The sequence below is a fragment of the Lepisma saccharinum genome, chromosome 4 (assembly GCF_977018435.1).
Source record: "Lepisma saccharinum chromosome 4, izLepSacc3.1, whole genome shotgun sequence".
Taxonomy (NCBI): domain Eukaryota; kingdom Metazoa; phylum Arthropoda; class Insecta; order Zygentoma; family Lepismatidae; genus Lepisma; species Lepisma saccharinum.
This window is the reverse complement of record NC_139232.1, coordinates 82,238,923-82,383,101: the sequence shown is the minus strand read 5'-3', so window position 1 is coordinate 82,383,101 and position 144,179 is coordinate 82,238,923. Positions and strand designations below refer to the sequence as shown.

At 37.8% G+C, this 144,179-nt stretch overlaps 2 long non-coding RNA genes across 2 annotated transcripts in view; both read right to left on the bottom strand.

Moving 5' to 3' along the window:
- Positions 1-11,805, bottom strand: part of LOC145987240 (uncharacterized) — a 54,174-nt gene extending 42,369 nt beyond the window's left edge. Inside the window, exon 1 of the long non-coding RNA XR_014441637.1 lies at positions 11,759-11,805. This is a non-coding gene — a long non-coding RNA (uncharacterized LOC145987240). The remainder of the gene's footprint in view (positions 1-11,758) is intronic.
- A 19,015-nt stretch (positions 11,806-30,820) lies between these two features.
- Positions 30,821-102,458, bottom strand: LOC145987239 (uncharacterized). Its single transcript, XR_014441636.1, has 4 exons — positions 102,332-102,458; positions 78,784-78,871; positions 41,436-41,555; positions 30,821-30,957 (listed from the first exon to the last, which is right to left on the bottom strand). It is a non-coding gene; the product is annotated as an uncharacterized LOC145987239 (long non-coding RNA).
- Between the last annotated feature and the right edge of the window lie 41,721 nt (positions 102,459-144,179).

Sequence of the window (144,179 nt, the reverse complement as noted above, 5' to 3'; positions counted from 1 at the left end):
CTTCATGTCGAAAACAAATTAAACATTGTATTTCTTTGAAAAATATTATCCGAAAGATTTGTCAGCTACAGTAAGACTCGTTACAGCTTTTGTATGAACTTTTGTATGTAAAAATCAATGGATTAAATCAAAACCCCGCATGTTCGATTGACAGTAAACTTGCCAAGATACATAATCAATTAAATTTGATTTAACTTTACCCAAAATTAATCAACCAGATAATGCATATATTCTGTGTAGCTGTACAATCTCAATACAAAAACTTAATTTCTATAATCTCTTAGCAAATGCGAAAGAAATTGGTACAAGGGCAATGTTACATTTCTGTGAATAAAGACTAAACCTAAATCACTTGTCACATTGCAAATTCAACTCTTTTAACTTTATTGAACGAAAGATAATAAACAAATTGAATCTTTTCATTGTGGTTAGTAAGATCTGTGACAATAACTTAAAGAGTTTCAACATTTTCATTGAAAAAAAGACAGATTAATATTTCGATCTTAGCATTCATTTGGAATATTTCCTTACACTGTGTTTACACTCTGTTAATAAAATCGTGCAGAATGTTAGTGAATTATGAAACATTATCACTGATTTAATAATCAAAATTACGAACATCGAAACTTCACAAAGACAAAATATAAAATAACAATTCACATGAAACAATTTTATAAAATTTAATACATTTGTAGTTCATATTAACATATCTAGGCAATAAAATGCTTTCTGTGTAAAAATATTTGTGTTGAAACATAAGTAATATAAATCTTGGATAATTTTACGCACGAATATTTCATCGAAGTTGTTGTTACACATCGTACCCTTGTATTTGAAATCATAGCATATCTTCTTCCATTATCCTCCGATTAGCCTAAAGAAGCATAAAAGCGGAGTAAAATAAGAATGTAAATATATACATGTATCAATTTGGCCCAGTTATATAACTTTCTTTCATTAAATATATTTTGAAACTGAACATTTGCGTAAATTATATGAATAAGTTATCGAATGCTTGCATAAGATTTACACTAATAAAACTGCTTTGGTAGATATGAACATAATATTTTAAACGTTGACCAAATCTTGAAACTAATTATTTTGCAATCATAAGCAACGACGCATCTTAAACGTTAATCTTAACGTTGTAATTCAGGGTAAATTATTTGATATTTCTAAAAAAAATTGTTGACAAAAGATAGAACTTGACCAAATCTAAGAGTATATTAGATGCCTATTCCGGACACATGAAATCTTTACATCATGTACTATTTCCGTTATTTATTGATGAGGATAAAACCTTTGTTACTTAACTTGTACTTTTCGTAGGGACCGAATCCATTGAATTGCACTACACCTTTCTCATTTTCAGCAACATCTTGAAGAAATGTGAACGTTACTCTTACCTTTTTCAACATAATTGCCTCTGCTATTGAGCACACAACACTTATACACCATATCTTTTGTACATTTAAGCATGTAAACTCATGTAAACTCGAATAGAGTTCATAAATTTTCATTACAATTCCATATTCACTAAAAAGGTCCAACATTGATTCCCAAGAAACAACTCAAACATGGCGGCTATCTCGCCTCCAGTTGCTGACGCTTAGTCACGTGACCAGAGCAAGCGATCAGGCTTTCAGATAGAGAAGGTAATGGTACACCTCCCCCTTGACACGACAATCAGCATCGCAGTTGCTTACAGACAAAGGCTGTCACGGCGTACAGCGTAGTGGTATTGTTTGCATTCAATTATTAGGAGTTTTCGAATTACCTATACTGTTTTCTGCAGAACAACAAATTTTTCAAATTCCATTGATTGATTGATTTTGGTTTATTTTGCTTCGAATTTATGCCACTTTTGACTAAATGCAAAGACGAGGATGAGTGATGTAACGTGGTAATTCTAGGTTTAAATATATATATATATATATAAATATATATATATATATATATATATATATATATATATGTATTTATAAATTAAATTATGTCTGTTAGCAATGAGTATTAAAATAAAGAACATATCTAGAATTGAGTTAAAAGAACGAGATATTCTCCCATTATAATTGCAGTTCGTAAAATGTCTGGATATGGATCAACTGTCGGGACGTTCCGTATCCTTACATCAGTGGTTACAAAAAAGATCAAATTTCACACTGCTGACTTCTGTAGGCTGCCTCTCTACACAATAAGCACATTCATTTATGTAAGGACAACATTGAAACTTTTCTCTCACTTTATGCAGAAATAAGTGTACAGTGCGTTTTAAAAAAATTGATATTACAGATGTAAATATCTCAGTAACTAGATAGTCAAGGTGAAGAAAACTACTCAGGTGTAATCTTCAACTCAATAAGATTTATGCATAAAAATTTGAATAAGGAATTTAAAGGTATGTGGATGTCACACATGATTGTTCACAAATGTTCAATATGCGCACCGCCTGCGACAGTAAAGTTCCTACCAAACCGGCAACGGCGGCGCCAGGATTAATCATCTGGGGTTGCTGACGGGGTGGGGAATGAAATTTAGGGAGTATTACGTTGAAAATAAAGAAAACATGAAATAAACATGCATGTTTTAGTCTCTAAATCGAATATATATATATATATATATATATATATGTATATCAACTTTTAGTATAGTCATCTATGATAATATGCTAATGAAATTGAAGAATTCTAACTACTTTCTTCATTTTTGCCTGATTTTAGCAAAACGGCGAGGTTTTGTAATTTGAAAACAACAGCTTGTTCGAGGGAGGCCAACGACCTACATGCACGACTCGAGGATTTTTTCCATTTTGATTTAGTGGTTATTTATTATTGAATATCTGATTCTTAATTCTTAACATATGTTGAAACGTTTATATAGGAACAATGGTGGAAAATATCAGAATCAGATTATCAGCAGCAGCTATAAAGCAGCAACAGTGTCTTCTGGATTTACCTCCAGGGTCACTGTCTTGCCTGTCAATGTTTTCACAAATATCTGCATTATATGTATATTTATAATGGCTGCTTCTCTATCAGACCTATGCTGTGATGCTATTATTAGGTACAGGCTTCAGAAAATTATACCCAAGCAGATTTCAAACAAATATCTTGCCTCTTCCTGCACACAGACCCGAGCCTGGCTGATATTTCTACAGCACTGATGGGCAGGGATTTGGAAATGTGAAACAAGACAGGAAATTTGTTACACTGATGAGTTAGAATTAATTACTGACAAGATTATTATTGATTACAGATATGTTTTCAGGTTTATTTTTTTGCATCGATTATGAAGTTGTTAGATAGAACATGTGGCAGATATTATTATAGTGATGGCAATGTTGCAGAGAGAAACAAGATTGTAACAAGAGAGCCTGAAAAATACAGAAACAAAACATCTCATACATCCAGATTGTTGCAGGTTGTCATATCTTATAGAGGTTTGTTCTGAATATAATTAAATTTATACTCAATGTCCCTATCTCTGACAGAGCTGTGCTGTGATGAGGTACAGGCTTCAGAGCAGATTTCAAACAAATATCTTGCCTCTTCCTGCATACAGACCCGAGCCTGGCTGAGCACTAATGTGAAGGAATTTGGAACTGCATGTAAAACAAGAAGGAAATTTGTTACACTGATGAGAAGAAAATTAAACTTGTTACAATTGATTATTGAGAATTATTGATTATAGATATATGTCCCTATCTCTGACAGAGCTGTGCTGTGATGAGGTACAGGCTTCAGAGCAGATTTCAAACAAATATCTTGCCTCTTCCTACATACAGACCCGAGCCTGGCTGAGCATTGATGGGTAGGGATTTGGAACTGCATGCAAAACAAGACAGGAAATTTGTTACACTGATGAGAAGAGCTACTGACAAGAAAAATTATTATTGATTACAGATAAGTTGTTAGAGCATATAATCATAGAACATGTGGCAGGGCAATGAGATTGTAACAAAAGAGAACCTGAAAAATACAGAAACATAAAAACAATAAAACATATCATACATCCAGATTGTTGCAGGTTGTCATATCTTATAGAGGTTTATACTCAATGTCCCTGTCTCTGACAGAGCTGTGCTGTGATGTTATTATTAGGTACAGGCTTCAGAAAATTATACCCAAGCAGATTTCAACTATGCCTGTTCCTGCATACAGACCCCCCCGAGCCTGGCTGATATTTCTACAGCACTGATGGACAGGGATGGAACTGCATGTGAAACAAGACAGGAAATTTGTTACACTGATGAGAAGGAATTGATTACTGACAAGAATAATGATTATTGATTACAGATATGTTTTCACAATAAAGTTTATACTCAATGTCCCTGTCTCTGACAGAGCTGTGCTGGGATGTTATTATTAGGTACAGGCTTCAGAAAATTATACCCAAGCAGATTTCAACTATGCCTGTTCCTGCATACAGACCCCCCCGAGCCTGGCTGATATTTCTACAGCACTGATGGACAGGGATGGAACTGCATGTGAAACAACACAGAGAAGAGTCTATTAAGAATTAAACTTGTTAGAATTGATTACTGACAAGAATAATTATTAATTGTTGATGACAGATATTACTCAATGTTCTTATCTCTGACAGAGCTATGCTGTGATTCTGTTATTAGGTACAGGCTTCAGAAAATTATACCCAAGCAGATTTCAAACAAATATCTTGCCTGTTCCTACACACAGACCCCCGAGCCTGGCTGATATTTCTACAGCACTGATGAGCAGGGATGGAACTGTATGTAAAACAAGACAGGAGAAGAGCCTATTGAAAATTAAATGTTAGAATTGATTAGATTACAGATATGTTTTCAGGTTTATTTTTTTTGCATCGATTATGAAGTTGTTAACATAGAACATGTGGCAGATATTATTATAGTGATGGCAATGTTGAAGAGAGAAACAAGATTGTAACAAGAGAGCCTGAAAAATACAGAAAATAAAACATCTCATACATCCAGATTGTTGCAGGTTGTCATATCTTATAGAGGTTTGTTCTGAATATTTTAATATATTTTATACTCAATGTCCCTATCTCTGACAGAGCTATGCTGTGATGAGGTACAGGCTTCAGAAAATTATACCCAAGCAGATTTCAAACAAATATCTTGCCTCTTCCTACATACAGACCCGAGCCTGGCTGATATTTCTACAGCACTGATGATGGGTAGGGATTTGGAACTGCATGAGACAGGAAATTTGTTACACTGATGAGAAGAACCTATTAAAAATTAAACTTGTTAGAATTGATTACTGACAAGAATAATTATTAATTATTACTCAATGTCCCTATCTCTGACAGAGCTATGCTGTGATGGGTACAGGCTTCAGAAAATTATACCCAAGCAGATTTCAAACAAATATCTTGCCTCTTCCTGCATACAGACCCAAGCCTGGCTGAAGCACTGATGAGCAGGGATTTGCATGTGAAACAAGACAGGAAATTTGTTACACCGATGAGAAGAGAATTAAACTTGTTAGAATTGATTACTGACAATATTGATTACAGATTTTATACTCAATGTCCTATCTCTGACAGAGCTGTGCTGTGATTAGGTACAGGCTTCAGAAAATTATACCCAAGCAGATTTCAAACAAATGTCTTGCCTCTTCCTACATACAGACCCGAGCCTGGCTCATATTTCTACAGCACTGATGGGGCAGGGATTTGGAACTGCATGTGAAACAAGACAGGAAATTTGTTACACTGATGAGAAGATCCTATTAAAAATTAAACTTGTTAGAATTGATTACTGACTTATTGATTACAGATTTTATACTCAATGTCCTGTAACGGTCGGATTGACCATTACTGGTTTTGGTATATTGTAATAATTAATTGCTGGCCAGCTACAAGGGTAGGGTTAAGTAATATGCTTCCATGAGTGTACTTTTATGTTATTATTTCATGTAAGTGTATATTATTGAATTGTGCTTTGCTGGATGTTAGATTCCCCTGTTTCTTACCTCCCCGGTTGGGGGAGCTAGCTGTCTTACAAAGACCGTTGGCAGTGGAATTTTCCAACGCTACGGGGTCCACGTCCACGGACGTTTACCCCGGCTATAAAAAGAGCCAGTGGGCTTTAGCAAAAAAACAGTGTTTCCCCATTGATCGACGAAAGAGGAACGTCTCCTCAAGTTTAGTCCACTTATGGTGGCTAAACTGGATATAACAATGTAGCATCTGGTTATGCCAGCCCCTGTTGCTGTCCCAAGTCCCCTTTTAGAAAAAGCTTTGATTATGTGGATATTTCCGGATTTGATTAATTGATGCCCAAACGAAGGAGTGAAGGCGTAAGAAAACGCATTTGTAACGGAATATCATTTAAGCTGAGGATAGGCCCACCGAGATAGTTTTGCTAACTCGGTGGTAAGGGAAGTGCCGATGGTTATGCCATAGGTGCGCATATATATATTATTAGAGATTTGGTAATTTGATCTATGCAAGACACTCATGGAAACGCTCTGTAAAATATGTATATATATAACTACGTAAAATAAACCAATATATCCTACGAGAATGCTTTAATTTCAAGAACTACGGTACTGTCCATTTAAACAGTTGTATATTCACTTGCTGTATATGTGTAAACGAACCAGGGACATACAAATATAAATTGTTATGTGAAACCCCCCTTTTGTAATTCCGGCGCAAATATAATCTGCTCGCTTGGCACCCAGGGTGAGGTGAAAGGAGAGATTGAGGGATGAAAGTAGGAAGTAATCCAGAGGGCCGGATAGAAACGAGGGATAGGGGGGCGACGACTTTCACATATGGGGGCTCCATTGTCCAGGATATATCTTGTTGTATAAAATGTCGTCAGATCTATAGGTTTGAAAGATAGACGGACTGACGGACGGATAGATTTTTTAATTTTTTACAACGAAGATCGTACAGAAGTGAATGTTATTACGTAGTGGAAAAAGTAAAGTAGAAAAAATGGCAGTACAAATTGATAGAGATTTGCTTGGACAGCTATTGGGTAATCAGGATATAAGCGATAAATCTCAGGAGGAAATTATTAGGGAATTAAATAATCTTGCTTTATCGCGCACTGAACAGCGGAGTGCTAAGGAAGAGGAGAAAAAAGTTCAGAAAATTCTCGATAAGTCAAATTTACCGATTCCAGTCTTCACAGGGAGCGATGACAAGATTTCGCCGCATGATTATTTGCAAGAGTTGCGGAATTTTAAGGATGTCATGGACATTTCGGAGAAGTCATTGTTTGACAAGATTCTTCCCTTTTCGCTAAGGAGGGCTGCAGGGGATTGGTTTAGATTTTCACGCCCGTTTGAAGATTTCAAGAGCTTTGAAAATGCTTTTTTAGAAGAATATTATTCTGTAGATTATAAGAATGAGATCGACCGTTTGATTCTGAATCGCTTCCAAATGAGCGAAGAATCTCTGGTTTTGTTTATTCGTCGAATGAGAAAACTGTTTTCTATGAGGCAAAAAGAGACAGAGGAATGTGAAGTAATAGAACATATTCTATCTCATGCACACCCTAGTTTCCGAAGGCATTTGTATGGGATGCAATTTCATACTTTGAAGGAATTGGAATCTGAAGCAGCCATTGTTCAGAGGAGGTTGTATTCAGAAAGGCTTTATTATTCACCGCTCGCCGGTGAGACGGAATTATCATTTTCTGAAGTTTGCAACACTGAAGAGGACACCTCACGAAGAACAGGAGGAAAACATTTGGCTTTGTCCGCGAGGACAAGCGAGGGGGGAACCGAGAGTGACCAGCTACCCTTATGCTCTCTGAATCCAGGTTTAGGAAAAAGGATCAAGGGCTGTGAAACAACCGCGTTTCTAAGAAGGGGTATTGGCGGTGACACGACCGTAGGGCAAAAGAGACCCTCTTTTGATGCAACTTTTGGGCAAGCGGGGGCCAATAAAAATTCTGCAAAGTTAATTTGTTGGGGCTGCCGTTGTGAGGGCCATAAACTTCAGGAATGTCAACAGACCAATAAAAGGAACCAACCCGCTGGAAAGGGAGGTCAGCAGCGTCCCCAAATAAACCTTCTGTCACCCGCCGGGAGAAAACGCAGAAACAAAGGCCGTTTTTTGAATGGAGAAAGCTGTTTTCAGCAAGACCTCGAACCTCTCATTCAATGTAAGATTAACAAGAAACGCTTTGTATTATTTGCAGACACGGGAGCTTCAGCTTCTACGCTAAGTTTGGAGACAGCCAAGTTGTTAGAGAGGGATGGAAATAAATTCATGAAGACGAGAAAATGGAACATTTCGTTAGCTGTGGGCAGCGTTATATCAGCTGGCGAGATGTATGCTACTGTTTGTTGAAATAACATGAAATTTAGGCATAAATTTATCATCCTTGAGAATTGTTTCCGAGACATAATCGTTGGAAGGGATTTTTTGAAGCAGAGTGGGATAATTTTGCACATTGAGCAGAACGGTTGGTCGTTCAAGGATAGCGACGTGATTTACACGTTCTCGAAGCGTGCATGTAAACGAGAATTCGCTGTTACAGTTATGCAGAGAAATAACGTGGTACAGGAAAGGAATAACTCGTCAGATCCCTCGAGCCTGGATGGATGCAACACACATGCACAAGAGAATAGCGGGAAGTCTACGAATGAGGATACGGGCCAATTAGTGGATTCCCAAGGACTCGAAGTTCAGAAGACTGCAAACGCTGGTGCATTATGCTCTCTGAAAATCTCGAAAGAGGTAAAGAGAAAACGGAGGAAGGGAATAAAAAGGGAATGCAAATTTCCTCGAAAAAATTCCATTTCTACGGACAAGAAGAACCATGCATTATCATTTTTGCCTTTTGCTTTAGAGAACAATGAAAATGATGAATTACTGGTTTCTGAGAGGCTACAAAAAACTTCATCGCTTGTTTCAGAGCAAATGAGAGACAGTTTGTTATCTCATATAATGAAACAACTGAAGGGAAAGCATTTCTCTGGGAGTAGGAAGCATAAGGAGAAAGTTGCTAAGTTGGCCAATCAGTCGTTTTTGGATGAGGAGGGAGTTTTGTGCAGGAGGATAGACTGCAAGCAAGATTCTAAGGGAACAGCCAAAATATGGGTCCCGTTGAGTTTGAAATCTCAAATATTGACGTCACATCACGATTCTGAATTTGCAGGGCACAGTGGGAAGCAGAAAACTTTGTCGAAAATCAAGGAGAAATATTCGTGGCTTGGAATGACACGAGATATCGCTCGCTACGTCAGAAGTTGCGTTCCCTGTACTGTTTCCAGCAAAAGGAAGACAGAAGAAGTGAGACTGAAATACAAGAAAACGAGCCCAGCCTTACATAAGGTGTTCCCGGATGAAGAGAACGAGATCAAACGTAAGCCATGTAAATTTCGCATTGGAGACGAGGTGTGGCTGAAAGAGCACACTATATCTGGCAGATTGCGTGGCGTTAATGGTGAACTTGAAACGGAACACTCAGGTCCATGTTTAATGTCTGGAAGGATTAAAGAAGATATTTTCAGGGCAAAGAATGGGAATGATTGTCCGATTGTGGAAGGTGAACCAGGCCAGTTGTCCAGCCATAAACCACCAGCTTTTGCTGCGAGGTGGAGGGACAGAAAACAGCCAAGGGGAGCCACGCGACAACTCCTAATGAGGGTTAGGAAGACTACCGTCGGGCCGCCTAGCCAGCAATCCCAGCTGTCATAATAGCCGACCGCGGATCTTCTTTTATTTGATTTTTTTATTTAGTTTTCATTTGTATATAACTTACCCCTATTTTCTTCATTCACACAAAACTGTTTATTTATTTGCGTGTCTCCAAGTTGTAAACAGAAAGACACATTGCAGATTTAGGTTCGAGAGTCGAACCAGGACTCAGTTGGGAGTCGAACCAGGACTCGGTTGAGAGTCGAACCAGGACTCGGTTGAGAGTCGAACCAGGACTCAGTTGGGAGTCAAACCAAGGACTCAGTTGGGAGTCGAACCAAGGACTCGGTGAAGAGTCGAATCAAGGACTCGGTGAAGAGTCGAACCAAGGACTCGGTCAGGAGTCGAAGCCAAGGACTCGGTGGAGAGTCAAACCAGGAACCAGAGAAAACCAACTTCAAGGAAGATGCTGTCAGGAAGACTTCATCCTAGAGAGGATACTTCAGTGGCGGACTTCACAAGGAAGAGGAAGCTTGGTGAATCTGTGAACATTGTGGACAATGTGATAAAGTGAATGAACTAGAGACTATTTCATTTTTCAGATACTCTGAGAACAGTTGAATATCTTTAGTGTGTGTTGAGTAATTGTGTTGGATGCTTTTGTAAATATGGTGATTTTGTTTTTGAGTGTATTGTTTTTTCTTGTTCCTCTTGAAGGGGGGAACTATGTAACGGTCGGATTGACCATTACTGGTTTTGGTATATTGTAATAATTAATTGCTGGCCAGCTACAAGGGTAGGGTTAAGTAATATGCTTCCATGAGTGTACTTTTATGTTATTATTTCATGTAAGTGTATATTATTGAATTGTGCTTTGCTGGATGTTAGATTCCCCTGTTTCTTACCTCCCCGGTTGGGGGAGCTAGCTGTCTTACAAAGACCGTTGGCAGTGGAATTTTCCAACGCTACGGGGTCCACGTCCACGGACGTTTACCCCGGCTATAAAAAGAGCCAGTGGGCTTTAGCAAAAAAACAGTGTTTCCCCATTGATCGACGAAAGAGGAACGTCTCCTCAAGTTTAGTCCACTTATGGTGGCTAAACTGGATATAACAATGTAGCATCTGGTTATGCCAGCCCCTGTTGCTGTCCCAAGTCCCCTTTTAGAAAAAGCTTTGATTATGTGGATATTTCCGGATTTGATTAATTGATGCCCAAACGAAGGAGTGAAGGCGTAAGAAAACGCATTTGTAACGGAATATCATTTAAGCTGAGGATAGGCCCACCGAGATAGTTTTGCTAACTCGGTGGTAAGGGAAGTGCCGATGGTTATGCCATAGGTGCGCATATATATATTATTAGAGATTTGGTAATTTGATCTATGCAAGACACTCATGGAAACGCTCTGTAAAATATGTATATATATAACTACGTAAAATAAACCAATATATCCTACGAGAATGCTTTAATTTCAAGAACTACGGTACTGTCCATTTAAACAGTTGTATATTCACTTGCTGTATATGTGTAAACGAACCAGGGACATACAAATATAAATTGTTATGTGAAACCCCCCTTTTGTAATTCCGGCGCAAATATAATCTGCTCGCTTGGCACCCAGGGTGAGGTGAAAGGAGAGATTGAGGGATGAAAGTAGGAAGTAATCCAGAGGGCCGGATAGAAACGAGGGATAGGGGGGCGACGACTTTCACAGTCCCTATCCTCTGACAGAGCTATGCTGTGATGAGGTACAGGCTTCAAAAAATTATACCCAAGCAGATTTCAACTATGCCTCTTCCTACATACAGACCCGAGCCTGGCTACAGCACTGCTATGCAGGGATTTGGAACTGCATAAGACAGGAAATTTGTTACACTGATGAGAAGAGCCTATTGAAAATTAAACTTGTTAGAAATGATTACTGAATTATTAATTACAGATATTACTCATTGTCCCTATCTCTGACAGAGCTGTGCTGTGATTAGGTACAGGCTTCAAAACAGATTTCAAACAAATTTCTTGCCTCTTCCTGCATACAGACCCGAGCCTGGCTACAGCACTGATGGGGCAGGGATTTGGAACTGCATAAGACATGAAATGTGTTGCACTGATGAGAAGAGAATTAAATTACACTTGCAGCAAATATTTATTTACCTTGATTGCTGTCTCTGCTGAAATAATCAGGGCTGCCTGCTGCGGGTTGATTCCCAACTGCCAGATTCCTGTGCCTGAAATCACACTGAGAGGCTGGATAAAACTCTCCCACAGTTGCATATGTTATGCAAATTATTCTGCCCCAGTGCCTCAACAATACAATCATAAGTGCAATCTCTAAATTTTTGCCTTATAAAATACATGACAAGCTCATTCAAATATATATAGTTGGAATAAGATACAAACTCTGGATTGAAATCTTCACCACTGTACAAATTCCCATTATCAGTTGTAACAAATTCAATCTTCTTATCTTTAGATATCCTGTTAATAATTTTATTTGAATATTTACAATGTCTCCAATTTAAACTCTGAGATGCAATCATGGGCATCCTATACTCAAAACAATGCTCATAGCAATTGTTGAACCAATAATTGTCAAACAATTTCAACCTTAAATAATAATGGCACCTGTCTGTATAAAAATTAACAAACAATCCAACAATTCTCTTGTACTTGTTGTATCCAAGCCTTTCAAACTTGGTGATAAAATTGAGAAATAGGCCACAAGTGGACCGGAAGTAGGCAAACCGGAAGTGGACCGGAAGTGGACCGGAAGTAAATATGTGTGTGTGTGTGTGGGGGGGTGTATGTGTGTGTGTGTTAATACGTTTGGCTTAGTTTTAAGTGTAGCCAAAAAAAATATCAAGAGGGGCATATTTTTAACAAATTTATGGACAACAATCTCACAGAAGTGCCTTTTATAAGTGTAGGCAAATCAATCTGAGGGGAATCATACTTTCACAGGAAATTCCCGAGGGCATTTTTACAAAAATCTTGGATTAGACAGGGTTCCACACTTGAGCAAAAAGCTCATATGGGCATGTTGAGCAAGTTTTAAGTGTAGGCAAATCTGCCTGAGGGGGGTTCATACTTTATCGCGCCAGTAGTATCATCAATTACACTACTCAGGTTTATTTTCTTTTATGACTTAAGTAGTATTATGAAATATATATTTATATATATATAAAAAAGTATGTATCTAATATATTAATTATAAAAATCTAAGCTTAATGTTTATTATACTTTTATGTTAATATGAACAATTATTCATATTTATATATAATATATGATCATTTTAATGATAATAATAGACTAATAATTATAATAATCACTATAATAATAACTATATTCATCTTAAATATTATTATTATTATTTCTAAATTCAAAATCATATTATTATTATTATTATTTCTAAATTCAAAATCATATTATTATTATTATTATTATTATTATTATTATTTCTAAATTCAAAATCATATTATTATTATGGATAATGTAGGTTCGAACCCGGCTGAGAAAGAACAAATTTATACACCCGGCCGGGTATAAATTTACTTCCACGTGACTGTTTAATGTTACTGAGTTATTGGTGGGTGAGTGAGGGGCCCCTATAAGGTGAGAGCTGTGTGGGTGGATGCTGTAGCTCGTATTCAGATAAAAATGCTGGGTGGAAAGCTATAGGTACACTTACAGACCTCAAAAAGTAATGAGAAAAAACCTGGGTGTCCATCTGGGGGGAAAAATAATAAAAACCAGCGCTGGTCCTCTCAGATGGACATCGAGGTTTCTCCAAACACGGAGTTTTGCTTCCGTAAATAACAGCCCTGGTAAAAATTCATTGCATAACTCCATATCTCAACTAAAATTCACCACATAATCATAGATAAAAATCATTGCATAACTCCATATCTCAACTAAACTTCACCACATAATCATACCATAGAGAAATTGAACCTCTGGCGTGGACGTAAAGTCCCGTAAGTTAATCAAGTAATGAGTAAATGAAGGTCACTGGCGAGAGATTAAGTTCTCCCTAAACCTGTGTGGGCACAGCTGAAACCTCTGGCGTGGGCGTAAAGTCTCGTAAGTTAATCAGCTTTCAAAAAACCTAACTAAGGGAGTTAGTCTCTGGTGAGGTTTCCTCATAAGAGGTTTTTTAGTGGTCTTAAAAGAAATTTAAATTGGAATACGATAAACGGGTGATCTTACCGGAAAAAAATGGTGTTATTGACACGATTCCTTATGGTTATTAAATAATTGTTTACCTTTATACTTATCTTATAAGGTTACTGGTGGATATGATGAACACAATGTAATTCACGTGTGGAGTGTAATTGTAAAACACTACATAAAATATGATGGACAAGAATGCTCTTGTTGTGACTGTAAGCATGAATTAATTACTTTTTTATCGGATATGTGTAACAAATGGCTGTATGTGTAAGTTTCATAATAAGATCAAAAAGGAATCAGATAATATACAATAATAAACAACGCCATTTATATTTCGGTTTCCTACAAAAATAAAAATTCTCTAGAAAATAACAAAAATATAGCAGAATTTTTACCTTGTTTTTTAAACACTTTTTGCCCTGATTTTGGGTTTTTACCTTACGTTTATTGGCGCCTGCTCTAGAAAATGACAAAAATATAACAGAATTTTTACCTTGTTTTTTTAACACTTTTACCTTTATTTTGCATATTTCTCTTTATATTTTTGGTGATTTTTATCCTATATAAGACATATTTTGAAAAGTGTCCTCATCGGCCAGAATTTTTAGCTTGTTTTTTTTTTAATTTTTGTCCTGATTTTGGATATTTCTCTTTATGTTTTTGGTTATTTTTGTACTGCTCTAGAAAGTGACAAAATACAACAAAATTTTTATTTTATTTTTTTAATACTTTTTACCTTGATTTTGAATATTTTTCTTTATGTTTTTGGTGATTTTTGAAATATATAAAGCATATTTTGAAAAGTGTCCTCATCGGCCAGAATTTTTAGCTTGTTTTTTTTTAATTTTTGTCCTGATTTTGGATATTTCTCTTTATGTTTTTGGTTATTTTTTGTACTGCTCTAGAAAGTGACAAAATATAACAAAATTTTTATTTTATTTTTTTAATACTTTTTACCTTGATTTTGAATATTTTTCTTTATGTTTTTGGTGATTTTTGAAATATATAAAGCATATTTTGAAAAATGTCCTCAAGGGTCCCCCATAGTAGTCTGCTGATAATTTTGTTTAGACGATTTCAATATCTTCTCTCTTACTAAAATCTCATGAAAAATCAATTGCAGAGTTACATAAACTCGCCCACTTGTTAGTTAATCCACATCGACCTGAATATATTTTTAGCTTGGCAGACAATTATTAATTACAACAAATTGTTTTCATTCGAATGTTTCTTGCATAAAAGAGCGTGATAAATTGGAATAAGAACGACAAAATAGTTACGAATAGACGAAACGGCACATATTGTGTTCAACCCTTTTGTCCTCGTGATTACCTCATAACAAAGGAATACAGACCACATTGGTTAAATAATATTTAAACTGGCTCTCGTAAATATCTCTTCGCTCACACACAAAATTATTGTTAAGAAAACTGCTGTAGACATTTCGAAAAAGTGCTAATCTCAACAACATCTGAGTAGCACTTCCGTTGTAGGTTTTAGGTTCTGTTTGTATTCGGTTATTTCACATTGTCTTCCTGCTTATGTTATTCGCGACGAAGGTTCTCGACAATAACGGGATTTTGTTGGTTGCTTGATTTGGTGTCTTAAGTCCACTTAAGACCTACAGTTTAAAGTGGGACCCGACCCACTATGTTCCTCCACCGAGTATCGAACCCGAGATCCCTTAATTACAAGGCGACGACGCTCCTACTGCGCCGTTGGGGATTGTTTTCGAAACGAATGAATCAATTTTGGGTGATATTTCAATTTCAATTTCAATTTTCCTTTATTAAAGGGCGAGGTTCAGCCTGCGGCTGTTCTACCACCTAACCCCGATGGATATATATACATACTAAATACATTCTACCTACTAAATGTTTGTACAATAACAAACAAAGAAGAAAGAGAGAAACATAAAGAAGACACAAAAAGAACAAATACAAAATTGAGAACAAAGGCTCGTCTACACACTAAAAAAAAAATAATAATAATAAAAAGATTGAAAACAAATACACAAGGATACACAAATTAATTGACACAATTGTGCTTGGTGTCATATGGTTAAGAATAATACAAATTAATATTAATGTTAAGTGTAAAAAAACAAACATATAATTGTTCTTAATATGCGAGAAAGGACAAAATATTGATATTGATATTGATTTTAAAATTATGGGTGCGTCAGCACTAAGGCTATTTTGCACCCGTCACACTATACGGGGTCCAGCCCCTAAACGTTTCACATAACAACTCTAACGTTGCTTAATTAAAATCATAAAATATTAAAATGTTCTGACTTTTGTTAAAAGCCGAGGCTGCAAAGAACACTCAGCACAAATAAGGACAAAACACAGGACAACACAAACAAAATTATACTGGCCATGGGGCCAGTCGCCAGAGCCCCGTTAGTCTTTAGTCCAGGGTGCACTACGTGGAAGTGAGGTTGACTTTTGGGCGCCTATGTGGAAAGTACCCCTTACACCCCAACAAAATATTGTTAGGGGTAGGCAACATGTAAGGGGAAAAGTAAACAAGCAAAATGTAGATGAAAATACTTGTTATTAGGAAGTTGGATCAGAAATGCGAGCTATTATTCGTGAGTGCTGGAACACAGATATTGTTCATTTAACAATAGAGTTTTTAGTTTGTCTTTGAAGTTGTTGCGATTAGTGAGGGACGTCATGGAAGGAGGAAGTTCATTCCACGCTCTTGCAGCTGAATACGTAAATGATGATTCGAAAAGCACTAGTGTGTGCTTTGGAAGTTCAAGTTTCGATTTTCCCCTTGTTTTGTAATCATGTATTTCCCTTCTGAATTTTAATTTCTGGAATAGGTTTCTAGGTGTTTTGGTTTGTAGAAGATTATGAATAAAACAACACAGATGCAATTTTCGGCGTCTGGTCATGTTCAACATTTTGTTTGCGTTTAGGGTTGGGAGGATATGATCGTATTTTCTTATATGGTACACGAAACGGAAACATGAATTTTGGACTTTCTGGATTTTGGTTTTGTTTCGAACGGATAGATTTGGTCCGAAAATTACGTCGCAGTAGTCCAGTAAAGGAAAGATAAGTGATTGGATTAGTTTCATTTTAATCTCTGTTTTTAGGCATTCTTTAAAGCTGTACAGCGATCTTAGCACGGAGTAAGCTTTTTTAATTTGTTCTTGTACATGAATATCCCAGTTAAGGTGTTCATCGAAAATGACGCCTAGGTTTTTCACATTTGTTGAATAAGGGATTATAGATGTGTCTAGTTTGATGCATATCTCGTTAGGATTTATCAGAGAGATACTATTTCGGGAACCAATAAGAGAGAAAGTTGATTTTTGTGGGTTTATTTTTAGACCGTTACTTTTACACCAGGTATTTATGTTGGATAAATCATCATTTAGCAAAGCTAAGGCTGCATCTGGCGATTTCGGTGGAAAAGGAATTTGTAGTTGAGTGTCATCTGCGTAAAAATGAACTTTACTGTGATTGATTACGGTAGGTAAGTCGGCTGTAAAAATGGTATAGAGGAGAGGGGCTAGAATGGATCCCTGTGGGACACCAGTTTCCAATGGCAGGGTGCGAGAGAGAGGAGGCGTGGCAGTGTTTATGAATACTCTCTGTTGTCTGTTGTTCAGATACGATCTAAACCATCGAAGAGCGGTAGGTGAGAAATTGTAGTATTTTAACTTGCTCAAGAGCAGGTCATGATGGACACTGTCAAAGGCTTTAGTGAGATCCAGTAATACTAACGCTACTGCCATTCTCTTGTCGATTGATCGTAATAAATCGTCAGTTACTTTAAGTAAAGCCGTTGCCGTGCTGTGTGAGGGACGGAAACCGGATTGACATTTCGGAAGCAGATCTAGGTCATTGACGTGTTTGCGAGTTTGCTTGTTAACAATTTTTTCAGTGATTTTGGAAAATATAGGTAAGAGACTTATTGGTCGAAGGTCATTCAGGGACGTTATTACTTTTTTCTTTGGTATCGGAACAACACGTGCTGTCTTCCAGCTGGTCGGGTATTGTCCAGTCCGGAATGAGAAATTTACGATGTGCGTCAGAGGACGTAAGATGTGCGGTAATAACAGTTTAATCATTTTTATAGATATTCCATCATTACCAGATGCATTGGATGATATTTCGTTTATCGCTTTCATTGTTTCGGCTTCGTTTATTTCTTGCAGGTGGAAAGTTTGAGCGCTTTCGTTAAAAGTGTTACCATCAAAGAACTCTCGAGTTTTGTTAACGGCATCTTCTGAGACATTCGCTTTGCTGCATACGCTAGAAAAATGCCGGTTAATTGAATCTACGTTTCTCAGGTCGGAAGGTATCTCGTTGTTCATATTTTTACTATATACTCCCCACGTTTTTATTTTTTTCCACAACTCTTTGCTGTTATTGTTGCAGCGGAGGTGATGATTAAAATATGCTTTCTTTTCTTGCCGTTGGACCGAGGTGGTGAAGTTTCTCAGTTCTTTGTAATAGTCCCAGTTTGCCTGGGATTTTGTGCGCTTATATTTTATTAGGGCATTGTCACGGAGTTTCATGAGCAGTTTTGTATTTTCGGATATCCACGGAGAGTTTTTTGATTTTATTAATTTAGTTTCAAGGGGCGCATGCTTGTCGAAGAGATTAATTACGTTTTGAGTAACGAAGTGTACTTTATCATCGATGTTGTCGAAGCTATCAATTTGCATCCATTCAATTGTTGCAGCATCCCTATCGAATATCTCTTTGTCGAGGGTAGAGAAGTTTCGAGATTTGATAAACTGTTTAATTAATTTTGGTTTTTCGATGGCAAGTGTCGCGTTTACTAGACAGTGGTCGGACGTTCCGACGGGAGCGGTTACGTTAAAGGAGCGTACAAGATCCGGGTCATCCGTTATTACCACATCGAGGAGTGATTGGGTGGTTGCCGTTATTCTGGTTGGTCGGTTAATGATCTGAACCATGCCGAAAGAGTCGATTATTGATTGTAAATATACTGTTTCTGGTTTATGGGGAGAAAGGAAATCTGCGTTTACGTCACCTAAAATAAGTAATTTGTGAACGAGTGGAAAAACTTCCGAGATCGTGGTTTCTAGGCGCGATAATTTTGTATACGATATATTAGGGGCTTTGTACACACCAATTATTCCCAGAGTTAGATGCTGGAGCTTCACAGTTACGCTAATCATTTCGACTTCGTCGTCAATTTCGTTGTAAGAGGGAACGATCTTGACATTTAGGTCTTTACGGTAATACAAGATTAGGCCACCCCCACCCTTTGTTGTTCTATCCTTTTTTATTGCTGCGTAACCCGGTATGGAGAAGGTCGAGGCGAGGGCTTCGCGGAAAGACCAGCTCTCGGTGACCAGGAAGATATCGAAAGCCGACTCGAGCACCGTGGTCGCCAACTCCTCTAATTTTGGTGACGACAAGGACCTGACGTTCGCTTGAGCGAGGGTCAGGAAGGGTGGCCTTGGGGGGCGATGACCGGGAGGGAGGAAACCGTTAGTTGCAGGATTTTCATGCGGTGGAGTCGACATCAGGGAGAAAACAAAGACAGGGGTACCATTTGTTGCGAGCTTGAGGGAAATCGAACCTTCCCTTCCATAACGTCATAGCGTATTTTAGCATTATTTCAAATATGAATGTAGGTGCAAATTGGGAGAAGAAAGACATAAGGAAATTCGGGTACAGCCGGCAGCCGAGGAGAAGATCGCTGAATGAAGGGAGACGGGGCACAGAGGGAAAGGGAGGGTCAGGTTCATTTGCAGAATTTAGGGGTGGTTGGGGAGAAGGAAGTCTTGTTTTCTTCTTGGCGGGTCATTGTCAAGCTGACGAGAAGAGTTCTGGCGGAAGAGCACCTCCCCCACGCGAAAGAGTGGAGTCGCCTGGCAGTACGTCACACCTCTTCTGCCAGCGCTCTTCTCGTCGGCTGCCAGCTGTACTTACATGTTGCCTTCTTGTGAAGTCTTGGATGTTCGTGATTCACAGGTATATTTGACGCTAAAACATCACTTAAAGAAAACTGTATGTAATAATTCCCAGTAGCGCACACCGAAACACTTTCAGAACACTTGAGCACACGCAGAGAAACATAAATATTCGCGTAAAGGGATATGGTTGACACACAAGACACACACAATGGACATAATAGGGAAACGATTTCAAACACACGTTCATAATACATATAACTAAGAAATAAAATGAGGGTGTTCATTACGGATATACACTTTGATTATACACTTAAGTTTGTGGGAGAAAAAACAAAAAAAACTAGTAATAATAATAATAATAAAAAAATATAGAATGATAAAAATAAAAGAAATATTAAAAGTATTTCAATGTAAACCGGTTACTAATGTTAAAGTGGCTAAGGAGTCCGAGTAGTCTTGTTTGTGGGTCTAGTCTTTTGAGGGGTAAGGCTCAGGGGCCAATCGGGATAGTTCCTTCATTCTTGTAATAGTGAGTTTCCGCCCGGTAGCGGTGCGCACCACGATCCTGCCGTCTTCCGTGTAGCACGCGCGGCGACCGAACTTCTCTTTCGCCGCCCGCAGCATCTCCTGTCGCACTGGAGTCAGCGACTCGGTGATGTAGATTCGGGACCCGGCTTCTTTTAGCTTTTTCTTCGCCGACCACACGGAGTGCCTGGTTTTGTAGGTTGCGAATTTAACAATAATGCAGCGTTTTCCTTCCTGCACGGCCTCTGCCATGCTACGGTTTGGTTTTCCCAAACGATGGCACCTCGCGATCTGGTCACTCTTGATGTCGACGTGCATCTTATTTCGGAATAAGTCCAGGACCTTCTCCTCCACGTTCTCCTGGACGTTCTCCTGCACTCCGTGAATAAGGAGACACTCGCGCCTTGAATACTGTTCCAAATCGTCCAGCCTATCTTCTTGCGATTCTATCCTATCCAGTAAATAATGGAAGTCGTCCTTTTGCACTCTGAAACTTTCCTCCAACCGTGCCTCCAATTTACTCAGCTCGTCTTTGAGTTTCTTCGTTCCTTCGGAATCGTACGTAGCACTTGGGTCCCCGCTTCTTGACTGTGTTTCATTATCAATTTTTCGTTTGAAACTGTCCAACTCGCCACGCACCTGCTTTTCGAAGCTTTCCAGCCGGTTGCCGAGTTCCTTGGCCACAGCACGAGACATCTTGGGTTGGTACGCGTGAAGCACAGTGGTTATGGCTTGCGACGAGCGTCAGATAATTATTCCAATATTTTCTCTTAATTAACGTTGAAGTTGCACTTGCACACGTCAGTCCTGAACCTTGACACTACCTCTTCCTTGTATGAAGATAAGAATCAGCCAGCAGCCCAATGTCCAGCAGAATTTTACAATCTTCTCCGGAGCCGATCAGCACGTCCTTAGCACACTTCCGCCATGTTTATGATAAGCAACCATTGTCAGACTATTGAAAGAAAAGCTAAGCAACCTGCCAGTTTTTCTATTGCAGACAGCAAACCATAAACATGGAAGGGAAGCTTATATACTGTGAAACCTGACGCTGTGGGCTCGAATACTGGCTAAATGTTCCATAGAGGCATATCTACGTTAAACAACCTATTATGATACATATAGGTTTAAAAAGGTCGAAATATAAAGATTGTGTGCGACTCCCTGTTGGCGTAGTGGTAAGGCCTTGTAATCAAGAGGTCCCGGTACGATACCAGTGGTTCGAATCCCACTTTAAACTGTATGCAGTTCAGATTAGTCCATCTTTCATAATGTGGACTTACAATAAAATTTAAACTTGCGAGAAAGATTGTGCTAAGGTATTAAAGAATTGGGTCTAGCACAATAATTTACTTTTTATTGGTTACCTATGACATTGTTAACTAATATTTTTAATTTCAGTTTCAAGATGAAATCTGCTACGATTTGGGTTAATTTTTCTGTTACGAAATCCCACTGTTGTAGTAGGCCTTTGCCACACTCAGATGTGACGTAATAAACAAATGGGACACACTTTCAAGGTATTAAATTGATATCAATTTTGGAATCATCTTTGAGATATAACAAATTTTTGACGCGTCGAATCGTAGTATTTAATTCCTGTCTTAGCAGCTTTAAGAAACCTGATTGCGGGGGGTACAAATGGTCTTTCTGCCCCCGTCAAGTTACGCCTATATGACGAGCAGGACAAAATCGGCAGACACGTCTGATACACTTACTATTGAGATGATCATAATTAAGCGTGTAGTTGTAAACTACGTTCCTTACATATTCCTTGTATATTGGATGCAGATGTACAATTTCTCAAATTTGTGGAACAAGAACTGGGGACGTGAAGAAGCACAACACTCCACGTAACCAATAGTCACGTGACCCTCTTTACCTTCCTGTCATGCTGACCTTCGCATGGAAGACGTTTTACGGTGTTAAGACAGGCAATATCACCCGATCATCGAAGGGTACAATGTGTGTTGCCTACCCTCCATAATTACTTGCTCCTATTAAAGCCTTATGAGGAAGAACTTGTTTCCATAACTGTACCATGATAACAAAACTACTGTTATTATTATTATTATTATTAATAATATTATTAACAACGACAATAATAATAATTGTAATAACAGCAGGGACCAACAATTTATAAATCTTCACCTGAAGATAGGTTTGAGTTTGAGTTGGTGTTTTATGTCCACTTTATGCACAGTAAGGCTAATCGGGACTGGACCTACGGTTTAAAGTGGGATCCGAACCACTGTGCCATGTGCCTCCACCAGGGCGGGATAAGACGAAATTGGCCTGATGCTTTCTTTACTAAGTAAACTGTTTAACGTAAAATTGATAGCATTAACTTGAAATCTTCGGTGAACAATAAACACAACGACGTTATAGTTACGTCAAAGTGCAAAGAATAATAGTAACTGTATAATAACTAACGCTGTGTCTAGGCGTCCGAAATTGGAGCTCCAGATTTCATTCTAAGATTTATTTTCAGGTTAACGTAGCAAAAGAAAGCTGTTCAACTTTCGAAAATTTCTCGTTTGTTTTCATCTGGGCGTATTTCAGGAATGGGCCCAATACTGCAGCATCAATAACACCCAACTTAATCTGTAACTGACCTCCACTGGGTATCGAACCCAGGACCCCTTGATTACAATACGACGACGCCACCATTGGGCAATCGGGGAGTCCACTTGAAGATAGGGATGGACAATTTGCCTACTCCTAACATTTGTCACCGGCTGTACAACATAGATAGAAACATGCAGTGGTGGTTCTACCGGGAGATGCTGGAATGCTGTTAGTTTGTGTGCGTGCATATATGAAATGATCCATTACCTACAACGAGCATTGATTTTCAGATCTAACGCCGAAACTATTCCACATCTTAGCTTTTTCATCTTTGGAGCACAACAATGTACAATCATTCAATAGTAATTGTGCATTGTTGAAGTTCATTACGGTAGTCACGGAACGACAACCAAAAATAATGAGTTCAGAAAACACAGAGGAGGTCTAATCTATTTAAGGTAACCATACGTAATATAATTTTATTTCCAGGAAAATGGCTGGTCTCCAAGAACGACACAGACAAAAACTAAAGGCTGGAATCTGCAGGGTAGTACATAAGAGTTCTGATTAATTCTTGATGACGGTTGATCAATATTCAGTCAAAATTATAGGATAAATTGCTTTTAAGTGTCGAGGCACACCATGTAGGATATGTAGGCTACATAATGTTACGAAGTATTAATGTTAAGCATGAGGTATGTTCAAAGTAGGCAAACAGAATAGCCAATAGCCACTGAGGGGGCCAAGACCTGCCGAGCATCTTCTGACTGGATGGCGTCAAATCAACGCATCATTGTTTTCTGGTTTCTACACAGGATAATATGTGTGCGTCAATAGAACATTATAGGTTAAAGAATAGGTAATCATTTCTTTCATTGCTAACAGGAACCTGTGCAGATAGAAATCCGACGCAGTAGTAGAATGTACAATAATATTGCACACAGAATTTGCCTGAAGTTATTTGAAAAAAAAAAAGACATTTCTTGGCCTGACAGCATATCTAACTAACAACTTTGTAGCCTTCTTAAAAACGAAGGTTTATGGCTGCAGCAACACAAGCCTTCCATCTGTCCCTATCCACGGCAAGATCAATCCATTATTTTCCTTACCGATTTAGTTTAGGTCCATATTAACGTCATCCTTTCATCTTTGTCTTGACCATCCTACAGGTCCCTTACCATCAGGTTTCCCAACAAGAATCCTGTAAACTCTTCTTTCCTCTCCCATATCACCGTATTTCTAGTGAAATTGCGCTTACTCCCGACGGACCGCCTTTATGGCAGTGACTCTCTGTTGCGGCGTTTGCCTACGAAGGAACTTGTGTCCAAACAGCCAGTTAGACCAACCGCTTGGGTAAGAAGTAACAACATTAAAAATCCCTTCTTCCCGAAGCAGCCAGCAGGAAAACAGAATTTTGTCAAAATATCCTTTCTGCGTTGTGATTGCACAACGGTTCCCAGAGCGACGGCATTATAATATTAGCATTTAGTTGACGGTGTATAGTTTGGGCATTTCACGATATCTTAGAGGTTAGGGACAGGATATCCCCGAGTTCTATACACATGAGGGAGCAGGGTGAAGGTAGGAGTCAAAATCCCCTTGTCTCGGATGCAAGTATATGCCTTTAAAATGGCCAAACTTGACCAAAAACTTTCACGGCGAATAGCTTCAGTCACCGTCTATCCAGGAGTTATGGGACTCTTTCCAGTGCAAACGGGAAGGGGAGGCGCGCACCCCCATTCAGGCGAGATGGGGGATTCGAACACTCAACCCTCTCCGCTTGGCTCACAGGCCTCGTCGGAAGTTCCACCACGGAGAGACTCCACGTGCCCCGTGGTGTGATAGTACACGAAGGTGCTCCGAACTGACATAAGTCCATCAGCTCTGGAATCCTCCCCCATCGGAAAGGTTCTACATCAGTGGCGTATGCTGAGACCAAGACCAGGGCTATCTCCAAATATAGTAGTGTTTGAATTTTAAATGAAAATGTGTCCGGCAAAAATGAGGGGGGGCTCTTCCTCATTCACTTTGGATTTTTTTTTGTTTACATCGATATCTTGCCATTAAAAACAACAATAGTAGGCAATGGACATAAACTATTTCATGCTTATTTATAAAGAGGAGCCGTCTATAACATGCAATATGTAGGACCTACATGCGAGTATGAAATAATAATTAACTTCTTACCTTACTTGAAGGTAAACTCCATTCTTCTGTCCTTTTCCGTGATTTTTTTTGTCACTTTATCGAAGAATGTGTCCTCACATGAATTTCTGATGTTGATTAGAACCCCTATCTCAATAGACATTATAGCTAAATTGCTAAGCCGCTCTTGTTCCTGTGTTGCTCATTGTGGCCCCTAAATGCACATTCTTGCTTCCCCAGAAATGCTATTGCATCAATTAATCTTCTTATAATAATTCTGTTTTCATTCACTTTTTCATTATGCAAACTGTCAGCAATCTTCTCTTGCAAATTCAAGGAATGATCAATTCTTTGAGAACCGAATGTCTGTAACTTACTGAACGCACGTATATGACTAAGTGATTTTTGGTGTTTATCGCAAGCAGTTACCAAATAGTTTAAATTACTAAATCCTGTTGTATTCCAAGGACTTTTGTCGGTAGAAAAAAGCAAACATGCCCAGCAATACAACTTATTAAGTGCACTCGACCCAGGCAACCAAAGATATTTTTGGTAGCTGGTCTCGTGAAAACGCCTAATATATATCTTATTTTTGTCTTTATGCACGACTGTAAGGTCCGGAAGAGGTGAAAGAGGCCTACCTGTCTCTATTATTTGCATCCTATCCTCGTAAGGAAGCCGTGAGAATGGCGTCTTGGAGACAAGTTCGGTGATTAAATCCATTTTCACACGCCCACGGAACAAAAACACAGAACAACACAACACATGTCGAAAACACAGCACAACAAAAGGGGCTCGATCACTGAAATCTTTTTAAAAAGGATTCCCATCCATGAACACGATACGCGGGCGACACAAAGAACTCGGATCTCGGACACAACAAGTTTGACCATATATCCCTTCCTTTTGCGGAAACTACCACCGACCCGCGTGGTTGAAAACACGTGCGTGAATGGTTGCTATGACAACATGGATTGTTTATGTTGCCAAACGTATTTCATTGGGATGACTCGGGCCGAAACCCCCACCGCGAGGGCGAAGGTTTTGACATTTTGACAGCGGGGGGAGGTGGGAGGGGTGTTGCTTGAAACAGAAGTAAACAGGATGGCAACATGGCTGACGTCATCAGAATGTCCCATATAGCTGCGACCACAGTCGAATTTCATGGAGAAGCAGAGTGCCAACTTCAGGGGAAAATCACTAAATTTGGCGGATTTATAATGCTTGTATGTGACGAAATTCATGGAACTGGAAGAGAGACGGGCAATGCTCGAAGGGATGGAGAGGGGGACAAGTGATGTAATTTTCATGAGGCATCCCCCTAGCTTGAATAATTTGCATTGGCACCCCCGCCTATATATTTTTTTCCAGCGATTTAGCGAATTTCGTATTTCCATTGTTGGCAACACTACAACATCGCCAGGGTGCAGAGAAGTCTTCACTCTCCAGCGCTTGGGGTTGGAAGCCAGCACCAGGGACCACCAAGGTCGTCCCTGCCAGCACAAATACGTCATGGGTTGAAAGGACCGCCTGCTGGTTCAAAGACTTTCCCCTCAGACGAAGAAGCCTGGCGATAAATAAAGACGACCTTACACTAGCGCTTTCATCCGTGGTCGTTACGTGAGAGTGAAGTATCGGTTAAATTTGCTAGTCGATTATTTTCTGTATTTTAATATGGGCTTCGGCGATAGCCTAGGTAGCCTAGAATATACGCGCCTGTTCTACATTCTACTCAGCATCCACTGTTGTTCTGCAGGGGTAACACTGATGAACTTGTTGCAATTTGATTACAATTAGTTTCTTCTCCCAGCATCTTTCACTTTTCAAATTCCGAATATGCATTTGATATTATGAGTAAAATACGTACAAAGACTATTCTATTATATTCTATAAAGTATAAATTTTTGGAACAATTTTCATTCTAATGCAAAAATTGATTGATTGATTGAATTGAAACAATTCAATTGAACAATTGAGTGCGTCAGTACTTAGGCTATTTTCCCCCGTCTACGGCGCCCAGCCCCTTTACTTGCCAAAACACGTGTCTGAGGCCTAAAACATTCTTACCTGCTTAAAAAGCTGAAGCTGTTAAGGAGCACTCAGCACATACAAGGACAAAACACAGGACAACACACGCACAGTCCTACAGAGGATTTTACTGGCCGTAGCTCCAGACGCCAGAGCCTCGTTGGCCTGCAAGAAGCAGTTACCGCTGTGTACTACGTCGAAGTGAGGTTCACATTTTTACGCTCTTATGAAAAAGACTGCTTGCACTTGTATCTTCGTTTCGACCACCCTGCGTTTTTCCTATATCACTTCAGGCAGGTGTTTGTATTTAATATAAGTTAACACACAATTCTTCCTTTTGGGTCTGCAAGGAAACTTAAACTAGTATGTTAGGCTATATTCCAAGTGCTTTCTGTAACGTATTTATATATATTAATTCATGTTGTGTGAGAAGATTCGTCGCCGTGAAAGAATATCGTGGATCTTGCCATACACATATGCAGTCGACATGCGTGAGTCGACAGCAGTTGGATCTCCCGCGCAAGGCTGTAAGGTACAAATGGCTTTCCGTCCCTCTTCAAACTGAAAATTAAGAGGCCCTCACAGATGGTAGAGACGTTGACGGCGTTTTGAGGCTTTCCACCAACAGCTACCTGTACCAAAAGTATAGATATCATTCCAGGAGCCTAGCAGTTTCTCTTCTGAAGAAAATCAGCATCCGCCCAGCAGACATGTAAGAGCCAAAGCCATACAAGAGCGGATATGCAATAAACAGCGGCGGAGATCATTGTCAACAATCAAATAACGTAATAGTGGTGAACAGGTGTGTGTCAGATGCTTGTTTGCAATGTTTTATCCTATAAATATGATTACAGATATTAAATCAGCGCAATTAGTTTTTGCCGACACTGGGACAGCCAATGGAATGGGAGGAGATTCAGTACTGTAGTCGATTGAATTTCTCATACCCCCATATTATATCCACAAAACAACGTTCCTTCGTCACTGAACGCAGGTATGCATTCGTATAATACCCCTCGGGTTTTGGGATCGATCTTAGGCTATGCCAGCCTAAATCTACTTGCGGGAGAGGTACATTTATGGCTTGGGACAACACCCCTGAGAAACGAAGGTAACCATAAACAAGCAAAGGGGCTCACCCCTGTGAAGTAAGGAAAACATTTAAACATTCGATTATAATACTTCGGTTGACTGGTCTGGCGGGGTCATGAGAATAATAGAAAAGGAATAAACGAATGTTCGTTTACCTCTGGTGTCTTGTAGAGATGTCCGTCTCGCTGATTTAGTAGACAAGGCTCGGTCCTGAAATGAAACGTCGATAGCGCACCCCTCCTCTCGGTAACTCTTCACGTATCAATCGTAAGCCCATACCTTAGAGGCCAGAACTGTTCACGCGATAACTCTCTGTTTACAACTGGTGCTGAGAAATGTTCTCTCGAACTATTTAAAGAAGATTCAAATTTCCGATCGTTAAAGCCCTTGGGAGAGTTCCGTTTTGTCTTTAACTGTCTTTTCAGCATAAAGTTGAGTTAACTTATTTTTCGTACGATTTCCGGTAGAATCCCGTGTCAGCGGAGTTACCGGTTTTATGTGCTGGTATGAAGCTACTTCCAGGGCTTCAGCCGGATCCCTTGGCGGAGAGATTAGCCGTATTCTATAGAGTTATGACGCCAGGGGTTCCGGGTTCGAGTAACGCCTTCAGCGTGATACGCATTATTCAATTTTACAAGTTCAGCTCCCCCCCCATGAAAAAATCCTGCACACGTCAATATAAGTGTGAGAATAAGAAAGAAGTAATAACAGTTTTATTTTAAGGAAAGAAATATGCGTGAGTGTAACTATGTTCATGGAAATCATTCATGAACATAACACAAAAAAACAACACATTACTGAATATCCACTATAACAATATAAGTAATTTACAATAGTAAATAAGGGTTTGTTTATCTAATGCATTTTATTGACATTGAAACTGCTTGAAAATACTTCTGAAAGAGATGAAATTGTTAATATTTATAGAAATGTGTCCCTTTGATTTGCAGGAGCATGATTTCACAGACTTTTCTCTGCATCTAGTGGAACTATTTACTTTGGAATTTTAAATGTGGGCATTATCTTAAAAGCCAGAGGCATTCGTGATAAAAATTTCGTTCACTGATCACACGCCATGAAAGATGAATAGATAGCCTTCCATACATGGAAAGTGAATTTGCGAAAGTTCCAAGAAATTGATGTCATCTCTAGAAATAATAGAAAATATTTTCCTGTTTTTCTTACGAATTTATTTGACATAACGCTGGGCGATTATGTAGAGAGAAGGAATGCATATTTACCCGATATGGATATTACGTATTAGCTTGCGAGCACGAAATGGATTGATTCATGTATTAACACAGTTGATAAGAGTGAAGTTAGACACGTGTTTGATATTTCCTAGTAGAGTATGACAATATTATAAGAACATGAAACTCGATATAATATCTTCTACTTCTCGAAACAGTTTTGTACTGACTTTTCTTGAAATTCTTGTGACCGAGGCGAATGTACCAATGCCGAGAATTTTGATCAATCTCTCCATCGAATTTCAGTAAAAATTATAGGATAAATGGTGTCTTATTACTTATATAAGCTACATAGGAAATATTAATGTTAAGTATTTGGCAATTATCTCAGTTGAGGGATGAGAGGCAATGGTATTCCCCAGTTAGGAGATATTATGCAAGAAATCCACCCACTATCCCCCAAGGCTCGAAAATCCCCCATTGCAATTTTCACTACGAATGCTATTCTTTACACATTAGCATTATGAAAGTTTAAATATTTTATCGGGTATGGTATAGTTTAGGGAAATTGTTTTAGAGAACACAGAGGTAAATTCAGTCCTGGTGTCAGAGTAGGGTGGGTCGTTGAGTGACCGTTCTTGATTTAGGTGATACACATCTTCAAGGAGAAATGTATATTCATTAATATCTATAATTTACGTAATTCAGAAACACTTAGTATATTTACATTGTAAGAAAACCTAAACGCATATACAAAAGAGCTATCGAACTAGTAACACAGAAAATTTAAGCAAATTTTTATTTCCAAGTTCAAATTTAATGTCGTGTCCATCCATCTAACCTAACTACAAGTTTCTTGTGAATACTCCAATGCATGTAAAATATGAGAACAATGCCATGAAAAGTCAAGTGGAATACAGCCTACTGTTTTCTCGGCTCGGTAAGGTTGGTCAATTTCAGAATAGTATCCTTCTTTAATCCACAAGGTTGCATACTTTTTGTCAGGATAATCATTGATGACTGGACTTTTAATGGACACGAATGATTTTTCAATTATTTGTTACGTAATTAGGAAATGGTTTCAATCCTATTTTCTTTGAGAGAGATAAAGACATCCCTGGAAGGGATATTGTTTTGTCGAGGACATTATTTAATGGGAGGGATCCCCGGCATTTCTCCCCGCTAATTCGAACACAGCTTGTAACAACCCCGTCTTTATAACCCAGAAGTTAGTAGTGAGACTACATACGCTTTCCTTCCACACGCACGTCTATGAAATTTTCACTAAAATCTACAGTGTCCTTTTTGTTTTAATCTACATATCCTCTAAATAAAGGTCGTGTATGGCATCTTAACCCTTAATATTTCTTGCATGCCATTATATTGTTCCGATTGCAATTACAAATATAAAATCGAATATTACTAATACTACTTGTCACGAATTGTTGCAAATAAGGGTCTTATAAAAAAATGTTACAAGAGTTTTGGAATCATTTACGAATTATATTTCTATACTAGAAGGAAACGGAAAATAAATTAGGTATAACTGCAATTATTGTTGCTAAGTAAGGAAATAAAAAATGATTCAACAAATATCAATGTATTTATTTTTATGCATTACCTCAGTAACCACTACATTGTTATGTTTTTTTACAAGGTCAGCTACCTGCATCATTTTGTTGATCCGTATAAATTTATTACGACATCGGCGACTACGTTGCCTAAAGAGAAAAACATTTTTTTCAAATCGTTAGTCTTGTAGTGTCGTATGTGAATTATTAAAGAAATAGGGGTTCATAAACACTCTACTAATATTATTTAAACTATAATCGTTTATATTTTTGCATTTTTTCAAATTACATAAATATTAACTTAAACCTATATTAATACAACCAAGTGAGAATGATGCGAATCAGTTATGTAAAGGAATTTCTGCAGAATAGAAAAAAGTCGTTTGGGAAGGTAGGATATGGATAAGTGAGCTCTTGAAGTTGAAACTGAACTCATTTTCCAACAGAAAATATACAGGGATAACTCTGAATTTATACTGGGAGTGCTTAACATTTCACGATACGATGCTAGGGTCTCGGGTTCGAAATCCGGTTTAGGCTTTGGTGTTATTTATGAGAGTCCCTTCGGTTGTGTCCTAATTGCAATCAGTCCTAATTGCGAGCAATGCAAAAATCGTCCTAATTGCGAACACAAAGGACTGGAAAACCTGTTTTCAGGGACAAATAAAGGTAGTGAATCTGACAGCCAGCTGCTTTGAATAGCTACTATAGCTAACCTGATCCCTCCAAAGCCACTTAATTCTTTCAGTCTGTCGACGTAATCTGACTTTCATTTGTGTGCTGATGTTTCTAACCTCACTTCCTCAGTGCCAAAAGAGATGTGGAACTGCTTCAACAGGAAGTACCGGACAAATAATGCAGTGGAGGGATGGAACCACAAAATCAATAGTAGGCCACATACAAGAGTGTAAGACCTCATAAGTAGCTTAAAGATTCACACATGATGCTTAGGCTGGAAATGAACCTGGAAGTTTTTTTTTGTTTTTCTTGGACACAAGGATGGCGAGGAGCAAAGCAGATTGGTAATATTCCTAATTTTATAAGAGCACTGTCATAAATTTTGAAATTTAAGTAGAAGAACTATTACTTGGCGAAACTCTTTTCAGTTAAGAATCGTGCAGTATGTATTAGCATAAAAAATAGGCCACACTTTTATAAGTTAAATATACTTCAGCGACTACTTAAATCACGTTGAATTTTCTATGTTCCAACTGTGACACGCAAGGTACTGACTGAATAGTTAGTCTCAAATGTGGGCTGAGTCACTTTTAAAATTTCGTAAAATAGACAGAGGAAATGCGAGAGGAATTTATAGGTCCTAAGGCAAAAACATGTGCTCGCAATTAGGGCACATCCCTTCGAGGTGATATAATGTTATTCCTGTTAAGACAGCAAGTGTTCGCAACTTGGACTGTTCGCAATTAGGACACATCCCTTCGAGGTGATATAATGTTATTCCTGTTCAGGCATCAAGTGTTCGCAATTAGGGCACATCCCTTCGAGGTGATATAATGTTATTTCTGTTCAGGCAGCAAGTGTTCGCAACTAGGACTGTCCGCAATCTAGACGACCCGTCCCCTCATCCTCGTCTTTACGATTAGCAATAAGTGGAAAAACTTTGTGGGACAAAGAAGTGCAAAATCCAAAAACTACCGCATTAGCTTGTCAAAATCTTCACTCACAAAAGTCAGATTCCAGGTGCCAAGGGGCTTTCAAATCGTGATTTATGGTAATTTGAGAGTAGTACAAACATTTATCTTTGTGGGACAAAAGAGTTCAAGGCTATGAATATCAAATTCAAAATCAAAGGCTGTTATTGAGCATTAACTTGGAACCCGACTTTGAATCAGTATTTACCCTAATTTAGGAGTGATAACTTTTTGGAACAAGAAAGTGCAAAATTGGACACTTGTCAAAAATACTGAAATTCATATTGGGGGTCCAAAATGGAGCTGGAACATGATCTCTACGTAATCTGAGAGATGTGCGAAACTTTATCTTTGCAAAACAAAAGGGTACAAAAGATGTGCAAAACTGTGTTCATCAAAAGCCTCAAATTGAAAGTCGCGATTGGCCATTAACATGCAACGTTTCTTTTAATAATGATTCACTGTGAATTGGAAGCGGTCAGGCACCTATCTAGAAATATGTTTCGGGGGGAGGGAGTCCGAGCTAAGTGTGTCAGGAATAATAATAATAATAATAATAATAATAATAATAATAAAGTTTAAATTAAAATATTTATATGATATAAAATTAATACTAAAGTAGTATAATTGATGATACAACCAGTGCGAGAAATGATGAACCCCCCTCAGGCAGATTTGGCTACACTTAAAACAAGCTCAACATGCCCATATGAGCTTTTTGCTCAAGTGTGGTACTCCGTCTAATCCAAGATTTTTGTAAAAATGCCCTCGGGAAGTTCCTGTGAAATGATGAGCCCCCTCAGATTGATTTGTCCACACTTACAAAAGGCACTTCTGTCAGATTGTTGTCCATAAGCTTGTTAAAAATATGCCCCTCTTGATATTTTTTTGGCCACACTTAAAACTAAGCCACCCTCACCCACACCCACCCACATACACCCACACCCACCCACACCCACACATATTTATTTCCGGTCCACTTCCGGTCCACTTCCGGTTCACTTCCGGTCCACTTCCGGTCCACTTCCGGTTTGCCTACTTCCGGTCCACTTGTGCCCTATTTCTGGTTTATTTATATTGCATCATGTTTTGCAACAAATTATTACCCAATATTATGCAACAAATTATTAGACATGTGTTGTTTTCTGATTGGTTGGTTATGACATAATGTGATGATGTGTTATATTCTGATTGGCTTATTGTTTCAGATGCTTTCAATGCGGTCTGTGTTTAGCCTATATAAAGAGATTTTGCATTGCATATCAGCCAGTATTGTGAGAGTTGTTGAAGAGTAAGGGTGTGTTGTTGCAGTGCTGCTCATATATTTTTAAACACAAAAATATTGCAAATTTATATAAATTGAATTACAAATCTATTTGATTTAATAGACAGAATTTTTGACAACCTGTCATAGGTTTATTAAGTATAGAGTTTTGATTTGAACCCCAAGAAATTTTATATAAATACCAAAGCCAAAAATATTAACACACATACACATATACACACATTAAATATACAAAACACACTGCTGAACCCAACTGATATTTTTTTATTAAGCATAGAATTTTGATTTGAACCCCAAGAAATTTTATATAATAAACATAACAAAATTCTAATATTTATTTTTGTTTAACAGGTACAACAAGTTCTGAGCACATAAGCAGTTTCTGAGGAAAACAAGGCAGCAGCAGCAGCAAGCAAATAACTTATAGAAGGCAGTGTGTATCCTATCTAATTGCATGGTTAATCTTGACACTGGATTTTTTGAGAGAAGATGTATTTCAAAATACATAAAATCTAAGTCACTTGTTGATGATTTAAAGCTTAGATTCTTTGGCCTGTCCGAGTATGACCTGTTTACAGTGCAAAATGAAACTGAAATGCAGTGGGTGCTTGCCAGTGACAGGCCATTCCAATGCCTATTTCTCAATTTTATCAGCAAGTTTGAAAGGCTTGGATACAACAAGTACAAGAGAATTGTTGGATTGTTTGTTAATTTTTATACAGACAGGTGCCATTATTATTTAAGGTTGAAATTGTTTGACAATTATTGGTTCAACAATTGCTATGAGCATTGTTTTGAGTATAGGATGCCCATGATTGCATCTCAGAGTTTAAATTGGAGACATTATAAATATTCAAATAAAATTATTAACAAGATATCTAAAAATAAGAAGATTGAATTTGTTACAACTGATAATGGGAATTTGTACAGTGGTGAAGATTTCAATCCAGAGTTTGTATCTTATCCCAACTATATATATTTGAATGAGCTTGTCATGTATTTTTTAAGGCAAAAATTTAGAGATTGCACTTATGATTGTATTGTTGAGGCACTGGGGCAGAATAATTTGCATGACATATGCAACTGTGGGAGAGTTTTGTCCAGCCTCTCAGTGTGATTTCAGGCACAGGAATCTGGCAGTTGGGAATCAACCTGCAGCAGGCAGCCCTGATTATTTCAGCAGAGACAGCAATCAAGGTAAATAAATATTTGCTGCAAGTGTAATTTAATTCTCTTCTCATCAGTGTAACACATTTCCTGTCTTATGCAGTTCCAAATCCCTGCCCCATCAGTGCTGTAGAAATATCAGCCAGGCTCGGGTCTGTATGCAGGAAGAGGCAAGACATTTGTTTGAAATCTGTTTTGAAGCCTGTACCTAATCACAGCACAGCTCTGTCAGAGATAGGGACAATGAGTAATATCTGTAATTAATAATTCAGTAATCATTTCTAACAAGTTTAATTTTCAATAGGCTCTTCTCATCAGTGTAACACATTTCCTGTCTTATGCAGTTCCAAATCCCTGCATAGCAGTGCTGTAGTCAGGCTCGGGTCTGTATGTAGGAAGAGGCATAGTTGAAATCTGCTTGGGTATAATTTTTTGAAGCCTGTACCTCATCACAGCATAGCTCTGTCATAGGATAGGGACATTGAGTATAAAATCTGTAATCAATAAGTCAGTAATCAATTCTAACAAGTTTAATTTTTAATAGGATCTTCTCATCAGTGTAACAAATTTCCTGTCTTGTTTCACATGCAGTTCCAAATCCCTGCCCCATCAGTGCTGTAGAAATATGAGCCAGGCTCGGGTCTGTATGTAGGAAGAGGCAAGACATTTGTTTGAAATCTGCTTGGGTATAATTTTCTGAAGCCTGTACCTAATCACAGCACAGCTCTGTCAGAGGTAGGGACATTGAGTATAAAATCTGTAATCAATATTGTCAGTTTCAATTCTAACAAGTTTAATTCTCTTCTCATCAGTGTAACAAATTTCCTGTCTTGTTTCACATGCAAATCCCTGCTCATCAGTGCTTCAGCCAGGCTTGGGTCTGTATGCAGGAAGAGGCAAGATATTTGTTTGAAATCTGCTTGTGTATAATTTTCTGAAGCCTGTACCCATCACAGCATAGCTCTGTCAGAGATAGGGACATTGAGTAATAATTAATAATTATTCTTGTCAGTAATCAATTCTAACAAGTTTAATTTTTAATGGGTTCTTCTCATCAGTGTAACAAATTTCCTGTCTCATGTAGTTCCAAATCCCTACCCATCATCAGTGCTGTAGAAATATCAGCCAGGCTCGGGTCTGTATGTAGGAAGAGGCAAGATATTTGTTTGAAATCTGCTTGTGTATAATTTTCTGAAGCCTGTACCTAATCACAGCACAGCTCTGTCAGAGTGTAACAAATTTCCTGTCTTGTTTCACATGCAGTTCCAAATCCCTGCCCAGCAGTGCTGCAACCAGGCTCGGGTCTGTATGCAGGAACAGGCATTATATTTGTGAAATCTGCTTGGGTATAATTTTCTGAAGCCTGTACCCATCACAGCACAGCTCTGTCAGAGATAGGGACATTGAGTAATAACTGTAATCAATAATTAATAATTATTCTTGTCAGTAATCAATTCTAACAAGTTTAATTTTTAATAGGCTCTTCTCCTGTCTTGTTTCACAGGCAGTTCCAAATCCCTGCCCATCAGTGCTGTAGAAATATCTTCCAGGCTCGGATCTGTGTATAAGAACAGGCAAGATATCTGCTTGGGCAAAATTTTTTGAAGCCTGTACCCATCACAGCATAGCTCTGTCAGAGATAGGGACATTGAGTATGTATTATTACTGCACCTGCCCCATCTAACATGTTGCTGTGTTTCTTCAATACATTAGTCATAATCAATAAAATATTCAGAACAAACCTCTATAAGATATGACAACCTGCAACAAGCCTGGCTGATATTTCTACAGCACTGACGGGCATTTGGAACTGTATTGTAAAACAAGACAGGAAGAGCCTATTAAAAATTAAACTTGTTAGAATTGATTACTGACAAGAATAATTATTAATTGTTGATTACAGATATTACTCAATGTTCTTATCTCTGACAGAGCTATGCTGTGATTCTGTTATTATACCCAATTATACCCAAGCAGATTTCAAACAAATATCTTGCCTGTTCCTACACACAGACCCCCGAGCCTGGCTGATATTTTTTACAGCACTGATGAGCAGGGATGGAACTGTATGTAAAACAAGACAGGAGAAGAGCCTATTGAAAATTAAATGTTAGAATTGATTAGATTACAGATATGTTTTCAGGTTTATTTTTTTTGCATCGATTATGAAGTTGTTAACATAGAACATGTGGCAGATATTATTATAGTGATGGCAATGTTGAAGAGAGAAACAAGATTGTAACAAGAGAGCCTGAAAAATACAGAAAATAAAACATCTCATACATCCAGATTGTTGCAGGTTGTCATATCTTATAGAGGTTTGTTCTGAATATTTTAATATATTTTATACTCAATGTCCCTATCTCTGACAGAGCTATGCTGTGATGAGGTACAGGCTTCAAAAAATTATACCCAAGCAGATTTCAACTACAAACTTCCTGCACACAGACCCAGAGCCTGGCTGCAGCACTGATGGGCAGGGATTTGGAACTGCATGTGAAACAAGACAGGACACTGATGAGAAGAACCTATTAAAAATTAAATATTAGAATTGATTACTGACAAGAATAATTATTATTTATTGATTACAGATATGTTTTCAGGTTTGAAGTTGTTAGCATAGAACATGTGGAATTATAGTGATGGCAATGTTGGAGAGAGAAACAAGATTGTAACAAGAGAGCCTGAAAAATACAGAAAATAAAACATCTCATACATCCAGATTGTTGCAGGTTGTCATATCTTATAGAGGTTTGTTCTGAATATTTTATTGATTATGACTAATGTATTGAAGAAACACAGCAACATGTTAGATGGGGCAGGTGCAGTAATAATACATACTCAATGTCCCTATCTCTGACAGAGCTATGCTGTGATGGGTACAGGCTTCAAAAAATTATGCCCAAGCAGATATCTTGCCTGTTCTTATACACAGATCCGAGCCTGGAAGATATTTCTACAGCACTGATGGGCAGGGATTTGGAACTGCATGTGAAACAAGACAGGAGAAGAGCCTATTAAAAATTAAACTTGTTAGAATTGATTACTGACAAGAATAATTATTAATTATTGATTACAGATATTACTCAATGTCCCTATCTCTGACAGAGCTATGCTGTGATGAGGTACAGGCTTCAAAAAATTATACCCAAGCAGATTTCAACTATGCCTCTTCCTACATACAGACCCGAGCCTGGCTACAGCATTGCTATGCAGGGATTTGGAACTGCATAAGACAGGAAATGTGTTACACTGATGAGAAGAGCCTATTGAAAATTAAACTTGTTAGAAATGATTACTGAATTATTAATTACAGATATTACTCATTGTCCCTATCTCTGACAGAGCTGTGCTGTGATTAGGTACAGGCTTCAAAACAGATTTCAAACAAATGTCTTGCCTCTTCCTGCATACAGACCCGAGCCTGGCTGATATTTCTACAGCACTGATGGGGCAGGGATTTGGAACTGCATAAGACAGGAAATGTGTTACACTGATGAGAAGAGAATTAAATTACACTTGCAGCAAATATTTATTTACCTTGATTGCTGTCTCTGCTGAAATAATCAGGGCTGCCTGCTGCAGGTTGATTCCCAACTGCCAGATTCCTGTGCCTGAAATCACACTGAGAGGCTGGACAAAACTCTCCCACAGTTGCATATGTCATGCAAATTATTCTGCCCCAGTGCCTCAACAATACAATCATAAGTGCAATCTCTAAATTTTTGCCTTAAAAAATACATGACAAGCTCATTCAAATATATATAGTTGGAATAAGATACAAACTCTGGATTGAAATCTTCACCACTGTACAAATTCCCATTATCAGTTGTAACAAATTCAATCTTCTTATTTTTAGATATCTTGTTAATAATTTTATTTGAATATTTATAATGTCTCCAATTTAAACTCTGAGATGCAATCATGGGCATCCTATACTCAAAACAATGCTCATAGCAATTGTTGAACCAATAATTGTCAAACAATTTCAACCTTAAATAATAATGGCACCTGTCTGTATAAAAATTAACAAACAATCCAACAATTCTCTTGTACTTGTTGTATCCAAGCCTTTCAAACTTGCTGATAAAATTGAGAAATAGGCATTGGAATGGCCTGTCACTGGCAAGCACCCACTGCATTTCAGTTTCATTTTGCACTGTAAACAGGTCATACTCGGACAGGCCAAAGAATCTAAGCTTTAAATCATCAACAAGTGACTTAGATTTTATGTATTTTGAAATACATCTTCTCTCAAAAAATCCAGTGTCAAGATTAACCATGCAATTAGATAGGATACACACTGCCTTCTATAAGTTATTTGCTTGCTGCTGCTGCTGCCTTGTTTTCCTCAGAAACTGCTTATGTGCTCAGAACTTGTTGTACCTGTTAAACAAAAATAAATATTAGAATTTTGTTATGTTTATTATATAAAATTTCTTGGGGTTCAAATCAAAATTCTATGCTTAATAAAAAAATATCAGTTGGGTTCAGCAGTGTGTTTTGTATATTTAATGTGTGTATATGTGTATGTGTGTTAATATTTTTGGCTTTGGTATTTATATAAAATTTCTTGGGGTTCAAATCAAAACTCTATACTTAATAAACCTATGACAGGTTGTCAAAAATTCTGTCTATTAAATCAAATAGATTTGTAATTCAATTTATATAAATTTGCAATATTTTTGTGTTTAAAAATATATGAGCAGCACTGCAACAACACACCCTTACTCTTCAACAACTCTCACAATACTGGCTGATATGCAATGCAAAATCTCTTTATATAGGCTAAACACAGACCGCATTGAAAGCATCTGAAACAATAAGCCAATCAGAATATAACACATCATCACATTATGTCATAACCAACCAATCAGAAAACAACACATGTCTAATAATTTGTTGCATAATATTGGGTAATAATTTGTTGCAAAACATGATGCAATATAAATAAACCAGAAATAGGCCACAAGTGGACCGGAAGTAGGCAAACCGGAAGTGGACCGGAAGCGGACCGGAAGTGGACTGGAAGTGGACCGGAAGTGGACCGGAAGTAAATATGTGTGGGTGTGGGTGGGTGTGGGTGTATGTGGGTGGGTGTGGGTGAGGGTGGCTTAGTTTTAAGTGTGGCCAAAAAAATATCAAGAGGGGCATATTTTTAACAAGCTTATGGACAACAATCTGACAGAAGTGCCTTTTGTAAGTGTGGACAAATCAATCTGAGGGGGCTCATCATTTCACAGGAACTTCCCGAGGGCATTTTTACAAAAATCTTGGATTAGACGGAGTACCACACTTGAGCAAAAAGCTCATATGGGCATGTTGAGCTTGTTTTAAGTGTAGCCAAATCTGCCTGAGGGGGGTTCATCATTTCTCGCACTGGTTGTATCATCAATTATACTACTTACTATTTACAATACATAAATTAATATTATATTATTATTACCCGAATAGGTAAAAATACTGTATAACAATAGAGATATAGCAGCGCATATTCATTGCGTAGCTTACCTGTAGTTACAATCGGAATAATTTACATAAAAATAAGCGCCCTGACAATGAAATTAATGTCAAATAGATGAATAATTGAATATTTATCGAATAACAAAAATGATGTTATATGTAATTGGAGAAAAGTAAGTTTCTGATTAATATTTTATGCATATTGAGTAGTAGTGTACATAAATCTTGTCTGTAATGTGATTCAAAGCCGTATGATCCCAATATAGTCCTTGTCTTCCAATAAGTTCAAAGGAAATTATACAACAAAGCCTAAAATAATATATTTTTCATTATTTAATTTTAGTACGTAATAATTCTTTCGGGGGGTTCGGACCCCCTGGATCCGCCCTCCTAAATACGTCCTTGGAAGCGCTGTATACCTTCTTTTGTGGAAGAAAGTAGTACAATACTACGGCGTCACTAGAATTTCAACTTTAAACTTGGGTTCAAAGTTTACGGTAATTTGTGAGAGTTGCAAAACTAGTGTAGAAATCTCGGCTAGTCAGAACCATACAATTCACAACATGGTATCCATCATCAACGTAAAACCCAACATTAGCCTGAGATTTTACGTAATTTCTTAGAGAGTAGTTTTTTCCTTTTCGAGAGAAAGAGGTGGACAACAATTGGAAAAGACAGCTTCCACGGCGGAGGATTTAACATGGCGCCCTACGACACCAGGGGTCCCGGGTTCGAGTCCTGGCCTTGGCATGGATGTTTTTTGTGAGTATCTCTTTCATCAATTTTATCATATCATCACCCATCCTCATCTACGGGATTCGTCAAAAGCTTCAGAAAAGCGAATCGAGCTAGTCCAAAAACTATAGACTAATCAAAACCCTCTAATTGAAATATCGGAATCTAGCTCCTACATAAAATCTCAACTATTGACACGTGATTTACCCTAATTTATGACGGGAGCGAAACCTTTTCTTTGTGAAAGAAAAAGGTGCAAAACTTGTAATGAAAAACATTCGGGTGACAAATTTGGGACTCAGACTGACATAACTAGATAAATTACTTACCAGATTCATTTTTACATTGTACAGAAGCCTGAACTTGCCCATTTGCTACAGCTGATGAGCCAAAGAAGCAGTTCGTCCCTTTTGGGCAGTTAACAAATCCACATGGCCGGTTACTTCTACCTGGAATGGAGAGAACGTGTAATTATACTAGACAAGTCAGACTGGAAGATAGACGCATCCTATTGGCCCGACAAGCACAAGGTCAGGCAAAACTGCCGAATTACTCCCTCCTCTTCCTTATCTGCAACAACACTTTTTAGAATTCAACTATTTCAGCTAGCCATTGTGAGATAGAAAGAGAACATTATTTCACTATTAGCAACCAGTTATAAATATCTGACGATGAAACAGCCAAGAAATTTCAACCAGCTGTTAGCAACCATGGCGTCTCATTCATATGTCTGACATTAAAATACTTAGTAGTGAGTCCGGTAAAAATATATGTTTTGATGCCTGACTATACATTAATAACGAATAGATTAAAGCTAGGTTTATACCAAGATTACAAAATAAACACTTCCTCTTTTGGAGTTACCGAGATGATTTTGATGTCGAAATATTAAATATTTCATTATTGTAGAACTTGGAACTTTTGTCTGTGTACGGAACTTTAGCTTTGTGTCGGTAGGCCGAACTTACATGGGAGAATTCTTACGCCCTCTGGAGAAGAGAATGGATGGGCACAAACAGCACAACCACACACACACACATCACACACACACAAAGGGGAAGTAAATATTTCGAAAATAGTCACGCATACATGGAATGAATCAAAGGATTCAGCTGATCTCCGTGGCGGAGTGGTTGTCACAATGCGATTTGACGCCAGAGGTGCCGGGTTGGAATCACACCCTTCATTTGGTTCTTCTTTGTGAGTGTCCCTTCATCAATTTTATCATATCATCACTCATCCTCATCATCACATTTAGCCAAAAGTAGCAGAAAAGCAACCCTAAGTAACCAAAATGTAATCTACATAGAATTCAGTGGAACAGCACAAAAGTACTAAACAAGGAAACCATTTGCAAAGTAAGGATTATCAAAGAAGGCTTCACATCCGAGTGTAGAATTCAAGCAAATATAATCACTTTTCCTTAAACATTACAAATGATAGCATAAATGGACCCCAGGGCGGTCCTCAGCTACTGGGTGGGTCGCAGGTGGCGGATAGCGAATGGCCATCAGATGTGATGGTTAGCTGCGAATAAGGCATAGCCAAATAAGCAGTTCAGGAGAGAGGCGGCAGTGCTATCAGGGTCTGGAGAGAGTGATCTGTGGCAGGATCATTCCCATTAAAACCCAGAAATACCCAAAGACAGCACTGTGACATGGTGAAGAAGTGCCGCCATTAAATAAGCACAGCCCCTGCTGTCTTGCAGGGAGGTGAGGGATCCCCAAAGGCTAAGGGAAGGATACCCTAACAGAAAACCAAGGGGTTGGAAAAGTTCCGAAGGCAAAGCAACACCAAACTACCTAGGGGAGTAAACCTTAAATACATCCTGGTCCACTAGGTTGGGGCTTGGGCGTAGGGTTTACTTCCCTACCTCGTCAAAGGAACTTGTTACGGATACCACAAGATTGCCTCGGAGGAGATCGGATAATTTGTTGACGACCCGGCGAAAGAAAAGACTAATGAGAAGGAAAATGCTCGCAACCTGGAATGTAAGAACATTGAAGAGACCAGGAAAGCTGAGAGAAATAAGAGAAGAAATAGAAAAGTATGGAGTTACAAGAAACACGCTGGAAACGACAAGGAATGATAACGTCTGGAAAACATATACTGATGTATAGTGGAGGAGAAACTGATAATAATGGTACAGGTTTCCTAATCAAAATGTCTATCAAACCAAGTATTATTAACTTTACAGCAATTTATGATAGGATGTGCTCAGTCAGTGTTAGAGCAAAATTCTTCAATATCACTATGTTTTGTGAATATGCCCCCACAGAAGAAGCAGAGGATGAGGAGAAAGATGATTTTTACTCAAAATTAGAAGAAGAAGTAAATGATGTACAAAGACACGATGTAAAAATCATACTAGGGGACTTAAACGCCAAAATAGAAAAATAAGAGATGTACGGAAGCATAATTGGGAGAGAAAGCCTGCATGAAGTAAGCAATGATAACGAAATGAGATTGATAGACATTGCAAGCAGTAAGGAAATGGTAATTAAAAGTACTTGGCTCCCACGAAAAGACAAAAAAGGAGACCTGGGTGTCTCCATACGGCCCCACGAAAAACCAAATAGATCATGTTATAATAGACAGGAGACATGCCACAGATATTATAGAGATCAGTAGTTGTAGAGGTGCTGATGGAGACACACACCACCATCTGGTGAGAATCAAGTATAGACAGAAAATTGATGTGAAAAGATCAAAAAAGGAAAGTAGGAACATGAAACATAATGTAGAGGAACTCAGGAATGCCAGAGTAAGAAAGGAATGCCAAGAAAAACTAATGGAGGCACTAGAAACAAAAAAGGAGATATGGGTAAAAGGAGAACTAGAATGTAAGTGGGAAATATTAATAACAGTAATAGGTAATGTAGCAGAGGATACATTGGGAAAGAAACAAAACAAGAAGAGAGAACAGTGGTTTGATAAAGAATGTTCAATACTAATACACGAGAGAAACGATGCCAGAAATAGGATGCTTCAATGGAGAACAAGACAAGTAGTGGAAGAATATAGAGAAAAGAGGAGAGAAGTGATAAAACATGTAGAGCCAAGAAAAGACAATTTGAGAGAAAGAGAATAGAAGAGTTGGATGAAATGAAAGATAGAAATGAGATACGAAAGTTTTATGAGAGAACAAGAGATCTGAAGAAAGGATACCAACCCAGAGCAGTTTTCTACAAGGATAAAGAAGAGTACCTCATTGGAGACAAAAGAAAGATGATGTAAAGATGGCAGGAGTATTTCTGTGAATTACTTAACGGAACCAATGGGGAGGATAAAGAAGAGGAGAAATGTGATGAAGAAGAGGAAGAAATAAGTGAGGAAGAGGAGGAAGAGATAATACCAACTTTAGAAGATGTAAAAGATGTAATAAAGTCTCTAAAGAATAATAAAGCGCCAGGAGATGATGGCACAGAATCGGAGCTGTTGAAATATGGTGGAGAGGGAGTGAAGAAGGCCATATATGAAGTGATAGAAGAAGTTCGGATAAAAGAAGAAATGTCCAGAGACTTTACAATAGGAATAATATGCCCGATACATAAGATAGGGGATATAGCTAAATGTGAAAACTACCGCGGAATAACACTGCTGGATGGAACGTATAAAGCATTTGGTAAAATTTTAGCAACACGATTGAAAGTTTGGATGGATAGAATCATGGGAGATTACCAAGCAGGATTTACAAAAAATCGCTTTATGATGTGCCAGCTATTTTTACTGCGCCAAGTACTGGAGAAGTTCTATGAGTATACCAAAGAACTTCACCAACTATATGTCGATTTTAAAAAAGCATACGATAGCCTGGAAAGAAATAATATCTACAGTATAATGGAAGAGTGGCCGCGGTGGCTCAGTCGGTAACGCGTCTGACTACCATGCTCAAGGTCCCGGGTTCGATCCCCGGCCGGTTCAAATCCGGGAACTTTTCTAACGTTGGAAGCGGCCCCGGCGCCTACCCAGCGTCGAATAACATGGGTACCTGGGGGAAACCCTGGGGGGTAAAGGCGGTCAGGGGCGTGATGCTGATCACATCACCCCCACTCACGACCGGATCAAGAAAGTGTGGGGCGTTACCCCCACACCCCCTATACGCCTTCATGGCGTGGTGCTATGCACAGGGGAACACTTTACCTTTTTTACCTTTTTTTACCTTTATAATGGAAGAGTTTGGAATCCCAAGGAAATTGATAAGACTGACAAAATTTACAATGAAAGCAACGGCATGTAAAGTCAGAGTTGAGCAGGAAATGACAAACATGTTTTAAGTAGAGAAAGGACTGAGACAGGGAGACTCACTTGCTACAATACTATTTAATTTAGCAGTGGAAAAAGTAATCCGACAACTACCAATCAACCCCGGAGGAACAATATTAAATAGACTAACACAAATAGTATCATATGCAGATGATGTACCTTTAATAGCAAGGAATAAGCAAGCTATGGAAGAGAGTTATCAAGTATTAGAAGAGAAAACTCAAGTACTAGGACTGGAAGTGAACACAAATAAAACCAAATTTATGAAGATGGGAGATCAAGTATGACGCAGACGAGAACCTTACATAAGAATAAATGGAAAAGAATATGAATGAGTGGAAGCCTTTAAATATTTGGGCTCAATAATAACAGCAGATATCAAGACAGCTACAGAAATACAGGAAAGGATAACAAGTGGAAATCGATGCTATTTATCTTTGCAGAATATGTTTAAATCTAAGAACGTTAGTAGGAACACAAAAATTAAAATATATACAACAATATTAAGACCCATAGTAATGTGTGGTTCAGAAAGTTGGGTGATGTCGGTAAGAGAGGAAGATTGGTTGTTAAGGTGTTAAAGGAAAATACGGAGTAGGATATTTGGAGCGGTAAGAGATAAAGAGGGATTGAGAATGAGAACAAATATGGAAGTACAGGAATTATTTAATCAGCCAGATATTTGTAGTGAAGATCAAACGGGATAGAATACGATGGGCTGGGCATGTTCAGAGGATGGAAGAAGCACGGGTTGGCAAGAAAATATTCAATTGAAAACCGGAAGGGAGAAGAAGAAGAGGTAGGCCCAGGAAAAGATTGATAGAGAACGTGGAAGAGGACGTAAGAAGATCTGGAGTTAAAGGATGGAGAAGAAAAGCAGAGGATCGAGATGAATGAAGAGAGGTAGTCAAAGGAAGGCCAAAGACCTACATGGACTGTAGCGTCGACCAGTAAGTAGTAAGTAAGAATAAACCTAGGTTTATAACAAGATTACAAAATAAACACTTCCTCTTTTGGAATTACCGAGATGATTTGGATGTCGAAATATTAAATATTCCATTATTGCAGAACTTGGAACTTTTGTCTGTGTACAAAACTTTAGCTTTGTGTCTGTAGGTCGAACTTACATGGGAGAATTCTTACGCCCTCTGGAGAAGAGCATGGATGGGCACAAACAGCATACACACACACACACACACACACACACACACACACACACACACACCCCCACACACACACACACACACACACACACACACACAAAGGTGAAGTAAATATTTCGAAAATAGTCACGCATACATGGAATGCATCAAAGGATTCAGCTGATCTCCGTGGCGGAGTGGTTGTCACAATGCGATACGAGGCCAGAGGTGCCGGGTTTGAATCACACCCTTCATTTGGTTCTTCTTTGTGAGTGTCCCTTCATCAAGTTTATCATATCATCACTCATCCTCATCATCACATTTAGCCAAAAGTAGCAGAAAAGCAACGCTAAGTAACCAAAATGTAATCTAAACAGAGTCAAAAAAGTTTTGCATCAGGACGGAAAATGACAAGAGATATATGAAGCACAAGGTTTATTGACAATGACAGTGGGAATACAAAAGAAAAGATGAAGAACAAGACATTTTCAATGAAAATGGAACAAAAAAAAGTAAAATTTTCTCAGAAATGTGTTTAAAACGAAAATGGCACAATGGACATTTCCACTAATTTTTTTTTACAACAATTTTAAAAACTACACCCTGGAAAAATGACTCCTGCAAGTTCTCGCGTTTCTCTGCGTCCAGTTTAAGGCAGAAACGAGACTTCCAAAGTTGCGAGGCTAGCGTTGCGCTGAAAACACGCCGCCGCCATGTTACTACGTCACTCCTTAGGGAGAGCTCGTTTGTCGTCTGCTTCGAGCGTCCAGTTCCGGATGGGTAGCCCACGGTGAGCGAGCACGTGCAGCAGTTTTACAAATTTGTACCGATTTAAATAATGGAAGAAGGAGCGACAGGAGAAAGGAAAGCTATGCTTTGTAATGATCATTCTTCTATGAAATATCCGTGCTGCTCACGTGCAAGATAAATGAAAGGGTTCAGCTGCGTGTGTGTTCTCAGGCTATGCGAGAAATATTGCTTATAAAATTGGTTGCTGACCAGACACTCAAAAATATTTCTTAAACTTATATTTATCGATATTTACCGTAACCTATGTAGTGCAAAACAGGAATTTTCACATTCTTCACTTTATTTATAAAGCCTATTTAACTTTCTTTTCCATAAAGCAATTTCAGTTTGTGTTCCATTTCTGTTACGCAAATTATGATCAAATATTTTTGTGCAGATAAGAGAAAATACACTGAGAAGATGACATTAGTTGCACAGTATATATATCTATACTTAGTTTATGTATAATTATTACAAGGAAATAATGTGTATAACCATGGGCGTATTTAAGAGGGATTCAACGGGTCCAGCCCCTCTCTTTTTTTGGTTCACTAAAATTACCAGTTTCCTTGTTCTATCCGCTTGTTCATAAAAAATTCCTTCTGACTTATTTCATTCTCTTAAATTAGAGACGTATAGGACGGGATACGGATGGGAAGGAAATTTCGTAATTCCACACACCAGATGGGACTGCAGACCAATATCTGCAATTTCCTGATAGTTTCGGAATTTCTGCGATAAGAAACTGCATTGAGACTATCAAATCAGTTATTTTTTCCCCCTCGAATCATATTAAAGAAATTTGGTTCTTAAAAACGTAGTGACACAAGATAAACAGAAAAGTATCAATACTTCGTGACTACAAACACACAACTTTGTCGGGTCCAACATCCCCTCTCCCCATGCTCCCCAACAAGCTTCCGGCCAGCAGTGTCCTGGATTTTCAATTACGAAATAAAGCAACCCTAATCATACCAAAAGTTGATCCATCCCCTCCCCCCCCGTGAACTATATATACGCCCATGTGTATAACAATATCCCATACTGAAATGGTACGATATAATTATTTTGAATTTTGTACTGCGAAAAAAACCGCCTCATCTCGTTACCCCGAACGCATTAATTGGTTGGTTCACAACTTCACCACTAAGGATCCTATCGAGACGAGACATGGCAGCCTTGGTCTCGTTCTCGTTGAGAGTTGTAAATGTCTGTCTCGTGTTTATTTGCAAATGTCTCATTGACAGTCTCGTCTCAATTTATAAACATCCGTCTCGGTTTGGCAGGGCAATTCTCGTTCTCGTCTCAAGTCTAGAAAAATATAGAATTAACAACGTATGCAGAGGCTTATCATTATAAATACAAAAAAAAACTTTTCTTAATATATATATATTTTTTTTGACTCCTCGTTTCGACGGTACAGCCCTCGAAAACTAAATATTATCCCGCTTACATATGCAAACCAAACTGCAGATTCAGAATTACCAGGAATGAACTGCCGTTGTAATTATTATACACAAAATTCATGATTTATCTGAGGAAGTCGCATGTTCCAGGTTTGACTCTTGACCTGGGCATGACTGTTTCCTTGTAAGTGACATTTCATTGAAGTGGAAATTGTTACATGGGAGGATGTTTGCTCGAGACTTTGGGGACAGCTAGGGGGATGCTTCTATTGTTAATGTTAGCGTTGCTTACGAGACGAGGCATGTTCCGTCTCGTCTCATAAAAGGAGATGGGACAAGTGAATGTTTTCGAAATGAGATGGGACAGAAGAAAAAGTGCGTCTCTTATCATGGCAGGTTGGGTGATACTTAGATTGTGCAGTTAGTGGTAGTGTGTGTGTGTGTGGGGGGGGGTGTACTCCTGCACCCCGACTTCGAATACAGCTTGTAGTTATTCATCTTCATTGTAGCGATTAGCCAAAAGTGGGAAGAAATCTGATGTTAGAGATGATACATAATAAATTAACCATGCGTTCTCATCGTTGCGGTTAAACAAAGTGAACGAAAAGCGACGTAAATGTAGGCTAAATACAAAAATTTGCAATATATATATTAACTGAAGAAAACTGTCATTTACTGCAGGAAATTTAAAAACTCACCGTACCTTTCTATACCGTATCACCTCTTATATTGCAGAAATTGGCGTGTAAACCAGTGTGTTCTAAAAGTATTATCTTAAAATTTGTGAAGAAAATATTATGACGAAAATAACTGTAATTCCAGAAAAGGCATTCCTGTAACATTAAGTTCTTGCCAGTCAGAACTAACCTATGTATCGCAATGAACAAGGCTGTTCACGTGTTCAGCCATTGACTGTTACAAGGTTTGCTTTGTCACCCTAATGAAAAAAAACCTCTACCGAGTGGCTGAATTATAGTAAATACTACTATACTGCTAGGACATAATTCATCTCCAAGAAATGGAGCACAGATTTTTGCACTGGAAGTTGTAAGATACTTGTTTTACACAGTAACAAGTGAATTTTCTGTCGCTTCCGCGGCTCATGCTAAGTTGACGGGACGAGCAGAAGCCCCGCCTGCACGCATTTCTAAGTGATGACGTCAGAGGACCTCCTGTCTGTGGAGAGGACGTTTTCAAATCCGTGACGTAGTAGGTGAATTTCAGCGGTGTTTGAAGGCGTGTTTCTCGAGAACCGAAACAAATATCGCCGAGATATTTTGCACATCTCATGTTTGTGTCATTATCTGTAAAATGAATGGATTTAAAACGTTTTTCATGTCAAAGTGGAAATGTCCATTCATGATGGAGGCGAAAAAACAAAGAACTGTCACAAGAAGACTGTTCGTCATAGCGGATCCACCAGAAACATTGTCTACCACCTAATGTGTCCTCCCCTGGCTGCAAGAAAGTCTTGAACACGCTGTGGCATACTGAGGATGAGACGATCAAGGTGATCTTGCTCCCATTCGTCCTGTGCTGCAAGAACAACTTCACGAAGATTGGTGGGAGCCACAGGACGGTTTGCAATAGCATTTTTTTTAGTATTGCCCATGCATGTTCGATGCAATTCATGTCGGGACTTTGCGCTGGCCAGAGCATGCGACCGATATTCCCCGCCTGCAGATAATCGTGCACTATCTGTGCGCGGTGTGGACGGGCATTGTCATCCACCGAGACAAATTCGTCACCAATTTCCTGATGAAATGGTTCCACAGTCGTCTGGAGAATGTCCCTGACATAACGAACAGCTGTTTGTGTCCGTTTAATTGGAATTAGGGGCGTTCGACGTCCGAGCATGATCCCTGCCCACACCATGATTCCTCCTCCTTTGTATGGATGGACCTCTGGACACCACAAAGCCGCTCCTGCAGTCCAGGGCCTCGCCACACCCTTCCTTTTCGTGAATCTGGCCTTAGGAAGCGCCTACATTCATTGGTGACGAGCGCATGAGCCCAATGACCGGGTCACCAATTTCGATGTGCACGGGCCCAAGACACAGGGTGGCTCCGATGTCGTGGCAACAGGTACTGGCACCGGAGAGGTATTCTGAAACATAAACCACTTTCTCGGAGTCTGTTACGGACAGTTTGGTTTGACACACGCACACCAGAGGCTGTCTGGAGGGCATGAGTGATGTTCCTTGCCGTCATGGTATTCTGTCGCCGAGCTGAGAGTCGTACATAGCGGTCTTGTGCTGGTGTTGTGACCCATGGACGACCTGTCCGTTGACGATCTGCTACTGTTCATGTGTCTGTATACCGCCTCCAGGTCCTACAGACAACGCTTTGCGCACTCCAACAGCCCTAGCTACAGCCAGTTGTGACATGCCAGTCTGCAGCAGCGTAATGATCCTGGCCCGATCAAACTGCAATATCGTACGCCTAGGCATGCCTTGCACACAGCTGCACTCGCTCGCCTTCGCTAACTGGACACAAGGAACACTTAACAAACCTTCGCCGAATACCGTGGTGCTACGCTCGAACACAAGCATGCACTTGCCGACTCCGGTAGTCGTCTGTGGTGATCGGTATTGTACGTCGACCACGTTACTTCGCACAATGAGCTATGCTTCATCGTTTCTTGTCCGCTTCGGCATGTTGCTGATGCTATTTTTATCACTTCTCGGGTGATGCAAAACTTTTTTGACTGTGTTTACATAGAATTCAGTGGAACAGCACAAAAGTACTAAACAAGGAAACCATTTGCAAACTAAGGATTATCAAAGAAGGCTTCACATCCGAGTGTAGAATTCAAGCAAATATAATCACTTTTCCTTAAATATTACAAATGATGGCATAAATGAACCCCAGGGCGGTCCTCAGCTACTGGGCGGGTCACAGAAGGCGGATAGCGAAAGGTCATCAGATATGGGGCTTCTGCGAATAAGGCATAGCCAAATAAGCAGTCCCGGAGAGAGGCGTCAGTGTTACCAGGGTCTGGAGGGGTTGGCCGGTGGCAGGATCATCTTCATTAAAATCCGATAAAAACCCACTGACAACACTGTGAAATGTCGAAGAAGTTCCGCTATCAAATAAGCACATCCCATCGAATACTCGTATAACATTTCCGACGTAGAAATCCTAAGAGAGAATACTGTAACTGATCTTGGAGTCACATTTGACAAAGCTTTATATTTCCAGACACACACTGCGCGCATCCTCAGTGAAGCGCACAGGAACCTAGGGTTTGTGATAAGAATGGGTAGCCAGTTTAAGAAAAAGGAAACCTTCTTGCTACTTTACTATACATTTGTCAGATCAAAACTTGAATATGACTCAGTCGTTTGGGACCCGTTATTTATAAAGGAAATCGAAAAAATAGATTAACTCCAAAATAAATTCTTAAGGTATTTAGTATATAAATTAGATCGCATTTATCCAAAATTCACTTCGGGTGACATCTTACCCAACATACTGAGTGTCCCGTCCCTTGAAAAAATAAGACAGATGCACCAGTTAACCTTCCTTTCCAAACTTGTCAATGGAAAAATTGACTCCTCCGCACTTCTCGCAAAAATAAACTTTTATGTTCCATATTCAAAATTAAGACACAGAAATTACCTCTTCCAAATTTCACGCGGTAGAACCAGGATGACTGAAACGGATCCCATGAGGAGAATGTGCGCGTTGTACAATATAGTCTCCAATAATACCCCTGACATTGATCTATTTAGACCTAAAAGCAAACATATTATGTGAACCCTGTATATAATAGGTAACCAAATATGTTGTATACTTTATGATATACCACACTTGTACTGTATATTGTTGTTATGTAATGATTATTCTGTTCCGTCTTATACGTAGTTATTTTCTCATTGTCTTTGTTTTCTCTTTCCGATCCTTAATTACTTGTTTTGTCAATAAGTATGTGAACTGAACTCAGTTAACCTTAAAACACAATAACTGGGCATTTGCCTGTAGTGTCTAATAAATAAATAAATAAATAAATAAATATCCTGACAGAAAACTAAGACTAGGAAGGACTCCTAAGGCGTAGCGAAGCCAGCTACCCTAGGGGAGTAAACCCCAATGGAAAATCCTGTTCCCCAAATTTGGGTTTTTGGCGTGGACAGACCATTCCTCCTAGTACAAACACCAACAGTTGAGAAGCTTTCAAATCAGAGAGTCGGACTGGAACATGTAAGACGCACAAGCAAGGAAAAGGTTATGAGATTAGAGTAGTATTGATCCCAGCCAAGGACTGTTTGTGCCCTCGGGCGTTTAATATTCGCAATTCATTTGCACGTATTTATAACTAATTTGCACGGGTTTTAATTAATTTGCACGTACTTAGAATTCATTTGCATGTACTTAGAATACTTTACATTTATGTATTTGCATGTTTATAACTTTTTATGAATAAATAATTATTTATTTTATGAAAAATATGTATATAGAAGGTAATTAGAGGTACTAAACGCTATGCATATGGTTTTATATTCATTACTGCAAAGTATGTAATGTATAAATCGATAATAATTAATGTTTATAATATTGAAAATAAGTTTTCTATGGTTTATGAACAGCTATGAACGGTGGTAATGGCTGTAGGTACAGGTTCAATTACGATTGGGGACGGTCCCGGTACTCGAACCCACGATATGCAATGTTATTAATTAGTACTATGCAGTAATTTCATGATGTTATGAAACACGGTGGTGCAACACGCTAGACAGAATACTGTCTCAGAATTTCGACTCCGCTCTGATGCCAGACAGAGAATGAATTAATATTCAGCGCAGGTAGACGAGAAAGGAATTTTGGGGGAAGCGCGCTCAAGGTCAAATGACGTCACAACGTCAGGACAAAGGAAGAACCTGATTGACCAATCAGAGAACGCGTCGGTAGATTTTCAGAACCGGTTTTTTCAAGGTTAACCAGTACGCAAGAACAGGGGAAAGCTATGCAATGCTGTAGGGCAGGGGAGGTATTCAACCAGACAACAAAGGATGTCTGGAAATACGCAGCAATGGTCAAATCTCTGAAGCTATGCGGTTTCCGCCGCCAATTAATATTCCGCTCAGGTTTGCCTCCAAGGCACAGGACGCTTTAGCGCAGGTTTTTTTTATCTGTACTATGAAGAAGGGAGAGCTATTAGGGACGGGGCCTACAGTTTTCACCATTTTCTTTTATCACGGGGTAACGAACCTAGGACCCTTTGATTATTGATTTAGGTAGTAAATGTATGTTACTGTGTGCTATTTAACTTAATTTTGAGTTTATTTTTTACCAAACTTTGACTTTATGTCAAACATTTTCACAGCTTATCCTTATTTTTACCAAAATAACACTATTTGTACTAATCAGCAACATTTTTTATTAAATTTTGGACTCACAAAGACATTTTTTTCTACGTTTAACTTATTATTTTACAACTTTATATTAATTTTTTACCAAAATAACACTATTTGTACTAATCAGCAACATTTTTTATTAAATTTTGGACTCACAAAGACATTTTTTTCTACGTTTAACTTATTATTTTACAACTTTATATTAATTTTTTACCAAAATAACACTATTTGTACTAATCAGGCAACATTTTTTATTAAATTTTGCACTCACAAAGACATTTTTCAACTTTTAACTTATTATTTACAAGTTTATACCTATTTTTTACCAAAATAACACTATTTGTACTATTCAAGCAACATTTTTTATTAAATGTTGGACTCGCAAAGACATTTTTTCAACTTTTAACTTATTATTTTACAATTTTATGTTAATTTTTTACCAAAATAACACTATTTGTACTAATCAGCAACATTTTTTATTAAATTTTGGACTCACAAAGACATTTTTTTCTACGTTTAACTTATTATTTTACAACTTTATATTAATTTTTTACCAAAATAACACTATTTGTACTAATCAGGCAACATTTTTTATTAAATTTTGCACTCACAAAGACATTTTTCAACTTTTAACTTATTATTTACAAGTTTATACCTATTTTTTACCAAAATAACACTATTTGTACTATTCAAGCAACATTTTTTATTAAATGTTGGACTCGCAAAGACATTTTTTCAACTTTTAACTTATTATTTTACAATTTTATGTTAATTTTTTACCAAAATAACACTATTTGTACTATTCAGGCAACATTTTTTATTAAATTTTGGACTCGCAAAGACATTTTTTCTACGTTTAACTTATTATTTTACAACTTTATGTTAATTTTTTACCAAAATAACACTATTTACACTATTAAGGAAAGACTTTTAGTTATATTTTCGGCACACAAAGTGTGTGTTCTCAACTTTTATTTGTTTATTTCTCAAGTTTAGCCTAATATTTACTCAAATAGCACGATTTGATCGTGTCTTTTATTACATTTTGGACTCTCAAAGACACACACACACACACACACACACACACACACACACACAGAGAGAGAGAGAGAGAGAGAGAGAGAGAGAGAGAGAGAGAGAGAGATAGATAGAGAGAGAGAGATTTTTTCCAAGTTTACAGTATTATTCTCTAGTTTACTCAAATAACACAATTTAGATGTGTTTTGAATTATATTTTGGATGCAAAAGTATGTTTTGACAAGTTCTACCCTTTTATTTTACAAGTTTAGGCTTATTATTACTCAAATAACACAATTTAATCCAGTCAGGAAGGATTTGTTATTATATTTTGGATGCACAAAGAGATGTTTTCAACTTTTTTACTGATTTTTTTGCAGGGTATGTATTAATTTGTATTTATTTTGTTTTGTATCATATATACATTTACAAATTTTTAATTTAGAGTTTAGTATTTATTTAATTTTTTTCAAAAAACACTAAAGAAAAAGTACTTTTAGCTAAAATGTAAGCCACAGAATATATTATTATTATTATTATTAGGGTTTACTGATTTCCACTATGCTATTTTTGGTTCTGTATTTCTATATGTATTTATTTAGGTCAGGTTACGCCTGCTATGTAGGAAAGTTTGTTTATTTTAGAGTTTGCTGAGTATTTTGTTACTTTTATACTAGGTAAAGTTTTCTAAATATATCAGGAAGGGCTCCATCCATAGACTTTTGTTTTTGGTGTTTGGAGATGATGCGATCAGCATCACTCTCCATCTGCTTTTTATTTTATGTACCCAATATTATTTTGAGGCTTAGTGAATTCTAGAGCCTATTTATGCAGGAGAGAGGGCTTGAAAATTTTCATTTCAGATAACCCACAACTATTTGTCAGAGTATTTTAAAGGATATTTTATATTTATTATGTGCTACTAGAATATCAAAGCTTGCTTAATTTTTATGTCTGTAACGCATTTATTGTATTTGTAGCTAAGGTTTACTGGATAAAGTACACGAAATGTTTATCATTTCGACTATTTACTTTTATACGAGGCCAAATTTTTAGTGTAACGAAAATTATTGTGTGTCTATAAAGACTGAAATCCCTTTACCGAGGGGTCCATAACTGGACGTTTACCAACATTGTTTCTTTTTTTTAAAAAAATATATATAACCATTTATCAATATATTGACAATTCACAGGACAAGACGAAGTTCACAGACGCCTGACTATATGGACCATAGGTCCACTTGCTAATTTTTTTTTCTAGGCTAGAAGAATAATTTAGCCTTATAGCCTTTTTCAAGGTATTTTTGAAGTATTACTGGTGTTTTGGGTGCATCAACACTTGGGTTATTTCCATTTGGTTTATTATACCAGGTTTATTTTTTACTCTAAGATCAATATATGTCTCCGAGGACTAAAATACATTTATTGAAGCTAAAAGCTTAGGCTGTAACTAGGGACTTAGCATGTATATCGACAATTTATAGGACAACACGAACCTTACAAAGGATTGTAGGTGATGTAGGCCCACACGCCAGAGCTTTGTTAACCTGCAAGAAGCATTTACAGCTAATGCTACGAGGAAATGAGGTTGATTTTTTACTGTTTCACAAGAATGCTATTTTTTATACACCCAATATTTGCTTTTTCAAGTAACTACATGTACCAGAAGCACTTACAGGCCAACTCTAACTAGACTTCGACTTATTCTATATCAGGTGCTAAATGTATCAAGAACACTGATTGTGTATATTTCTGAGGAAGTACGCAAAAGCAGATTACCCGATTAAAGTATCTGAAAAACATATTTTTCTATGTAAGTATATTTTTATTGACTGGATTATTTAACAGATCAAACAGGAAGACTGCAAAATTCATTAAATGTAGGTCTATAGTATAGGTGGTTTCAGAGATATAAAAAGAACAAATATAAGATTTCGCTTTTTTTGCTTCTGAGGCTAATCGCGACGCAAAGGGTAAATGGCGAGGAAATGTAACGGAGGAGAAACAGTCCCAAAAGTTATGGGCTGCATGTAAGTTAATACCACAGAGATATTACAGTAGGTGTAGGTTCTACCACCAGAACTTTTCTATCATAATAATAATGGTTATGCTGTACTGTTAGCTAAAGATGCTGATATTTGAGAAACTTAAAAGCTTACTTACGACTTACTGTTGCGCAAGATCCGATGACAAAATTTAAAAATTGTAATCGCCCAGACAGGGACTCGAACCCTGGACAGATAGGTTAAAAGCCTAACGCTATACCAACTAAGCTATCTGGGCACAAGGTATTCTTTTCTTGAAAAGTTAGTTATGTTAAGAAATATATTGAAACATTTCAGAACACTTTTGGTCTGGTTCGACAGAGAAGGAGACAACATTTCCAAATTTTTACAGACTAGGTGTATTTTTCCACTATAGAGGCCTTCACTATATGTAATTCGAAACGCTAAAGTTCAGCTAGCTTCCAAAATTGAGGTAAAGATTGTGTTTGGCGAGATTAACAAGTTACAATTATATCCAGTTACGGACAAATAAAGCTAAAACTCTTAGATTTACTGTACTAGCCAAGTTTTAGTAATATTTTCTTCACTTTAGTACAAATACCAAAGAAATAGGTATATTTTATTTATAATTTGACAAAATGTACTAGTATTTAATTTACAAAGTTAGGTAAAAAGCAGTATTTTTTAAAAATATTGTTACTGCCTTCAAATTTTATGTTATTTAGCCACTAACAACTGATTTACACTGTTTGGCATCCTTTAAATAGGAAAAGAAGGAATTATTTGTTTATTATTTTTACTTTATATTTATATTTATTTAAGAAAACAATTCTACAGTTTAACTTAATTTTAACAAATTGTTACTAATTTATATATCAAAGTTATGTTATTTAGAGTGTATCAAGGCGTATAAAGTTAATATTTGTAGTTATCAGTTCAACTAACAATTATATTTTACACACAAAAGATACAGTTAAATTACTTGAATCAGAGAATAATATTTTACAGTAATTGATTCATTCAGCACTAGTCAGTACTTTTATGCTTCAGAAAGTTTTCTTAATTTTCTATTATGCATGCTATTTTGTGCTATTCTTAAAATGTATTTCTAAGGCAAACTGGTTTAATTTTCTGCTTATAATGCAAAGTTGACATAGTTTTCGCACATTGCATTGTACATTTGTTATATTCTCTACTTACAATCCAAATATTATGCTTATTTAATGTATAACTAACTAACTCTCTAGCCTTCTTAAACCCGAATGTTCATGGCTGCTGCAACACATGCCTTTCATCTCTCCCTGTCCTGAGCAAGATCTATATACTCCTTTCCTTCCCTACCAATTTCCTTTAGGTCCATCTCAACATTATCCCTCCATCTTTGTTTTGGTCTTCCTATTGGTCTTTTACCATCAGGTTTCCCAACAAGAATCCTGTATACTCTTCTTTCCTCTCCCATTCGTACCACATGATCTACACACCTAAGTTTTCTTGATTTAATCATTCTAATAATATCTGGACATGAATACAAATTATGTACTTCTAAATGATGTAACCTCCTTCACTCATCTGTCTCCTCATCTGTCTTAGGCCCAAATATTTTCCTAAGGATTTTATTTTCAAATACTATCAATTTATGTTCCTTTTTCAATGTAAGGGACCAAGTTTATTTACTGTATTTAACTTTTATTTTTTGTAATTAACAAAAATTAAAAGCTTATACTGTAGTTATTATATCTTTTTCTATCAGCTTATTTTGAAATTAATATTATTAGGTATAGTCTTTGATTTATAACTATATTGCTTTTTTATCAATTTATCTAAGAGTACACGCAGACAAACACATGTGTTCACACTTTTATGTAAATAGATATGCCATTTTTCAATATTTTAGTATGAAGATTGCACTTTAGCTATTTAAGCAAGGGTAGGAAAGGTAGGATTTCTGAGAATTTGTTGCAGGATTTTGTTATCCAAGTATAGATGAGAACTGAGCTGGGAGACTGTTTTGAACATTTTCATGAGAGTTTGCATGTGAACTGTATGCAAATTGAGCACTATTGACTGTGCATGCTTCTAAGTTTTGCTGTTATTTCACATCAACTTTGTGAGACTGTAGACAGTTTTCCTATTTCAAGTAGTTTTTATTGATTGTATTTGTATACGTTTTGGGGACTTAACAGTTTTATATTATGAGGCAGTTTGTTGTAGAATATTTTTACCTGATTGTTTTGAGATATTGAGTGTCTGCTGTTTTACTTGTAATTATTTTCCTTCTTGTGTTGTGTATTTGACTATATTTTGTCCAAGTTCGTAGTATTTAGAATAATTGTTATTGACTTGTAGATGTAGGGAGTAATAATCCTTTGCAAGATGCCCTATACTTTAGTCTGAACATTATTCTTAGTGTTCACTTTTGAAGCCTTAGTATTCTGGTAGTATTATTAATGTAGAGGTAAATTAGGCTGAAATGTAGGCATTTTTCTGATAAATTATACTCACTTAGTTGTTTCAGCAGGTAGAAGTTGCATGATGGTTTACTGCCGATGATGTTAATTTGCTCTTCTTATGTACTACGTATGATGTAGCTTACTTGAGTAATTGGAATTTTCTCCTGAAAAAACGATTGATTGTCTATTTTATTCCTATGCTGTCGAGTTTGTCCATAAGGAAGCCATGTTTTTTTTACTCTATCCTATGACTTGGAAGAATCTAGATATATATTGTGCTTGCAGTTTTATGTTTCTCTAAGGTTTCAGCTATGTAGTTCAGCTATGTAGTTTCTTAAACTGTGCTATGGGTGTGACTATTGATTTCTCTTTCTGGATGCCATGTTGGTTTCTGTGTATTCCTCTTGCTGCTTGAATTTGACTTAGATTGTTTGCTTTTTTCTTAGATCTTTATTTGTTTATTTGTTCAGTATTTTTTATTTTTTAAATATTCTTTTACATAAAAAAATTCAAAGTACATTGTTAAAGTCCAAATGTGTTAAAATTCAATTTTTCAAAGTTAATGTTTTAAAAATACAATTTTATAAAATTAAAAGTTATAATAGTATATTTTTGTTAGTAGAAGTTTTTATACTATTGCAAATTATTTTGTTGTTAATGTAAAATTTGTTAGTTAATGTAAAATTAAAGTAATTAAAAATCAATTTTTCAAAGTTAAAGTTTTAAAAATACAATTTTCTAAAATTAAAAGTTATAATAGTACATTTTTGTTAGTAGAAGTTTTTATACTAGATTAAATTATTTTGTTGTTAAAGTAAAATATGTTAGTTAATGTAAAATTAAAGTAATTAAAATGCAAAAAAAATTAAAAATACTGAACAAATAAACAAATAAAGGTCTAAGAAAAAAGCAAACAATCTAAGTCAAATTCAAGCAGCAAGAGGAATACACAGAAACCAACATAGCATCCAGAAAGAGAAATCAATAGTCACACCCATAGCACAGTTTAAGAAACTACATAGCTGAACTACATAGCTGAAACCTTAGAGAAACATAAAACTGCAAGCACAATATATATCTAGATTCTTCCAAGTCATAGGATAGAGTAAAAAAAAACATGGCTTCCTTATGGACAAACTCGACAGCATAGGAATAAAATAGACAATCAATCGTTTTTTCAGGAGAAAATTCCAATTACTCAAGTAAGCTACATCATACGTAGTACATAAGAAGAGCAAATTAACATCATCGGCAGTAAACCATCATGCAACTTCTACCTGCTGAAACAACTAAGTGAGTATAATTTATCAGAAAAATGCCTACATTTCAGCCTAATTTACCTCTACATTAATAATACTACCAGAATACTAAGGCTTCAAAAGTGAACACTAAGAATAATGTTCAGACTAAAGTATAGGGCATCTTGCAAAGGATTATTACTCCCTACATCTACAAGTCAATAACAATTATTCTAAATACTACGAACTTGGACAAAATATAGTCAAATACACAACACAAGAAGGAAAATAATTACAAGTAAAACAGCAGACACTCAATATCTCAAAACAATCAGGTAAAAATATTCTACAACAAACTGCCTCATAATATAAAACTGTTAAGTCCCCAAAACGTATACAAATACAATCAATAAAAACTACTTGAAATAGGAAAACTGTCTACAGTCTCACAAAGTTGATGTGAAATAACAGCAAAACTTAGAAGCATGCACAGTCAATAGTGCTCAATTTGCATACAGTTCACATGCAAACTCTCATGAAAATGTTCAAAACAGTCTCCCAGCTCAGTTCTCATCTATACTTGGATAACAAAATCCTGCAACAAATTCTCAGAAATCCTACCTTTCCTACCCTTGCTTAAATAGCTAAAGTGCAATCTTCATACTAAAATATTGAAAAATGGCATATCTATTTACATAAAAGTGTGAACACATGTGTTTGTCTGCGTGTACTCTTAGATAAATTGATAAAAAAGCAATATAGTTATAAATCAAAGACTATACCTAATAATATTAATTTCAAAATAAGCTGATAGAAAAAGATATAATAACTACAGTATAAGCTTTTAATTTTTGTTAATTACAAAAAATAAAAGTTAAATACAGTAAATAAACTTGGTCCCTTACATTGAAAAAGGAACATAAATTGAGAGTATTTGAAAATAAAATCCTTAGGAAAATATTTGGGCCTAAGACAGATGAGGAGACAGATGAGTGAAGGAGGTTACATCATTTAGAAGTACATAATTTGTATTCATGTCCAGATATTATTAGAATGATTAAATCAAGAAAACTTAGGTGTGTAGATCATGTGGTACGAATGGGAGAGGAAAGAAGAGTATACAGGATTCTTGTTGGGAAACCTGATGGTAAAAGACCAATAGGAAGACCAAAACAAAGATGGAGGGATAATGTTGAGATGGACCTAAAGGAAATTGGTAGGGAAGGAAAGGAGTATATAGATCTTGCTCAGGACAGGGAGAGATGAAAGGCATGTGTTGCTGCAGCCATGAACATTCGGGTTTAAGAAGGCTAGAGAGTTAGTTAGTTATACATTAAATAAGCATAATATTTGGATTGTAAGTAGAGAATATAACAAATGTACAATGCAATGTGCGAAAACTATGTCAACTTTGCATTATAAGCAGAAAATTAAACCAGTTTGCCTTAGAAATACATTTTAAGAATAGCACAAAATAGCATGCATAATAGAAAATTAAGAAAACTTTCTGAAGCATAAAAGTACTGACTAGTGCTGAATGAATCAATTACTGTAAAATATTATTCTCTGATTCAAGTAATTTAACTGTATCTTTTGTGTGTAAAATATAATTGTTAGTTGAACTGATAACTACAAATATTAACTTTATACGCCTTGATACACTCTAAATAACATAACTTTGATATATAAATTAGTAACAATTTGTTAAAATTAAGTTAAACTGTAGAATTGTTTTCTTAAATAAATATAAATATAAAGTAAAAATAATAAACAAATAATTCCTTCTTTTCCTATTTAAAGGATGCCAAACAGTGTAAATCAGTTGTTAGTGGCTAAATAACATAAAATTTGAAGGCAGTAACAATATTTTTAAAAAATACTGCTTTTTACCTAACTTTGTAAATTAAATACTAGTACATTTTGTCAAATTATAAATAAAATATACCTATTTCTTTGGTATTTGTACTAAAGTGAAGAAAATATTACTAAAACTTGGCTAGTACAGTAAATCTAAGAGTTTTAGCTTTATTTGTCCGTAACTGGATATAATTGTAACTTGTTAATCTCGCCAAACACAATCTTTACCTCAATTTTGGAAGCTAGCTGAACTTTAGCGTTTCGAATTACATATAGTGAAGGCCTCTATAGTGGAAAAATACACCTAGTCTGTAAAAATTTGGAAATGTTGTCTCCTTCTCTGTCGAACCAGACCAAAAGTGTTCTGAAATGTTTCAATATATTTCTTAACATAACTAACTTTTCAAGAAAAGAATACCTTGTGCCCAGATAGCTTAGTTGGTATAGCGTTAGGCTTTTAACCTATCTGTCCAGGGTTCGAGTCCCTGTCTGGGCGATTACAATTTTTAAATTTTGTCATCGGATCTTGCGCAACAGTAAGTCGTAAGTAAGCTTTTAAGTTTCTCAAATATCAGCATCTTTAGCTAACAGTACAGCATAACCATTATTATTATGATAGAAAAGTTCTGGTGGTAGAACCTACACCTACTGTAATATCTCTGTGGTATTAACTTACATGCAGCCCATAACTTTTGGGACTGTTTCTCCTCCGTTACATTTCCTCGCCATTTACCCTTTGCGTCGCGATTAGCCTCAGAAGCAAAAAAAGCGAAATCTTATATTTGTTCTTTTTATATCTCTGAAACCACCTATACTATAGACCTACATTTAATGAATTTTGCAGTCTTCCTGTTTGATCTGTTAAATAATCCAGTCAATAAAAATATACTTACATAGAAAAATATGTTTTTCAGATACTTTAATCGGGTAATCTGCTTTTGCGTACTTCCTCAGAAATATACACAATCAGTGTTCTTGATACATTTAGCACCTGATATAGAATAAGTCGAAGTCTAGTTAGAGTTGGCCTGTAAGTGCTTCTGGTACATGTAGTTACTTGAAAAAGCAAATATTGGGTGTATAAAAAATAGCATTCTTGTGAAACAGTAAAAAATCAACCTCATTTCCTCGTAGCATTAGCTGTAAATGCTTCTTGCAGGTTAACAAAGCTCTGGCGTGTGGGCCTACATCACCTACAATCCTTTGTAAGGTTCGTGTTGTCCTATAAATTGTCGATATACATGCTAAGTCCCTAGTTACAGCCTAAGCTTTTAGCTTCAATAAATGTATTTTAGTCCTCGGAGACATATATTGATCTTAGAGTAAAAAATAAACCTGGTATAATAAACCAAATGGAAATAACCCAAGTGTTGATGCACCCAAAACACCAGTAATACTTCAAAAATACCTTGAAAAAGGCTATAAGGCTAAATTATTCTTCTAGCCTAGAAAAAAAAATTAGCAAGTGGACCTATGGTCCATATAGTCAGGCGTCTGTGAACTTCGTCTTGTCCTGTGAATTGTCAATATATTGATAAATGGTTATATATATTTTTTTAAAAAAAAGAAACAATGTTGGTAAACGTCCAGTTATGGACCCCTCGGTAAAGGGATTTCAGTCTTTATAGACACACAATAATTTTCGTTACACTAAAAATTTGGCCTCGTATAAAAGTAAATAGTCGAAATGATAAACATTTCGTGTACTTTATCCAGTAAACCTTAGCTACAAATACAATAAATGCGTTACAGACATAAAAATTAAGCAAGCTTTGATATTCTAGTAGCACATAATAAATATAAAATATCCTTTAAAATACTCTGACAAATAGTTGTGGGTTATCTGAAATGAAAATTTTCAAGCCCTCTCTCCTGCATAAATAGGCTCTAGAATTCACTAAGCCTCAAAATAATATTGGGTACATAAAATAAAAAGCAGATGGAGAGTGATGCTGATCGCATCATCTCCAAACACCAAAAACAAAAGTCTATGGATGGAGCCCTTCCTGATATATTTAGAAAACTTTACCTAGTATAAAAGTAACAAAATACTCAGCAAACTCTAAAATAAACAAACTTTCCTACATAGCAGGCGTAACCTGACCTAAATAAATACATATAGAAATACAGAACCAAAAATAGCATAGTGGAAATCAGTAAACCCTAATAATAATAATAATAATATATTCTGTGGCTTACATTTTAGCTAAAAGTACTTTTTCTTTAGTGTTTTTTGAAAAAAATTAAATAAATACTAAACTCTAAATTAAAAATTTGTAAATGTATATATGATACAAAACAAAATAAATACAAATTAATACATACCCTGCAAAAAAATCAGTAAAAAAGTTGAAAACATCTCTTTGTGCATCCAAAATATAATAACAAATCCTTCCTGACTGGATTAAATTGTGTTATTTGAGTAATAATAAGCCTAAACTTGTAAAATAAAAGGGTAGAACTTGTCAAAACATACTTTTGCATCCAAAATATAATTCAAAACACATCTAAATTGTGTTATTTGAGTAAACTAGAGAATAATACTGTAAACTTGGAAAAAATCTCTCTCTCTCTATCTATCTCTCTCTCTCTCTCTCTCTCTCTCTCTCTCTCTCTGTGTGTGTGTGTGTGTGTGTGTGTGTGTGTGTCTTTGAGAGTCCAAAATGTAATAAAAGACACGATCAAATCGTGCTATTTGAGTAAATATTAGGCTAAACTTGAGAAATAAACAAATAAAAGTTGAGAACACACACTTTGTGTGCCGAAAATATAACTAAAAGTCTTTCCTTAATAGTGTAAATAGTGTTATTTTGGTAAAAAATTAACATAAAGTTGTAAAATAATAAGTTAAACGTAGAAAAAATGTCTTTGCGAGTCCAAAATTTAATAAAAAATGTTGCCTGAATAGTACAAATAGTGTTATTTTGGTAAAAAATTAACATAAAATTGTAAAATAATAAGTTAAAAGTTGAAAAAATGTCTTTGCGAGTCCAACATTTAATAAAAAATGTTGCTTGAATAGTACAAATAGTGTTATTTTGGTAAAAAATAGGTATAAACTTGTAAATAATAAGTTAAAAGTTGAAAAATGTCTTTGTGAGTGCAAAATTTAATAAAAAATGTTGCCTGATTAGTACAAATAGTGTTATTTTGGTAAAAAATTAATATAAAGTTGTAAAATAATAAGTTAAACGTAGAAAAAAATGTCTTTGTGAGTCCAAAATTTAATAAAAAATGTTGCTGATTAGTACAAATAGTGTTATTTTGGTAAAAAATTAACAAAAAATTGTAAAATAATAAGTTAAAAGTTGAAAAAATGTCTTTGCGAGTCCAACATTTAATAAAAAATGTTGCTTGAATAGTACAAATAGTGTTATTTTGGTAAAAAATAGGTATAAACTTGTAAATAATAAGTTAAAAGTTGAAAAATGTCTTTGTGAGTGCAAAATTTAATAAAAAATGTTGCCTGATTAGTACAAATAGTGTTATTTTGGTAAAAAATTAATATAAAGTTGTAAAATAATAAGTTAAACGTAGAAAAAAATGTCTTTGTGAGTCCAAAATTTAATAAAAAATGTTGCTGATTAGTACAAATAGTGTTATTTTGGTAAAAAATTAATATAAAGTTGTAAAATAATAAGTTAAACGTAGAAAAAAATGTCTTTGTGAGTCCAAAATTTAATAAAAAATGTTGCTGATTAGTACAAATAGTGTTATTTTGGTAAAAATAAGGATAAGCTGTGAAAATGTTTGACATAAAGTCAAAGTTTGGTAAAAAATAAACTCAAAATTAAGTTAAATAGCACACAGTAACATACATTTACTACCTAAATCAATAATCAAAGGGTCCTAGGTTCGTTACCCCGTGATAAAAGAAAATGGTGAAAACTGTAGGCCCCGTCCCTAATAGCTCTCCCTTCTTCATAGTACAGATAAAAAAAACCTGCGCTAAAGCGTCCTGTGCCTTGGAGGCAAACCTGAGCGGAATATTAATTGGCGGCGGAAACCGCATAGCTTCAGAGATTTGACCATTGCTGCGTATTTCCAGACATCCTTTGTTGTCTGGTTGAATACCTCCCCTGCCCTACAGCATTGCATAGCTTTCCCCTGTTCTTGCGTACTGGTTAACCTTGAAAAAACCGGTTCTGAAAATCTACCGACGCGTTCTCTGATTGGTCAATCAGGTTCTTCCTTTGTCCTGACGTTGTGACGTCATTTGACCTTGAGCGCGCTTCCCCCAAAATTCCTTTCTCGTCTACCTGCGCTGAATATTAATTCATTCTCTGTCTGGCATCAGAGCGGAGTCGAAATTCTGAGACAGTATTCTGTCTAGCGTGTTGCACCACCGTGTTTCATAACATCATGAAATTACTGCATAGTACTAATTAATAACATTGCATATCGTGGGTTCGAGTACCGGGACCGTCCCCAATCGTAATTGAACCTGTACCTACAGCCATTACCACCGTTCATAGCTGTTCATAAACCATAGAAAACTTATTTTCAATATTATAAACATTAATTATTATCGATTTATACATTACATACTTTGCAGTAATGAATATAAAACCATATGCATAGCGTTTAGTACCTCTAATTACCTTCTATATACATATTTTTCATAAAATAAATAATTATATATTCATAAAAAGTTATAAACATGCAAATACATAAATGTAAAGTATTCTAAGTACATGCAAATGAATTCTAAGTACGTGCAAATTAATTAAAACCCGTGCAAATTAGTTATAAATACGTGCAAATGAATTGCGAATATTAAACGCCCGAGGGCACAAACAGTCCTTGGCTGGGATCAATACTACTGATTAGGAACATGGAACATATTATTCCTATACAGAACTGGGGCCTTAAGAAACCTTATCGAAGAGTTCAGTAATTCAAGCTTGATATTCTTGCATTACAGGAAGTAAGGTGGACTGTGAAGGATGTGTTGGAGCAAAGAGATACAGTAACATACTATAGCTGTGAAGAAAGACATGAATTTGGGACAGGGATTTTAATAAAGAAGAAGTTGATAAATCTTGTAATGGATTTTAAGGCAATAGATGACAGAACCTGCATTTTAAGAGTTAGAGGAAAATTTCATAACTACAGCTTGATAACAACCCACGCACAAACGGATTTAAAACTGAGGATGAAAAGGATGCCTACTATGATAAATTGGAGAGGGCCTATGATTCCTGCTCTCGATATTATATTAAAATAATCCTCGAAGATATTAATGCAAAGGGAGGCTAGGAAACCTGGGCTAGACCAGTGATTGGAACGCAAAGCCTGCATCACGAGAGTAATGATAACGGAATAAAACTGATTTATTTCGCAAATAGACATCAAATGATCATAGCAGGAACCTTTTATCCTCATAGAGATATACATAAAGCAACATGGAGAACTTCGGATGCTGGATGAAGTTATTAGATAGACCCTGTACATTTAGATAGTAAACACAAATCTAAAATTTTAGATGTAGTATGTAGTTTTAGGGGGGCTAATGTGGATAGAGACCACTACCTGGTTATTCCTAAGGTTAAGAACCGAGTATCTTGTATAAAAGGGAGACAACGAAGTGAAATTACAAGATATGGCATAAATAAATTAAAGGAAAAGGACGGAAGGAAAAGGTATGAGCAAAACATTGCTAACAGGCTGAGGAAATTGAAAGGTGTTATGAATAGTAGTAGCAGTGAGGGATGGACCAACATAAGATACATAATAGTAAAGGTAGATGATGAAGAAATAGGGGAAATGAAGAAACAAATCTCTAGTGAATGGTTTGATGGGGAGTGTAGGGAGATAACCAGGCAGAAAAATGAAGCTTATCGAAATATGATACACAGCTACTTTACAAAAACAAAGTTAGAACTATATAAGGAATTGAGGAAGAAAGAAAAGAAAATACATAAAAGGAAGAAGAAGGATTATGAGGAAAATAAGATGAGGCAAGTGGAATTATTTCATGCAAAACGAGAAAGTAGACGATTCTATAGAAATGTCAATGAAATGAGAGTAGGATTACAAACAGGAGGATATACTCTCGTATGTAAGGATAAGGATGGACGACGGCTAAGCAATGGCCAGGAAATTTTAACTAAATGACAGGAACATTTTAATGAACTATTGAATGACAAGAACCAGAATGACAATGAAAGGGAGCAAGGACAGCAACAGGATAGGGAAGAAAATTAGAATGCCGCGAAACTACAAAAGAATGAACAGGAGAAAGTTTGGGCCTAGCCTTGAAGAAGGTAGCAGTGCCATTGCAAAGCTGAACAAACAAAGGGCCAGGATCTGAAAAAAAAATAACAGCTGAGATAATGAAACTTTATGGATGGGATTTCATTGGAGGCATTTCTAATAAACTGTTTCGAAGGCTTTCCCCATATCTAAATAGAATAATAGATGACTACCAATGTGGCTGTAGAGAGGGAAAATCAACCTCAGATCACATACATAAAATGAGACAGTGCCAAGACAAGAGAATTTGGAATAAATACATATCACCTTTAAGTAGAGTTTAAATCTGGATATGATAACCCAAAAAGACAGAGTTAATCGAAGCCATGAGAAAATTTGACATCCCACAGAAGCTAATAAACTTAATAGAAGAGACCCTTAAAAAGTACGTTGTAGAGTACAAACATATCAGTGCAAATTATGGCAAATGCAGATGATATCGTACTGATAGCCAGAACAATAAGAGCATTACGTGAAGCTGTAGCTAACCTTCTCCCTGCGGCAAGAAAAAACGGGGCTCACAGTAAATGCAGCTAAAACAAATTATTTTGGAAATAACTATAGCGCCTACTAATACTGCAACTTTTGAAGTTAACGGGCTCTGTTTTGAGAGAGTTCGGGAATTTAAATATCTTGGCGCATATATAACGGAGATTAAACACAGGATAAGTATGTCAGCTACAAGCTATTTTGGACTCGGAAAACATATGAAGCCTCAGTACATCAGAAGAAAAACAAAAGTTAAACTTTACAAAACGTAAATAAGACCTATTTTAATGTATGTATGAGAATTATGGATAATAACCAACAAGGCTGAGTCAATGATCGGAAGCTTTGAAGGAAAGATTCTGAGGAGGATCTAATGGCCGATATATGAAAATGGATTATGAGAAGAATATATAATATGGAAGTATATCAGCTTTATCAGGATATAGAAATTGTGAAGGAAAATAAAGTAACACGGCTAAGGTGGTTGGAGCATATATACAGAATGCTAGACAACATGGTGTGTAAGAAGATCATATTTACGAATATGTATGGGAGAAGATAAATAGGAAGACCACCTGTAAGGTGGGTTGATTCGGTGGAAGAGGACCTGAGTGTGCCGGGAATTAAGAGTTTGAGAAGGAAGGTTGTGAATAGAAATGAATGGCAGAAGATTCTGAAGGAGGCCAGGGTCTGTTATGGACTGTACTGCTAGGAAAGAATATGAAGTAGAAGCATAAATGGACCAGAAATTTATGAGCGCACCGAATTGGCAGCAAAATCCTAGATCTATCGGTTCGTTCACCTGAAGACGAGATGAGACTTTCTTTCTAGAAATGTATTGATAGAGTAAGTATAGCCAGAGGCACTACAAACTGTATAATGTGCAGCTAACATTGCATGGTAGGGATAGTTGATCTTTAATTTCAGAAATCTCTTGAACGTCAATGGCGAATAAGTGCCGCCATTCATCAAGCACTGTGCTTGCAGCCTTCAGGGAGGAGAGGTAAGTAAGGAAAGAAAACAATAACGAAAAAACCAAGAGAGCACTCTCCTGGTATAGTGAAGTCAGACAGCTAACAGAAATAAATCTAAAAAATGTAAGTTCTCCATGATGTGGAGTTAGGCACAATGCCATCAACCTTATGTAGTAAAATTTTCATCACTGCGAAGAATCAACTAACAAGAGCCTGAAGGAAATCAGGATATAATCTCATGCAACATCTGAGAATAGAGGCAATCTAAATGTTGTCTCAAGAAATGCGATGCTTCAAGAAGAAAAGCTTGTAAATCACCTAATAATTTATACATGTCAAAATTTGAAAGCTAAGTTAAGTGTATTAATTATGAATTGTGAAAAAACAGATGAGTTAATAGCTAAATTATCGCCTTAGCAACGCACAAACAGTTGAATGCTGCAACAAACTCGCAAACATGCAAACAAATTTCGCATGCTGGGTTTTTACTCTTGTGCTCTCCACCCCTACTGACCCGCCAAATAGTTGTTTACTCAGTTGAAGACATCTCTGTTTGAGGATCTTTACGGAAACTTGGAAGAGAAAAGTTTTTTTTTCCTACACTTACCCAGGGTCTCTCGTTTCGTCATCACCAGCGTCGTGAGCAGTTAAGGCCACCCAGGGTTTTCAACGCTAACAAGACATTTACTTTATTCATAGGAATCAGCAGCACTAAAAAATTAAACAGACTATACGTTAAGGAGGTGAGTTTCCTGGAATAGCTGTGCAACATAAGCGGGTTACGTCAAGAGACCAAATAAATCCCAAAAGAGGTAACTGAATACAAAATTATTGTGGATATTTACTCTACAATCAAATACAAATCAATTCAATACACGGGTACTACGAAAGACTCAGATGTAATTGTAATGGAGTTGCTTTACATCATGGGACAAAACACCAAGAAATGATGCTGTGATAACTATTCTCTTGTACGATTTAAATGCAAAACTTTGAAGGAGAAGCCAAATGAAGCAATAACTGGAACTCACACAATTCCTAGAAAACAAATATTAATAATTAATGAAATAAGCCAAATTAAAGATTTTGGATTTGGCAACTATATTTCAATATAAACAATGCATGGAAATTTCCTGGAAAAAGTCAAGTCAATCAGATAGATCACTATTGTGACGATTATGTGGTGAAATACAATAGCTACTTGCTTGGTCTTTTCGAATAGTAATCTCGGCCACGCTTTCAGTGAACAACCTTACCTATGATAGGAAGTGATACAATTATTTGATATGTAATATATATTTGTACTAAGAAGAGCATTATAAAATTAGAAAAGGTCGTCAGCAATGAATAAACATAATTCATGCCTACATTACATTATATATATATATATATATATATATATAGACATGATAACATAGACAGAACCTAATTTGATATTGACTGACGATAATATGGTTTAAGATACTTCATAGAATTCTATCGTTTCCGATAACGCTAATTAAGAAATGAAAGTGGGTCTTTCAAGTCATTTGTGTTAGAATTATGTCAGAGGGATATTTAGACCTTATATTCTGAATATCATGATTATGGGGCATTTTAGACCCCCCTTATAGTAAATCATGCTACCAAATTTTGAATCAGTAAAAATTATATATCCTGCAAATCCTCAAATAAATGCTCTAACAGTAATATTTCACAAGCATCTTTGTAATATCTTTGATTTCTTTGTGAGGCATATTATCCAAATATGTTGTGAAAAGCAAGTCGGAAAACGTTCGAAATATAAGTCACTTTCGCCCATTTACATCGTATATGAATGTGCTCTTTGTGAAAACTGAACACGCTTTCCAATGCTATGACATGTCGGCGCTGAAGCATTACCTTCTCAATCTGAAAGCCTGACAGCTTGCTCTGGTCACGTGACTAATCGTCAGCAACTGGAGGCGAGAAAGCCGCCATGTTTGATTTGCTTCTTTAGAATCAATGTTGGACCTTCTTAGTGAATGTGGAATTGTAAAAATTATTTATAAACTATTCAAGTTTACATGACGTGTAAATATGTTTAAATGTACAAAAGGTATGGTGTATAAGTGTTGTGTGCTCAATTGCAGGGGCAATTATGATGAAAAAGGTAAGAGTAAAGTTCACATTTCTTCAAGATGTTGCTGAAAATAAGAAATGTGTTGGGCATTTCCATGTCATTCCTACGAAAAAATGCAAGTTAAGTAACAAAGGTTTCATACTCATAAATAAATAACAGAAATAGTTCATGATGTAAAGCTTTCATGTGTCCGGAATAGGCATCTAATACGAGTATACTCTTAGATTTGGTCAATTTTAATCTCTTGTCAACAAGTTTCTTAGAAATATCAAATAATTTATCTAAATCTGAATTACAACGTTAAGATGCGTTGTTGCTTATGATTGCAAAATAATTTGTGGTCAGGTACCCTATTCTACACCCTCGAATTTTGATTTTTTTTCTTTCATTATGAAGGTTATGTGATCCTATTTGTGAATAGAAAAAAACATGGGAGTGCGGAAAGAAGTATTTACAACTGTACAGCCGTTTAAAGTGGCGATTTTGTCGTTTGCAATTGTTGAGTCAAAATATCCCACCGGTTCCCGGCTCCGCCCCTGGGGTAATTGACTTACCACCCCCTACCACTACCGCGGCCCCGCCTGTATCTATAGAGTCCCTTTTAAAGGCATGTTCGAAATTGGCCGAAGTCACCTGCCCCCAACACTATTTCTCACTGTTTTCCACATTTCGCAAGGAATTTAATTTTCATAAAAAACGTAAGTTTCTTAGCACGTAGATCTAAAAAATTTCTTTCCGCGCTATTTATAAACATCGTTTATTATGAAGACCTAAATTTTGTAACGAGAATATTTGAAATGTGCGAAAAATCGAGGGTGTAGAAAAGGGTACCCGAGCCTAATTTGTTTCAAGATTTAGTCAACGTTTAAAATATTACGGTCATATCTACCAAAGCAGTTTGTTAGTGTAACTGTTATGCAAGCATTCGATAAAATATTCATATAATTTACATAAATTTTCAGTTTCAAAGTATGCTTAATGAAAGAAAACTTGCATTCTTATTTTACTCCGCTTTTATGCTTCTTTAGACTAATCGAAGGCTAATGGAAGATACGAATATGTTATGAATTCAAATACAAGGGTACGATGTGTAACAAGAACTTTGATGAAATATTCGTGTGTAAAATTATCCAAGAATATATTACTTATGTTTCAAACACAAATGTTTTCACACAGAAAGCTTCTTATTACCTAGCTATGTTAATATGAATTACAAGTGTAATACATTTTATAAAATTGTTTCATGTGAACTGTTATTCTATTTTTAGTGTTTGTGAAGCTTCGATGTTCGTAATTTTGATTATTAAATCAGTGTTAATATTTCATAATTCACTAACATTCTTCACGATTTTATTAACAGAGTGTAAACACAGTGTAAAAAAATATTACAAATGTTTATTTTCCAAATGAACGCTAACATCGAAATATTAATATGTTTTTTTTTTTAAAAAAAAGCATAAACACTTGAAAAAAAAGTGGTAATATAATCAAAATGTCCATCAACTATTCGTTGATTTCAAAAAAGCATATGATTCGGTCAAAAGAGATAAATTATATAATATATTAGTAGAGTTTGGAATACCTAAGAAGCTTGTTAGTATGATAAAAATATGCACCAGTCAAACAGAAAGTAAAATTCGTGTGGGTATTAAAATGTCTGACAAATTTACAATTCATGATGGGTTAAAACAAGAAGATGCATTATCTCCATTGCCCTTTAATTTTGCCTTAGAATATGCTGTTAGGAAGGTAAAAGAAACTCAAGAAGGACTAAAATTAAATGGTGTGACTCAGTTGTTAGCATATGCAGATGATGTAGACTTACTGGGGGATGATGTGAATACTATTAAGAATAATGCTAAAATATTTTTCAAAACTGCTAAAGAGATAGGTTTGGAAGTTAACAAAGAGAAAACTAAATATATGGTTACAGGCCGAAACCAAGTGTTAGGTAATAATCAAATTCTAATTATTGATAACAACTCGTTTGAACCAGTTTCCAAATTCAAATACTTAGGAGTAATATTAACAAGTGAAAAGTATATTAAAGAGGAAATAAAAAGTAGGCTTAATTCAGGAAATGCATGTTACTTCTCTCTTCATAAAATTTTGTCTTCTCGTTTAATATTTAAGAAACTAAAAGTTAAAATATACAAAACAGTAATTTTGCCTGTAGTATTATATGGATGTGAAACTTGGTCCCTTACATTGAAAGAGGAACATAAATTGAGAGTATTTGAAAATAAGATCCTTAGGAAAATCTTTGGACCTAAAAGGGATGAGGAGACAGGTGAGTGGAGAAGGTTACATAATTTAGAACTACATAATTTGTATTCATGTCCAGATATTATTAGAATAATTAAATCAAGAAGTCTTAGGTGGGCAGGCCATGTGGCACGAATGGGAGAGGAAAGAGGAGTTTACAGGATACTTACTTACTTACTTACTCCTTGGCGCTACAGCCCTTGCAGGGCCTTGGCCTCCTTCACGACGAGCCTCCAGTCGTCTCGATCAATCGCCTTCCTCCTCCATCTCCGGACTCCCAGTCTTCTCAGGTCTGCCTCTACATCATCGAGCCATCTTTTTCTAGGTCTTCCTTTTCTTCTTCGGCCACCTGGTCCTCCTGTTAACACCTTCTTTGGCACTCTACCATTTTCCATTCGCCATACATGTACCAGCCATCTAATTCGTCAACACTTAATGTCTGTTACAATATCTGAATTATTATATAGTTCTTGTATTTCCACGTTTGTTCTCATCCTCCAAAACTCCTCCTCTCTCACTGGCCCAAAAATTCTTCTCAAAATCTTCCGCACCCATCTTCTTAGTAACTCTACGTCCTTTTCCACTAACGTCCAAGTTTCTGACCCATATGTCACTACTGGGCGTACAATTGTTTTGTATATATTAATCTTGTTTTTTCTGATGTCTTTGGAGGAGAAAACTTTCTTGAGTCCGAGTGAACATCTATTGCCTGCAACTATTCTTGCCTTAATTTCCTCAGATACATTGTTTGTTTTATTTATTATCGATCCTAGGTATTTAAAATTATCACATTTTTCAAATTCATTGTCTCCTACCTTTTTCGTTCTTTAATTATCTGTGGACTCTTTTCTTGATGCGAGCATGTATTTAGTCTTTTGTACATTGACTTGTAATCCTATATTCTCTGCATTCTCTTCTATTTTTTTAAATTCGTTATTTAGTTCTGTTTTGTTTCGTGATATAAGATCAATATCATCTGCATAAGCTAGGCACTGACTCATCCTGTTACAGATTGTACCTCCTGGATTTATACTTAAATGCCTAATTGCCTTTTCCAATGCTATATTGAATAACAGGGTTGACATGACATCTCCTTGTCTTACTCCTCTCTCTATTTGAAATTCTCTTGAAAGTTCTCCTTCAATCTTTACTTTACTTGTTGTATTGCTTAATGTCATTCCTGTTAATTTAACTAATTTCGTTGGTATTTTCATTTCTTTCATGATTTTTAGGAGTCTGTTTCTCTTGAAGTCTGTTTCTTGTCTGAAGTCTATGAAAAGATGATGCAGGTCTATATTATATTCATAACATTTTTCCATTATCATTCTGATTGAGTAAATTTGATCTGTAGTTGACCTATTTCTCCTAAAACCACATTGGTATTCTCCAATCATCTTTTCAACTAGTGGTGTAAGTCTCCTGACTAGTATCTTAGCAAATGCTTTATATGCCATATTGAGGAGTGTGATACCTCTAAAGTTTTCACATACGGTTTTGTCTTTACTTTTATGTATTTGACATATAATTCCTCTTCCCCATTGTTGTGGCATTCTTTCTTTTTCCCATATTTGTTTTTATAGCTCTTCCAATTTATCCACTATAATGTTCCCTCCTGCCTTCAATAATTCTGCATTTATATTATCGTCACCTGGGGCTTTATTGTTTGCTAGTTCTCTAATTGCTTCTTTAACCTCTTGTCTTGAAGGGGGCTTAATCAAATCTTTGTAAGTCTCTTCCATTTCCATGTCAGTTTCATCTTCCTCTCCCATCTTCAAGGGTCTTTCTTCCACTCTATCTCCCATATCCTTATTCTCCTTCTCTTGTTCATTCTTATCTCCATTCAAAAGTTCACTAAAGTACTCTGCCCATCTGTTCAATATGCCTTCCTTATCTCCTATCAGATTACCCTCATTATCTTTGCAAAATGCGACTCTGGGTTGGAATCCTTTCTTCTCTTCTTTCAGTTTCAAGAAGTAATCTCTCTTTTCATTAACTTTCCATGTCGTTTCTATGGCTATTAATTTTTGCTTGTCGTACTCTCTTTTCTTTCTTCTGCACAATTTATCGGGCACTCCTCTCTTCTCTTTGAACACTTCTCTATTTCCTTCTGTATTTCTGTTTATAGTCTTTAACCTTGCATCATTTCTTTCTTTTATAGCTTTATCACACTCTTCATCCCACCATTCGTTTCATCTCGTTGGTTTCTTCTTACCCAGTACCTTTTCTGCAGCTTGTTGAATGCTGTCTCTTATTGATTTCCATTTTCCCTCTATTTCAGAATCTTGCCATTCCTCTTCCTTCTCTTCCAATCTCTTCTTTAATGTCTCTTTATATCTTACTCTGTACTTTTTTCTTTTATTACCTTCGTTGTATCGTATTTTTCTTGTTTCTTTCCTTTACTATTTCTATAACAGGCAATTCTTTGTCTATATTTGATTCTGACTAGAAAGTGGTCCGATCCACAGTCTGCTCCTCTGCAGCTGCTGATATCTGTTATATCTGATGAGTGTCTGTCATCTATTATCACATGATCTATCTTTTTTTTTGTCTCCCCATCTGGTGAAATCCAGGTTTCTTTCTTTATGTTCTTTCTTTGTAGCTGAGTACTTCTAACCACTATTCTTTACTTACGGCAATGTCTATTATAGTCCATTATCGTTACTTTCATTATGTAAACTTTCTTTGCCAATTGTTTTTCTGAAAATGTCTTCTTTTCCTATTTTGGCATTTACATCTCCAATTATTAATTTTACATCATGTTGTGGTGCTGTATCGTATACGTACTCCAATTTATCATAAAACTCATCTTTGATCTCATCATCAGTCTCTTCAGTTGGTGCATAAACACAGATTGCTGTGATGTTAAACAGTCTCCCTTTTAACCCTCGTGGTGCATATTCTCTCATTTATTGGTGTGAAGTCTATTATAGCATTCTTCGTTTTCTTATCTACGATAAACCCTAGTTTACAGGATTCTTGTTGGAAAACCTGATGGTAAGAGACCTGTAGGAAGGACAAGACGAAGATGGGGGGACAACGTTGAGATGGACCTAAGGGAAATCGGTAGGGATGGAAAAGAGTATATAGATCTTGCTCAAGATAGGGAAAGATGGAAGGCCTGTCTGTGTTGCTGCAGCCATAAACCTTCGGGTTTAAGAAGGCTAAAGAGTTAGTTAGTTAGTGGTTTTTTTTCAATATAAATGTTGAAACTTTGACACACATCCTACTAACGACAATGAAAAGATTCAATTTGTTTATTATATATATCGTTCAATAAAGTCAAAAGGGTCGAAATTTAGTATTTATTCTTTATTCACATAAATGTAACATTGCCCTTGTACCAATTTCTTTCACATTTGCTGAGAGGTTATAGAAATTAAGTTTTTGTATTAAGATTGTATAGCTACACAGAATATCTGCATTATCTGGTTGATTAATTTTGGGTAAAGTTAAAGAAAATATAATTGATTAGGTATCTTGGCAAGTTTACGGTCGACCTAACATTCGGGATTTTGATTTAATCCATTGATTTGTACATACAAACGTTCATATAAAAGCTGTAACGAGTTTTACTGTAGCTGACAAATATTCCGGATAATATTTTTCAAAAAAATACAATGTTTAAATTTTTCCGCCAGGAAGGTTCAAATCTTTCTTTGTGCTATAGTAGGAATTTTTGTTATGGCCATAGTGTCTTCCTGAATGAAAATTTTAGTGTAAATATTCAATATTCTACTATTTTTGTCGGGAGGGTAAATGTCAAAATTTAACACCATAAAATAAATAAATATACCTTAATTCTCTATAATAAAAATACGACAATGGGATTACACGACCGTTCAGATGATCGCCTACAGATGATGACATGTTGACTGAGTGCTGATGCCTGAACCTCAAGATGGTCTTGGCTGAAGACCAATATCCTCTCTTAAATAAGCTTCTGTTATGTTTACATCAAGAATAAATTTTTCATGATAGCACAAATAACTTGTGTACCAACGCAGAAACCTGTAAATATTCCATTTTTACACGTATGTTGACATAACCTCAAAGATGTCGAACTTACCAACAGGAGGAAACGGGGAATTCCAAGCTAGTGCACCAACGCCACACACGAGAAGCACCAAAACTACTGCTGCCCATTTAGTCATTGTCTAAAATATTAAATAATAACAAAATTAATGACGTGAGGTAAATAAAGATTCTTAACTTCCGTGTTATGTCCCCACCCAAGCACCGCTATTTCTTTGTGAGTGTCACTTTATTTATCTAACCATCAGTTATTTCCATAATAAATAGTAGCCCAAAAGAGCAGAAAGCCGATAAAAATAGAAAACACAAAAAATATATATTAAAATGTGCTTTATACTTCTATATATCTACTTACAAAGAGAATTATTGCCTATGAAATAAAGCTCCAAAGAAAAAAAGGTATTTTTTAATGAAAAAAACGAATAAAAATGTGTTAGTTTTAGATTTTAAAGAAAGTTAAGAGATGACCGTAATTGACATATAAAACACACATACACACACACATATGTGTGTGTGTGTGTGTATAGGTATATAGTGTCAGTATTTCCGAATGTTTGAATTGTTTGTAAAATATACTGAATATACACAATTTTGAGATATTATTAGGGTTAACAGACAACTGGTATTTTCCGGACATGTCCTACATTTTAGCCTTATGTCCGGCGTCCTGGAGGAATTTGAAAAATGCCATAAATGTCCTACATTTTGAGTGTCATATAATATTAATTAGGAAAATTGATAACATAAAAGAATCATGTAAGTTACAAGTCTATGGACTGCGCTTCCAAACTCAATAGTGAAATTTATTTTGATTCAGTCATTGCCCAAAAGAAAAACGTTTGTCCTGCTATTATACAAACGGGAAAACGAAAGAACTTAATGAACAAAGTTTTGGGACCACTTTCTGATAACGTCACTGCTCAATGCCTGAGCAGAATTTCTTGCCTTAGGGTTTATATTGATGGAACAAGGTGTTGCCCATTCTTAATCAATATTCAATATAATTTGATTGTAAACCATGGTGTCTGCTAGTCAAGAAAGTCATGATGGTCAAGAAAAAGTAAAGAAATCAACAAGCAGGTCAAGAAGTCAATAAAAAGGCAATAAATTATTCTTTAGGTCAAGAATTTTTGCTATCATTATGATTGTTCAGTTGATATAGTTTATTTTATTTCACTTTTTTCTGTCCCTTTGTCTAATCGCGAAGATAAGAATGAATGGTGGTAAGATAGGATGGATGAAGGGACAGTCACAAACATATAGGGACGACCGACACAAGCCCTACATAAGATTATACTGGCTGTGAGTCCAGACGCCAAAGCCTCGCTAGTCTGCCAAACACAGCTCAGGATGTATTAATACGAGAAAGCAGATCTGATTCTCTTCTTAAATTCTGCTTCATTTTTCATATTAACTGGCCCTTTGTTTGGGGTTTTCATTAAATAAATATTGATTTTCTTAATTACTAATTTCCAACTTTACCTAAGTAGGGGTCGAATAAATAAACGTTAAGAAAGACGTAAAAAAAGGGTCTAAAAACTTCTAAAAAAAAAGTTAAGAATTCTGGATGAGCTATTTTGATAGTCACCCTGTTATTGAACTAAAAACTACCCAAGATGAAACTTTTCGAACCATTTTAAATCACGGTAATTGCTTTGTTTGCCATTACATGTCATTACTCAAATGTTGAGAGAGTACTTTCATTACCATCAACACAATAGACTCACGAGATAACTTTTTTCATAAAGTCTGCAAAAATGTTTGTTTGATACTGGTCCTTATAATTTCAGAGAGTTTGACTGTCCACTCTAACATAAATATAGTTTGACTAAAACTGAAATTTTGTTAAAAATTGTCTCCTTTGAGACTTAAATCATGTAATAAGAGGCGCAAGTATGATTGCAAGTTTTGAAATTTTGCATTTAAAAATTCATTAAGAATTCATTTTTGAAAAAATCGAAAAGTGTAATTTTTCAATTACTTTCTAACGTGTTCTATAGAAATATGTATTATTTATTGAGAATGTTTTGTGTCCAACATTTTTACTTAATGTCCTACATTTTGAGACAGCATGTCCTTTAATTCCCTTACAGCGATCTGTTAACCCTAGATATTATACTTAGTTATACTTATTCAAGTTATGAATCCTATATATTGATTGATTGAGTTGGTATCTTAACTTCACTTTATGCACACTAAGGCTAATCGGGACTGGCCCTATAGTTTAGAGTGTCACTATTCATCTTAGCGAACCCAATAACTGTGGTTAAACACTAATATCGGTCGTTTTCGATTATTTTTACATGTCACCCCTCCCCACCCTCACCACCGGGGGTGCTAGTGGTGTTTTACCCAAACAGTATTTCTTTCGAGATTTCAAGTGATACGTGTTCCAAGTTTGGTTGAAATCCCTCCAGGCGTTCGAGAGTTATGCTGGAACAAACATACATATACATATACATCCATTTTTATATATTAAGATAAAACCGCATCAAATTCAACTCTTGTGTCTAACCATTTTTCCAAGGAATAAACAACAGTAATGATAAATAGTTCCATTAATATTGAATGACTTACATACAGCATTTATTTTGATAACAGTGGAATACTGATTTCTAAATTTATAACACTATAACGTAAGAGGTAATGTAATTGAAATGAGGAAACTGTGACCTTTACACACAATGACATGTGTTGAAATTCGTCACGAAACATTAGGAATGGTAAGAAATCAAGAATCTTTCATGGATTAATAAATCATGAGTCATTAAAGGATCACTAATTAGGTTATATCTTTTGTACAGTTGAGTTGGCACCTTATGCATTGAATCTGTTTTCTGTAAAAGTAAATGTATTGTTGCAACGTGTTCATTACACAGACATAAAATTGTATTTTTAAAAAAGGGCCATTCATTTGAATGTCGATAAGGTGAAAGTTTGAAAGTTAGTTATTGATGTCGTCATAACTCAAATTATATTAATCGAAATCTTGATGTTAATGAATCATTACATTTCCCCTTTACTTAAACCAAACTTGTTTTGGTTCAAACTCAATATCAAAATTCCGCTCTTTATGGAGAGAATTATCACAGTAAATACAAAGCCAAAAGTTCATTTTATTAGTACTTTCTGAATTCTATTGTAGCTACATCATGTTTCTAGACCCTAGATTAGACTAAGACTTATAATATAAAATGTGATACCCTAGAAAATACCCTCTTCCTCTCCGCCTCCCTATTCCTTCGTTGCTACATCATTGGACGTAAATCAATGCATACTATGCCACATAACTCAACAAAGAGCTCACACTGAAACATTGTTTTAATTTTGACTTTAGTGGACATTCTCATAAAACAAGACCTTTTTCCTTTCCACAATATATAGAATTTATACCTTATGTTTCTCCTTTCCCCGGGTATCGAAACAGGAACCCCTTGGCGACGACGCTACCACTGCGCCATTCGGGGAGGCCCAATTAGTAGTATAAAATACGATATTACTGGAACACAAAAGTATGACCCCCCTCAGATTGGTTTTGGCTACACTTAAAACTAGGTCAAGATGCTTATATAAGCTTATTGCCTACAGTGTGCTACTCTGTCGAATCCAAGAATTTAGTAAATAAGTCCTCGGGGGATTTCCCGTGAAAAGTATGACCCCCTCAGATTGATTTGGCTACACGTACAAAAGCTGCATCTGTCCGATTGTTGTCCATAGAATCGTAAAAAATATGCCCCTCTTGGCATTGTTTTGGCTACACTTAAAACTAGGCCAAGATGCTCATATGAGTTTATTGCTTTATAATATTCTGTCAAGTGTGCTTAAATACTTGACAGTCAGTTCAGAGTATTAATGTTAACCCGAATATTTTAATTAGGCACCACGCTCAACTTGTATATCTAGTACTAAGACAATGCATTATACAGAGGCTTTCTAGAATTGCTCTGTGACTCTTTCGTTTCTTATATCATAAACATATGATTTCTGACCTATAAGAATAACACTGCGTATGGTGTCGGCAGGTGGTGTATCATGGAATTCACAGATTATTTTAATGTTTGTCCTGTCATTAACTACAACCTGCTAGCGTTTTGAGGTGTTGATGACAAACATTGGTCTCTGTGCTTTGAATTCAGCGGGTGAGTAATACATGTCGGTATTGCCAGTAGTGACTCTTTTGTATGCTGTGTAGGCCTCGTATAATTAAAGAAAATCATCCTTGGGCATGTCTAAATTATAATTTTCTCTAGGAAACACCTCGTTTCTGCCGTTTTTAAGATATAAGTTCTTGATATTGCAGTTATCGAACTTACTTGAATTTTGTTGCTGGTTGTTGTTTCGACCAGTCTGAAACAGCACCATCACAAAATCTGGCATGTCATATTGTATACTAGAAAATGAATTCGTAGCATCGAATTCGTAATAGCTACCAGTGGTAGGTTTCTGGACACATTGATATGTATAAAATTGTAAAGGCACCTTTGGATTTTTTTAGTATATCTGCTTTGTATTTAAGAGCATAACTGGCTTCGTATTCAACAACCGGGATTCTTAGCTCCATAGTCTGAATAAGACACTTGCCTTCGGCAGGTAAGGTATTAGGCAGAGCCGCCCCAGTAGAGTTTAATGAACTGTACCTCATCAAATCATTATTATCATTGGCGGCTCTTCGTAATGTGATTCTTAAACCACCCCTCCACATAATGTCTTTGTAATCTGAGAAGAATCCTGGCAACAGGCGCATAGGGAACAGTACAGTGTGGCTCTTGGTTAATATTTTATCGCCAGCCTCAAATCCACCAAAAATTTGTAGTACGAGGCCTCGGTCTTGGATAAATTCAGTGTGGCCAAAGCTGTAGAGGTAATACCCGGATAGTCTACTCTGTTTATGACAACACCATGCTTTCGGATCTCGATTTGAGAAAACAGATGCGGTACGAAATTGTCTACCAGTCTTATATTTGAGTTAACCGGATACTCTGTGCCATCGAGCTTTATAACATCAAACGATATAGAGGTCTGCTCTGTGGGGGTGTATAAAGCCATCCCCTACGTCAAGGTCAACCTCAATCTCTGTGTTGGGCTGATTCAAATTGGCAAAGGTCCTACGGTTCGGAGGGAACGACTGTAGCTCGTAGCTTTCGATATGCTCCATTTTTTAGTATGTACGTATTTTATGTATACAGGGTGTCGCAAAACTCTTTCAACAACTCTTGGTAGCTGGTAGATATCATAAAAACAAGTAACTTTTCCCTATACAGTTTAGCTCGAAAGCGCTTAGTTTCTGTGCTATAAGCGCTTAAACTCTATCCTGTACGTATGCAACCCAACACAGCAAACGCTTGCTCTGACATAACTAGCAGGGGCGCGTGGCAGGGTTGCCACTAGCGTTCCTCGTTAAGAGAGACGACTTAAAAACAACAACTTGGGAGTCTTACTTGAGCAAACTCCAAAACATTAATGATACTTGCGATGTTGTAAGAAGGATTCACAGTATTTATAAACTGACCAAAACAAATAATGGGCAGACTGAAATTCAAGATTACTCATTCTAAAATATCTCCATAATTGATTGATTGATTTGGTTTATTTTAATTCCCTTTTCTGCCACCTTTGGCTAATCGCCATGATATGATGAAATAACAAATTACATCAATGTCTACACCAGGATTTAAACCCGAGACACCTGGCTAACCACATCACCACGGAGTGTTTCGTATATCATGCAATATCAACAATTGCAAGGGATACGTGATATAGGGGAAATCCACGAACGAACAAATGTAAGCATGATGTGTTTGCTGCCTCGTTTAGAAAAAGGCAGACTGTAATGTACGTAATAACAATTAATTTATTAGAAATAAAGTGAACTAGCGCTATTGCAAATCGAGTTCGTTATAAAAAGCAGGCTGAAAAGAAACAAAAATCACCGGCAGATGAATATTCTTGAGCCATTTCGGTGACTGAGTACGTTTAGTGATCAACACATGATCCCTCTCTACCGAATGTTCTGGACACGAGTTTCGACCTGGACAAGAATGTCACTGAATCTTATGCCCTCGTATTTACTATTTGCCCGAAAGTGTAGGAAAATTACGTACAAGGAGAATAATATAAATTCACACGAATTTTTCCGGAAATTCATCTAGATGTCAGAATCTCGCTCGTTTGCTACAAAACGTTGTTTCCAGGGTGAACTAAAAGTTGACATTTTGGTGCCTTCCGAAAATATTACTCTTACATTTCAATGTTGATATCAAGTTGCTACAATGAATGATAAATATGTACAATTTATGACGTGTACTCAATGGTTTCCTTTTGATTTTTTTTTCACGTTCCATGATAAGAATGCTAAGCAAAGACACAAAATGAGAAAACTAATTCGCACACATGAAAAGAGTGCAAATTACGAGGATTTCTCTTGATGTACCAATATCAAACGATATCGTGAAGTGCAAAACAAACTAGTACAAGCAGTAAGTATGCACCGAACTCAATGTAATTCCTTTCAGTGAAATATTAATTTCTTCCTACAACTTCTTTAATAGAGCATTCAAGATTAACCAGTTTGAGTGAGAGAAAGAGAGAGATAGAGAGAGAGAGAGAGAAAGGGGGAGAGAAAGTTTTTAATTCGCATGTTCCTTGTATTGCATATAATCCTTGGAATTTTCTTGATACCAATTTTTGAAACCCATATTTTTTCTTACATGCATATCAGTTGTCGGTAAAATTTATAGGTTGCCACTGTTTTCTAAAATAAGCTAGGGGGTCTTGGGTTCGAATCCCGGCTTGGGCATGTATGTTTGTAAATGTATATTCATCAATTTAATCATATCATCACTCATCACCATCTTCGTATATTAGCCAAAAGTGGCACAAACAGCTAAGTAAAATAAAACAAATCAATCAAGCAATGAATCAATCAATCATTAAATTAAAAGAGCCTCGCAATTATTTCCTTATGAGACAAACACGATTAGCAATAACGCTATTACAGATAGGAATAATTTTCAAATAAATTGTGATAACCCGGGTTCGAGTCCTGGTCGAACCTGCATTTTTCGCTGAAAATTTCTACATTTCAGTCTGCGTGTTCGAAGCGAGGCAGCAAACAAATGATGCTTACATTTGTTCGTTCGTGGATTTCCCCTATATCACGTGTCCCTTGCAATTGTTGATATTGCATGATGTACGAAACACTCCGTGGTGATGTGGTTAGCACAGCTCGCTACGGCGCCAGGTGTCTCGGGTTTAAATCCTGGTGTAGACATTGGTGTCATTTGTTATTTCATATCATCCTCATCTTCGCGATTAGCCAAAGATGGCAGAAAAGGGAATTAAAATAAACCAAATCAATCAATCAATTATGGAGATATTTTAGAATGAGTAATCTTGAATTTCAGTCTGCCCATTATTTGTTTTGGTCAGTTTATAAATACTGTGAATCCTTCTTACAACATCGCAAGTATCATTAATGTTTTGGAGTTTGCTCAAGCAAGACTCCCAAGTTGTTGTTTTTAAGTCGTCTCTCTTAACGAGGAACGCTAGTGGCAATCCTGCCACGCGCCCCTGCTAGTTATGTCAGAGCAAGCGTTTGCTGTGTTGGGTTGCATACGTACAGGATAGAGTTTAAGCGCTTATAGCACAGAAACTAAGCGCTTTCGAGCTAAACTGTATAGGGAAAAGTTACTTGTTTTTATGATATCTACCAGCTACCAAGCGTTGTTGAAAGAGTTTTGCGACACCCTGTATATTAATCTCTATGATGGCGGTTGTTGTGGCTCCGGCAAAATCAACTAATTCTTCTTTTTCGATAGTGACCACCAACTCAGTATAGTCGATTCTATTATGGCACACAGGAAAATATAATGTTGGTGATGGAGTGTAGATGATTGACTCCATGAATTCAGAGTTAGATTTGAATGTTGCGATGTTGCCAGTTTGTTTGTGAGTGCTTATGCCATCTGATTTGGTGATCATACCTTCGTTCACATTACAATGAATATTCAGAGTCTCTATGGCCAAGAAGTTAGGTATATTAACAGCAGTGTGTTTGATGGCTGGTTCAAGTTTTGTGTTGTTCTGGAAGCCTAATAGCTCTCCTATAGTACCCAGATCCACTGTCTCTATAGCAGACACAATCTCTACTCTGTGAGTGACAGAATTTTGAGTTAAGACAACACCACTAGGTAACTAAGCATTTAAAGTAGATATATTATACTGCCCTGGAGTGATGACAATTTTTTGATCCGCAACTGTGATTGTGTTGTTATGGTGTGTAATATTAGGGATCAAGTACATGCCGTAGAATGCTCTAATAGCTATTGATTTGGGATACATAATATCATCATGTAGTTTGAGTTTTAAGATTGAATTCTGGCTGGTCAGATGGAATATGCCCATGATGTTTTAGATACCACAGGGCCTTTTGAAAATCTTCAATTTATGGTTTATTTATTTGGGACAGATATCTAAGAACAGATAAACACAGATGTCCACAATTAATATCTTCAAAATTTTGAATACGATCGTCATTGTATTACAGATTATGAGATTTTAGATATTTTACTACATTATTAGGTGGGATCCCCCCAAACGAATCGAACACAAATGCCTCGTTGTTTGAGTATTTAAGATAGCAGATCCAGTGTGTGCCCTGATTTTTGTAGCTATACAAATTGACTATGCCACACTCTTTTTTGAGCGGTCGTTCTGGTAAAGAATCAGACATGTACACACCTCTAAAAGTTTTGATGCCCAGTGGTTCGATTAAAGCTTCGATATCTTGGTTGGTAAGCGACGCTTGTTTTTTTAAAACTTATGTATGACTCTTTAAAGACCTTTGCCTTGTTTTTCTATGGCCAGATTATGGCGCCTTTGTTCAGCTAATTCGACCTTATTCTTCTTGGCATCTATTACTGTTTTGCCATGGCACCTGATCCCCCTGCTAAGCTACCAACTGCACCTAGTGCTGCTAAAGTAGCCGGGAAACTAAAGATAAAGCCACCTACATGTGATTTTTTCTGGATTGCTGTATTTTTTAACTGGGGGGTACTAAGTAACAACTTCATACCATGGCCTTTGGCAAGACAAGAGCTTTTCTTTTTGGCTGCTTTTTGGTTAGAAGACTATCGATAGTACCAAGAGATTTAAGACCTGCGTAAGGTATCTGATACATAACACCCTTGGCCTTCATGGTAGGTTTATTATATACATATTCTTAGATTACATAGCTTAATTAAGTGTTTTAAATTTAAGCTGTAACATTTATTGCTGGGCCAGTTTATTTAGTCTGTTACAACCCCCACCCTAGTTTTTGTTTGGTGTTCATAGCTATGGTGGTCCCTAATGCTGCTATTTTTTCACCCAAAGAAGCATCTGTGCTTACTAATCTACCGAATGCAGCCTCTTCTAATTTTTTGTCTGCCACATGTCGCTTGTCAATATCGGTATGTGTGTTGTATGCTATGTCATGGTCTCTACAAGCAGCGTCTAGGGGATTAACACCAGGTCTCCTCTGTTTAGTCTATGGTCTAGTTTGGTACCGGGACCACAATACTGATAGCCTGGTATGTGTACCTCAAATGGCAGCTTGTTTATGATGTCATTAACCAGCCCCCGACCCTAAGAGATATTCCAAAATTTGGGCGGTAGAGTATTAATAATTTTTATAAGATATCCAATGCCCTTACTGTCACTGACTCTGAAATTGGACAATTTTGTGGCTATCATTTCCATAATTCCAACCTTTTCGTTGTAAAAATTATGGTTGCCAGCATTTTCTTCGCCAGCTATGACCAGCAACCTATCTACAAGTTTCCTGAGATCGTCAACCCAGACGAATTGTTTAGGCAGGGTGCTGTACTGTTTGATCCCGCTACCTGTTTTGATCAGTGTCCATATGGTCTTGATTAAGTTGTTGTATTTTGCTCCAGTGCTAGATTTGACTCTTTTTTGTGGAGGACCGTTGTTCTGGTACAAGGCATCCGATTTTATTAGTATTTCTTTGTAGTACTCATAGTCTTGATCTGTATAGATGTCAGGTCGTTTGCGAGTCATCAGTTCCCACAATCCAGGTGTTCCAGGATACTTAACAAAACCGCCTCTTTCTCCAAGATGAGATTCAGAATATACAATCAGATCATCGCCCATAAACGTTACCCTAAAATTGCCAATTTTATGTATGATGCCACCGGTTCTGCTCTGTAACAGTTTTGATATTTTTACCCAGTTCACTAATAGCATCAAGAATAGGTTGTTCTGTGCGCTTGTGTTGTTCATAAAAAACCTCGGTTCTCTGATTTCCATCCCTTGAATCGTTTTACAAGATAGTCTCTTAATTTAAGATCGTCAACGATTGGTCGTTTCATAGTTGTTCATATACGTCTCTACGACTAGAAAATCGTTGATTTAACTCCTATATTTACCACTATTGGGCTTTCTTGTCATATCGATTGTGACAAACTCGTAGCTGTCCTGGTTCCAGCAAATACCACAAAACTTAGAAAAATCGTTGTAGCTTAAGTCTGCACCTACATACTCGTCATGTATGTGTTTGAGGTTAGTATGATCTTGACGAAAGGCACATATGAAATTGCTGTTGTCTCGTAGCAGCTGTTTCGGTATTTTGGAAAAGGTTTGCGCCAGGTAGAAGCAATCTATCTTTTTGTGCCGCCCCTGTGTAAAGAAATTTCGAACCTCGTTTTGATTATCCAGTATAATATCATCAAACGCAACAACAGAGTTATCGAGACAGTCATCGAGTGGCTTAATATCTGATTCAAAAGTGGCTATATCCAGTCCATCGTATAGCTTCATCAGCTGCTGATATTTTAATTGTACTAAGCTCTTAGAAATGACGTACAAGTGCCTGTTTTTCCAGTCTAACCAGTTAGGTGCCAGTAAAAAATGATCAACCAGGAGCGTAGTCTTACCGCAACCCGACGGCCCAACAATAAGACAACGAATATTATCAGTAGCAGATTGCCATTTTTCTTAGTCTGCTGTTCGGGCTCTGGTAGTCGCTTTATAACATCCCAGGTGTTCATAGTATCACTTTGTCTGCTTTGATCAGGCTGTTTTCTGGATGACCTAGCCATTTGACCAGTAGCTTGTTGCCTTTTTTGAGGATGACTTTTTCTATGAGATATGTGTCAGGCTGTTTAGTTTTGCTAAGTTCTTCTTCATAGAATCGGCCTTTGAGGATTTCGTTGTGATGGTCTTTTATTATATATGTGTTACGGGTCCTAGGTATAACTTGAACCACTGTAAATAATTCAGTGCTCCAGTTTCTAGTAAGGCCTCTTTCGAATATGTGTTTATATTTACTAATCGTTACTTGATCACCTACCTTGTATTTAGGTCTTCTGGTTGTTGGCTGATATCTCGGATAGTAAACAGTGTTGAACAATCGCTGCTCGTCAGATTTGGTTACATCAGATGGCTTCTTATTAATTGTAGTGTGGACTGAGTTGTTATACTGATCTAGAAGTTCTGGTATCATAGCAACCCATTTATAATTACCTTGAAGCGTAAATTGCTTATACATATGACTTTTTAGGGTCCTGTTGAATCTTTCTACAATAGAGGCTTTGAGATCGCTGTAACTAGAGTAATGTCGTATTGACTGGCTCTTAACAAATTGTTGAAACACCAAATTACAGAATTCTTTACCGTTATCTGTTTGTAGATAGCGCGGTAATCTGCTACTCTGATTGATGATTGTCCTAAAAGCTTCTGTGACACATACTCCAGTCTTGGATTTGAGCGGAACAGCCCAGGCATAATTAGAAAATGTATCTATGACAGTAAGTAGATACTTGTAGCACTTGTTGATCTCAACCAAGTCAGCTTGCCACAGTGCCTTTTGTGACCACTGGCAGTAGCTTATAGTTACGTCTGGCTGGTCTGTATAGCTCGTCAACTATGGTTTGTCTAGACATAGTACTTAAACAAGAATATTGAAACTATGGGGTGTTCAGCAGCTAATACTACAGGATTTTCTAAATACAGCTTATCCCCTATTTGTATGTCAAACTCCAAAGAACCATTATTTACAGCATAGGCTGTTTATAGTGTTTCGGGGTCTGTAAAATCCTCTAACTACACACTGGTGATATTTGGTATGTTGTCAGCATTGGCTATTGATAAGGTAGGGTAGTGGTGAGCCTGCGGTTGTAAAAAGTATTTGATCTTGACCGGTTTGAGTGTGCCTCTCACGAAGAACTGGTAATAAAATTGTGCAGGGGACAACATATACAGTTTGCCACCTGGTGTAAACGGTGAATCGTATTCTTTGTTGGGGACACTGTACAATTCGGGGATTACTGTGTGCGTAGGATTCTCGATTAGGCCAGTTATTTCTTTTTCTGCTGTAAGCAATCTAATTATTACAGATTCAAGATGCTCGTTGATAGTCCTAACAATCTCGTCGTGGCCTGGTTTGATTCTTATGTCCACAGTAAATTTCTTGTTATGTTGCACAATCTCTTGAAGCTGCGTGGCAAAAACAGACAGAATACTTGCTTGCTTGGATTCCATGGTCCCTAGCTGTTGCTTGATGTTGGCTACAATTTGCTGTAGATTTTCAACAACTGCCAATTTTGAATTTTGGGCTGTAAGATCATCGACTTGGGTTCTGATATCTTCAAAGAGAGCATGCAGTTTGTTAATATGCTGATTGGTTGGAAGAGTAGCCACTGTCTGAGTAAGCTGTTTGATCTCTGTCTGAATATTCTTGATGTCTTCAGATTTCAATATGCGATGTACGGCTTTTTAAATATTTTTAAGTTCCTGTGATGTAGGCAGATTGGCCACCGTATTCTGCAGAAACTCAAGGGTCAATTTTACAGCATTTAATTCAGTAGGATAAGCTACACTACGCATAGCATCTTGGAGCAGGGCTATGTCTCCCTGAGTGGGTGTTGATTGTTGTAAAATTTCAAGCTTTGTTAGAATATCATCGATCAAGTGATGAAAATCGGATCGCTCGGATTCGGTGTTGAGGTTTTCAAGTTTGGTAATTTGTTGTGGGACACTGGCAAGGGTGTCTACGATACCAAGTACACGGGACTCCAGAGTTTTTTGTACATTTGTCAGATCGTTGCGTACTGCTGCTATGGTACCCTCAAGATGACTTATGGTACTCTGAATTTTGCCAAAATCCTCGTATGTCTCTAGTTGTAGCTTGATGTTGGCAACACTACGAGTAATAGCACTCAGAGCATCCGAAGATGGTAGGCTGTTCATAAAATTTTCTAGTGTCTCAATTTTTTCTTTGACCTCGGCTATGGCATTGTTTAAGGGGTCCAGATTAGGTATCTGTAGTGATTGAATCTGTTCCTTTAAAGTAGAAATCACTAGATCGAAATCATCTTGGGACTTTATGCTTTTGACAATTGTTTGGAGCTGTGTCTGGACACTACCAATCTGCTCTTCTAGTTGCTGTTTCAGTTGCTCAGAGTTGGTAGCCTGAGTCTTAAATTTGGCTTGAAGAGCTGCTATGGCCTCCTCTAAACTCTGAAAATTATCGAGTGTAGCCAAGTCAGTGTATTTCTGGAGCAACAATTTGAGTTCTGAGTCGATTTTAAGAAGAGGGTCCATGCATTGTGATTGTAAATTGGTAATCTCGAGTTGAAGACTGGTATTGAGTGTGGTTTGCAGAGCTTGTAAATCACTTCTTAATTTTTTGACTCTGAGGTCAAGCATCAGACTCTCATCGCTGTGATCTTCGCGCCTTGTATGGCCAAATATATCGTTAGGCATTGTGTTGTTTAGCGGTTATTTATTATAGAGTATCTGATTCTAAATTCTGTAAAAAGAGGTATAAGCTTGTCTTAGTGTCCCAGAACCTCAATATATAAACAGTCACCGGCAGAGACAGTATATACAGTGCCAGAAACCATATTTGAGTGCTTAATCCTGTAAATATTTCTGCCTACTGAAACCTTGACATTACTCTCGGGGTTGTAATAAATTGTAATTGACCACCTACAGGTAACTGGTAGTAGTTTAAGTTGTTGTTAAATATGTATAATGTTTTACCTATATTAACATCAACATCTGTAAGTATGCTATTGAGATGAATAATTAACAAAACCACTTAGTTTAGATAGCATAGACTGTATATCAGGAGAGGGTGCTGATGTTGGCAGGTCCATAACAGCCTGTTTTTTGAACTGAAATAAGTTCATAGGCATGTTTATTTATTGCAAACAATGCTCTGTGATTTGGCATCGATTGCCACTTATCAAGTCACAATGACCCCATGGTAGAGTATGTATACCGCATGATAAAACGCATCTCTTATCGACATGTGGGTCCAGAGCCACTTTTCTTACAATATTTGTAGTCAACAAGTGATCCACACTCTGGATTCTGCATTCTGATGTTCTGATTGTGCTACATGATTTGAGACAGTCTTCGTAATCTTCAAATCTGAGCTCTTTGTCTACAGTTACTCTACCAACGCACTTGGCTTTTTTTAGTAACAGCACCACTGGATGTTGCAAAGCTGTACATCTTGGCCCTTAACCCAGCAAATGCTACAATAACATCGCCAAGTGTCTCGTCTTTTAACTTGCCAGGCACCTTTTTGTTGTGTGGTTGAATATTCAGATGGCCAGGCAATTCGCTGGTATCGAAATATTCATGCAATGCAGGCTGTGCTATATCTTGATAGACTACATCTGTCTGAATATCAAAAATAAAGCTATCCGTGTCCATATACATCAGTCTTATACGATCACCATAAAAAGGCTTCAGCACATCGTAATAAAGCTCCAGCATGTGTAATTTGGCCAATTCTAATATTACAGCCCTTACATGAATAGGCTTATCAAACTTTATCTTTGTTTTATTCATGTTAAAGAGCGCCAGAATATCGTCATAATTTCTTCTATAATTGAAGTTGGGCTTTGCTATCAATTTTTTGCTCATGCTGGGGTCAGTAATTAATTTAACATCAGTATGTTTTCTGACATTTTCTATGGTTTTGCCATACACTGAATTTACCATCAATTTAAACAAAGTTTTATCAAATTGGCTCATTGCAGATGTTCGAAGCTCTGTGTTTGTATCAATATATGGCTTCAACCATCTTGAGTGCCTGAACCTCAAAACTTTGCCAACTTTGGTCACTTGAACACCATGACGCATCAGGAACTGGAGGTTCTTGTAGTATATGCAATAACCCCGTTTTGGCTCTAGAGTCATCATTAGCTTCTTCTGTTTAGAGCCAGGCGGACACTGGAACTCAGCAATGGGCGGCAGATCAGAAAACTGGCTGTGCAAATTATCAGGAATTGACAGATCGACCTCTAAGAACAGGCCATAGTCACTGTGATCAAAGTCTTGAAGATCCTCAATGTTGAAATCTTCGACCCACTCAAGCCCTGCATATGGCAGTTTTTTCATCATGGCATAACCATACAGGCTGTTGGCATCCACATAAAATATATAGTTTGATGGTTGCACAGAATCATATTCGGAAACACACTTGTTGTTGGCTCTGGCATATCTTTGAGAACATTGTACCATGCCCCCTTGTATACATTGTTCGATGAACAGATACATGTCCTGGTCCTGGAGCAGATCCAATTGTATTTTAGTGTTCAGAAACATCGCAGACCATGCTAGACCTGGAGCACTGTAATAATAGACCGGGTCAAGGTAATAATTTTGTATTGAAGATGCTCTAAATGCTTCAAGTACATCGGCTAAGAGCGTCACATCGAGTGCCAAATAGCATTTATGATAATCACCAAGATTCTGACAATTTAAGTTGGTCCACATCAACTGGGCATGGCAATGATCATCATCACTAATTCCTGATGCTCTGAGCTTGCTGTAAAACTCTTATTGCGGTGGCAGAGCATGCTCGTCAAATTTGGAAAAATCGGTAACATAGTCGTATGGGTATACACCCTTACGCCTAATCAATTTCAGGTCCAAATTTGGAAACGTGTCAGACGTTATGTTGAATTGGGCATCAGATAATTGACTGGCCAGAGTGGCAAGGTTAGCCGACAGAAATCTATATGAATCTAGAAATCTTAGGTATATGGGCCTGCCATTAACACTGATTATTTTGCTAATAGCTATATATTTTTCGTCATTTTGTGCTAAAATATTTAAATCCTGCTTCTTAAAGCCTTCGTATCTGATCATATGATGAAAATCATAATTAGATGCACAGTGGCAAAATATCGGGACAAATTTTGGTCTCTGGATCTTAATATTACAGCTACTACACAAAGCCTGTTTATATCGACCGTCCGTATGGCGATAATGACGCACCTTGATATTTGTATCCGAAAATTCAGAATTTCATGCCGGGCATTTTTCTGTACTGTTGAAATCTTCGATTTGATCCTCTGTTAAAGGTAGCATAGGTTCTGATTTTAACAAAATATTGAGGGCTATCCGACGGCACTAATTTTCTATTTTACGTGCAAATTTTTTAACAGCATCTGGTCCCCGTTATAAGTATGATTTACTAACAAAACCATTCTGTACAACCACATAACAAAAACTAGAACGTTCATGTAGCTGATACTTGAAGACTCTTCGGTATATTGGCTGCAGAATGCAAGCGGTTTTAGATTTGATTCAAAATCACAGACTATATATGCTGGGTGCCGCAACAAGGCTTCAAATTTTTTGAATTTGGCATTTTCGTTTGGTTTAGGCATAGCCATATGAACAGGTTTATGATTGCCACAGTATATTAAATGTTCAGCAAACTTGTTTTTAGCAATTTCGGTATTCTCTTCATCAACACCATTTACTATTTTTTGACCATCAAACACAGTCAAACATCTTCGACACAACTTGTATATTCTATTGGATTTGCCTACTTGTTTTCTGGCTAAAGCCTGAAGATTGCGTATCAGAGTGTAATGGTAAGAACCGTCTCTATTAATTAAGAGCAGACCGATCGGGACAGCAGAGTCATCATCAAGTTTGCTGATTCTAAGAGGTTCTATCAAGCAATCGCCACGAGCAGCAGAAAACACATTAATAGATAATGGTCGGCCTTTGCTATCTCTGACCTTTTTTTTCTTTCAAATTTATCGATATTCTGGACAAACATTGGATATTTTAAGCCATCCATAGCATCATCAAAATCATGTTCGTGCTGTTTATAATGACTTATTCGCTGTGGATTATTTAAAACTGGAAACAAAGCAGCCAAAATACACCACAAAAAGCATTTCTGGTCGGTATTTTCTACGTTAACTACGACTTTTTTTGTTTTTGATATTGTCAGGTAACGGCAGATATGCAGAACCTTGTAGAGGTCTGAATTCAGAAATATTAACATAGAGCCTGTGTGGAGATCCACAAAGATTCCACCCTGATTCTTTAGCAGCAAACTCAGAATGTTTCATAAGCAATTGGTCTATCAACCTGCTGAGTATTTCGTCTAAGTTTGTATTTGAGTATACAGGTAGATTTTTTGTTATGTGGGGCTGTATAAATTGTGTACTGTTTGGTTTCTTATATTCAGTATACAATTTGAGGGATAGCTTGTAAGAGCCGTTTTGTGCGTTTAGAATAGCCTGCACATCAAAATTTACACTATTCAAAAAAATCTTAATATCACATTTTGGCTCTGATACGAAACGGTAATCCCTTAGTTGACCATTAAAACTACTATCAATGGGTGCTTTGCGTGGCTACTTTGCTGGTCTAGTGTTATCAGATGTAACAAGCTTTCCCTTAGACCAGAAAAAGATGTAGATGGCTGTAGGGACGATATAGATACCTGTGCGGAACAAGCGCCTGTATGCCTATTGAAGTATGCCATGCTAAATTTTCTATGGCATTTTGGGCATATTTTAGTGGGCATTTTCTCAGGATCACAATTACGTTGGTGCTTAGCCCAATTAGGGCTAGATATATTCTTATTGCATTGATTACAATATTTTTGATTTGGCATTTTTCGTCGTATGTATTTATATACAATATCTTGGGGTCCAAATCAAAATTATATACTTAATACAAAATATCAGTTTGGTTCAGCAGTATGTTTTGTATGCTTTGTATGTATACTTAGTGTGTTACTATTTTTGGTTTTTGGTATTTATATATAATTTCTTGGGGCTGAAATCAAAAACTATATACTTAATAAAACTATTAACTTAATAAAACTATACAGGGTGATTCTGAAGGTATAGTACAAACGAAAACCACAGATACCTCCCATGAAATAGAGACGAAAGTTCCCCTTCCACTTTGCCATGGATGCCTCCGTGAGGAGCTAGACAACGCCGAAAACGTGTGAAAATGAACTTCACACCTCTGTCCAGCCAGTACCAGTGAAGATAGAAAGGCGGAACAAACGAAGTCAAAAGGAACACCTTAGTCGCCCATCCGAAAAACACTAGGCGGCATCTGCGCAACGCATGCGCATGGGGTTCCACAAAGGAAATAGGAGTGTCCAGCAAGACAAGTGAAGGGAAAGGGTAGCGATCGACAACGGTAGGGACAAAAGAAGCTATGAAGCATGAAGTAACAATTGCACAGCGGGAAACGAACACCATGACTGAAGCAGTGCAGTCGAGAAAAGTAGTGCGGGGTTGCAGAACCACGGGAGGACGACGTAGGATGTAAAAACACACCGAGAATGCAAGCAAAGTGGTCCGTGACACTCGACAGGCAACAGACGCGTACATGGTTCGGGGCAGAAATGGCGCGCTGGCGGTGCAGCGCAAGGGGAGTCCCCAAAACACAGTGGGGAGACACCGCAGCAAGAACAAAGCACGGTTCAACAAAAGAGAAAGAGGACCTGACGGGGAATGGTACCTGCCAAGGAGACAACAAATGCAGGACGAGGGGATGTCACACAGAGGTCGTGCGCCAGCAGGACAAACACAGCAACTACGGGCACAGGAGGTTATTGCTAATGAAAGGTGCACGTACAGATAGGACCACGTACCCCGTACTGACGTTGTAACAAACGTCGTGATGGGGCCCAATCAGCCTCTTAGAAATGAAGCCGGAGGCACATCGCTGGGTGGGAGCGGGCGAAAGGCTGCTGGAGTGTCGTACGGACCCCACCACTCCGTACGGTGGACGACACTAATGGACGAGGTCGGAATGTTTCCATCCCGATCACCAGGTCCAACGTTCCCAGACCTGACGCGGCTGCTTGCTTCCGAGCGCAACCCCAGCCGAACAACTCGAGTCCCTCCTCGGCCGCAGCCTTCCGCTCCGAAACCAAGCGTGGCCTCACACCACCGCAGCCGCACACTGCCGCGTGGGTGTGAGACCGGGCCGACCAAGGCTGGACAGATAAACTGCGTGGGACAATCGTGTAATGAAGCTACATGGGGGTATGCATGTCTGTTCAACTGCTGGGTTACCCCACATTGGTGTACACAAACACCACACGATCGTACGTAGTGCTCCCCGTCGGCTCGAGCAAGACGGACGAAGTACGTGTTGTGGGTGAATGGGGCAAGAATGAAGAACGCTACATGTGTTCCACGATGACAAGGCCCCAGAGTACATGGCCCCACCTGACGGCAGTGGTCACATAGTGAAGAGCACAGGCACGGGTGGCTCAGGAACGTCAGCTGATTGTACCACAGCGCCGTGCGGCCGTGTGGGCTGATTGGAAGTGCAGCGTCAGGGAGCGTGTCAGTGAAAGAGTCGGTGCGGTTGTGGTGTGCTTGACGTACGACAATTGAGTACGTTGTTTCGAAGCCGTTGTGACCAGTGTGTGTGTGTGTGTGCCACCTGTGCACTGCAGTACAGTATTCCATAATTGGCACTATCCTCACCGTACCATGGAACGCAACACAATTGTAGAACTGAGGGACATGCATTTTGTCTACGGCCTTGCAGATGGCAATGGCCGAGCAGCTGCATGCCTTTATCTCGGACGGTATCCGGAAAGGCGACAACCCAACAGCAGGTTGTTTTCGAACGTGCACCGTACCCTTGGTGAATCGGGTGTGTTACGTGCAGGCCATCATGTCGGTCACCCAAGACATGTGCGCACCGCGGCGGTCGAGGAGGACGTACTTGCTCGCGTGGACGACACACCGTCCACTAGCACCCGTAGCATTGCACGTGCAGTGGGAGTATCACAGTCGACAGTGTGGCGTGTCCTTCATGATGATCTGCTGTATCCTTATCATCCACAGCGAGTCCACGCGTTGCAGGCTGGGGATTACCCACGACGTGTGGAATTCTGTCAACGACTGTTGCAGTTTTGTACCGACGATCCCCGTTTTTTGCGCCATGTGCTTTTCACGGACGAGGCAACATTCACCCGTGAGGGCATCTTCAATTGCCGAAACAGCCATGTGTGGGATTATGAAAATCCACATGCAGCAGTCGAGGTGCACCATCAGACACAGTTTGCAGTGAACATCTGGGCAGGTATCATCGATGAACAGATTATCGGTCCTTACCTGCTGCCACCACGTTTAAATGGCCGCCTCTATCGCACCTTTCTTGCATCAGTCCTTCCAGAGCTGCTAGAAGATGTACCCTTCAACGTGCGACATCGTATGTGGTTTCAATTGGATGGAGCGCCTGCACATTTTAATGTTACAGTGCGAACCCTTTTGCACCGTACCTACCCACAGCGCTGGATCGGCAGAGAGGGCCCCGTCCCCTGGCCCGCCCGTTCGCCCGTTCGCCTGACCTCACACCAATGGATTTCTTCTTGTGGGGCCATGTGAAAACACTCGTCTACGAGACCCCGGTGCCTGACAAGGAAACATTGGTAGCGCGGATACTTGCAGCATGGGCCGAGATGTGTATCATGCCAGGGATTTTTGATAGGGTTCGCCACAATTTCGTGCGACGCTGCAATGCCGGCATTGAATGTGGTAGTCGTCAATTTGAGCAACTTTTGTAACAACGTCAGTCCGGGGTACGACTACGTACTACGTACTATTCCTATCTGTAAGTGCACTTTTGCGTGGCATAAACCTCCTGTGCCCGTAGTTGCTGTGTTTGTCCTGCTGGCGCACGACCTCTGTGTGACATCCCCTCGGTGCTGCTACGGGGAATCCCTCGTCCCGCATTTGTTGTCTCCTTGACAGGTACCATTCCCCTTCCGGTCCTCTTTCTCTTTTGTTGAACCGTGCTTTGTTCTTGCTGCGGTGTCTCCCCACTGTGTTTGGGGACTCCCCACGCGCTGCATGTGTTTTTTTCCCGCTGTGCAATTGTTACTTCATGCTTCATTGCTTCTTTTGTCCCTACCGTTGTCGATCGCTACCCTTTCCCTTCACTTGTCTTGCGGGACACTCCTATTTCCTTTGTGGAACCCCATGCGCATGCGTTGCGCAGATGCCGCCTAGTGTTTTTCGGATGGGCGATTTGGTGTTCCTTTTGACTTCGTTTGTTCCGCCTTTCTATCTTCACTGGTACTGGCTGTACAGAGGTGTGAAGTTCATTTTCACACGTTTTCGGCGTTGTCTAGCTCCTCACGGAGGCATCTCTCGGCAAAGTGGAAGGGGATCTTTCGTCTCTATTTCATGGGAGGTATCTGTGGTTTTCGTTTGTACTATACCTTTAGAATCAACCTGTATACTTAAAAAAAACTGGAAAAAAAAACCGTAGGTGTCTGACTAACTATGATAGGTCGTAAAACTAATAACCTACTACCACAAAAATATGACATGCAGAATAAACTTTGATCAACAGAAGCAATGACCTAAAGCCACAAATTCGTGTCCGCACAGGCATGTCGTGTACATAAAGGAGCAATGACCTATCGCCACAGAGGCATGTTAAGTAGAGGAATCAATAACCTAGCGCATGTCATACAGAAGCAACGACCTGAAGAAGCCTACTGCGTGTCGAGCAACGACCTACCACCACAAAGGTATGTCGTGTACGTATAGAAGCAATGACCTAATGCCCCAAATGCGTGTTATGTAGTAGAAACCACATTCATCTTGTATAAAACTTAGATTAAGAGCATCAGCTTAGAAACTTATATACATATAGAAACATAGAGTGTGTAGTAGGATTTTACTATGAACAATATATATAGATATTATTCAAGTATAACAAATTGGGATAGATATAAATTAGTGTATCTGCCTGACTCTAAATATGAGTGGATTATAACAGACAATCTGGTTGTGTCAAATATCAGATTACTTTATACAAAATATAGGCCTTTCGTTCAGAAATACCAGAAATACATTTAATATGAATAATAAGAATTTTTGTATATCAAATCAAACAGACCTGTAGTCAAGTCTATACGAGTCTTTTCTAAATCAACTCAGAGGGGGTTCAAGAATATGGTCATAAGCATGTGGGCGAAGATAGTTAACAACACGTCCATACTCTTCAACCACTCTCACAATACTGACTGATCTGTAATGCAAAAACTCTTTAAGTAACCTAAGCGCGGACCGCGTTGAAAACATCTGAAACAGTGAGCCAATCAGAAGACACGACATCATCGTATTACGTCATAACCAACCAATCAGAAGACACCACATCATTGCATTACGTCATAACCAACCAAACCGAAGACACCAGATCATCGTATTACGTCATAACCAACCAATCAGAAGACACCACATCATCGCATTACGTCATAACTAACCAATCAGAAGACACCACCTCATCGCATTACGTCATAACCAACCAATCAGAAAACAGCACGTTAGATACAGGTCATCATAATATTGCCTAATAATTTGTTGCTTAATATTGCATAATAATTTGTTGTGCAACATGATGCAATAGAAGTAGACCAGAAGTAGACCAGAAGTAAACTTGTGTATGTGTGTATGTATGTGTGTGTTTGTGTGTATCTAGCTAATAAGATTAAACTTTACAGAATATTACACTAAAAGCAATAAGCTCATATGAGCATCTGGGCCTAGTTTTAAGTGTCGCCAAAACAATGCCAAGAGGGGCATATTTTTTACGATCCTATGGACAACAATCTGTCAGATGCAGCTTTTGTACGTGTAGCCAAATCAATCTGAGGGGGGTCATACTTTTCACGGGAAATCCCCGAGGGCTTTTTTACTAAATTCTTGGATTCGACAGAGTAGCACACTGTAGGCAATAAGCTTATATAAGCATCTTTACCTAGTTTTAAGTGTAGCCAAAACCAATCTGAGGGGGGGTCATACTTTTGTGTTCCAGTAATATCGCATTTTATACTACTCCAATTGCCAGAAAACACTAAAATCAAAACTATAGCAACGCTTAAGTATTGACGTTCTCCTAAATGCTAATGCAGATTTGCGGAAAGAAGAGGAGTCATTGTTCTTGGAGATCTTTGAGAAGGTTGAAATGTCGATTAGTGGAGTCAACCAGCTTGTCCCCTTAGGACAAAGTAGAGGACAAGTATAATTCCTCTTCGTTGTGGCGGGGTTGTGGGTGGGTAGGCGAACTATTGTACGTCCGTTCACCTCTCTGGTGTCATCAATGCTTATGTTTTAGTATTCTGTGTGATTTTAGTGTGCATAAAGATCTCCACATAACCTACCTAGGAGCAATACAAAACTATCCTCCTCCATGAAATAGTTGTAATAAGTAGCAAAATTTTGTTCATGATTCAAAAATGAAATAAATTTTCTCTTACTTACCGACCACTATCGTCAGCTTAATAAGCAATATTCTAGAAGAAAAACTTTTGATTTGTATCGAATGAACGACCTGTTTTTATAGAAAATGAAAGCGCATCAAATGCAAATCTTGTGTCTAATCAATTTCTCAAGGGATACAAAATAGTAATAATAAATAGTTCCTTTAATATTGCATGACTTAACTAGAGCTTTTAATTTGATTAACCGTGGAATATTGAATTCTAAATTTCTAACACTATAACGTAAGATGTAATGCAATTAAAATAAGTAAACTATGCTCTTTACACAGAATGAAGTGAGCTCAAAATTGTCACGAAACAGTAGAAATGATAAGAAATCGAGAATCCATACGGGATTAATTAAGCCACGACTCTTTAAAGGATCACTAATTGGGTTACACACCCACGCACAAGCACACTATATAAATGTGAGTATTAGATTTTATTGAATTCATGCTATATAATGATTAATAATTATCAGAAAGATTTCATACTTGCATTAGTCTTGCACTTTGTGTTTTATCTTTATTTTGTACATGCTTCTGTAAGGCACGCGAGGTCCCGGGTTCGATACTCGGTGTAGGCACATAGTGATTCGGATCCCACATAAAACTATAGATCCAGTCCCCATTAGCCTTACTGTGCATAAAATGGACTTAAAACACCAAATCAATCAATCAATCATGTTAGGCACGTACTCAGGACTTTTTTATGGGGAGGGGCTAGATCCGAAAATGTGGAACAAAGAGAAGGTCAGGAACGCTGTGAGGTTGATTAAATTAGGTTATTTTGCTTTGGTTTTCTGACAAGTTTATCTTATCGCGACTATAAGAATGAGCAAAGATGATGAAGGAACACAAAGAACACCTATGCCCAGGATAGGATTCAAACCCGGAACCCCTGGAGTCTTAGCGCGCTGTGCTAACCACTCCTCCACGATGGTCGGTGGAATTCTGTTGGAGTATTAGTATTAGATGTAACTGCCAATGCCATGGTAATATTACAGCCAGAGCTAAGCGTACAATTGAATTGAATTGAATTGAATTGAAAAGTATTTTTATTTACTAGAGAGCGAGATTCAGCCTTGGGCTGCTCTACCACCTAACTATGGTGAATAAAAGTTACAACACATATATTTATAATACTGAAATCAAATATATAACAGAACATGAATGAATTTGACATAAATGAAAGATAATAAAAATATAAGAATACAATGACAGATACATTAACACACACACCCGCACACACATACACGCGTGTACATACGCAATTTCCAAATCGATACTAAAATATCATGCACACAGGTTGAAATATTAGTTGTGTCAGATAAGTGTTTGCAAAATACATGGTTTTACTTTACTTGTTTCCTGTTGCTTAGCCGTACGAGCTAATGCTCAATTCTTGTCTTTGCAATAAAAATAATACGACTTGTTCTTTGAAGTTTTTGGGTGTTCTAGCAAAAGAAGCATAATCGGGAAGAGCATTCCAAACCTTTACAGACCAGAGGGAGAAGGAGCCTACGAAACTGACAGCAGAGTGGCGGGGAATGTCGATTTTTCGCCGACCTCTAGTATTGTATGGATGTATGGAATTTCTAAATGCCAGTTTCTCGTGGAGATAACTAGGTGTTTGCAATATCAATACCTTATATATTGTAGAACACTGATGCAGAAGACGTCGCCTAGACATGTTAAGGATATTGTATGTATTGAGCAAGGGTAGGATGTGCTGATTTCTCCTGATCGAGAGAACGTAACGAATGCAAGAATTCTGTATTTTTTGTATTCTGTTGGATATTTTACGTTGCAAATTCGTGCCGTACACCACATCACAGTAATCGAAAATAGGATATATTAGAGTTTCGATGTGATATAATTTCGTTTCTCTAGTGAAAAAGTCTCTCCTCCTGTAGAGTGATCTCATTATTGTTAGTGCTTTTGTGCATTGCGCTGAGATATGCCCTGCCCAGGAAAATTTGGGATCCAAAGTAAGGCCTAGATTTTTAACGGTTGGTGCATAAATTATGTTTTGGTTTTTAATTTTGATGTTAATTGTATCATAATTTACTTTCTGAAGTTAATAGTTAGAGCCTAAAATTGTGTATACGCATTTATTCTGGTTAATTGCAAGCAAATTTGCAGTGAGCCACTTGTTAAGGGTATGTTTAGATTATCTATCTTGTTTGACAAATCCGATGGTGATGACGATATCATCAACTGCGTATCATCCGCGTAACAATGTATATTACAATGGCTGATGGTGTTTGATATATAGCGGACGTATAAGGTGTATAAAAGTGGAGCCAGAATGGAACCTTGCGGGACTCCTATATTTAATGTTATCAGTGATGATCCGGTGTCGCCAGGGTAAAAAACTCTTTGTCTTCTATCGCGTAGATATGATTGGAACCAGTTTATTACAGCCTTCGAAAAACTGTAGTATTTCATTTTTGCTAGGAGAAGATTATGATTGACAAGATCGAAAGCTTTAGAAAGGTCTAATAATACTAGTATAGTTAGTTTTTTATCGTTAATCGAACGTAAAATATTGTCCGTGACAGATAATAATGCCGTGGTTGTACTATGAGAAGTACGGAAACCTGATTGAGAATCCGGTATGATTTTATATTTTGCAATGTAATCTGTTTGTTAATTGTGTAGATACTATCTTTTCTGTGACTTTCGAAAATATTGATTGGTCTTAAATCGCTTAGAGAGGTTAACGTCTGCTTTTTGGGGAGCGGAATAACTCGAGCTTCCTTCCATGCATTTAGAAATTGGCTGCTTTTCAGAGAAAAATTTATAGTATGTGTGAGTGCCGTAATTATGAAGGGAAGGGCCAGTTTAAGCATTTTGCACGTAATGTTGTCCACTCCTGCAGCATTTGATCGAATACTGTACACGGCCTTTTCAACCTCAGAATCTTGAACCTGGCGAAAGGATAATTCTTTTGCATCGTTTTGAAAGCAGTTCTCTAAGAAATACTTGCACTCCTTTGCAATAATGGCGTTGTCTCGAAGAACACTGTCATAGACATTTGCAAAATGTTTATTAATTTCAAAGGGACTGCTCAGGTGAGGCGGAAGTTCTCCCGCGTTCCGTTTGCTACCGATACCAATTGTTTTCAGGCTATTCTACATATTATTTGAATTTCTCTTGTTGTTATGTACAATAAAAGAAAAATAAGCTTTTTTTCCTTTGCCTCATAACAGAGGTGGTAAAATTTCTTAATCTTTTATATTGGTTCCAATGTAAAATTAATTTACTTCGCTTGTATTTACGCAGCGCACCATCCCTCAGTTTAATGAGCAGCTTAAGATTATCCGTTAGCCACGGCGCTGGCTCTTTCGTCACCCTAACCGTTCGTAATGGGGCGTGAAGGTTAAACAGTTCGACGAGATTTTTCTCAAGAAATTCTATTTTAGAATCGATGTTTCCAAGTTTAAACGTTTCATTCCAATTGATATTTACAGCATCAAGACAAAAATTTTCATATTCAAATTTCTTAAAATCTCGGTACGTAACGTACTTGGCTTTATCCCTGGGTTTCGCGCAATGAAGTGACACGCTCGTCAAGCAGTGGTCTGAAGTTCCAATTGGACTAGCGATTTCGAAAGAAGATACAATGTTTGGGTTGTCAACAATTATTAAATCTAACAATGTTTCGGAAGATTCGGTTATTCTAGTGTGTTTATCAATCAATTGTGTCAAACTTTACGATTTAATAATATCTTTGAGAAACAGGTTCTCCGCTTTTTCTGTGCTGAGCATGTCGCAATTAAAATCGCCTAGCATAAGGAAAGTGTCTACACTGGCATAGTTATCTGTAATAAATTCTTCCACAATTGCGAGATTTGTATAGGCTACATTCGGTGGACGGTAAAACGCGCAAATACCAAGTTTTAAGTCACTTACACTAACTATCATGCTAATATATTCAATATCATTGGCTTCGGATGGTCGGAAGTCTGCGAATTTTACTGCCAGAGCCGAGCGGATAAATATGGCAATGCGCCCGCCTTTTTTCTTGTTTCTGTCGTTACGGAAAACCGGGGATGTTGATTTCGTTCGTCCCGTCTGCGCTACAGAGCCACGCAGCGTTGCCAGGTCATATTTTCAAAAATCGGGAGATCGTCCCCTGAAAAATCAGGAGATCTGCTTAAAATATCAGAAGAACTAATAATAGCATATTATCAACGTTCTGGGGGAGGGGGGTTGAGTGGGAAAAGCTTTCCACTATCATTATCGAACGTTAATTATTAATTTTAGATGTCAAAAGATAATACTGTTATGTTAATACAAATTTTATTATGAAATTGTACTTCAAGTGGTACGATAACCCCACCCCCTTAATTCACCTAAGGTAAAGGTACAGTTTCCCCCAACCAGTGGCGATGATCGAGTGCCAAGCGTTTAGAAGTTTATGGAAACATTTCGCGATTTTTGTGTTAACTAAGACTAGAGCTTCAGCCACTACGCATTCGGGGATATATTTTTGAATTACTCTACCTGATAACACCTTAGCTTGCTTTTATTTAAAATTAGACAAAGTTAGAGGATGAAAGAACGCCCACAGTTTTTTTTAACAACACATTCAAAGCATACTCGCATTAATGGTAATGGAGAAGGACTATCATGCCTGAACCCCCGAAATATCCTTGAATTAAAATTTTACTTTCAATCAAGGAAGGTAACACAGATTGATTGATTGATTTGGTTTATTTTACTTCGCATCTGCCACATTTGTCTAATCATAAAGATGTGAAATTGATGAAGGGACACTCACAAAGAGAACCCACGCCCAGTCCGGGATTCGAACCCGGGAACCAGTATCAGACAAGTCGCAGGTTTTTTCTTCAACTTTTTTCCCAGTCACTCCAGACAATGTAAATGTTAATGAAATCGCCTTTTGCATTCGAGGATTATCTGGTATAAAATCGGGAAAGAGAATTTCTACGGCCACAGTATTGATTGAGTATAAAGGGACATAAGACCAATTGTAGTAGCAGTTACGCTCAGAAATGGCTTAAATAAAAACATGAACTATTATTTCTAAGTTAAGAGACTGCGACGTACAAGCATAGGTATAGACGGTGTTAAAGGCGGAGCTACTGCGGAGCATGCGCACTCGTCTGGTCCCCCTCGAACATCCGGTTACGCTTAAGGTGCTATGGACGTTAATATGAAAGAGCAAGGTGGAGATTCTTTTACAAGGAAATAGGGTGTCAACTGTGTAGGATATGGTTTCACAGTTCTATCGGGAACAAATTTATTGAGTCAAGTATCACTTCGTAGGTTTCCGAAGGACGTAGAGAGACGAAACCTGTTGATACAAGCAGAACAAAGAAAGGATTGGTACCCGAAAAGGATTTGTAAGACTTGCATTTTGTTAAGCATGTTGATCGTTTATCTGCGTATTGTGTTGTGGTGAAAAACACGCCTCTTAGTGAGGTTTCAAACCGAAGCGACACGCGACAGCAGTGGTGCGTACCGAAGTGACAAGCGACACAGGCCCATTTAGTCTATAAATAAGCATTTACCGCTCATGGGAAATAAAGTCTCAGGCGGCACAATACACGCCATTGTGAATCTGAGCGATACGTGCAGCTTGTTTATCGCTTCGGTTCGAAAAATTTCATTGATCACTGAGGATTCACATTTAAGTGGCACGGAGATTACACCCCGAAGCGACAAACAAGAGCCCCTTTACTCTAAAGGAAACAATTCACCTTGCATACGAGTACAACAGACCGAGGCGACACGATGCATGGTGCTGACAAAACAACAGTTCAGTCCAAGCGACACGTGCATTTTCTCGTGATGAATTGGTTCGAAAGGAAGCTTTCAGACTGCAGCGATACGTGTTTCTTGGAAACCAACATAAAAAAAAAAAAAAAAAAAAAAAAAAATCCGAATTAAAGCGACACGACAAATTGGAGGTGTCGCTTGTCGCTCGGACTGGGCCGTTTTATCAATACCGTGCATTGTGTTGCCCCGGCCTGTTATTTGCGCAAGCGTGGCTTGTGAATGGTTTGCTTTAGATCCAATGTTCTGTACGAAATCTCGACATCGCTTGTCGCTTCAGTCTGAAAACTCCCTTGTTGTTTGAAGTATATTCGTGCAAGTGAAAGTGGCATGCCATATCATAGGTTTTCCCTAAATCCCTCAGGCGGAAAGGCGACGTTTAAAGCACATATAGCCTATTTACTTTAGCATTTGTTATGTGTCATTACTTCTGCAGATTTGTTGGCAAATATTCACTTAAAAGCTTTACTTTACTTTACTTTACTCTACTTTACTTTATAATATAATAATATCACTAGTTTTATACAATTATATTTCCCTCACTTTACAAAATAATTGAATATATATCTAAACTTTTTTACGTTTTGAGTTCGTCGTGCGTGTACATGAGACACGTCATATTTTAATAATCTGTTCTGCACCGCGGTGGCTCAGTCGGTAACGCGTCTGACTACCATGCTAAAGGTCCCGGGTTCGATCCCCGGCCGGTTCAAATCCGGGAACTTTTCTAACGATGGAAGCGGCCCCGGCGCCCACCCAGCGTCGAATAACATGGGTACCTGGGGGAAACCCTGGGGGGTAAAGGCGGTCAGGGGCGTGATGCTGATCACATCACCCCCACTCACGACCGGATCAAGAAAGTGTGGGGCGTTACCCCCACACCCCCTATACGCCTTCATGGCGTGGTGCTAAGCACAGGGGAGCACTTTACCTTTTTTTTTTTTTTTTTTTTTTTTTTTTTTTTTTTTTTTTTTTTTGCAGTTGATCATCAGACGGATTCTAGACGTCCACTCCTTCATAGTAGAACTTTAACAAATACCTTTCTAGACTATCGTCGCACAACTGATGAAAACAAGCGCTCATTTCTTACTTCGTTGCCGGTGAATCTGCACTGGCAACAACGGGGACTGGTCTAAACCGGAAGTTCCGGGGGGACCGGGCAAGACCTCACCAATGTTTATGTTTACATTTTTAACACGGTCTATAATGGCCGTGTGCACGAACGAAGATCAAATTTTAAACTCGGATCGGGAAAGGATCACTGGAAAATTCCATTGCACGAAGACGGTTCAACACTTGATCGCGATCTAGGAACATGAAAACGAGTTTATCTTCTGATCGGCCATTCGCGACCGTTTTGGTGTCTGATCCTGGTTCACAATACAGACGCTTCGACTGCAGGCAGTTGTTTTTTAATATAAAAAGAGCGGAAAGTGATGCCGATGGCGTGCAAACGTTAGAGATGTTGGATGTACAATGCTGATAATTCGAGAACTATATATGTAAACTAAAAACTGCCAAAATAATAATAATAATGTGGTTCTGTGGTGCAAAGTCGTAATGTTTATAAATACTGTACTTTCTATCCCAGAACACAAAACATATATAAATGTCATATATTACGTGCAAGGTAAATTATAACACAGCAATGTTTACGATATTGCTACATGGTGTTGGAAATGTGATTGTATAAATTTACGAAAATACATGTTACTGGCTATTTACACGACACGACAATATAAATACATAAGAATTAAGAAATGAAAATTCAAATACTTACCACAGTACAGTAATAATAGAAATAATAATAATATATCTTTATTTGAGCGGGCGAGGTTTAGCATCCGCTGTTCTCAAATTCGAATGCATTTGGTAAGGCATTAAAGTCCCGTACAAGAAGGTTCCATGCTTTCTCCTTCTCTTTTGTGTTGTACCGTCAGTTCTTTTTTAATATTATTATTTTTTTACACTCCACTACATCCTTGTACATATTGACAAGGTTGATGAGTACATCACTCAAATTCATAGAAATTTGCAGCCCGAATTATTTTCTTCTCCTACATGTTGACACTTTAACACATCACATTACTCTATTGGGTTCTTGATTGTCATTTGTTTTAGCCAACCAATCAGGTATAGCCTTACAAATTAATCTCGGATCAGTTGAACGGAATCTCCTGAACCTCGTTTTTCGTTGGTGCAATGTAAATCTTTAAACCAAGTTCATTTAGAGTGGATTATTGATCTCGTTCATCTGAACTTCGAAATAATCGGCGTTGGTGCACGCGGCCATAAGCCGACCTCCGTGGCTGAGTAGTTAGCACAGCGCTATGACATCAGGGATCCCGTCTCGGGGTCGATTGATTGATTTAGTTTATTTTACTTCGTGTTTTGTGCTTCTTGGCAAATTTGATGGGGATGAGTGATGAAATTATGAAATTGATGAATGGACATTCACAAACAACCAAGCCCGAGCGGGATTCGAACCCGGGACCCTTGGCGTCGCAGCGCGATGTGCTAACCACTCGACCCCAGGGTCCGGCCGTCTGGGGATCGAATCTCGGCCTGGGCACGGTTGTCTCTTTACCAATTTCATCATATCATCATTGATCCTCGTCTTCGCGATTAGCCAAAAGTGGCAGAAATGCGAAGTAAAATATACCAAATCAATCAATCGACAGTTTACTAAGAGCTTTTGTAACCATAACCTTTAGCTGCATTCGTTATGTGGACTCCCTTTTTATCCGAGTTGCAATAAACACTACCATAAAAGTGAAAACTTGTTCCTATTTGTGGGTGGCAACATTGGTATTTAGTTGTAACCAGTTTTCAGTTACCTCCCCTTTGACAAAAAACGCACCAGATGGGACACCCGTGTTGGAGCCGCGCGTCTTTCCCAATATCATCAAGCCTGGTATAACCATATTCTATGGTATAACCATAGAAATGGTATAACCCTCCTCCACCACCTACCTCTCTCTCTCTCTCTCTCTGCAGAATATTCATGGGTCATTGCATTCCATCAGCTGAATATGTAAATTTTAAATCAACTTTACATTTTTTTTAAATAATTGTTCATTATAAATATTTAAGGAAGCAAAAAATCAGGAGATTTCCACATTTTCATGAAACTTGTCAGGAGATCAGTAGACCGTGCTGAAAATCAGGAAATCTCCTGCGAAATCAGTAGACCTGGCAACACTGGAGCCACGTTTCCGTTATTATTACGATATCATAATAATTGGCGTACCGTTGGCGTACCACGAACCTCAGTTCGTCTGTCTTCGGGATTAAAGAACGAATGTTTGCGTGTGCTATGGTGAGGTCGGATAAATTTGGCAACCTCTGCTCCCGAACCAGAGTGTCCTGGGTCTTTGACCGAGTAACGGGGGTTGAAGCTGTTTGATGGTCAGGCGGGTAGGGGTGGCTCTCTCTCATGACGTTTTCACCAATTTTTGAAAGAAAAAGGCGCTATTGTTTCTCCTTCCCTCCCCTCTCTCTGCGGCCGATCGGAATACGGAGCTGTGGGGACGTTCTTTGATCGAAAAAGCGAACAATATATCAAGGCAAGCACTTACCTGACTTACACGAAAATTTCTAAGACACACATCTAGGTTATTTCTTCTCTTCATCGGGTGGAGACGAGTACACAAACAACGTCACATACATTTACACACACTATTGCTTGAGACGAAGACACAAACACATAAGATTTTAAATCAAAAATAGAATTAAATATACTTAGATTATTAGTTTTCATGGTTCTTGTAGAATACGCTTCCCACGAGCGACATAGGAGGCACTGCTACTGTCCCAGAGTTTATTTATTATTTTTTTTCGCTTATTACGGCATGATTGTTTTACAGGTTTGATAGTTGTCTACAACATACAGTTGCAACATAATGGCCCATAGTAACGGAAATAATAGGCCTGGTCAAAGCAAACTATTGTAGGTGGCAGCGCCCCTGTTGTATCCCCACGCTTTTGATCAGCAATTGTTCTCCCATTTAAATACCTTACATGGGAAATTTGATGCAGAACGTGCTGCTATTACATTAGATTGCAAGTTTAACATCATCTTAACCTCAGAAATGATGCCTGAACATGATAGTTGAATAATCAGTGTTGTAAAAGTAAGACTTTTGAATAGACGATCGTGAATAACAGAAAAGATATCGGAACTCCAAAATGCCTTAAAATTTGCACAGCACTTCTTTACGTCAATTGCATTTTCACAATTTAAGTCTTCTATTGTTGAGAATCCGGTCAAGAATAATGCATAATAATTCCGCAGCGACTGTACTTATATTTTTATAGTTGTTTCTAATAACTGACTTTTCTTTTCACGTGATTTCATACTTTTCCACATAGCCATTAAATATGGTTCTTTGTTTCATATACACACATTTATCGTGAAGAATAGTTATTATAAAATATTTTTTTCTTCTGTTTCATGTATCGCAACCTCTAGGGCTTTCTTATTTACAGGGATTATAAATTTAAAATTGTTGTTACAAAGGACGAAAATACGAGGGGAGAAAATCTGCTTAATACAATGAAAACATACGTTAATATTAAATCATCGGATAGAGCATAATGTTAGTCATAGTGTATAATAATATATATCATTCGTTTACGCACTTAATACATTTTTTTATATAATTTGGAAGTTTCTTCGACCCCACCAGCCGTTGAATTACACATGCTCGCAACGAGAGAAAAAGCAAAGCGTAGTGCAAAAATCTAAATTTTTGTATTTTCGACCCATGGCATCTGAGAGACGACCCAAATGACGTCAAGTTTAGTGTTCTTTGTACATAAACTCACTATATTCAGCTCGTTCTAGTAACCATTAATTCTTAGGTTCAGGAAAATTTAATTTTCGGAAACTTATAACTGGCTACATAATCGTAAAGTTTTGCTAAACCCATTTTCATTATCGATTTACACGAGAAATTCTTACCTTTATTGAAATAACGTTTGAATACCCATCCGAACGCGCTCCAATGTAAAGCTTAGGGCAATCAAATGACGAAAGAAATTATTTAGGGACGTAGGGACGCATACGGGTGGGTTTTCGCCACCGGAAAAGTTTGGCAATGAACAGTTCCATTGAACTGACCGATAGACCTCCCCATCGACACGACAATCAGCATCACAGTCGCTTACAGACAAAAGCTGTCACGGCGTACAGCGTAGTGGTATTGTTAGCATTCTATTCTTAGGAGTTCTCGAATTGTACTGTTTTTTGCAGAACAACAAGTTTTTCAAATTCCATTGATTGATTGGTTTTGGTTTATTTTGCTTCGAATTTATGCCATTTTTGACTAATTGCAAAGATGAGGATGAGTGATGAATTTGACGAAAGGACACACAAAGAACATCCATCCCTAGCCCGGGATTCGAACCTTGGACCCCTGGTTTCGTAGCGCGGTGTGCGAACAACTTCACCACGAGAGACTAGTTTTCTTTCCTTACACCATGATCACTGAAAAACATGGTAATTCTAGGTTTAAATATATATATAGTATATATATATATATTTACAAATTGCGTGTTAGCAATGATTATTAAAATAAATAACATGTATAAAATGGAGTTTAAAGAAACGAGATATTTTCGTATCACAATTGCCGTTCGAAAAAAGTCGGGATAGGGATCAACTGTCGAAACGTTCCGTATCCTTACATCAGTGGTTATAAAAATGATCAAATTGCACACTGCTGACTTCTGGAGTCTGCCTCTCTACACAAGAAGTACATTCATTTCTGTAAGGACAACATTGAAACTTTTAGGGCCTAGAGCAAATGAAACACCCTGTATTTGATTCAATTATCACAAAAGAGGTAATAAATTAACTATTTTCATATTTCATCGTTAAAAGTAGAATTCATATTTCTCTCATTTTATTCAGAGATAAGTGTACAGCGTGTTCTAAAAAAATTGATATCATTATAGATGTAAATATCTCAGTAACTACATTCTCAAAGTGAAGGAAATTACGCAACCCAATAAGATTTATGCATACAAATTTGAATAAGAAATTTAAAGGTATGTGGATGTCACACATGATTGTTCACAAATGTTCAATATGCACACCGCATGCGACAGTCCAGTTCCTGCCAAACGAGCAGCGGCGGCGCCAGGATTAATCATCTGGGGTTGCTGACGGGGTGCGGAATGAAATTTAGGGAGTGCGAGGTTGAAAATAAAGAACACATGAAATATACATGCATGTTTTAGTCCCGAATCAAATATTTGTCAACTTTTAGTATAGTCATCTATGATAATATGCTTATGAAATTGAAGAATTCTAACGACTTTCTTCATTTTTGCCTGATTTTAGCACAACGGCGACGCTTGGTAATTTGAAAAGAACAGCTTGTTAAGGGAGGTCAATGACCTATATGGACGGCTCGAGGATTTTTTCCATGTAGAGGCAAGCAAGGCAAAGTATTTTTCCACGGAGAGGGGTCGAAGTATATTTTCCCCCCTAATAGTGTTGCTCACTCTATCTAAAAGAAATCCTGCAACGCTCTTATAATAATTAACATAAATGACCGTGATCGAAATGTCCAATTTTTGATTGACATCCATGGTTTGAAGTCCACTTTATGCACATCGGCTAATCAGGACTTACCTACAGTTAAAGTGGGATCCGAACCACTGTGTGCCTCCACCGGTTATCGAACCCGGAATCCCTTGATTACAAGGCACAACAAATTGAGGTAAAATATTTAGTTATTAATCAATGTCAAATGCGTTGTATAGGTGACAACAACTGTTCAGTGTTTTCTGCATGTGTGCGTTTGGTAAAAGAAAGCCAACCTAAAGTTCTACAATTTGAAAAAGAAAATAACACAATAAATACGAAATTATGTAGTCACTTTCATGTAATTATCAATTCACTTTTTCACTGCTTCATTTTTCGGAAAATGTTCCGTTGCGTTCGATATACATAATACATAGACTCCCTTCTATCTGGCCAGATGCTGTGGTGTAAGGACAAAACGCTAAGTGCACAGCAGCGTCTTAGTTAAAATCACTTGGGCACTCTTCCCAACAACTAACCACAACATTTCTTCGCGAATGTTTGGCATCTTCATACCAGTCATTGAAAAATTCTGAAATGGTACTTTTACTAGAATAAAAAGAACAAATTAACAGGGAAAGGACCATCACGATAAAATCGTCACGCATTAAATTCAAGGTTCGCTCATAAGAAAACCGTTTTTTTTTTGTTTTTTTTTTTAGGAAAGAACACAAGTAATTACCTTCAAAATAATCGCCAGAGGAGGCAATACACTTTGACCAGCGTTTGTACATGTCTTGGAAACACTGTTGAAAGTCATTGACAGTAAGTGTTCTCAAAATACGTGTAACATTAATTTAATATCCGCGACGTCATCAAATCATCGTCCTTTCAGAGCCATCTTAAGCTTGGGAAAATGTAAAAATTCAGCAGGTGATAAGTTCGAAGAATATAGAGGGTGATCGATCACTGTCATTGAATGCTTAGCAAGGTATTGTTGTGCAGACAATGCGGTGAGGTCGAGCATTATCATGTAAATGAAACCGTTCGCCAGAATCACAGAGGTCCTTCCTAACCCGCTTCATTCTGTTTCTGAGTCAACCAAGCACTTCCTTGTACAGTGTCTCTCAAATGTTTTAGGACAACGACATTTTAAACTAGGCAACCCAATATACACAAGGCGTTGGTGGATTGCGTGTAGAGTTAGGCTCAATTTCAGGGTTGCCACATGCACAATAAATATTTATAAGATACGCGAAAGAAATAAAAACAAGTATCAGTGTATAAAAGTATTAAAAATATCACTATTATATTGCAAGTGACAAAATTTTTTCTGAAAGAAAAATAATAGGTTTTCTAGTATTTCATCGCTGATGAGTCTACAAAAATGAAAAGAGGTGAGCGAAAACGAGAGGTGACAAAGGACAGGAGAAAGAGAAAGCGAGAGGAGAAGAGGAAAAGTAGAGGAGAGAAGAAGGAGAGGATAGACGAGGAGAGGAGATGTAGTGAGGAGAATGGAAAAAGATTCTAGGAGAGATGAGGAAAATGGAGCAAAGAAGAGAAAAGAGAAGGAAAACGAGATGAGAGAAGAGTGGAGAGTAGAGTAAAGGAGAGAAAAAAAGAAGAACGAAAAGAAGAGGAGAAAAGTGCGTGGAGTCGGAAATCTAAGACAGGAAAGGAGATACGAGGAGTGGAGATGAGTGGGATGGAGATAAGATGCAAGAAAAGTAGGGAAGGCGATATGAGATAAAAGCAGAGCAGAAGGAGGGGAGAGAAGAAGGAGAAGGAGAAGAGAAGAACAGAAGGGACTGAAGAGAAGAGGAAGTTGCAGAAAATATGGTATCAGCGTCAAGAATTGATGAATTGGTCAAATTATCGACATGAGACATTCAATAACATTTTGAAATGTATTGGAGAATGTATTAGATCGGTGCGAAATGCCTTTTGGCTTGGTTCGGAGCAAGGTAAAATCTTCCATTTAAGATCTTTGATTTTACCTGCGATTATACCACTAAAAACATGAATGTAATTTTAATATTTATAAAAATTATACAATTTTTGTTCACTTCTCGGTTCGTTGAAATGGAGATTTTGTAATTTAATATTTCCCCTAACCCCATCGTTAATTACAAACTGAATCATTCCGTTTCACACGGCGTGGGCAATGAACACAATTTGATAGGTCTAAAACTTACGAAAATTTTCTGCTACCGGAAGGGTTTGAACCTACGACCATTAGATTGACAGTCCTGAACGTTAAACACTACCCTACAAGCTTTCGCTCCTGAAAGCAAGTAGAAGGAACTGACGAATGTGAAATGTAGATGCAACTCTCCTCCTACATGTAATGTGCAAACAATACTTGTTTCTAACAAAGAAAACGAAGGTAGTACGACTCGGCGAAAACATTTAATGGAGAATTGCACATGATGAGAACTTTTCATTCGATATTTGCAGAGGTATCCTTGCATTGAACTCGAGTGGGAAAAGGGGTAAAATTAGTATGTCCTGAATTGCCACAAATACGTATAAATAGTTATTTCATTAATATTTGTCAATGTCTTTGAAGCAGTACACAATTATCGTTAGAGTATCATAATTCACGATCTTATACATGAAAATATCCCTTTGAACGTGTGTCAATTCATTTATTTGTTTATTTTTTTATAAATTCCATTTGCAGAACAATGTAGCCACTATACACTGCCATTACAAATAATGTTACCATGCGCTTGTTTATAATAAAATGAGAATTAAAAAAATAACACCTCCTAAGGAGAATCGAACCTGGGACCGCGATCAATGCTTTCAAGAACTCTAACCAATACACCACGCCCTTACTTTCGATTGAAACAACAATTTTTAAGTATTCTGTCTCTCCAATATTGTAAATGAAGTTGGGTATACATGTGGTTGAACTTTTACTTTAATTTTGGATTGCTTTCTTGTAGTATAGCAGATATATTCGAGAAATAATTTTCGAAGTGATGAAGAAAAAAGAGAATATTGGTAGTTGTGAAAATGCGAGTTATTTCTTCTAACTTATTATTGTGATTAGACATTATTAATGAAAAATATCTAGAGGCTTGAACATTGCAGGACGATGTTATTTTCCTGTGATACTGCAACAGACGAAATGCTTGTTTACTGACGCAAGTCTGGTGTTCAGAACAATCTTATGAAATGTATTTGCTGTTGCGTAAGGTAACACGAAATAATTACACCGTTTGCGAACTACCAAATCTGCGCAACGTTAGACGTAAACAGGCGGAAAATTTTATTCTTCACACTTGACAGTATTAGTCAAGAGAGACTCGTGGGACACTGTGTTAAGGTGCTGGAGTAAATCCTTCTTATTTTTCTTCCTCGAAGGACAACAATTTTTAAAGTAGAGCAACAGTAGTTCCGCTCTTTCTTATTTCTTTTAAATTCTTCCACATTCCTTTCATTGGGTTAAATATAAATAAAAGTATTGCTTGCATTTCTCATTTCTGTCATTGACGTAGACCAGGCCAGTACGCAGGATTTCTTTGAGGGAGTGGCCAGACCCAAATGTGTGTGTGTGTGTGTGTCTATATATATATATATATATATATATATATATATATATATATATATATATATATATATATGAGAGAGAGAGAGACAGCTATTACAAAATAGTTCAAATAGTGCGAGCGCAATTCAAAAGTCATGATAATTCTATGTTTAGAAAATAATATATTTATAAATTAAATGCTGCGTACTAGGAATTATTATGACAATAAAGAACATCTCTAATTGTGAGTAAAGAAAACAACAATAACAAAGAGACACTCTCGCATCACGATTGCAGTTCGAAAATGTCGGGACAGGGATTGAAAGTAACGCACTGTCCTGACTAAATCGGTGAATCGGACGTCTGCTAGCCTTGCATTATAAAACTAAAACCATCCAATATTGCAGCCTGAAGACTTTCGGGCAAGAAACAGATTCATTTAGTAAGAACAAAATTGAAATGTTTACACATTTTTAAAATCGACGATGTTATTTTCGTAGTTATTGATAGGTTCACATTTAAAAATTTCAGGGTTCGAGGGGGGCATGGCCCTCATTGCCCCCCCTGAATACTGGCCTGACGTTAGTGACGTAGACAGTGGGAGAGAAATTTTGGAGAATCTTTGTATTAAATTTATTATTTACATCCACCTTATGCTCACATAGGTTTATTGACAATCGTGAACTTTTCGTTTAATAGATAATATTTGGTTTTAAACGACGGGAGAACATTGGTCTAATTTTCTTTCTTGCTCTTTTGTGAGAATATATACTTCTACAATGCAATCGCGTTCGGAAACGGTAAAAAAAATGACTTGGTTTTCAAAGGCAGACAACCTTGGTAGCGTAGCTTGCTCGCGTTCAAAGTGACTCACTCACTCACGCTATTCAAGGCCGCTTCTTATCGCAAAAGATTGTCCGTCGATGCACCCAGAAAGTTACGAGTGACCAGAGTCGAATTTTAAAGAGAATCTGAAGAATGATAGATTTCATCAGAGGCGGCTACGTGGGCACTAGATCAACATGCAATAGTTTAAGTGATAATTTCTGACAACCAAGAAACCTTATTGAATAAGTATTGGGATAGTAATACGCGTACCCGCTCCTTTTTAACAATGTAAGCTCGAAGACAATCTGTATTCCATTTGTTTGTATTGGCAACTTGGTCAACCTGAGGTTATTATAAGGAACTATTTCCTAGATGTTCATGTAACCGTTACAAAATTACAAATAAAATATATTCACAAGCTTAGATATATTAACAACGAAGAAATAAATTCAGAATTAATTTTCAAATGCATGTGTATAGAGTAATTCTAGAAGTACAGAGCTATATCAGAGTATTGAACTTCTTTTTGCAGGATAACGTTTACAATATTGACGCGACAAAATAATTAAGAACTGTTGCTCCAAGGGAAGCAAAGGGCGTATTGTATTGGTTAGAGTTCTTGAAAGCATTCATTGTGGTCCCAGGTTCGATCCTCCTTAGGAGGTGTTCTTTTTTTAATTCTCCTTTTATTACAAACAAGAGCATGGTAGCATTAATTGTAATAGCAGTGTATAGTAGCTACATTGTTCTGCAAATGGAATTTATAAAAAAAATAAACAAATAAATGAATTGACACACGTTCAAAGGGATATTTTCATGTATGAGATCGTGAATTATAATACTTTAACGATAATTGTGTACTGCTTCAAAGACATTGACAAATATTAATGAAATAACTATTTATACGTATTTGTGGCAATTCAGGACATACTAATTTTACCCCTTTTCCCACTCGAGTTCAATGCAAGGATACCTCTGCAAATATCGAATGAAAAGTTCTCATCATGTGCAATTCTCCATTAAATGTTTTCGCCGAGTCGTACTACCTTCGATTTCTTTGTTAGAAACAAGTATTGTTTGCACATTACATGTAGGAGGAGAGTTGCATCTACATTTCACATTCGTCAGCTCCTTCTTCTTGCTTTCAGGAGCGAAAGCTTGTAGGGTAGTGTTTAACGTTCAGGACTGTCAATCTAATGGTCGTAGGTTCAAGAAAATTTTCGTAAGTTTTAGACCTATCAAATTGTGTTCATTTTCCACGCCGTGTGAAACGGAATGATTCAGTTTGTAATTAACGATGGGGTTAGGGGAAATATTAAATTACAAAATCTGCATTTCAACGAACCGAGAAGTGAACAAAAATTGTATAATTCTTATAAATATTAAAATTACATTCATGTTTATAGTGGTATAATCGCAGGTAAAATCAAAGATCTTAAATGGAAGATTTTTACCTTGCTCCGAACTAAGCCAAAAGGCATTTCGCACCGATCTAATACATTCTCCAATACATTTCAAAATGTTATTGAATGGTTCATATCGATAATTTGACCAAAGCATCAATTCTTGACGCAGACACGATATTTTCTGCAACTTCCCCTTCTCTTCAGTCCCTTCTGTTCTTCTCTTCTCCTTCTCCTTCTTCTCTCCCCTCCTTCTGCTCTGCTTTTATCTCATATCGCCTTCCCTACTTTTCTTGCATCTTATCTCCATCCCACTCATCTACACTCCTCGTATATCCTTTCCTGTCTTAGATTTCCTTCTCCTCTTCTTTTCGTTCTTCTCTTTTTCTCTCCTTTACTCTACTCTCCACTCTTCTCTCATCTCGTTTTCCTTCTCTTTTCTCTTCTTTGCTCCATTTTCCTCATCTCTCCTAGAATCCTTTTCCATTCTCCTCACTACATCTCCTCTCCTCGTCTATCCTCTCTTTCTTCTCTCCTCTGCTTTTCCTCTTCTCCTCTCGCTTTCTCTTTCTCCTGTCCTTTGTTACCTCTCGTTTTCTCTCACCTCTTTTCCTTCTGTAGACTCATCAGCGATGAAATACTAGAAAACCTATTATTTTTCTTTCAGAAAGAATTTTGTCACTTGCGATATAATAGTGATATTTTTAATACTTTTATACACTGATACTTGTTTTTATTTCTTTCGCGTATCTTATAAATATTTATTGTGCATGTGGCAACCCTGAAATTGAGCCTAACTCTACACGCAACCCACCAACGCTTTGTGTATATTGTGTTGCCTAGTTTAAAATGTCGTTGTCCTAAAACTTTTGAGAGACACTGTACAAGTACAAATGAAGCATGTCTGACGGTTGCTGCGTGGTTCAACGTCTGTCACCTCTCACCAGTGCACAAAATTTCTCCACATGAATTCCTTGACGTTGAAGGGCGTCCGGATATTGGTTCATCCTAGACATTTTCACGTCCATGTTTGAAACGATGGTGATTCTCTGCTGAAGTTCCTCTAGGCTTGAAGGAATAGGGGGAGGGGACATTGGTGAGGCCCTTCACTCAGCCACAGAGAAAAAATCACAAGGGGCCAGGTCTGGTGAACTACATATCGATAGAGAATTGATTACGTATTCGCTTGTTATCTGTCTTTAAGGCCTGGACGAACTGCAGCCTATACGCTGGTAAAGTAAACGTCACTTGCGGCGCTGTCGCCATAGCCTAGGAAGACCTGGCGCGCTCCCCGTACTTTCCTCATGCAGTTAGTATGGAAACCAGTAGCGTATCCTGTATTTTCATAAAGGGCATGCTGTTCACAAATTTTTTAAAGCATATATATTATGGAAAGGGGGATAGCATTATATGTATACAATAGTTGACGATTTGCACATTCACATTATTAAATATTGCATAACGTATAAAGTTAAAGACATATGGATAATAATGTTCAAAACTCACCAGGTTTGATGTCTGCTGTGGAAGTCTTCATAAAATTATAAAATTACTTGATATTTGAGAACAGTTTATATTTACATTGGAGATTCACAATTTAGGTTTGTTCGGCTTATGCAAATAACATTAGAGTAGAGTCCTAAATTACAATCAGATATTCAGGAACAAAAGACCAGACTTAATTAAAATAATTTAAATCTAAATTCTGCTCTTCTGTTTTGAATGGTAAATTTTCTTATAACATCTTCGTAAAATGAGGCAATGCTTTAATTTTCAGAAGCAGCTCTTTATCAATATATAATATACCAAGCGCACTTAATCTTTCTTGCGATTAGGTGGCTCTAATATAATTATTAATTTTTCTTAATGCTGAAAAAGATCGTTACACTGATGCAGTTGAAGCTGGTATTGACAAAATGAGTGTAGCCAACTTGTAAGTTTTACTTATAATGTTATGAACATTGTTGGTGTTCATATATGGTACTAGTGCATGTACAGGTTTATTTTCAAACTCGGGGAAGAATAAAGAGCAATCAAGTACTGTATATGCTACGTTCTAGGCCACCCCCCAAAATCTAACAATTTTATAGTGATCTCTTCAAGTGTAATTTGATCAAAAATAAAAATTTAGCTGTTTTTTCTTAGTAAAAAGAAGTGAAAATTTCCTTCACGCAAGAGTTCAACATTCAGTTTTTATAGAGTAAAATCGCAAGATTTAGATAATTTCCCCTTATTTTTTAAAATTTTGCTTTTTTAAAAATTAAAAGTGGAAATAAATAACTAATGTTTTAAAAAATGTTATTTATTTGTTTTGAATAGGGTTGAATTTCAAAATCCCCCTCTATTGCAGATTTTTCTAATTTAAAAAAAAACTTTTTCTTAAGCAGTAACTTCAAGCAAATTGAATACTAGCAGAAATGTTGCATGAATTTTCATGTAACCTAGTTTTACTAAGACAAATCAATAGTTTTGTCACGAGAATTCTTGCATGCAAGAGAGATATTTCGAAGCGATTGTTTTTTAAAATGCACATGCATGAATATTGCAAAGAGACAGTTTGCTGTTTCTTGCATGACCTAGCTATGAAAAAATGTTAGTTATGCAATGTATTGCACGATCGATCCTAACCTGTTGTCCATTTCGCAAGTGTTATTAGATAATTCATAAAGTCGACGCTGATGGAATGCGTGCAAACTAAGCTTTGTATCTCTTTTTATACTTTCTTGTTTTGTATACCCCTATTGATTCTTTTCGTCTGAATTTTTTAAAGTTATTAAAATACTTATATCTCGAGAACCAAGTAACGTAGAAAGGTGTAGTTTTTGCATTGGTTTTGTTTTGATGTTCTCTATTATTTGATACCAAACTCGATAATAAATAGCCCAAGAAAAAATGCCCATGAATGTGTTTGGTTTCAAAAAACATATTCAACAAATAGAGATAATTCCAATAAACATGGATATCATTAGGGATATTCATTGTAAACTAAGAGGTCTGGTTATCATTCATCTAAATAGTATCTGGTATCAAGTTGATGAGGATACGGGTAAACAATTACATGTATTCAATAATAACCAACCATCATATAAAATTCCTGTTAGTGGAAAAATTCAAATAAGTATCTCCATCCAATGCAGCAGTTGTACACATAGGTCGAAATTTGTATAGAATTAAACACAATTCAATACATCCCAACACAACATATGATGTGCAAGCAGATGATTTCCTGTATGCTGAAATAATTGGGGAGTATGATAAATTAATTCCTCTCTTCATCGAAATAAGAATACTCTATCCTCTCATGAATATATAAAAATACCAAACAAAAAAATTAATTAAATAAATAAAATAATGGATATATTTGGAAATAAAAGGCGACAAGAGATACCAGATAAATCTAGCGACATTGCCAGATTAGACCAGCGTCTTCAGAAACTAAGACGCTGATTTATTAATTTTACGAAATTCACTAAATTTAAATATACAAGCTCAGATTACAAAACTCCAAATTAAATTCATTAATCGCATAGTGAAAATTGATGGCGAACTTAAATCTTAATTCAAAAAATACCAATTTAGCTTCAATTAACAATGTTCAAAACTTGGAAGAGAGCATAGACAGTTGAAAAATGATCTTGAGAAATTCCGACAAATTCAAAGAAGCACTTCCGAACAATGAAAACAACAATTAAACAATCAAGCAAATACTATTCGTACTGAACTGCTTTCGATTATTCAAAATATCAAAACGCAAGAACAATACAAGCAGGTCAATGCTAGTATTTTTGAATTACTAGAGCAATTTCTATCTTTGGAAATTCCTACACTAGAAAATATTAAAACTAGATTGTAAACAGATGAGTTACACAGGGCCATAACAGAAGTTCAAAACAAACTACAAAGGTTGGAAGATTTTATCATCTTCCGAATTAAATGCCATCGCACGCAGTGTTGCCAGTATGAAATTACAGTTGGAGACTTAGGACGATTTTGGGAAGATACAGGGTACCATAGTTTATATTGAAAACACTTTGACAACTATGAGAAATGAATTGACAAATGTTACAGGAAACTCTGGAATTCAAGTTGCCAAGCATAACCGAATCTTTAAACATAATTCAACAACAGATTACCAAATTAGAAAATCTCAATACCGAATCTGAACTATCCCATTTTCATCATCTCATAGATGATATTCAGAACAAATTACAAATATTACAGCTATCTACGCCTACACAAGATGACATACAACAACTTAAAAATGCTTTGACCAATGTTGCAGATGCTACAGAGTTTGATGCTGTCAAACAAGCTTTGACCACTCTTCAAAATACTGTAGCTAATTTGCCCACTTCCCAGGAGTTAAGATCTGTAAAAAGAGCAGTAAATCGAATACTCAAGTCAGAGGACATCAAGAACATTTAAGCGGAAATTGCTGTATTTCAAGACACCATCACTACTTTGCCTACCAACCAGATAGTCAACGAACTTCATGCATTGTTTGAAGAAATCAGAAGTCAGGTACACGATCTTCCAAGCCAGAGTACTAAATTGAAACATTTAGAAAGTTTACAAGAGATTATTCCTAACATTAAGCTACAAATTAGTACCCTCGAAACAAGTCAAGAATCTGCTTTATCAAGTTTTACCTCACAACTTCATGATTTCAATCAACAATTTAAACAATTGAATGTCGATGTGAAAATCAAACCCAGCTACCATGAAGTGGTACGCACCATAAACGAATATCAAGAATCAGTATTAAGCAGATTAGACTATCTTGAATTACGTCAATTTTTCACTGTTGGGATAGTTACACTTGAGAGTGTATCAAATGTACGAGGGCACTGGACTTATGTTAATGCAGGTAATGTTTACAAATTGTATCCCTACAGTTAGTCTCATGAATTTTTCTTGATGGTAATATTAGGTTTTTAAAATTTGGTTATGTAAAGAAGGGAAAACATGTGGAAGTGCCAAATTTCGCCATACAGAGAAAAGATGGTGTGTACAGAGCACTTCAGATAGCTATTGCATACTGGGATGAGTCTGCAAAGAAATATAAAATACGTGAGGATGAACAATTATCTGGTTTTCATGTCGAAGCTGGTGACCAATTATTATTTGAAGTGAAACAATTATACCCTGAAAATAATCCATTATATGTCATATTTTCTTATAGCACCCGATGTCAAGACAAGATATAGTTAATGAATTACATAAAGTAGCTCGTCGCAACTATAAACGATTGAGTATGGTAACAAGAGGTGTAGATGATTTGTTTCAAGCTGATCTGACAGAAATGAGCACAGGAACTTTAAAAAATTTGGATAAGATAAATCATGGTTACAAATACAGGGTGATTTTTTAAAACTCATGGTTTTCTTTGTTGTTGTAAATGAAGTATTATTTCCATGCGGTTTGTGGCAAATGAATAAGGACGGATGGGAGATTTATTGGAGTATGTTTACCGGTTTATATGCATCCCGGGTAATATCGCCCACGCCTCAACAAAAACAGCAAATATTCACCAGTGTACCCAACAATAACATTGAAGTATTGGATTTTTGCTAAAATGAATTAATGAAAATGAGTTCTTTTTTTTTGTATTCACTCAAACATAAATAAAACATAAAAATTATAGCACAGACATATGACATAACATCTCACCTTTAAAGAAGGTGCTGAAAGTGTCGACCTCCTTCCTGTAAACAAAGTCGAACACGCCGCTCCATGTTAAGGGCTGTCTGACATAGTGTTTCTGCGCTAATGTTCGCAATTTCAGTGATAATGTTCTGCTTCAACATTTCCAGGGATGTAGGGTTGTTTGTGTACACATGTCCCTTTAGGAAGCCCCACAGAAATAAGTCAAGTGAAGTTAATTCTGGAGACCTCGGAGGCCACAATCCCTTTGAAATAACCCTATTCGCAAAGAAACTTTCAATCAGTGCCATACTGTCATGCGATGTATGGCATGTAGCACCATCCTGTTGAAAATAACCCTTTGTGAGTTCAATGTCGTCCAAACTTTCAACAAATTCCATGAATATTGCCCTGTACCGCTCTGTGTTCACTGTTTCATTGAAGGAGATTGGACCCACTATATGTGATGCTGAGTCAGCGCACCATACCCCAACTTTCTGTGAGTGGAACGGAATTTCGATTACACTATGTGGATTTTCAGCTGCACATATCCGTGTATTCTGAGAATAAACATACCCAGAGAGATGAAACCAGGCTTCATCAGTAAGCCACGTTATTTTCAGGATATCAGGATTACGCACAATAAACATTAAAAACCAATTACAGTAATCTACACGTTTAACTTAATCTGGATCCTTCAATTCTTGAACAGCTGTAATTTTGTACGCCCTTAGTTTCGCAGTTTTCGCTGCCTTTTGACATGTTGAATAGCTATAGCGGATTTCTTGTGACAAACGACGGAGAGATTTCTTGGGCGACCTCAAGAGTCGAGCACTGACATCTTCCACAACACGTGCCCGCGGGGTCCGATGCTTCCCTGTCTCACTCAGAAGCGATCCTGTTTCTTTCCAATTTCTTCACTATCGACAATATTGTGTTCCTGTCTGGGGCAGAACTTGAGGCAAATTTGTTTCTAAATGCCCTTTGCGTAGCAACAACAGAATCAGTTTTCCAAAAACTTTTCACGGTAAACACACGTTCCTGCAAGTACACCATTCTTACTGTGTGTCCTGATCACAACAACGCAACTTTTCAGCACAACAATTACGCAAAAGCACACAACTTTCCAGCACAACAATATAACAGCTCAGTTTCCTGGTTATTGTTGAGAATGACAACGGTGCTATCTACAGGAGGAAACCTAAACCTCCGCACTGCATCCAAACCCCCAGACCATATAGATGCGAAAGGTACACTGGTGAATATTTGCTGTTTTTGTTGAGGCGTGGGCGATATTACCCGGGATGCATATAAACCGGTATACATACTCCAATAAATCTCCCATCCTTCCTTATTCATTTGCCACAAACCGCATGGAAATAATACTTCATTTACAAATTTTACACAACAAAGAAAACCATGAGTTTTAAAAAAATCACCCTGTATATGCTCACAGTTATTGATACATTCAGTAAATATGCATGGGCTATTCCTCTAAAATCAAATACAGGTACTTGTGTTACCGAGGCTTTAAAGTCAATATTTAGTGAGGGTAGGATACCAAAATATTTACAGACAGACAGAGGAAAATAATTCTATAATTTTAATTTCACCAAGTTAATGCAACAATATAATATTAAACATTATTCTACATACAGTGATTTGAGAGCGAGTATAGTGCAACGATTCAACAGAACATTAAAAAATCGCATGTGGAGGCAATTTACTCTACAGGGTAATTATAAATGGGTACAAATTTTACCCGAGGTAGTTCATAATTATAATAATTCAGTACACAGAACTATTCGCATGAAACCTGCTGAGGTAACCAAGTCTGATGAGTCTAGGTTAACTTCTACTGTTTATTGTCAAAAATATAAAAGTAGATGAAGTGGACCGGATCACCAACCGAAAATGGGGCTCGGTGGGGCTCGCCTTAATGGATTTCTCTTGTAAGGCATGAGCCCCTATTTCTTGCAGTGTTGCCAACTCCTCACTCGAAAAAAATCACCAAGGGTTTTTTTTGGTGTAACCTAACCTAAAGCAAGGAGCTGGCAACCTTGCTTGAGGCTTCTTAATGGTTTGCTCTTGTAAGGCATAAGCCTTATTTTCTCGCAGTATTGCCAACACCTTACTCGAAAAAAATCACCAAGGTTTTTTTTTCGGTCTAACCACCTAAAGCAAGGAGCTGGCAACTTTGCTTGAGGCTTGTCTTACAGTGCATAAAGCAAGGTTGCCAACCTACTGGTTTTGCCATAGCTTTTTACAAAAAAAAGAGAGAGGAGAGAAAGAGAGGGAAGAGTTAAACAACCGAGAGCCTACCTACAACTTTTTTTTGGTCTAACCTAACCTAAAGCAAGGAGCTGGCAACTTTGCTTGAGGCTTGCCTTACAGTACATAAAACAATTTTTGCCAACCTACACACACTGGGCAAGGAGAGTTGGTTCTGCCGTAAAAGAGAGAGAGGTGGGCGGATGGCAACACAGTATGTGTGTGCGTGCGTGTGTATAATATGTAGCATTATTAACTAGAGTGTGTTGGCAAACCACCCGCAACTAAAAAATAGAGATGCCAACGTTGCTGTAAGATGAAGAGAGAGAGAGACCTACGGCTGGCAACAGTAATAAGCGAATGCGCCATATCGTAATTTTCCAACTCCGTATATCGTGATTTTTGTAAACCTCTCTCGGGGGAACGATGTGCCACACACGCACGCACACACATGCGCGCGCGCACACACACTTATATTATAACAAGAACAAACAAACAAAATAATAATAATTGTTGTTTTTTAGGATTCCTGGCCCCCATAACCCCGACAGGAGTGCGTGGTGCCCAACCAAAAAAGTAAAGGTTTACAAATAGGAATTGGCAACACTGACGAGGCTCGAATTATTATTTGAGGCTCGAAATCATTATTTGATGCTCGTCGGTGTTGCCTACCCACTCTACAAAAATTCTACTATATGATTTTTCACAGGCTAAGCTAACCTACAAATAGGAGTTGGCAGCACTGACTTATAAACCCACTGGGTCCTCTTGGCATGTTTTTTCATGATGTGTTGCTAGGCTATTGAGCATCTTGGCGTATACAATGTATATATTTTGAGAGGGGGGGGTTATAGCTTTTTATGCTGTACGAATACTGGAAGCTTGACAGTGACAACCAACAGAGTAGGTAAACCTACATCCAGGAACTGGCAACACTAGTTTCTGACAGTGAATTTGAAATAAAATATTAAACAAATAGTACCAGTGTTATGCCCTCAACTCCAACTGGGCAACTGGGGGAAATAATTGTACAACAATTTGTACCTAATTGTACAATACTTGTACCTAATTGTACAACATACATATACACAGACATAAAAGAAAGAGCCTTCCCGTAACTTACTTCATGTACAATTTATATGATTTTACAACTGTGAAAAGAAAGCATATGTGTTCTGTATGCACATATTTATTCTTATTTTTCGAAGTTGAATGAAAGCACATGTTTTTACGTTCTCGTAATACTAACCTTGCTCCACTGATTTTAAATTGCTTCCATCCGCTTTTTTTTTCTGTGTTATTTCCGTATGCACGCAACATTCGCTTTCAATAGTATAATGAAACACAGAAGGAGTGTTAGTATAGCAGGCTTCGAGTTTACAATTTATTAAATTAAACAATAATTTATGTAAGAATATACTTGTACTTACCGAACACAAAATAATAAAAGCACATGTGAATGTTTGCGTGTGTTCATGTTATATGACGACTGAGTAAAAAAATAATGTTGACTCCCCGAAAGATAAAGTTCCTAGTTCGACATCAGATGCATGCAAATTTTATGGTTTGCTCTCCAAAATCTTGATTTTATGTTTGTGCTATTTGTCATACAGCAGAGGAGGAGGAGAAAGAGGGGGAGAGGAGAAGAGGGGGGAGAGAGAGAGGAGGTACTATCAGCGCCATCTATTAGCAAACAATAGAAATAAAAAATAGGTCAAACTTTTTCAACACCCAAACATTTTAAACGTCTTCACGTAGTAATACGATTTGGCTGAAGACGTTTAAAAGAGTACTCTTAGTCGACGAAGCTAATTGCTAGGGCCCTTATATTACTAAAATATTCTTTAATTTGCATATTTCTCATACCGCCATATGTTGTTCTAGTTGACTTCTTCCAAAAAAAATGCTAATTAGCGAGAGTTAATTAAGCAAGGCAAGTAAAAGAAGCAAAATAGAACAACATATGTGCCGGCGTGAAAATATGTAAAAATTCGATTCAGAGGTGGATCGAATTAAAATTGGGGATATTTTGCATTTTTTCCCTATAATGTACAAAACATTTACCGTACATAATCTTTTCCATTTACAGCAGTATAAAATAAGAGGAATGTGTGACAATATCCATATTAATTAGGAAAGTATGTTGTATGCTAGGTTAGCTAATTGTGTCTTCTACAGCTTCACTGTATAGAGGGAAGATGGAAAAAGAGAGCTCTACGGAAACTGACGCTCTTAACAATATTGTATGCCCCGTGAAAATTATATATAAATAAGACTTAAGCGTATTATCTGCTTTCATGTCAGATTTTGCCAACCTGTGAGCTGTAGTGTTTAGGTGACAAGCGACCTGCTCAAATATGATAATGTTGACAATATTGTACGCCCGTGAAAATTATATATAAATAAGACTTAAGCGTATTATCTGCTTTCATGTCAGATTTTACCAACCTGTGAGCTGTAGTGTTTAGGTGACAAGCGACCTGCTCAAATATGATACTGTTGACAATATTGTATGCCCCGTGAAAATTATATATAAAGAAGACTTAAGCGTATTATCTGCTTTCATGTCAGATTTTGCCAACCTGTGAGCTGTAGTGTTTAGGTGACAAGCGACCTGCTCAAATATGATACTGTTGACAATATTGTACGCCCGTGAAAATTATATATAAATAAGACTTAAGCGTATTATCTGCTTTCATGTCAGATTTTGCCAACCTGTGAGCTGTAGTGTTTAGGTGACAAGCGACCTGCTCAAATATGATACTGTTGACAATATTGTACGCCCGTGAAAATTATATATAAATAAGACTTAAGCGTATTATCTGCTTTCATGTCAGATTTTGCCAACCTGTGAGCTGTAGTGTTTAGGTGACAAGCGACCTGCTCAAATATGATACTGTTGACAATATTGTACGCCCGTGAAAATTACATATAAATAAGACTTAAGCGTATTATCTGCTTTCATGTCAGATTTTACCAACCTATGAGCTGTAGTGTTTAGGTGACAAGCGACCTGCTCAAATATGATACTGTTGACAATATTGTACGTATATTGTATTGTATAGGATACTAGAAGCATATAATTTGGCGAAAAAAAAACAAAAAAACCCAAGTAAGGTCATAGAGAATAGTTAAAAAAAGTGAACAATTATATTTTGCATTGCACAGCATTGGATATTAAATAACATACCCTCAAAAAATCTCTGCATTATACGTTCTGTAAAAAATTGCCCTACGTACCAAACTGCTGTGTCAAGTAAACATTTTCAAAGGCACTGTCGTACTTGTGTGCCGGGAAAACAAATATGTGCGACCAAACTGTGCTCTAAGTGTGGAAAAAATATTTATATTGCCAACTTCAAGCGACACCAGCTTACTTGCCACTTACACTTACTTGTAGCAAAAATAAGCACCACCCATATATAAATAAACCCCCCAAACTAACGCTAATTAGAATTAGCTTACAAAATTTTTCTCATAAGATATTTTTTCGTAAACACTCTACCACCAACAGATCACATATAAATAAACATACCCCAAAAAAAATGCGCTCCATGAAAAGTTGCCCTGTGTGCAAAACAACCATATCAAGCAAACATTTTGCAAGACATTGTCGCACCTGCGTGCCAGGCAAGCATTTGGCTGCCACCGAACTGTGTTCCGGATGCAATAAACGCATCACAATTGCGTATGCCAAGAAGCATAAGCTTACTTGTCTAAGCGAAAGTACATCTGGGGCTCAGCCTTCGACCTCCACCAAGAGGAAGGCAGAAGCAGCCTCCATCAATGCACCACCTACGAAACGCGTCAAGCCTGCGATGAAAGCGAACCAATCTGCTTTCGAGCGTTTGTTGGAGGATTTTGTCCTCACTTCGGAGGGCTTATGCGACGTTCGTAGCTTTTTAGAGCAGAAGCGAGCAGATATAATTCCCATCCTCGGCGATGCGCTTGCAACGCACTCCACCAAATTCTACGCATCGCTACGTTGCCAGTACAAGAAGCCGTCCGATGAAATTTACAGCTTCTGCCACAACACCAAGGCGAAGACGCTGCATCTGGCGGATGTCGAAAACCTAGAGGTCATCTACAACCAGTTTGCCGAGGAGCTGGTGGTTAAACAAGAAGAACATGAAGCTGAGGGCTCGGGGGGTTCGCTGTGTGGGGGGCCTCACGAACTGTGCGTCAAGCTTTGCAAGTTTACGCCTCTCTCCGCCTCCAGCTACGTCCTCTTACCACCTTCCATCGCGGCAAAGAAGGCCGTCCTGAACATTCAGAACAGTGACGCAAAGTGCTTCGTATGGTGTGTGCTTGCAGCGTTGCACCCTGTCCACTGGAAAAACCAACCACATCGAGTTAACCACTACCTACCCTACGAGTCGGAACTGGAAGATGCTATGGCTGGGATCGACTACCCGGTGGCGCTTTCGGACATTCGCAAGTTCGAGGCCCGTACACACAACCCTCGGTTGGCCATCAACGTTTACGGCCTCACTGACAAAAATGTGGTGTACCCTATCCGGGTGAGCGACGTAGACGACGATGGTGTGCAGGAAATTCACCTTCTGCTAATCAAGGACGAAACTCATCACCACTACACCCTCATTCGCTCCCTCTCTAGACTTGTTTCGAGTCAACGGAGCAGTGATAGTCACCACGTCGAGGTGTGTCGCAGGTGCTTGTCAACTTTTGATAATCGAGAACAGCAAGATTACCAGCGCATCAGAGGTCCCAACATCGCTGCAGAGAAGCTCGCTCGCCACAAACTTTATTGCGATGCCAACGAGCCTGGGGTGGCAGTCTTGCCCAAACCTGGCACCGTGGAGCGTTTCCACATGCACGGTGCCATGGTGGAGCACCCCGCTATCATCATCGCGGACTTCGAGGCCTTCCTCAAACCCCTGTCCACTTGCGATCCCGATCCCGAAGTTTCCTCCACCACCCCTTACCAACTCCACGAGGCATCCAGTTTTGCCTACGTTGTGGTGCGACGAGACCAGCACATCGCCCCCGAGCCCTACGTGTATCGCGGTCCCGACGCAGTTAAACACTTCCTCGAGAGGATGGTTGTCGAGGCCATCGAGATAGGGGAGGTACTGTTGGCCCCCAAGTCTATGCTCCCACTGTCCCCCGACGATCAACGTAGACACGACGAGGCCATCGCTTGCCCTGTCTGCGTCGAGGAGTACACTGCCAACAACCGTAAAGTCCAACACCACGATCACTTTAACGGTAGGTATGTTGGTCCTTGGTGCAACGATTGCAACCTAATGGCCCGGGACCCGCGCTTCATCCCTGTGTTTTTTCACAATGGCTCGGGGTACGACTTCCACCATCTGGTGCTTCACTTGGGGTACGACGACATGCGAATCAACGTCCTGGCGCAGAACGAGGAGCGTTACATTAGCTTGAGCAAACGAGTGTCGATCCCGGGATCACGCTCTACCGTCGAGCTTCGCTTCCTCGACTCCCTGAGGTTCCTCCCGGCCAGCCTCGATGCTCTCGCGGGGAAACTCAGCGACGAGCAAACACTCATCACCTCTGCGAATTTTCCGAACTTGGACGCCGGTCTCTTCAGGCGTAAGGGGGTCTACCCCTACGAATACGTCACGGACCCTACCAAGTTCGCGGAGACGTCGCTACCTCCTCGAGCAAACTTCTATAGCAAGCTGCGAGGCTCGGACATATCTGAGGATGACTATAACCATGCTCAGTCCATGTGGCGCGAGCTGGATTGCCAAAATCTCGGGGACTACCACGATGCGTACCTCAAACTTGATGTGACGCTCCTCGCCGACGTGTTCCAGGCGTTTCGTGCAACTGCGAAGACCATCTACAAGCTGGACCCTGCATACTTCTACAGTCTTCCCGGACTGGCTTGGTCGGCCATGCTTCTTCTTACGAAAATCAGGCTTGAGCTTCTTTCGGACGTGGACATGATGTTGTTCGTGGAACGTGCCGTGCGGGGTGGAATGGTCCAGGTGCCGCTGCGATACGCACGCGCCAACAATCACCACATGGCCACCGGTTACGACCCTTCGCAACCGTCCAGCTACATCATGCACACGGACGTCAACAACCTCTACGGATACTGCATGATGCGGCCGCTCCCCTTTGGAGGCTTCGAGTGGGCCGACCCCTCCAACTTCGACGTTGAAGGTTTCGACGATTCGGAGCGTGGATTTTTTGCCGAGGTGGGCATCGAGTTCTCCGAGAAGGTGCAGGATTTGTTCTGCGATCTTCCGCCAGTCCCGGAATTCAAATGCCCACCCGGCTCGAACCAAGCAAAGCTCATCATGGACTTTGCGCCCAAAGAGCGTTATGTCCTACACTACCAAAACCTCCGGTGGCTGATGAAGCGGGGGGTTACCGTCCGCACGGTACATCGAGTTTTGATGTTCGAGCATTCTCCATGGATGAGGCCATACATCGAGCTCAACACCGAACATCGCACAGTCGCCACTTCTGATTTCGATCGCGATTTCTTCAAGATAATGAACAATGCGGTGTTCGGGAAAACTATGGAGAATGTGCGAAATCGTGTAGATGTGAGGTTAATATCAAACAAAGCACAATGTCGCAGGCTCGTAGCAAACCCGTTATTCAAATCAAGCACCATTTACAATGAGCAGCTGGCTCTGATTCACATGAAGCGAGGTGAGGTGAGGCTCAACAAGGCCATCTACGTTGGAGTCGCGGTTCTGGATCTGAGCAAGCTACACATGTTCGAGACGTACTACGACATATTACGTGCACACTACGGCCACAACATCTCGCTTCTCTACATAGACACGGACAGTTTAATATACCAGGTTCACACAGCCGACGCGTACAAGGATATGGCCACGGTTCCATCTTTGGTTGACCTCTTCGACACCTCGGGTTATCCCCAGCCGAACCGATACGTCATCCTGGCTCGCAACAAGATGGTGGCCGGCAAACTCAAAGACGAGAAGAAAGGTGATGTGGGTCTCGAGGATGTCGGTCTTCGCTCCAAAACCTATGCTATTCAGGCAGAAGGATCCATCACGAAAAAAGCTAAGGGTGTGGACAGGCGGGTCGTCCGAGAGTTACTCGAGATAGTGCATTACCGCGAAGCCCTTATAAATGGGACGTCAATTGCAGGAGTGGAGCAGCGCATCCAGAGCGTCGACCATGTGTTGACAACCAACCAGGTGAGAAAGGTTGCCCTGGACGCACGCGACGACAAGAGGTGCGTTCTGAAATGTGGGATTCACACGCTCCCATGGTGCCACCATCGTCAAAAAATTAGTTTCGAATGTGGTAAATGGCATGTATGTATGTATGTATGAAAAAAAACAATTTATGTAACAGAAGTTCTAATTTAATATAGCCAAGATATTAGAACAATAGTGTTTATCTTCAAATGCGAAAAAAAAATAGGTGGAGGTTTGGGATTTTTAGCGGGACTAACTCCCTGCCGCGCCCTACGGGGTGAATATGGGGCACACGCAGGGCCAAAGGGGAAGTTCCTTTGTGCGTTCAAGTGTGATTTATTATAAATGCATCAAAATTAATTTTTTTTTTATTATTATTTTTTTATTCCAGATTATACTCACAAATGTAAGAAGGTGTTCCTCGCAGTACATCCTAAACATTGCGTTGCAGGTTAATCTAATATTTGAACCTACGGTCAGTATAATTTTTTGAGAATTATGTGATTTTTTTTTACTTAAAACTGTTCGGTCACTCTTTCATTTTTGACATCATACACAAAAGACTTCTCTGCAATAAGGATGACGCTGCACAGAGTATCGGCAGGCAGCGCGTCGTGGAACTCGCACACGACCTTGATGTTGGTTCGATCGTTGACCACCACCTGCTTTCTCTTAGATGTGTTAATGACGAACATCGGCCTGCGTGTTTTGAATTCGCTGGGCGCGTAGTACACGTCCACGCTTCCCTCGGTCACGCGTTTGTAAGCCGTGTAAGCTTCGTAAAGTTTGAGGTAATCGTTTTTGGTCATGTCGAGGTTGTAATTCTCGCGCGGGAACACTTCGTTCCTACCGTTCTTCAGATAAACGTTCTTGATCTTGCAGTCGTCGAATTTGCTGGAATCTTTTTCCTGATCGTTATTGCGTCCGGTCTGAAAGAGCACCACGACGAAATCTGGCATGTCGAACTGTATGTTGTTGAACTGCGTCGTCACGTCGAATTCCATGTGACTTCCCGACGCCATCTTCTGCACGCACTGGTAACCGTGAAAGTGAATCGGCACCTGCGGACTTTTCAAGATCTCCGCTTTGTACTTGAGGGCGTAATTCGTTTCGTATTCCACCACCGGCATTCTCAATTCCATGCTCCGGATGACGCATTTCGCTGCTTCGGGTAAAGTGTCGGGCAGCGGCGTGGTGCCGTCCGGACCCAAAGTAGCATATCGCATCAGTGCGTCGTTGTCGTTGGCCGCTCTTCGAAACGTGACGCGCAGTCCCCCTTCCACATGATCTCCTTGTAGTCCGAGAAGAAACCAGGCAGCAGACGCATGGGAAAGAGCACCGTGTGACTTGTCGTCGATATTTTGGTACCGGCTTCGAATCCTCCCGCCTGATAGTACGCCGCATCCGTTTTGGATAATTTCAACAGTAGTGTATATTAGGCGCTTCAAAATAGTACTTAGTAGGTATCCTCTTTTTTTATCAATCGAATATCACTTTTTGACATACTTTGACAATTTTTTGTCGATGTTTTAGCGTTTAGCGATGTTTTAGTACAAATTTTCACCATACTCATTTTTTCCCCACTCGTACTTGGTAGGTATATCATGATGTTACGTGATACAACTTAACCTATCCTTTTTTTACGATTATTTAATTTTTTTATGATCCTAAGTGATATAACTTAACCTATCATTTTTTTTATTTAGGTACTGTTTGAACGTCATTATTTGAGGATCATATTTTGTAGGTATTTTTTTTTATCAATCGAATATAAGTTTTTGAGATATTTTGACAATTTTTTGTCGATGTTATAGCGTTTAGCGATGTTTTAGTACAAATTTTCACCGCACTCATTTTTTTCCCCACTCGTACTTGGTAGGTATATCACGATCTTACGTGATACAACTTAACCTATCTTTTTTTTTACGATTTTTTAATTTTCTTACGATCCTAAGTGATATAACTTAACCTATCATTTTTTTTATTTACGCACCGAACTAACCTACAGGGGGGACTCTGTTTGTTTTAATATTTCAGTATTATAAGGTTTTCACAAATTTTATATAACCTAAAATGTGTTGGATGTTGATTTTTAGTATGTGGCAATTTTTTATGAATTTAAAACTGTTCCGTCACCCTCTCGTTCTTCACGTCGTGGACGAAGGACTTCTCTGCAATCAGGATGACGCTGCATAGAGTATCGGCAGGCAGCGCGTCGTGGAACTTGCAAACATCCACTCTACAAAAATTCTACTATATGATCTTTCACTGGCTAAGCTAACCTACAAATAGGAATTGGCAGCACTGACTTATAAACCCACTGGGTCTTCTTGGCATGTTTTTTCATGATGTGTTGCCAGGCTATTGCGCATCTTGGCGTATACAGTGTATATATTTTGAGAGGGGGGTTATAGCTTTTTATGCTGTACGAATACTAAAAACTTGACAGTGACAACCAACAGAGTAAATAAACCTACATGCAGAAACTAACAACACTAGTTTCTGACAGTGAATTTGAAATAAAATATTAAACAAAATACATGAGTAAGTACTGTGATTACAAATAATACCAGTGTTATTACACATTCATTCTTATTTTTCGAAGTTGAATGGAAGCACGTGTTTTTTACGCTCTCGTAATACTGACCTTGCCCCAGTGATTTTAAATTGCTTCCATCCGGGTTTTTTTTCTGTGTTATTTCCGCGCGCACGCAACATTCGCTTTCAATAGTTTAATGAAACACAGAAGGAGTGTTAGTTTAGCAGGTTTTGAGTTTACAATTTATTAAATTAAACAATAATTTATGTAAGAATATACTTGTACTTACCGAACACAAAATAATAAAAGCACATGTGAATCTTTGCGTGTGTTCATGTTATATGACGACTGAGTAAAAAATAATGTTAACTCCCCGAAAGATAAAAGTTCCTGGTTCGACATCAGATGCATGCAAATTTTATGTTTTGCTCTCCAAAATCTTGATTTTTATGTTTGTGCTATTTGTCATACAGCAGAGGAGAAGAGGGGAGAGGGCAGGGGAGGGGGTACTATTAGCGCCATCTATTAGCAAACAATAGAAATAAAAAGTAGCGTCAAACTTTTTCAACACCCAAAAATTTTAAACGTCCTCGCGTAGTAATACGATCTAGCTGAAGATGTTTGAAGGAGTACTCTTAGTCGACGAAGCTAATTGCTAGGGCCCATATATTGCTAAAATGTTCTTTGATTTGCATATTTCTCATACCGCCATATGTTGTTCTAGTTGACTTCTTCCAAAAAAAATGCTAATTAGCGAGAGTTAATTAAGCAAGGCAAGTAAAAGAAGCAAATAGGACAATATGTGGTGGCGTGAGAATATGTAAAAATTCGATTCAGAGGTGGATCGAATTAAAATTGGGGGATATTTTGCATTTTTTCCCTATAATGTACAAAACATTTACCGTACATAATCTTTTCCATTTACAACAGTATAAAATAAGAGGAATGTGTGACAATATCTATATTAATTAGGAAAGTATGTTGTATGCTAGGTTAGCTAATTGTGTCTTCTACAGCTTTATTGTATAGACGGTGTTAAAGGCGGAGTTACTGCGGAGCATGCGCACTCGTCTGGCCCCCCCTCGAACATCCGGTTATGCTTACAATATTATGGATGTTAATATGAAAGGGCAAAGTGGAGATTTTTTTACAAGGAAATAGGGTGTCAGCTGCGTAGCATATGGTTGTACAGTTTGATTGGGAACAAATTTATTGAATCAAGTATCACTTCGTAGGTTTCCGAAGGACGTAGACAGACGAAACCTGTTGATACAAGCAAAACGAGAAAGGATTGGTACCCGGGAAAGAATATTTGCGATTTGCATTTTGTTACAAGCATGTTGATCGTTTATCTGCGTATTGTGTTGTGGTGAAAAGCACGCCTTTTAGTGAGGCTTCAAACCGAAGCGACACAGGCCCATTTAGTCTATAAATAAGCATTTACCACTCATGGTAAATCAAGTCTTAGGCGGCACAATACATGCCATTGGGAATCTGAGCGACACGTGCAGCTTGTCGTGCTTCGATTACACACCGAAGCGACAAGCAACAGCCTTTTTACTCTAAATGAAACAATTCATCTTGCATACGAGTACAACAGAGCGAGGCGACACGATGTATTGTACTGAGAAAACAACAGTCCAGTCCAAGCGACACGTGCATTTTCTCGTGGTGAATTGGTTCGAAAGGAAGCTTTCAGACTGCAGCGATACGTCTCTCTTGGAAACCAACATTAAAAAATAAACAACACCTTCCGAACGACAAATTGCAGGTGTCGCTTGTTGCTCGGACTAGACCGTTTTATCAATACCTTGCATTGTGTTGCCCCGGCCTGTTATTTGTGCAAGCGTGACTGATGAATTGTTTGCTTTAGATCGAATGCTTCTGTGCGAAATTCTGATATCACTTGTCGCTTCAGTCTGAAAACTCCCTTGTTGCTTGAAGTAAATTCGTGCGGGTGAAAGTGGCATGCCATATCATAGATTTTTCCTAAATCCCTTATGCAGAAAGGAGACGTTGAAAGCATATATATTTACTAGCATTTGTTATGTGTCATTACAGCTGCAGATTTGTTGGCAAAGATTCACTTAAGCATATTTTATATCATATAATAGTATCATTAGTTTTATAGAATTATCTTTCCCTCACTTTTCTATTTATAAAATAATTTAATATACTGTATAAATGTTTGTCGTACATGATATATTTGTATGTACGTAGTGTGTTATAGAATTGGCGGCCACAAAGATAAGTCATATTTTAATAATCTGTTCTGCAGTTGATTATTCGATGGATTCTAGACGTCCATTTCTTCATAGTAGAATTTTAACAAATGCCTTTCTTGATTATCGTCGCACAATTGATTAAAATAAGCGCCCATTTCTTACTTCGTATGCCGGTGAATTTGCACTGGCAATAATAGGGATTGACTTAAACCGGAAGTTACGGGAGGACCGGGTAAGACCTCACCAATGTTTATGTTTACATTTTTAATACGATTTATAGAGGGAAGATGGAAAAAGAGAGCTCTACGGAAATTGACGCTCTTAACAATATTGTACGCCCGTGAAAATTATATATATAAATAAGATTTAAGCGTATTATCTGCTTTCATGTCAGATTTTCCCAACTTGTGAGCTGTAGTGTTTAGGTGATAAGCGATCTGCTCAAATATGATATTGTTGATAATATTGTACGCCTGTGAAAATTACATATAAATAAGATTTAAGCGTATTATTTGCTTTCATGTCAGATTTTCCCAACCTGTGAGTTGTAGTGTTTAGGTGATAAGCGACTTGTTCAAATATGATATTGTTGACAATATTGTACGCCTGTGAAAATTACATATAAATAAGATTTAAGCGTATTATCTGCTTTCATGTCAGATTTTACCAATTTGTAAGCTGTAGTGTTTAGGTGATAAGCGACCTGCTCAAATATGATATTGTTGACAATATTGTACGTCCGTGAAAATTATATATATAAATAAGATTTAAGCGTATTATTTGCTTTCATGTCAGATTTTGCCAACTTGTGAGTTGTAGTGTTTAGGTGATAAGCGATCTGTTCAAATATGATATTGTTGATAAATATTGTATGCCCGTGAAAATTATATATAAATAAGGCATAAGCGTATTATCTGCTTTCATGTCAGATTTTCCCAACCTGTGAGCTGTAGTGTTTAGGTGACAAGCGACCTGCTCAAATATGATACCCCACCGTTCGGTAGGGACGCTAATGTGGCAATATAGCACGGCGTAGTGCTTGCTTCTTTTATGCAGTGCATGTTCATTGGCTAGCTAGTAACTAGTGTTGCCAACTGTAATAATGAAGCACTATTTCTGTCATGGAAGGGGAAAAGGCAGGTAAAGTGGCGGTGAGTTTTGTTGGATTGGAAGCACCATATTTTTATTTTATACTAAGTATTTGACCGGTTTGACGTTGTGTGCGTGTATTGCGTGTGTGTATGTAAAAGTGTGTGTTTGCTAATGAACGTTAAATTCCATAATGCCTCCAGTTCTGTCGAAGTTGAAATCAAAAACCTTGCATAGCCAAGCTCGGGAAATTTTAAGCAACGTGCACGAGTTCATGAAGGAGGAAGCCAGTCATGGTGTTAGCATCCCAATAAAGCATTTTGGCAAGAGAGCAGCGAACAGCAGCAACAAATTGTTCATATTTCATAATTTTGGAATTATTCAAAATAAATAAATTATGTAGCTCCAACATTATTTCAACTCTGGCTCCGGCACGTGTTCTTGTAGAAATTGCATAGAGGAGGCTGTTATTTTTGCTGCTTAATGCGATACATATTGTTTTCTGTGTTAAAATTGCCATGTTTTGATGGGTGATAAGCCTATTGAAAACTGTGATCGAGCGAGATATTTTTTTGCGCTGAATAGTATTGAAATAGCATAAGAAGTCTTATTATTTATTTTATATTTTGATGTTTTAGTTAGGAATATATTGATTTTCAATTTTCTGTTGCTGCGTAATGACCGGGGGGGTCGAAATAGAGCGGCATCTGCCGCTACCTCCCAGGGAGGCAAAATGACTAGCGCCGGCCCTGGTTCATAACAAAAGAAAAAGCCGCGCAGCTTATCGTCTAGTGGCAGTATATGTACTTGTTATTGTTGTGGAAGCCGGCATTTTTTGTAAATGTACAACAAAGGCAACCGACTGTCGCCGATCTCAGAGAGGAAATAATAATACTGCTTCAGGAGGAGTGTTATGGTGCAATTGTAGCGGTTTAACACGTTGGCATGTTATTATCTGCCGTTGCAGTTCCATACCAGTGTATACGGGTTTTGGAAGTGAAAAGTTAGAACGCCACCAGTGCATTAATGCAATGAAAAATAATATATATATTTTTTTATTTTGTTTGAAATCACTCAAATAAGGAATCGTATGAAGAAGTCTTCTTTGCAGCATTTTTGGTAATTTTACTTATGTGTTAGTTCATATTTTGCGAATTTTTAGTCCATATGTATGTAGCTACATACAAAGTTACTTGTTAGTACATATTAATCCTAGTCCTGGTATAATGCATGACGTTTAAAACTCAACGTTAGATAGACCTGAATTCTCTAATTTTATTGTTGTACGTAACAGCTGTGCATCGGCGCACTGCAGCGATTTTTCTATCTGCTCCATTAGCAACACTGCTTCTTTAGTTGTTTCGCGCATCGCACGGCAGAATTATCTGCGCTGGACTCTACCCAGTGCGGCGACCTGTTCACCCAGCGATGCGTCTCTGCTCACGAACTTTTCGAAAGCTGCGTGCTCTAACTTTCTGTCTGCTTCGTGACGTGCATCCAGATCCGTCTGCGTGGTGTTGTAAGCGATGTCGTGATTTTTGCATGCGGCGTCCAACGGATTCACACCCTTGCCCCCTCTCTCCAATTTTTTCTCGAGTTTGGTACCCGGTCCGCAGTACTGGTAGCCAGGTAAATGCATCTGAAAAGATAACTTGTCACTTTTTGAGAACAGGCGCCTGTACGTGTTCTCGAAAAGTTTGGAGCAATCCAAATACCAGCAACTGATGAAACTGTACGATGGTCTGGACATTGCAACGTTCCCCCCTCGGAAATAAAACCACTCGACGATTGTCGTGAAAATTCAGTCGTTGTGTTCGACGACGCCATCCTGGAAAATCAAAATGAAATTCGCAACTTTTTCACGCAAGGTCGTCACAAAAAAAATGGATTGCTTCTACCTAGCTCAAACGTTTTCCAAAATTCCAAAACAGTTACTACGCGACAACGCTAATTTCATATGTTTGTTTCGTCAAGATCATACCAACCTCAAGCACGCGTACGATGACTACGTAGGTGGAGACATGAACTACAATCAATTTTCGGAACGCTGCTGCTCTACTTGCTGGAACGGTGACGATTTCGGATTCGCGACGATCGACATGACGAGGAAACCCAACGACGGAAAATACAGAAACAAAATCAACGACTTTCTAAACGTTACAACGTTGTGAGAAACGACGTATATAAATAAACGACTTTCTAAACGTTGTTTCTGTATTTTCCGTCGTTGGGTTTCCTCGTCATGTCGATCGTCGCGAATCCGAAATCGTCACCGTTCCAGCAAGTAGAGCAGCAGCGTTCCGAAAATTGATTGTAGTTCATGTCTCCACCTACGTAGTCATCGTACGTGTGCTTGAGGTTGGTATGATCTTGACGAAACAAACATATGAAATTAGCGTTGTCGCGTAGTAACTGTTTTGGAATTTTGGAAAACGTTTGAGCTAGGTAGAAGCAATCCATTTTTTTTGTGACGACCTTGCGTGAAAAAGTTGCGAATTTCATTTTGATTTTCCAGGATGGCGTCGTCGAACACAACGACTGAATTTTCACGACAATCGTCGAGTGGTTTTATTTCCGAGGGGGGAACGTTGCAATGTCCAGACCATCGTACAGTTTCATCAGTTGCTGGTATTTGGATTGCTCCAAACTTTTCGAGAACACGTACAGGCGCCTGTTCTCAAAAAGTGACAAGTTATCTTTTCAGATGCATTTACCTGGCTACCAGTACTGCGGACCGGGTACCAAACTCGAGAAAAAATTGGAGAGAGGGGGCAAGGGTGTGAATCCGTTGGACGCCGC